The sequence below is a fragment of the Monodelphis domestica genome, chromosome 6 (genome assembly GCF_027887165.1).
Source record: "Monodelphis domestica isolate mMonDom1 chromosome 6, mMonDom1.pri, whole genome shotgun sequence".
NCBI classification, from domain to species: Eukaryota; Metazoa; Chordata; class Mammalia; order Didelphimorphia; family Didelphidae; genus Monodelphis; species Monodelphis domestica.
The window spans coordinates 96,023,748-96,167,926 of NC_077232.1; the positions used below are offsets into that span (position 1 = coordinate 96,023,748).

The 144,179-nt window shown below is 37.5% G+C and overlaps 2 protein-coding genes across 5 annotated transcripts; both read right to left on the reverse strand.

Moving 5' to 3' along the window:
* Positions 1 to 6,199: 6,199 nt before the first annotated feature.
* NKX3-2 (NK3 homeobox 2) lies at positions 6,200 to 10,286 on the reverse strand. The gene is made up of 2 exons (XM_007496719.2): positions 9,518 to 10,286; positions 6,200 to 7,764 (listed from the first exon to the last, which is right to left on the reverse strand). The coding sequence occupies exons 1-2, from the start codon at positions 10,062 to 10,064 to the stop codon at positions 7,274 to 7,276; spliced, it is 1,038 nt and encodes a 345-aa protein (XP_007496781.1). The 5' UTR covers positions 10,065 to 10,286; the 3' UTR covers positions 6,200 to 7,273.
* Positions 10,287 to 21,324: 11,038 nt separating this feature from the next.
* Positions 21,325 to 102,029, reverse strand: BOD1L1 (biorientation of chromosomes in cell division 1 like 1). 4 transcript variants are annotated; one of them, XM_056802433.1, is made up of 27 exons: positions 101,417 to 102,029; positions 93,997 to 94,121; positions 88,930 to 89,120; positions 85,389 to 86,000; positions 84,661 to 84,810; positions 82,684 to 82,850; positions 80,133 to 80,247; positions 78,968 to 79,106; positions 74,717 to 74,786; positions 66,152 to 72,203; positions 62,445 to 62,509; positions 60,462 to 60,546; positions 53,709 to 53,752; positions 52,288 to 52,378; positions 50,818 to 50,891; positions 49,965 to 50,049; positions 46,359 to 46,429; positions 45,286 to 45,367; positions 43,891 to 43,964; positions 42,840 to 42,915; positions 42,702 to 42,730; positions 40,771 to 40,816; positions 37,612 to 37,643; positions 37,435 to 37,519; positions 36,820 to 36,979; positions 30,363 to 30,503; positions 21,325 to 22,732 (listed from the first exon to the last, which is right to left on the reverse strand). In XM_056802433.1, the coding sequence occupies exons 1-27, from the start codon at positions 101,762 to 101,764 to the stop codon at positions 22,609 to 22,611; spliced, it is 9,333 nt and encodes a 3,110-aa protein (XP_056658411.1). In that variant the 5' UTR covers positions 101,765 to 102,029; the 3' UTR covers positions 21,325 to 22,608. The 4 variants fall into 4 exon arrangements, with proteins under 4 accessions (XP_056658411.1, XP_056658410.1, XP_056658412.1 ...); XM_056802432.1 differs by having other exon boundaries at positions 50,818 to 50,894; XM_056802434.1 differs by having other exon boundaries at positions 50,818 to 50,894; positions 101,811 to 102,028.
* Between the last annotated feature and the right edge of the window lie 42,150 nt (positions 102,030 to 144,179).

Sequence of the window (144,179 nt, forward strand, 5' to 3'; positions counted from 1 at the left end):
GAGGGAACGAGATGGACTGGTCTTTAGAGAAATCACAAAATCAACACACCCCATTAAATAATGGCATTTGTGTTTTAAGGGAAAGCACGCAGAGGGTAGAGCGGGCAAGTTGAAATCCTCAGGAAGCCCTTCTAATAATCCGGGCGCTTCTTTTGGAGAGGTAGTGCTTGGTGGTTTTTCTTAATTCTTTTTTTTTTGCGCTGGAGCTGCAATTGGTACTGGAGGCTTGGGAGAACGAAATGAGCCCGGGGGAGCAAAATGCTGCGGGTTACTGCGAATAGCTGCAGCGGTGAGTGCGGCCCGAGTGTCTGGAGGGGCAGGCAATTCACTCAGGGCTTGGAAGCTGGAATTTCACAGGGACGGAAATTCCTCTTTAATGCGTAATGGCACTTGCAGGAACTCGGGGGTCGGAGTTTGGCGCTCGAGGGTCTAAAGTGATCCGAGAGCTGAGTCCAAAAGTTTGGGTGTAGAGAAAAAAAGTGTATATGTGTGTCCATGCGCGCGTTTGTGTGTGTGACACAGAGAGAGAGAGACAGACAGACCCAGACAGAGAGATAGACAGACGGACAGACTGACAGGCGAGCAGACAGAGACCGAGAAAGACAGGTAGATAGACTGACAGACGGAGTGACAGAGACAAAGGCAGAATCAAAGACAGAGGAGAAATACATACAAAGAGAAGGAAGGAAAAAATGAGAAAAAAATTTAAACAGGGAAAGGGAATCAGAAATAGACTGATAATCAAGGGACCTGGGCTAGAGTGGGCTTTGCCACTAATGGCGCTCATGCATTTTTTTTTTTATCAGACCTTTTTTATCAGACAGGTATAAGGAGTTCCTAGGGAGGAAGCTTGTTCTACCCAAATAGGTCAACATCTGGATGGCAATTTATAGTCTAAGAGATTCTCCTGGGGGCACCGAGAGTTTAAGAGACTTGCGAAGGGTCACATAACCCACAAGGGTTAGTAATGGGATTTAAACACAGGTCATCTTGACTCGGAGGTCGGCACTTTATCCACTGCTCAACGAAGCCTCTCCTCCAATAGTTCTTGAGAACATTAAATCAAACAAACGCTACCCTCACAGTAATCCGGAGAAGTATGTCTTGGAAGCTTTGTCTCGATTTTGCAGATGCACGAGATGCGCGTCATAGGTCTAGAGTTGAGAAGGATCGTAGAGGTCGTTTAGTCCAGTCCATAAAGAGTTTGAATGCCTTGCTCTTAGTTGCATAACCTGCTGGTTAGTGTCATAACCAGCAGGGCTAGGACGGAGGAGGAGGAGGTTGTTACTGATCTATGATCACACAGACCTAAGGGGGTGAAAGTCTTGACTCGAAAACAGGTCCGCTGATTACAAGCCAGGTGCGCTTTCTTCCATATCACACATTTACTAATAGTTTCCTCTGTGACCATCGGGAGTCAGTTCCTCTTTCTTGGACTCAGCTGCTTTACCTTTGGTCCAAGAAGATTGCACTAGATAATCATCGAGATCTTTTTCAATTCAAAGCTACTAAGAGTCTACTTGAGACTTCCCTTGGATTTAATGTCTCTCCATTCCCGAAAACGCCAGAGGCAGCTTTCCTGACATTAATCTTTTCCTCACTCTCACACAAAACAAACTTTAGGGGAGGGGGAAGGCATCTCCCCAAGCCTGCCCATTTCTGGTGGCAACGCCTGAAAGAGCATAAGAACTACGACTTAAGACTGCGTATTCAGCTTCGTTTGCAGACTTGTTAAACCCCAAATCGATAAACATTTATTGAGCGGGCTGTGTGCAAGGCCCTTGCATTAGCTGCTGAGGAGCGTTACAAAGATAAATAAGATCTGGCCTCTGCCATCCAGAGGTGACTATTGGAAACAAGACGTCTACTCAGATACACATTACGCCAAAAAGTTGGCTCACACAGTGGCAAAAGTCCAACTCTTCGTTATCCTTTAGAATTCCACCTGTCCTTTTGGAATTGTAGGATGCCCTATTTTTTTTTCAATTACACTTATTACTAAAATTGGCCTCTGTTTTTACCCTCTACCCCGCTTTCGTCGTGGTTGCAGTAGAAAGAACACAGGACAAGGGATCAAAGACCACAGTTCGGATCCGAGCTCCGCCATTTAATAGCTTGGGTCCTTGGATCAGGGACTTAACTTTTGGAGATTCGATGTCCCCGTTTGTAAAATAGGTCAAATAATACTTGTCCTGTCTGCCTCACAGAATTGCCAGGAATCAAGAGTATAGTGAAAGTTGTTTGGTAAGGCTTAAAACTATATAAATGTGACCTATTCTTCTTCCCCTTTCCTTGCTTGTTCGCTTGTTTGCTTACTTGCTTCCTTCTTTGCCTCCTCCCTTTCTACCTTCATGGCGCACACCCATCTCTTTGTCTGCTGCACCTAGGATTGATGTTGCTTCGTGCCTCATCAGTACTACCTTAGGAGTCTGATTATTATTAAGGTTTTCTCCTAAAACTGGTATCTATTTCTAACACTCCAGAGCCCGCGGTTTTCCCAAGGCTATCAAGACAGTTCTCTGAGATGTCACATTTTGTTCCCCATCTCTCATGCATGTCTCTTGTGCTATTGGGTAATTGTACTTTGTTAGTCTTAGAGAAAAACGTTCATCAATGCATCTCCCTTAGTGCTGAGCTGTACTCTGCACCCACGAGCCCTTAATAAATATTGGTTGGTTAAAGGAATAAATAATCAAGGGGAAATGTTCATCCCACAGCCATTTTCACCCCCTCCTACCATCCTTGAAAGTTCAGAGAAAGTAATTTTGTTCTTGAGATAAGCAGGTTTTCAAAGTTCCTTGGGTCTGCTTGATCGTGTTGCACTTTTCATTTTGCTGGTTCTAGAATGAAAATTAACTTTTTTTGAGAAAAATTTTTTTGTGCTTAGTAGATTAATGGAGGCAAGAAGTATAAAAGTCTCTAAACTTTCAGCGACTTGGTTGAAATGTAGGGTACTTTGGGAAGAGAGATGAGTCCATAAGGAAGAACTCTTAAACCTAGTCAAGAGCTTTGGTTGTAGGGGGTCAGTAGACCTGGGTAAAGACATTTCCAATGTGTGTCTGCACAAATCACTTCACCTCTCTGAGCCTCAGTTTTCTCCTCGGTAAAATGGGATTATAATATGTCATTTAATGCCTTCTACCTCTAAGGGTTGTGAGGAAAGAGAGTTATAACTCTTAAAAAGTGGAGTTTATGTGAAGTCTGATGACAGTGAGATGGAAAGGGTCAGTATTCTTTGGTCCTACCCTTTTAAAAATTGCCCATTGTTTTCACCCCTAACCCAGCCCCTGTACTGTGTAAAACCCATCTATAACTCTTGCCTGGCACAAAATAAGAGCATGCTTAATATTTTAAAAAATGAATTGAATTAAACCTGAATTTCAAATTCATAGGATCAAAAGCACAGTTGCCCAGGTCTCTTTAGATGATGCTCTTCAGCTAAAATTGAGTGTTAGTTGGACCTGGAGGTTAAAAGAGATAAGATTAATGGATACCTTTCCTTTCCCCTCTTTCTCTGGTCCAGGCTGGGAGGGGTAGGCTAGTATCCGCTGTGGTCCTTTGGATTCTGCAGTGAAACAAAGCTTCTCCCCACTTCCAGCTCTGCTATGTGTCCTTCTGCCCCATAGCCCCCATCAATCCCTAAGAAAGAGATTGAGAGAATGCAAGAATGGGGTTGAGATGAATCAGACATCAGATCTTAGCTGAGATGCAGCTCTGCTGATCTGTTCATCTAGGTGGGTTTGGGATTCTCTAGATATTTCATGGAGGGGCCACCAAAGAAAGTCTATCCTGTTTGACAGAGTGAGATCAGGCATCCAAAGCCTTAGAGTCCCTTGTCTTAGAGAGAAAAGAGAAAAGAAAAGAAATGAAAGGTGATGGAGGATCCCCAGTACTCCCCTTTAGGCCCAGCCTCAGACTTTCAGGCTCTGGATTTAGAGAGCTCAAGGATCAAGGTGACAACCTGGCTTCTGGCTGATACAGAAGAAAAAGCCCAATTTTAACATAGTGCTTTTGTTCAATCTGTCTCTACTCTGCCAGAAGTTTGAATTGTCAAATGTGCCCTAAGCCAGCCCTTGGAGAAGGAAGAATTCAATGAAAACAAAACAAAACAAAACAAAACAAAACAGTTATCATTTCTTACCAAAGGGCCAAGCATTGGATTAAGTTGTTTCTCCTTTTGTTAATAAAATGTATTTTGTAAAAAAGTTGTACTCACGGAAGGAGCTACAGGCTTTGCCTTGGTCGCCTTTTAAGTAAACCCTATTATTTTTCCGAACTTTATTGGAAAATCGTTATGGTACTGAAGAGGAGTTGGAAGTCTCCATGCGGATAACCTCCAAAGTTCCGAAATAAACCTCCAATCCTTTGCCCAGGACCAACACTTCCTTTTTGTATTTACATAAGCGGGGATCCGATGTGGTTGAAGTGAAATCTCAATAATGCTGATCTTAATTCATCTGAGCAATATTTTCCCTAACAGATCTGTGACAGCCAGTTAGATCAAGTCCAACAAAGAAACCAGAAGACAGAAGCATGAAAGGAAAAAGATGACTTTTTTAGGTCATTATCACATGTCTTGATCAACTTCCTCATCATCACCTGGGAGACATGACCAAAAAAAAAAAAAAGAGTGCCTCCTATTGAGAGTTGGGGAAAAAAGTTTTAAGAGAGCCTTAGGTCCTCTCCTCTCCATCTCTTTTTCCTCAACACTACTGAAATGAGGCTCACTTGAATGACTAAACCCCCCCCCCACAAAAACTGTTTGGGAAATAAGGCAGGACTAAACCCCAGACTGGGCCAGCTGAAGGAGACTGCTGCTGACAATTGCCAAATTTAGCAATTTAAAGCTATCAGTTCCTTTGTCAGTTAAAAAATATTTTAAAAGCAGGAGTTCAAAAAAAGATGCCAGACACTGAGTTTGGAAAGTTTATCACAAGCTTCTAGATTGGTCAAGTTAAAGTCCTATTCCAGGTTGAGGGCAAGGCTTTTGTAATTTACCCAATGCTATGGGAAGATCTCTTTGGAAATCAATGAAAAGAGGCATAGGATCATAGGGTAGCCTTTTGCATTGAGACATTTTGTTGTAGAGTTGGAAAAACATTTAAAAAAGTCAACGCCCTTATTGGAAGGGTCAGGTTATAATCTAAATTCGTTTAAAACTTCTGAAAGTAAAGTTTGATCAGAGATTAAGTCTCAAGGCCCTGGGAAGGATAAGAAATGCAACAGAGGACAGGGAAAATATTGGGGATTGACATAAAATTGCATTTGGGAGTGTGGGGGGTATATAGTGGAATTTAAACAGCTTGTCTGTACCTTGAACAAAATAGACACGATAAATGTTTTGTTGAATTGAACAGAATGCTACTTTGCCCCAGTAGGCCTGAAATCATGCATGATTGTATTTGTGTTTGCTTCCACCTATCTCCGGTAGATCTATATGCCCACAATTGGCTATGAAGCAATTGTATACAGAGCTATCTTTTATGTGGGTACATTTGCAGATAATACAGGTTTCCCCACAGAGGGCAGACACAATTTGGCCATTCAGTCCAAATTAAGACATGCATATTTCCATACCCTGTGCAGGCTTTTCAGGGCTTTGGCTAAATAACACGAGATCACAATTCAAGGAGACATCAAGATGCACACTAGAGAAAACAGAGGCCTCTGGATTGTGGGCTTCTGGAGAGCACTTATTGAATGTTTTCTGAGGCCTAGAGGGGTGGCTCTTTCTCTTTCCACTGAAACAAATTGTCCTCTAAAATGATCCTAAATTGCCTCAAGGCAAGTTTGTGGAATAAGGCAGAACTATCCCCCCAGATTGGGTCAGTTGAAGGAGATCGCTGTTGAAAAATGCCAAACTCAGAAGCTTAAAGATCCTAGTTACCTTGTCAGTTTTAAACTCTTCCTTTTCCCAAGGAAGCAAAACTAAAGATAGTTGGCGTTGCCTCGTAAAAGTAGTGTGGGTGATTGTTATTTCGACTGTGGTAAAAACCGACCCGGAGAGAATCTCTCCTAAGCAGGGCAGCTGGTTTGGGCCAATGGGCAGCCTGGTTGGAATGATGTCCAATTTGGGGGGACCGGAAGTGCTTAAGGAAAAAAAAGGGAGTCCTTGGGCCAACCTAGACTAACTTAGCTTGTTCCTGTCAACAATTGTGCATTTGGCAAAGAAACTCAGAGAAGACAAAACACAGCACAATGTGTTCAACTAAAGTTTATAAATTAAAAAATACAAGCGGATATAGCTTACAAATATTCCCAATTCTTTAAAAAGTAATACTCTGTTTGAGTGCATGGTGCCCTTGAGAAGCAAAGAGAACAGGAAGAGGACCTCAAGAAGCCCGCCAAGACAGCTTGTTTTCCTCAGGATTTTTTTTTTCCTAGGGAGGGGGTAGGAACAAGGAGCGGGCAGGTGAGGGGGTCTAAGGCACTGGACAGTCCGGAGATTCCTATCTGAAGACAAAGGTTTCAAAACACTGACTAGAAATATTCACATTGAATACAAAAATAATGATAACAACAATAATAATTTTAATACAGCTGAAAAGTGCTACGAGTCGTAACTCCCTTTTTAAAAAAGAAAGAAAAGAGTGTCCGTGAAAGTTTCCCTCAAGTTGGATAAACTGCATTAGCCTGGGCCTCACATTAGGCCACTTAGGGTCCTGCGGCGCTAGCCACGGAGAGCGAACTGAGGGGTGTAAAACGAGGCTTACTTACATTCAGCACCGAACAGGGCCAGCTGCGAGGCCACAGGCTTAGGCGCCCGAGAGGGTGGGGGTGGGGGACAGGCGCACAGACACCAAACCCGAACCAAAATAACCGATACAGCACTGATCTTTTTCATTTCATCCTTTAGGCTGCCCTTGGTACGACTCCTGTGGGTTTGGGATCTAATAGAGCCCCTTTCCCCACCTCCATATCAATCCAATTAAAAAAATAGATAGATATGTATATACAAATATCTCGGTAGCATGGATACCATGAACTCGTTCGGCCGAATGGACCAAGCTCTCGGCTTGCTGTGAATGTCTGTGAAGTTAGGTAACTGGGCCCCAACCCTCCCCCACACCCTAATCCCATCCCCTACTCCCAAATTCCCTCCCTGGCCCCATCCTTAATGAAAAGTCACCGCAGACCCAACAATAGCAATAATAACAAAAATAAAGAAATCATAATAAATAGTGTCCTCGATGTCCTTTTCCTCGGATGGCTGGCGGACAGGTCGGTTTTTGTGGAGGCGTCCGGGGACCTGGCTCATCGCTGTCGTCAGTCTTCACTGGGTGCCCGCTGCCGCCGTGCAGGTGGAGAGGGCCCAGCCGGGAAGGCAGTAGTAGGGGTAGTAGTAGGAGGGTTGAAGGGAAAGCAGCGAGGGGGGCCTGAGCACCTCCCCAGGGTGGTACTGTCTCTGATCGTCCCTTACTAGCACTTTGACCGCCACCTTCTTGGCGGCGGGAGCGGAGGCGAGCAGGTCTGCGGCCATTTGGCGGCGCTTGGTCTTGTAGCGGCGGTTCTGGAACCAGATTTTCACCTGAGTCTCGGTGAGTTTCAGAGAGGCCGCCAGGTCCGCCCTCTCGGGCCCCGACAGGTAGCGTTGGTGATTGAAGCGACGCTCCAACTCGAAGACCTGGGCGTGAGAGAAAGCGGCTCGAGAGCGCTTCTTCCGAGGCTTGGGCGCAGATTGCTCCTCTTCTCCCGGGCCCCCGCCACAAAGAAGTTTCTCACACTTGCCTCCTCCTCCGTCTTCCTCTGTCCTCGGGCTGCGATCTGCAGAGGCCAAAGGGAGAACAAAACGAAAAGGAAGGTTAGAGTAGAGACCCCAGGTGCACCCGCTGGAGAAATAGCCGAGTCCCTGCCAGCACCTTGGCATTGACCTAAGCTCTCCCGAGGGAGAAGTTTTAGGGAGAACCTGGGAGACCGTGCCTCCAGCTAGGCCGAGAGGCACCTTAGTCCCTTTAATAATCTATCTCAAACTCGCTGCTGAAATAGTGAAAGAATGAACCACTCCCTCACCGCTTCACCAAAGGCGCGAAGCTGGATTATGGCACAAACGAACACCGTAGCTCAGACACTCTCTGGTGGCTTTTTGTTTATCGTTCTTGGTCTTCTTTCTGTCTCTGACTTTTTCTCTTTCTGTCAGTCCGAATTCCACCACCACCCCTATTCTCTAAATCTAAATCTTCTGTCTCCAGTTTATCTCTGTCATACGCGCGCGGCACACGCACACACAGAGATGCTCAATTCTCTCCCTGTTTCTCATTAGCACTTGGTGGCTTTCTATCACTTCAGTGGCCAGGCAAAGGAGTCGGGTGAGATGGGAGAATGGACTCGGAAGTCTTTAGAGCTCTCAACCCAGCAAGTGAAATGACAAAGAGAATGCTATGAGAAGTCAAAAACCCCTGCTTTTTGCATATGGTTGCTCTCTCCACCTTCTGCTATTCCTGCTCAATTGCTTCTGGTTCTCCGGGTGGAAGTAAGAGACGTGGGACAGGCAGCTAAGGACCCACTCTGTTTTCCTTAGATGCTGTCTTTACTTTTTTTTGGGGGGGGGGTGCTTTGTCCATCTTTACATCACTTCAATTCTCCACCTCCAACTCCCAACCCGTAAGGGACACTGAGGTCACTAAACAGGGCTTTCAGGAGTTTAGGCAGAAACCATTTTGCCTTCTGCTGTACACCAAGGCCTATGGCTGCTGGCTGAGGGAGAATAAACAATCACTTGGGAGCTGGATCTCTCCTATAAACTAGCCATGCAAGGCAAACAACTTTCCTAGATTACTCTCAGTTCTATGTCATCTCTGACCCGGAAGGCATGAAGCTGAAATATTGCATAAAAGGCTTTTAAAATTCCCCTAGGGTACTGCCTTCTTTTTCTATCAGTGCTTTCCCTTCGGCTCCAGGGTTTGCTTTGCTTAGCTCAGATCTTCAGCTTAATTGCTGCCAGGGATCTGAGTCCCCTTCTTCCCAGAACCCCATCGGTCTAGAAAGGTTTCAGCACAGAAGTGTTCTTTACTTTATTCTTTTCCTCTTCCCAAGGCTTCTCATTACCTTAATCTCTCTCCTTAAAGAGAAATTTGGGAGCTTCAAAAACCATATTCCCTTTAACGTCCTGGACTCTCGTGGTAGGAGACCTGGGACCATTAGGATGCTGGGTCACCAAACTCCATCCTGAGTAGGGAGGTGGAGAATTGGGGTCTCACGTGCTTAGAGCTGATGGGAGGGGGCATGAGGCAGGGACAATTCCGAACAGACTCGGTCAATTCTCTCTGGGGATCCCCCTCCACAGGAGGGAAAGTAGGGAGGTGGTCCAGGCTTCTAGGCTACCCAGAAGGAATTTGCTTAATTTCTCTAAATCTTGTCCCAGATAATCTCTGCTGCTAAACTCATGCAAGAAATTTTGTTCCTGGATTTCAACTCGAGAATACAGTTCCCCCCAACCCCCACCCCATTTCCCTCTACCCTGATTGCCCAAGCCCAGCTCTTCTCTCCTCCCCTTCGCCAGCAAGAAACTCAAGCAGACCTGAAACGCTGGCTGACATCTCGCTGTCACTCAGGCCCGGGGGCTCCTCTTCCAGGTCTTTGGCTTGAGTCTCCGGCCCCGGCTGCCCCCTGCAGGGAGTCTCCTGGCCTCGTCCCCCGCCGCTGGCCATCACAGGCAGTCCTACAGTCTCCGCTGGGCATCGCCGCTCCCCTTCGTTCTCCTCGCTCAGAGCCGAGTCAGAGTCCCAGCTCCTCGGGCTTTCCGCTGTATGACCCACAGCCGCCGCCGCCGCTGCCGCCGCCGCTGCTGCTGCTGCTGCAGCTGCCGCGGCTGCCGCCGCCGCCCTAGGCCCGGCAGGGGAGGGTAGGAGCGTCTCCCCAACTCCCCCCACAGTACTCGAGTCCATTTCTCCAAAAAGCCTCCAGCAACAAGCTGGAGCCGCGGCGATCGAGCCTGCAGGGGCCGCGGCTCCCCTAGCCTGGGGCAGGCGCCCTTCCAAGCACGGATGCCCTGCCCTCTCCTCCTTCTTGTTAAGAATCGCCTGGATGGAGAAAGGCGTCAAGGTGTTACCGCTGCGGACCGCCATCTGCCCCCCGAGGGGCAGCGGGCCAGGCCCGGGGTTGGGAGCAGCCCCTGCTCCGGGAAGGTCGGGGATCCAAGACCGAAGAGAGAAAAAGAGCGAGCGAGTCGACGAGAAGAAAATGACTGATTTGAATGGAGGGCCCCGGAGCCCGCTTCTCTGCACGATTCCCTCCCTGACACCTAAACCACCGCCCCACACACCCCTGCTTCCCACTCTCCACCGGCACCCCCCCCCCACCTTCCACCGTCTCAGACCCGACCCACTTTTCTGCCCCCCCACCCCACCCTCAGATCCAGTGCCAGAGGATCTTCTCCACTCAGCTGGATAATCTCATGTCTCCCGAGGCTGCTGTCCCTTCTCCCTTCGTTCTCAGTTCTGGGGTGGACTGCGGAGGGAGGGGTGGCGCGTGGGGGTGGGGGTGGGGAGAGGAGGAGGCCCGACTGATGCAGCTCTAATGTGCCACACTCGGGCAACAGTCCTCTCTGGAGCTCTGCACGGACACTTTTTTTCCCTTCCTCCTTCCTTTCTCTCTCTCTCTTCTAGACTCGCTTTCTGTTGCACTCTCGAGGGTCTCCTTTTCCAGCTATGTCTATTGGAGCTGCGGCGGTGTCGGCAGCTGGATCCAGGCAGCGCAGGACACTTTCCCCGCCCCCCCTCCCGCTTCTATCTGTTTCTTTTCTCTTTCCTTCTCCTTTTTCTCCCAGCACTGGTGTCATTGCTCACCTATGAGTGACAGCTGCGGCCCACGCCTTCCCATTGGGCAGGGCCGGGCTCATGGAGGCAGTTGATTGGCCAGTTCCAGCTGGGCAATGTTGATTTTAACAGACAGAACTGTGCAAGTTGCGGAGAGGAAGACTTAGGTTCGGGGTTAACCCCTTCTCTTCTAAATCTGCTGGTCCCACAGTTTCATTCAGCTACGCCTCCTCTTATAAATGCACTTTATCTTCTATCTCACAAATGAATCATATACTGAAAATATATTTCAATGCACACAAGAGACACAATGAAATCAACTCACCCAAAACCTGTTGATAAGTTAAAGGAAATGTAGATGCACGCAGCGACAACTGTATCTCTTTTCTTAAAGATCGGATAAATGCAACAATTAGAACACGCCTCCTTTTTCCTGCTTCCTGTGACTCAATTCTAGGCTTATTCCACCCCCTCCTTCTTCCAGATGTTTGAAAAGATAGTCAGATTAGCAAAGCGCTAACCAATAAAAATCTATGGATTTTGTAGGAATAAAGGTCAACGTAAAATGCAAAACCATATTCTAGAAAGCTCGCCGAAACGGAAATCTATGATCTCCGTTAATTAATCACAAGGTGATTAATTCTGCATTTCAGTTTGAGTTTTATCCTAAAAGACAACTCTTCCGATTTTTCCTTATACGTAAAATCCTATACAAATTGAATACATTTAGCCTTATATTTTTAGAAAATTAAATGACTGAGAACTAGCATCATAGTTTTCTGTTATTTTGATACACTGAATACACAGAATTTTTAAAGCAGTTTTTAATCCACCAAAGAAATCAAATAAGAAACAAATATTTTGAAATCTATTGCATTGACATATTGCTTGTCAATGTTGCACAATTTTGGTCAAGCAATTGTCTTTCATGAAACAATATTGGACATCTAATGTAACACTTCAATCGCTGAAAGATTATCTATTTAAAAAATGATAATGCCAATTCTTCAAATTGCTAGGATTATTGACATCCGTAAATTTTCAAAAATTGCTACCCAATTTTTAGGATAAGAGGGGAGTTCTCAGGTTCAGTACTTGAGCGATGAGTTGTACCCACGATTCCCATTTTTTCATTATGAAAAAGGATTTTTTTGGCCTCTTTTATACTTCTAACACATTTATGTATAAATAATTGGATAACTGGATTGTTGTTTTTACTACTGCATTTATAAAAACATCATCAATGAAGAAACAAAATAATTTCTTCATGTTTCACGGGAAGTAAACTCTGAGATAATTTTCAGATGCGATTCGTGGTGGCAGAACGGTGCCAGGGATGGAGAAAAGAGCATAATGTAGAGACTAGGGATAATCTACCCTTTACCTCTGAGCATTGGCACTCGAATATATATACCGAACTGCATCGAGGCAGGAGTAGATAATAGATTATAATAGATTTTCTACTCCAGGGGATTTAGGGGAGGAGGATGGGGAAAGACTAAAATTGACAGGTGGCCTTTGTAAATACAGACTCGTAGGTCTGGAGCTGTGTGCATGTACTATACAGGTAGACTGCTTTAAGGGATTAGGATTTGACAAGAATGAAGTATTCCGCGAGTGCTGAAACAGGCATGGAAATCTGGATCCCTGGCAACTATGGGAAAAGATCAGACGTTGTGCAGGGAAGTTGTTCAACTTAAGCGACCTGCAGCCACAGAAAGCCTCTGAATTGGTGAATTCCTCTACCGGAGAACTTTCCCAGCAGAGAAGTATTTTTTCCTCGAGGGTTTAAGCTTTGTATTAGTGTGTATGCCTCTGCTTTTGGCTTTATCTGGGACTGGCAGAACTTCAAGGAACATAAGGGAGATTATCTCGAAGTAGGCGAACCCAGAGCGTGTGGAATAAACGCATCCGGCCCATTCACACGTTTCTAAAGCTGTTCTGAGCCGGTTGTACCGCTATAAAACGTAGTGTTTGTGTGTGATGGTATAATGCCTCCGGGTTTCCCAGTCTTGGGCAACGTCAGTAAAGAAGACTGGGGGAGGGGAGAGTGGTTAGTTACCAAGATGCACGAGAGTGCATGTTGCGGGTTTTCTTGGCGTGTGTAAATAAGGATTTTCAGGAAAGGTTGTGTGGGGGAATGGGGATTATTTGCTGACGTTGGGTGAGCCGAAGACCGGAGGCGTAAGTGCAGAGCACACTCACAGGGACTGGGTTCGACTAGGAGCGAGCCATAGAGAATAAAGACTTTGGGAAATGGGATGAAGAATTGAGGGGGGGGGGTAGTTTTTTAAAAAATCATGCTTCGGAGAAACAGCGTCCACGAATGCCTGCTTTGCAAACTTCTAAGTCCAAATGGCTGAAAATACCGGCGTGTAATTTACAATGGTTGTAATTCTTCTTTCCCGATTTATCAAGGCTGTCCAGTGGCTCTGAGAACAGGCCCCGGCCCTGGTGCGGAGCGGCGCCTGCTTAAGCTATTGGCGAATCCGCATCTCCGAAGTGCTGGGGGCTGGAGGCACCTTTCCCCTCGAAAAGAGCAATCGTTTAGTGCTGGGAATGTCCGTGAACATTGGGAAGAAGCAAGGGAGGTAAGCATCGAGTAGGGGTTGGTGAGAAGACTTGCCGAGTTGTTTGGCTATGGTTAACCCCAAATCTTGAACTTGATTGTCCTCTCGCCCCACGTCCTAGGGATGCTGTTGGGTCCGCTGACGCTGCTCGAGCTATCTCGGCCCCAAGCGGCCTGGGTGGTCTGCTTTGCGCTTTAGACTCCTTTTTGCAGCCCTGCAGTAGGCAGCGTGTCGCCTCATTTCTCTCTTGGTTTTCCTCTCTTCTTCTCCCTCTCTTCTACTCTACTCATTTCCTCTCTTCTTACTTCTTCGCCCACTTTTCTGGTCCCCCCTCTCTCCCCCACTTCCTTCCCTTCCTCTGTCTTGTTTGTATCTCCTCTCCTTTACGCTCGCCTCTCCACTTTTCTTCTCCCTCTCTCCTCATCGTAGTTCTCGTCTCCCACTTCCCGCCTCCCCTCTCTCTCCCTCTCTCTCTCTCTCTCTCAGCTCAGCCACCCCCCGCGGCGGGCAGGGCAGGCGGCGAGGCGCTAGAGGAGCCTCTCCGGTTTGTTTGTCCTGCGATCTAGAGGCTAATTTATTGGCTCCCAGTACAAGTGCCACCAGGGCCGCTCCTTGAAGCGCTGCTTCCGCAAGATTGTTAAGAAATACGCTGAAGGGAGAGGCTAAGAGAGGCAGCAGCTCTCGGGGCCTCTCAGGGAAATTTGCCTCCTGCAGCTACTGGAAACCCACTGGCCCACCTTCACCTCCCTGTTTGCTGCCAGATCTGTTCCCGACGTAGCCTGATTTGTTGACATCCTCCTTCCCCCCATCCCCTCCCTGCGGAGTCTGGTTTGAATTCTGCCATGAATTCCGAAGTGACGCTCCTAGGGCCTTGGGGAAGGATGCCAGGGAGTCGCTGGCTGGCGCAGGAAATCCTGGAGAAAACAAAGATAAAGGAGAAAAAATACTAGGAGTTCAGTTCGCTCTGCCCGGGCTCAATAGGCGCCAGTCTTGCCCGCGGCCCACAGGGCCCACTCTTCATCTTCCTAGTCTCAGTACTCAGCCAGCAGTGCGACCCTGTCGCCTCTGCGCTCTTGGAGATCAGTCCTGTTGTTCTATAAGTCAAAACTTAGGAAAGTCGGAAGCCCGAACTTCGTTCTGGGGCTGCGCTACTCAAGGGCACTCCTAGAGTTGTGAAAGTCAAGATACTGGCGTCCTAAAACACACCGGGAGGGCCAGGAAGAAGAAAGGGAGATGCACACACCGTGGCACCGTCCCAGGCGCACTAGACCCAGAGACCTAGATCGAGACCGAGGGACAAACGCTCGGAGACAGGAAAAAAAAAGAGACAAAGCAGGGACACGGAAACAGCATGAAACCCAGAGATACAAGAACTGAGATAGAGTAGATAGAGTAGGAACTCCGAGAAACGGAGGCAGAGAAACAGATAGATAAACTGAGACAAACACAGAGGCATTCACAGAGATATGGAGAAACAGTTGCAAGGATCGCTTGCCCACCTCTTGCAAAGGCAAAGAAATGCCAAAGGGGAGATTCCTACTGAGAGGTCCCAAATGACGCTGTCAGGAATGACAGTCCCCCAGGCAGTCTACACACAACCTCCCCCACCAGCCCCACCATGTTTGCTCAGAACAGACCCCAAGGCATACACTTTGTGTCCACAGTTTTATAAATTCTCTCCATCACGGTCCTTCCTTCCTTTCTCAACAACCGAAGGTCCTGCGAGCAAAGAACTTGTACATTTCACAAATCTCAGGGCCCCAGGGACGTTTCAGGTAAGAGATTCTGAGACACTTTTGGCCTTCCATTCACTTTCAGGTGGGGTACATGAAGGAGTGTTTATAGCTCAGGTTCGTTAGTTTAAAGCTATTATGAAGCTCAGCTGAAAGCTGGGAGCTGTAGTAGATGACGCGCGCCACCTAGAGAGCGTCCCTTGACATTGCGGGGTCTTTTTTTTTTTCCTCTCCCATATTTGCCTGTTCCTAGAATCCTCCTGGGGGGCAAACCTCTTCCCTTCAGTGGGAGCAGGGATTCTAGTGGGCAACCAGTTGAGACCCTATTTGACAAACGATGAAATGTGAAAAAAAATCGAGAACGGTACGCTGACAATGCACGGCTCAAACAGCTGATTGCTTTGCTTACAGTCTGATTTTTAAAAGTTTTTGTTTTTCCCTATCTTCACTCAGAGTCACTGAATGACTTTGTAGAACTCCGTTGGCAGAATGGGTATAATAGACGAGTTCCCGACTCCGGTCTTTTCCTTATCAAATATGTCCTTCACACTGTGGTGAATTAACTGTCCTAATTTAACACTTAGATTTTGCCACTTTCGCTTAAAAACCTTTTGGGGTTCCCCATGGCTTCCCGAACAAAGTAGAAATGAATGATTCTGGCCTTTAGAGGCTGCCGCAGGCTGTCTCTGAAATGACTTTGCCGCACTAACTCATCCTGCTCCCGTTGGTCCCAACCAAACTGGACTAACTTTGAAATTCCTTTCTTGTCTTGGCCATTCTCGAGTTGGAAACTAAACCTTCTTAAGCCGTCTCTATTTTAGAACCCTTTTCTGCCTTCCATGATTCACTCAAGTGTCTTCTTCATGAAGTCTCTCCAGTCATCCAGGCTGAAAATGGCCTCTCCCTTCTCACATTTCTCATAGCACTCGGTCCAGAGCTCTCCTTTGCACATATCTTGCCCTACTTATAAATGAGTTATTTCAGTACATATCCTTTTACCTTATTTGATTATAAGCTCCATCACCTCTCATCTAGATTATTGAAGTAATTCCCCCCATCAGTTTCCTTATCTCTGGTTTCTATACTTCTAATCCATCTTCAATACTGCTGCCAAACTGATGTTTCCAAATACAGATTTAATCACATTATTTTCCTACTCAAAAAGGTTGTTCCTTGACTGCAAACACAGTACCCATTTTTGCTGTAAGATGTTGCCTTTGGATAAAGATGCTTGGCATTGTTAAATTCTACTAAAAGAAGCATTAGCCCAATTGTGTGAAGAGGCAAGGAACAGCCTTATCTTAACTGTGCTGGGTCCTGTACAGCCAGGGGAGAAAGAACTTAACTTGACATTTAAGCCCTATGCAATCTGGTTCCCATATAATTTTCCAGTTCACTTCATATAAGTATCCTTTATTCATTCTCCATTTTGGTCAAACTGGCCTATTAGCTGTTTCCTCTGAGATATTCCAACTGGCTCTAACTAAGCCTTTGTGGAGGTGGATCTTCATAAGTGTAATGTACTCCCTCCTTACCTTAAGATTAGAAACTCTAGCTTCTTTAAAGAATGGTATGACTTCCAAAAAGATGTCCTGAACCATACTTGAAATTTTCTTTGTGCCTACTTCTTTTTTCTTTCCTTCTTTTTTCCTTTTCCTTTTTTCTTCCTTCCTTCCTTTTCTTTCCTTCATTCCTTCTTTCTTTCATTTTCTTCCCTCTCCCCCAAAGTGGAACAAACTATTTGAGGGCAGAGTTGTTGTTGTTGTTGTTTTTGGTTTGGAAAGGCAGTCATTAAAAAAAAAAGCAATTTTGAGGAATGGGACTTCTGGCAACAGAAGAGAGCTAGCACTGAAAGTAGAAAATCAAACTTGAAGAGGAACAGACCCAGGGAACTTAGCGGAATCATCCAGCCAAGATGCTACACTCAAAAGGAACTGGCAGGAAAACTAAGGGAGAAAGGACTTCTAGGCTCTAAAGTTCTGAAGTTGTGATCTTGCTTGGCATGTGTTTCCCAAACATGTGCCTCACAACTACGGTTTTGTGAGTTTATACCCATTCTTTCTACAGATATACTGTGAATTTGTTAGAGAATGTGACCCAAATAGCTGGGGAAGAGAATGTTTTTTTAATTATTGTCTTTACTGTGACATCTTAGTAAGTCTTTGCTTTTAGCTAATTGTATCTACTGGGTAATTCTTACTGGGAAGTACTGGTGGGTTCTTGCAAACTTGAATGCTATGAGTTCTATCTTAGAATCTAAAATAGCAGCCCTCCTCTGGCAACCCAACCCTTGAGTTCTAGGCATATTGGGGAGCACTGATCACAATGAAGTGTTAATATGTTCCTTTTAATCTGGTTAGATTACAGTATTTATAGGTTAAAAGGCAGTGTGGCATAGCAGAAGATGTCAGGAAGGTATTTTCTTGAAAAACATTTTTTCCCATGGTTATCTGATTCTTCTTGTCTCCTTCCTCCTGGAATTGACAAAACAATTCCACTGGGTTATACATATATTATCATTCGAAACCCATTTTTATATTATTCATTTTTGTAATAGAGTGATCCTTTAAAACCAAAACCCCAAATCATATATCCATATAAACAAGTGATAAATTATATATTTTCTTCTGGATTTCTACTCCCACAATTCTTTCTCCAAATTTGGATAGTGTTCTTTCTCATAAGTCCCTCAGAATTGTCCTAGATAAATGCATTGCTGCTAGTAGAGAAGTCAATGACATTTGATTGTCCCACAATGTTTGTTACTGTGTACCAGGTTCTCCTCATTTCATTCTGTATCAGTTTATATAGATCTTTCCTGTCCTTTTAGAAATCCATTAATACATCATTCCTTATATAGCACAATAGTATTCTATCATCATCATATACCACAATTTGCAGAAAGGCATTTAAAAAAAATCAGATTTGAGATTCACAAAGTGAATAGTGGAAGTCTCTAAAATGTTCCTGGGATATTAGCAATAACTTTAAATGCAAATGGTTATCAATGTCTTATCAGGGTTTTGAGGGCATCTGGCTGCTTTTTCCAATAACTGAGAAAATTTTTATAGTCCAACTCTAATAGGATGCTTGAGTATCTTGCAAGCTCATGATCCATTTAAACTGACATACTGGGACAAAAGACAGATGAAAGTAAAACAGTTGAAGTTCTAATTGGATAAACCAAGAGTGATGCCAGAAAGCAGGTAGGCTAAAGACTGGTGCATTCCTTTACCACTAATGGTTAATTTTAAGGAACATCTGAGGACAGGTTTGATCTCTAGGATTCCCAGATGGCATCGATGCCTGACTCAACACATGAGAATCCACTATGGTAAAATATTCCTTCCTTTGTGCCTTTCGAAACACATTATCATCTCCTCAGTGTTACCTCTGAGCATTAATGAGTTGTTGAAGAATTTTGTTGCATATCTGGTCTTCTGTTTACTGGGCTTCCCTAGCTTCTAAGATGCTTTGTTTTCTCTACATTCTAACAGTGAGATTCTCTTCACAGCATGGACAACTTTAGAGAGCTATAGAATGGGAACAAATTTGTATCTCATGGTTATAAGGGTTTTATGAATTAGATACTTTAGGGATCTAGTCTGAGTATTGCTCTTCACTGGTGCGGATGACAAACTCATCATGTCTTAGTGGTAATCTTCCTGAGTTGGAGTGGTGATGGGCTTGTTACCCAGAAGTGAACTCCTTTGAACCTTTCCATGCTTACTTAGGTTGGTCTTTACTTAGGTTTGGTGAACCACCTCAATTTTTTTCCACTGAAGTACAGAGGTGGGTGAGAAGTGTGATAAGAAATCTGGAAAATATTTGAACAACTGCTGTGGTGAGGTAAGAGGTAAGCAGGGTTGCCTTAGTGTGGTGAGGGATCAAGTGAGATGAATTAGACAAATGTGTAGAGGACCCAATCAGCAGTTTCATGATTTCCTCTAGTTCTGTTCAGTAGCAGGAAGAGGTGTGAAGGGGCCAATTCAAGGATGGGGTTTAGCAAAGTATGCCTGGATATAGGACAAAAGGGCAAGGGATATGAGAGTAGAGGATGGTTAACTGGTTCACCAGAGGTCAAATTAGAGAAGGGATGGAGGTCTTAATGAGAATTCAGAGTAGATAGGCACACCAATAAAAATGACCATTGCAATGTTGAAAAATCTTAATTTATGCTGCTAACAAAGCATACTTTTTTATATTGGTAAACATTTTATTATTGCACTATGGACTTTATTGCTTCATAACTGACCTAACATTTCAAGAAAAGGAGAAATATTGTGTCTTGCTGGTTTTATCACATTATAGCATCATTCAGGCATCTGACAATGTTTTAGAACTTCACTGAGAATGGACTTTATAATAGTATGCATTTCCTATCATGTGGAATAATTGTTTTTTTTAAAAGAAATGAAAATTATTTCTGGATCTCAGAATTAACTCAAATATTATCTTTTTTTCCTGTGGCCTAAAACTTCTGATCTTATACAAGTGTTTCATATTACACCCCCCACCCCTTAGTTTAAAATTGTTAAAATTTTTAAATGTAAAATCTGATGGCAGTAAAAAGAAAAAAAAATTGAACTCTAAAACAAGTTCTAAATGATCTTGTTTTATAGGCAAAATTGATTTTTAATAAGTTGTAACCAGTGAACCAGACTTGTAAAAATATAAAGTGCTTTAAATGGTTGCTTTTGTTTGGAGATTAGACTACGTTATTACCAACTGAGAGGTGCTAAGAAGGGAGATGAAGACTTTCATCTACAATCCAAATTGGTGGGAAAGGGGGAAAGCATCTTATTTGGTAATTACTGAATAATTAAGATTGTTATATCTAGAGTAAGATATTTCATAATACACCCTCATGGGATATGGAAATTGAAATCTTTTCTTAGAAATAGCTAATATTTTTTTCACTGAAATTTCCTAGCTAGTCCTTAAGTCTTAAAAACCCATAAGAACTTTTTTCAATCATATTTGCTGGATCATATGTATCACTCGTAAAGAAATAACATAAATCTATCCTCTTCTTTTGTCTTCTTGGTTTAATTCATTATAATTTTTAGTATCAACAAGTAGTAGACATTTGTAGGTGGGGAAAAAAGTACTTTAAAAACAGGATCGACAAATAGCCAAACAAATTTTACCTTAAAATTCTACAAGTGCTCCTTTGCCTTTTAGGAATCAAGATTGCTGAAAATCTGGATTGGTAGCTGAACTGACTGGCAGATGTAGTCCCTATACCTTTTTTGTGTTTTCTACAAATGGCTTGTGTGTTAGCAGTAAACCGTATCTTTTTATTCTGGCATTATATTAATTTAGGAGCTGATAGCCTGGAAATAATAGTCTTTACTTGTAGAATTGGCCACAACGGCATTTGGAAGATGCTGTCACCCATCCATCACTGGATTTTCCTGGAAAGGCCACTATCTCTTCTAGGCAGATTGAAGATTTTTGCTTCTTTCTTACCTGGGACATTGGAAAGAATATTGGATTTTAAGTCAAGACATCAAGTACTAGTCCTGGCTTGGTAAGTTACCAGGTCCATGACCTTAAGTAAGTCATTGTCCTTCTCTGGGTTTCAGTTGATTCTTATAGGCTCTTTATGGTTCTATAGTAGGAGGAAACAGATTTGTTTGAGAGCTCAGGTTCTCAGAATGTTTTAAATTCTACTCATTTGTCTGTATATATAGGTGACTTATAGTGATACCTATTTAGAAATTTATTTTCAAGGCAAAGCTAGGGTACTTATAGTAAAGTATTTGAGCACCTAGAAAAAATATTTTTATAAAGATAAATTTTTTTCCAGTGGTCTTTATGGAACCCCCCCCCCCAAAGGGTACATATTTTAAAATATTACAATTCAGTGATATGTCCAAACAGGTGAAGAAGTAACCTAAAAGTATTCTTAAAGGCTTATCTTAATTATTGTAGCAAATCACATTTATTGTGGTGTTTTATGAAATACTTGTTATGTATACCTTTTACTCACTTTTCTTTTCAGATGAAGAATTCAAGCAGTTGGATTAAATGATACTGTTTAAGTCCCTTCTAGTGCTACAAATCTTGGGAGTCCCTTCTAATACTATAAATATTGGAATCTATGAAGTTTTGGTCAAATATTTTGTCACAGGGAAAAAAATAATCTTTATTAGCTTATGTTTGTAGGTTAGGGCTGAATTGTCATTGTATGACTTAATAGCTATTCAAAGGGAAAACAGTCTCATAGGGAGTCAACTTCAAAACAGAAAAATATCTTACAACTCAAGGTTTGGGAAACATTTTATAATTTATATATAAAATCTCAGTAAGAAACCATGTAAAATGACAGAAATATCCACCTTACATAAGAGTCAAAAAAAAAAACCCACACAGAATGTAAATTTTAATTATAAAACGTAAGAATATGAACACAACATTGTAAAATAATCTCAGATTACTTGGCAACTTATTACATCATTGCAAGAGACAAATTTGATCTTAAGAAAAGTTTAATCTTATGAAAAACTTAGCTTGGACAGTTTGTTCTTATGGGAGTTAAAACATGTTAAAAAAAGGCTCTGGCCATAAGACCAGGTTTTATTCTGAAATACTTGTGTATAAAACAGAACATAAAATGCCAAAGCTCTATAGATATAGGAAGAAATGTTTTTTCATCTTCAATGGATCTCTCTTCATTGAAAAAGACAAATACTGAAAGAATAAGATACGTTTTGAAATAACACAGAGTAGTTGGTTGAACCTCAAATGGAAAAGTTTCTGACGATGGCATGAGTATTCCTAAACTAGAACTATTTTTACTTCATTTAAGTTGGTAATAAAGTCACATATGTGAATGTAATTTAAAAACAAGTTACAGTTTCTTTAACATAGTCACAATTGTGAACAGAAAAACAACTGAGTCCCTTTCTTTAACTAATCTACTTACTTGAATACATGCGAAATAATTCTTTACCTCCTGCCACACTATATTCAGGTAAGTTCAGGGCAGAGGCCTGAAACAATTCCTACTGATGACTGCATAGCATTTAAAACCTGTTTTTAGTAAAAAAGAAAAGAAAAAAAGGAGAGGGGAGGTGGAGAAACAAAATAAAAATAAACAGATATATAGTAAAGTTTACAGATAAGTCTTCTCTGTAAAATAAATAAAGTGTTCATCATTGCGTAGCATCATACATAGAGTAAAATACAACCTATTTTTACATGTTTATATACTGTACAAAGATTATCAAGAAGCAGCCAGGTGCTTCATGTGTTGGAAGCTTTTGCATTAGCGATGTCTGTCACATTGGGAAATCCCAACTTTGAATGTTAAAATATACAACTACTTTGTTTGAAATTCAGATACAAAGTAAACTTATTTTCTTTTATCTGAAATAAATGTACATATCTCCTAAAAATGAGAGTTTGTAAAGCTGTTCAAAACATAACAAGAGAAAGCTTGCATCTGGTAACATACAGCACATGCGCGCCCCCCTTCCTTCTGAAAAAGTGGATGCCCTGAGAGGTGCCTCTCTTACCACTTTTTCAAACCAGGGGAGAAAATGCTCAGTATGACCGTTTTGCCTTTTTTCCTGGTGCTTCTTCCACTTTCTGCTGACCTCTTGTTCGGACCACTGGTGGGCTGGCCTCTCTCTTGCGTTTGGCAGGAGGGGAGAGCTGCGCCTTTGATCTGCATTAGAGGGGATCAAGGATTTAGAGCTAGAAGGTGTCTTAAATCATCAAGGAGAAAGATATCCTCATTTTAGAGAGGGTAAATGATGCTTAGAAAGGAAAAGTCACTTGCCCAAGATCACTTAAGTAGTTAAAAAGAAAAGAAAATGTAACATAAATATTTGAAACCATGGAAGAATGTATGGAAAATGACTTTTGGGATCTGATATTTGTCAGGGTAGAATATTTGCTAAAGCCTCCCGGCCAGCGGGAAGCCTTATGGTAGGAAAATAGAAAAGGGATAGAAGTTTTGGATCCCTCGAAGAGCGTGAAAGAGCCAACCTTTGAGATGTTAATAATGAGTCAGTAATCAGTTATTATTAATATTTTGGAGCTGCAGCCATGCTCCGATCAATGGACGTCACTGAAAGGCTACATTCCATCCAGAGATCCCAATTTAACACTGCACTGGTCAGAGGATGATATAGTTCAGCTGGGAGAACGAATAGAGACTAATAGAATTAGAGAATGCTAGGTATTAGCATTGGAAAAGAAAGAGAGACACCTGGCCAAAGGCCAGGCCTCAGGTAAAGATAGAGAGGAGAGAGAAAGGTGGAAAGAGTATTGAGCAAACCTGGGAGATCTTCCAAGGAGAGAGGAGCTGGTCAGGGCTTCCCAATTTAATCTCTTTGATATGCAAATGAACTCAATACATATTGATAAGTTACATAATGCCTCAATACATATAGATGAGTTAGTGTATTGCCATTGGATAATTGCAAATTACGACAAGGTGAAGGTGGAGTTTTTTTAACCTCAGGTGAGTGAGACAAAGGGAAGCAAGGTTTCGCCCCTAACTCCAACCATGCTGGGAACAGAGTTCATTGCCATGCACAGAATGGCCATATGCCCATTCACAGTCCTTGTCTCTCCATAATACCTATGGGCTGGACTGCTACATTTGCAAAGTTTTCTAGTCCAGGCTTGTCTCTAATTAATGCTGTGTTACTTAGAATACAAGTCCTCTCTGGGCCTGGGTTATAAAATCAAGGTGTTGGATTCTTTAAGATTTATGGTCCTGACATAAACTCCTTGAGCACAGGGGCCGAATATCATTTTATCTCTCTCCTATCTCCTAGCAGAGTACCTACACAATAAATAAACCTTTATTTAATATTATTTAATCAATTAATTAAGCATTTATCAACATACATAATACCTACTATATACATATTTGTCTCTGCTTGGTACTGGGGATACAAAACAAAAATCAAACAGTTCCTATGTCCATTTGACAAGACATATCCAAATATACACAACATAAATTTAATGTGACATCAGGGGAAAGATACTAACAGGGGGCACAAAAGTCTTGTGTAGGAGGAGGCAGTATTTTAACTGCAGGGCTGAAGCAATAGCCTGATGACTGATATAAGTTTGGTACCATGAATTCTGTACCCTGCTTGAGATGAATGATGCTGAAAAGACTGAGGCTACACATCAAACTTCCTAAGGAAAAGCCAGACTGTCAGAGATAATAAAGAACTAAAAGCCATCACTGATTTTTGCTACAGAGGCTATATGGTGATCATCCTGACCTCTAATCAAAGACAAAAGAGACAAAATCATAATCTCTTTTATTTTGCAATGGTATCAGTAGGAATTCTGCTTCAAATTAAAGAGAAGATTGTCAGAGTAAGGGGGCAACCCAGTGAGAGCTGGACACTGTCAGAGATGATGTGTCTAGCTCCTTGAACAGTTTCCCACAACATCTCTGCCATTTCTTCCCCATCCGCTGCTGCTAAACCCTCTGGACTGGAGACTGTTGAACCCTGTTAATTCTAGCATGCCCTGAATAGTGAGTGCTCCTCATGGCCCATGTCTAGGTTGGCATCAGTCATCTTTTACTCTCAATTCTCGTCTTTTTTCCTATCCACACTGACTAACCCCTTCTAGCTCTGGAACCACAAGAGGCGTATACCAATCTGTTTCTCAATGCTTTCATTTTCCATACTTGTGACTTCCCAAACCAAAATATCCTCTCCCAGGAGACCACTCCCCACTTGTTATCTCTCTCCCTAGATTATAAACTCCCCAAGGGCAGGCTGCTTTGCTTTCATATTTGTAACCTGAGCAAAGAGTAAGTGGTCACTAAGTGTCTTCATTCACTAACATCACTTAAAGATGAATTGACATTAATTGATATACAGGATCACTGAGAGATATGTCTTGGAACTTGGTTACATTTGTGTCATAATATTCACTGACAGTTGAGTGGCTCAGTGGATTGAGAGTCAGGCCCAGAGATAGGAGGTCCTGGGTTCATCTGGCCTCAGACACTTCTTAGCTGTTTGACTCTGGACAAGTCACTTAATCCCCATTGCTTAGTCCTTCCCACTCTTCTGCCTTGGAACCAATACAGAAGGTAAGGACTTTTAATTAATTAACTAAAATATAATAATGTTCACTAAAATGCATGTTCCTAGAGAGAATATGGATGACAGTAGGTGAACTCACTAGATAAATAATAAGTCACTGATTCATTGAGGAACACGGTTATACCTCAGGAGAGACTTAGAAGAAACAAGAGTTATTTTGTCATTAACAAATCTTTATTAATTGCCTGCTATGTGCCAGGCAGCCACCGGGAATACTGTGAAAAAAGAGATTATCCTTATGCATAAGAAGCTCATATTCTGACAAAAAGACAATATGTATAGACATAGGGAGGTGCAAGGAAGGCGCTAGCATCTGAAGTAAACAAGAAAGTCCTCATACAGGTCAAGTCTAGATGGAATTTTGAAGAAAATCAGGAATTGTAAGGCCGAGGTAAAGATGGAGGAGAGTATTCCAGACATGGAGAAAGCTTGTGCAAAGACACAGAAATTGGGGATCAATGAATGAAAAGGCATTTATCAAATGCTTACAACACTAAATTGCATTAAGAAAAGAGGATACAAACACAAAACTGAGACAAATCACTCCCCTCAAGTAGTTATCTCATATTGATGAAACATGGAAAGAAGAAAAATTGATCACTGCCTTTATTTCCTTATGACCATCAAAGGCCACTAATGATCTTTTTTAGGGAAAGCAACAGGCTACTTTCACTTGGGCTATACAAAGGTAGGCCCTAAAAAGAAAACTCAAAAGGGGTGAGGGGAAAGAGAACATCACCAACTTTTCAAAAAAAAAAGGCTATTGTATCCTTTTATTCCACCATTTTAATCATTTCCTGATATAACTCCCTACCCTACTTCCAGTAGAGCCAAGTTTTATAATAAAGAAAAAGTTAAATAAAACATCACAGTGGCATAAAATATTCCACATCTCCCATCTTTGTACCATGCACAGGGAAATATTTTCATCAGTTGTTTGACCTTTGCTCTTAAGACTCCCTTGCTCCTTTCAAGGCTCAGCTCAAGGCCTGTCTCCTCTTGGAAAGCTTTTTTGATCTCAGTTGTTATCTTAATGGTAGAATATAAACTTCTTGAGGAAAATTTTGTCATCTTATCATGGCCTCTATTATATTGCTTTGTACAGATTCTCTTCCTACCTGTCTGATCAATTCCTGCAGTCTCCTTTGGAAGTTCATGTTGACCCCATTAATATGGAAATCAACAACTGTTCCATTCTTGGTCCTTCTTTTCAATCTCTTGTCTACATTTGGGGGGTGGGGGAAAATGAGGGGGATAGGAAGACTTATCTATAGTTTTAATTATTGATGTCCCTTAAAGGTATAAAGTCTTAATCTTTCCCTGGAAACTTAGTCCCTATCTCCTACTGCCTGTAGAATATTTTTAAGTGGATGGTCTTATAGCACCTCAAACTTAGTATGTCCAAAATGAAAATCATTTTCCCCAGGAAACTATTCCACCTTCCAATTTCCCTGCTTTTGGTGATGGTACCACCACGTTCCTAGTTGCCCAGGCCTGAAATGTCAGAATCATCTTTGATTTCCACATCTTCTCTATTCATCCTAGTCAATGAGCTACCATGCCCTGTTGGTCCTACTTACCTAATATATCTCTAAAGTGATAATATTTCCTCCATTCACACTGCCACTAGTTTAGAACTACATCATCTCCTATCTGTCCTGTTGTAATAATCTCATACTTGGTTTCCCAGACTCCAGCCTTTCCTTCTTTTTATTCCATTCTAAATTACCAAGGTCCTAATATAATATCTTCTTCATATGAGCTTCTTACCATGTTATACTTCTGCTGAAGAGCTTTTGGGAATACCTAGAGACTAAAAAGACAAACTCATGAACTTGGGATTTATGGCCCTACATGAACCTGGCTCCACCTGCCTTTACTATATAACTTTGTTATTTGCCTTTATAAAATCTATCTTTCTGATGAAATGTTTCTGATTTTATCTAGGTCTTTCTTGCCTCCATGAATTCCCATAGATTGTTCTTAAGGTCTAAAAAACAAGCCTTTTTCATGTTTGCACAGGGCAGTAAAGAATCAGTTCAAGTATTCTCTCTTCTATAAAATCTTTCCTAATTTTCACAGATGACATACTCTTACCCTGAACCGTTCCTTGATTTTTCCTTGCCTCTGTTACATAAACTTATCTTTACTCATGTTGGATTCTTCTAGTGAACTGGATGCTCCTTGAAGACAGACTGTAACAGCTTTTAATTTCTGTACTCCTCGTAACGATTACAGCCACTTGGACATAATAAGTGCTGAAAAGTAAGTGTGTACTGAAAGAAACTGAAAAATAAGTAGTCTAAAGATACCTTGGCCAGGAGTGAGGAAGAATTGAGTCTTATAGCTAACGTGGTGATCTTAGACAAGTCCCTTTGGCTGTTTGGATCTCTGCTTCCTTATCTGCCAAAAGTTAGGACAGGACTGAGTGAGGTATGATTACCAGAGCTCAAAAAAATTACTTTCTCCCCTGACATGAGTTTAGGTTCTGATTAGGGGAAAAGTTTCATTTAAAATAACCAGCATGTCCATCTGTAGCTGCTGTCTGGTGAACTGTGTGCAGGAAACACAGAACTCAATCAGAAGTGGCATGGGTACAAATCTGGTCAGCAGAAGAAATGTTTTAAAGATGTACTAAAGCATAGCTACAAATAATGACATATTTGTGGCAGACCAGATGCACATACAACCACCAAGAAAGAGGTGGCTTAATTCTAGAAGTCTCATGATTAAACACTTATCCATGTCTCAATAAAAAGATGCCAGAGTCAGTGTTTAGATCGATGTGTATTTTTTTTTTAAATATGGCCCACCGTGGGAATTTGTTCTACTTATTCTGCATATTTATTTTAAATTAAATTTTTTTTTAACAATGGCAATGAAGGTAAAAAAAAAGATTTTTGTTACTTGAAAAAATTAAATTTTAAAAAGAGTTGGGCAAATTTTCTAGCATTAGTGAAAACAATGCCAAGTATGTCAAGGAATCACAGACCAGAGCTAAATATGTCTTACAGGTTCCCTTCTCTAATCTAATATATATCTGTATCTGTATCTATATCTATATCTATCTATATCTATATATAAAATCTTAAAAAACTATCTGGTGCTTAGCCATCCAGACTCCCAACTAAATTCTAGGGATAGAGGACTTAATATTGTAGGACGCATCTCATTCCATTTCTAGAGAACTCTTGTCAATGAATCAACAAGGATCAGATAGCCACTGGGTGCTGGGCCCTGTAGCAGGCAGTGGGTATAAAAAATAGTTCTGCCCTCAAGGAGTTTATTATATATTAGCATATGCACATATTTGCAAATAAATTGCAAGGTATTTTTTTGGGGGTGGGGTGGGGGTGAGAGTGGGGAAGAGATTAACAGCTGGGGGAATCAGGAAAATTTTCATGGTAGAAGATGGCTCCTGAGCTTTGAGGAGGTGGTGGTGAGAGAAAGGGCATTCCAGACCACAGTTAAGGCATAGATGCAGGAGATAAGATAGCAAGGTCAATGGGGATGAGATGAAGATGTAGAAGAAAGCCAGAAAGTGGGGCTGGAGCCAAGCCTTCAATTCACAACAGAGGAGTCTGTGTTTGATCCTTGAGGTGAATTGAGGCAAGGAGAGCAAGTAGAAAGTCACTACAAAATAGGGCAGAGGGGATGAGGCCCTGAACCGAGGTAGTATTTCTATGAAGAGAGAAAAGATGGTGGTAAGATATGGTGGAGGCAGAACTGACAAGATTTAGAATTTGGAGAGTGAAGAATCCAGGAAGACTTCTAGGTTTCAAATCTGTGTGACTAGAGGAATAGTTGTGTCCTCAAAAGAAATAGGGAAGGTCTGGAGAGAAGAGGGATTTTGGGAAAGAGAGTAAATTTGAGGAATGTGTTGAGTTTGAGATGCCTAAAGGTCATCTAATTAGAAATGTCCAACATGCAGCTAATGATATATAGGCCTGAAGCTGAGGGGAAAGCCTAGTGATATATATTATATCTATTCAGGGGCCAGCTGCACAGTGATAAGCCCATAGGAACTCAGGGTAGATATTAGGGATCCACTATCTACTTATGGCTCAGTTGCTCCAGTAATAATTAAATCCATGGGAGCTGCTGAGGTCACTGACTGAGAATGTGTTATCAGTGAGGAGATCTGGGTTCATATCTTGCCACTAACAACACTTATTTACTAGCTGTGCGTCTATGGGAAAGACATTTAACCTGTCTAAGCCGCAAGCGCCAATCTGTATAAGAGGGCTAAGAACAGTGTGTAGTAGCTACCTCCTAGGGCTGTTGTGAGCACCAAGTGAAAGTGTATGACAAGTGCTCAGCCAAACCTCAAAGTGCTCGGTAATCATCCATTACTAATTATTAATACTACTCTTATTAAGCCTCAGTCCCCTCATTGATAAAACATGGACAATAGAATTATGTTTCCTCCTTCACAGAAATGTTTTGAGGAAAGTGATTCATAAACTTTAAAGAGCTCAAGTGTGAGCTACTGTTAACAGTGTGAGCTTGGAAAGAATGAATGCGAGATCAAGAGGGGATAAAGCCTCTGAGGGAAGCCGACCGTGTGCCATGAGAGCACATCCTTTGGTTAGGATGGTTTCTTCTCCTCATTTTGCAAACTTGTAACAGTGCTAAGAATACAAGTGCCACTCGCTGTAGACTGGCTGTGTCCTTCTGTGTTCTACTCTCCCACGGTTCACCAGGCTGCCTGATGTTACTTTATAAAATGAGTATATGTAACCTTCTAAGCTCAACATTTTGTCTTTTTGTGTTTTAGGTTAAGCTTCCTATTTTTTCACTGTTGCTTGTATTAGCATGCTCAGGCTGGACAACCTCTTTTTCCAGAAGTCTCCCTTGCTAACTTGGAATACTGAGTGTGCTCAGATGACAGGAGTATGTAGATGGCAACACCACTTCATTACTGGTAGCTGACTTTCCTGTCTTGTGTCATTTAATCTTGAGAATAAAGCTTTCAGATAACACCAGTGAAACTGCTTGAGGTAATCTGGCGAGCTTTGCTTTGTACAAGGTAGGTAATAAACAGGATCTTTTCTAACCCCTTTCCCTTCTCTACTGAAAATCAGTAATGCCAAAAGGCAGCCGATGAAATATTTGTTAAGGCAGTAACTTATATAAAGGAAACATTACTGTAGGAAAAAAACAATCTTTCTTGGGGACTTTAAAGTGACATAAATGCAAGTAAAGACTTACCTTCCTAATGGGGGAGATTTACTAACTTTTTCCCTGGTAGACAACTTCTCTTTCACTAATTTTTGGCGATTTCTGGGAGAAAATGTTTCTGGGCTGCCAAGTTTGGAAGTGGCACGTGTAGCTGGCTTGGTTGGCTGCTTTCTGAAATAGATTAAAAAAACAAACAAACTGTGCTGTAGATATGAGGGATGAATACAATTTGATATTCTAAGCCACTTGTGATTGCTTTTGAGAAAGAACGTATACTAATGAAGGTGTCAGGACACGAGAATAATAAATTTTAAAAAATTTCTCAAAACTCTAAGGAAATGCAATTTTGGAAACTTTAAATCCCTATTGTGAAATTTTTATTTATAAATATAAATTGTGGGGAAAAAGGCTCTAATACTTTACTAGGCAACAAAACCACACAAAATTTGTAATACTTAAAAAAAATTCACTTGTTAAAAAGTGAATCTAAATAAGGAAATCTGGTGGTTAAAAACCAAGAAATGAAGAAGAAATGTCACTGCTTTCAGGCATAACAAACTCACAATTATAAAATGTTTTCAGGCATGAATACTTCAATGGCTGAGCCTTCATAGAATATGCTTTGTGGGAAAAAAGCAAGTCATTCTCCAATCGATAAATGGGCAAGGGACATGAACAGGCAATTCTCAGCCAAAGAAATCAAAACTATTAATAAGCACATGAAAAAGTGCTCTACATCTCTTATAATCAGAGAGATGCAAATCAAAACAACTCTGAGGTATCATCTCACACCTAGCAGATTGGCTAACATGACAGCTATGCAAAGTAATGAATGCTGGAGGGGATGTGGCAAAGTGGGGACATTAATTCATTGCTGGAGGAGTTGTGAACTGATCCAACCATTCTGGAGGGCAATTTGGAACTATGCCCAAAGGGCGATAAAAGACTGTCTGCCCTTTGATCCAGCCATAGCACTGCTAGGTTTGTACCCCAAAGACATAATAAGGGAAAAGACTTATACAAGAATATTCATAGCTGTGCTCTTTGTGGTGGCCAAAAATTGGAAAATGAGGGGATGCCCATCAATTGGGGAATGGCTGAACAAATTGTTGTTGATGATGGAATTTTGTTGATGTTGGTGATGGAATACTATTGTGCTAAAATGAATAATAAAGTAGAGGAATTCCATGGAGACTGGAACAACCTCCAGGAAGTGATGCAGAGCGAGAGGAGCAGAACCAGGAGAACATTGTACACAGAGACTGATACACTGTGGTACAATCGAATGTAATGGACTTCTCCATTAGTGTCAATGTAATGTCCCTGAACATTCTGTAGGGATCTAGGAGAAAAACACTATCCACAAGCAGAGGACAAACTGTGGGAGTAAAAACACCGAGGAAAGGCAACTGCTTGATTACAGTGATTGAGGGGACATGTCAGAGGAGAGCCTCTAAATGAACACCCTAATGCAAATACTAACAACGTGGAAATGGGTTCGAATCAAGGACACATGTGATACCCAGTGGAATCACGCGTCGGCTATGGGAGAGGCAGGGGGAGGGGGGGAGGGGGAGGAAAAGAAAATGATCATTGTTTCTAATGAATAATGCTTGGAAATGATCAAATAAAATATTGTTAAAAGAATATGCTTTGTAGGGAGAGAATATGGCATGGTGGAAAGTGGACTAGATGATAAGGGGAATTCTAATTTATACTTAAAACACTTGTTTGTTGTGTAACTTTGGATAAACTTGAACTTTTCTGGTCCATAGTTGCCTCTTCTATTAATTGAGGATAAGAAAACATTCAAGTGGTTTGGACTAGATGACTTAAGTAATGCTTCCTTCTAGCAGTTAGAGCAAAGGTTCCCTAATAAAGTAAAGCTAAGCATAAATGACTAGCAATGTGTAAAATCTGGCCAAAGGTAAGTGGGTAGTTTTAAAGCTTTTGGAGAAAAGGTCAAAAACACTTTGTTAATATTATCATTCCACATTTTTGCAACTGGGTCAACTTCTGTAATATTTAAGTAGAATCTATGAGGTGGTGTTTTCATTTTAAGTGTTCCTGAACATCCTCATTAAATCTGGATGATGGGGAGGATGCATGATCCAATCCAAAGTTTGCTAATAGCCTGTGGAATCAAGAAAAAAATTCAAAATACTGTTAAGTCGGGAAGTTGGTTATTACAGATGAAGAAAGTTATACTAATAGAGTAAAAATAGCACAGATACAAAATGAGGAATGATTGAACAAGTAATTGATGGAGGTTGAAATAGCAAAAAAGTTTTCTCTTTTGTTAACCTCACCTCTTCTAAGGGTTCAATTTTAAGTTCTATAAAGCTCAAAGCTATTCTCTTTTTTGAATTCCAGATCTGCATCTTCAATTGTTTACTAGATAATTTCATACTGATGGCCCACTGGTACCTCAAATTCAACACGTACAAACAGAATCTTAAAAAAAAAAAACAAAAAAACCCCCCACCAAAAAACCCTAGTTCTTTATTTCCTATTTTCATATTCCTAGTTACCCATCTGTTATTTTTGACTCCTTATCACCTTCTCTGAACCTTTCAGGCAGAAGTGATTCCCTTCTTTTGGTTTACATAGCACATGTCTTAGGAATATTTATATCCTATTATTGCATTTACATGCCCTTTATACACATCTTATTTTCTTCTCATAGACCATTAGTCTCTGAAAGGCAGGGACCATGTCTTATTTAATTCTATTCTCTTTAGTGCTTGGCACACTAGCTTCAACAAAGAAGGCCCTTAACAAATGCAATTGAACTCAAGTCAGTGTTGCTCAGGTAGAGAAATGAATAAATTCTGTTTTGAGTTTCACAAAATAAACAGGACATAGAAAACTTGGAAAGCAATAACAATTATTTAAGGATGGGAAATAGGAGGTATAAACAACAAAAATTGGAAATGAAAGCACACTACTATCTTCATAGACCTAGAACTGGAAGGGACCCCAGAGACTATCCAGTTTAAATCCCTCCTTTAATAGCTGAAGCCATAGGCCTCAGTTTCCATAACTATAAAATATGAGTTGCATTAATATACTGATGATGAAGCTGTGAATTGGTACAGATATAAAATAAAAAATGAATAATAGTTGTTCTGTATTAAAGAATAAAAAAGTATATAAATTTAAGTTGTAGTATGAGGGATTTAACTTCAACTTAACATTTACTGACTGTTTACTATGGATAACAACCAACACCCTACAATAGATACTAAGGAATCACAAAGCCAAAGAGGAAAAACAACATAGATCTACACTTAAATAAACACATGATGGTAAGATGGATGGTGAACTAATGCAAATTTGAACTTACAATATGACTGACAACTGGAAAATGAGATTCATAATTGATTTGAATATGACTATGAAGGGTATTTAACTTACTGAGAAGGAACAGGAGCTATAAAAAGGGTTGGAGTAGTAGCACAATCTATCAAATACAGAATCTAGTGAAGAAATCAAGGCATAAACAGCTTAACAGGCAGGAGAACATTTGCATGAGGATAATGTCATTAGAGTAAAAAAACAGACCACCTGAAGAAAAAGAGGGAAAGAAATGAGGAGTTTAGGAAATGGATTATAAGTCTGCATTGAGGCATGTATAATAGGAATGGGGAGCAGCTTCGATTCTCTGTACATCTGCTGGAGCCCTCTCTCTGCCACAACTAGAGCAGCTACTATTTTCATGACTTGGTAAAATACTAATTTTATCCTTTAAATGATAGAGGAACCAATGAGGGGAACTTCTATTCTGGACCCGATTTGCATGAACATGAAAGAATTGGATGCTGGAGTGGAAATAACAGTAACTTTGGTGGGTAGTAACCATTCCACTTTGGAATTTGTGGTAGAGAATGCAAGAAAGCCAGGCAAGTCTTATTTCATCTGATTTGGGCAGAGTAGATTTCAAAGCACTCAGAGGGAAATTAAGGATATGATCTTATGGGTTAAATTTTACTAAAAAAGCCAGCCTAAGAGAATAGGAACTCTTGAGAATTAAGTTCTAAAGACATACTCTAAAGAGAAAATAGTTTCAACTAAAGGGAAAAATGGAGTTTTCTTAGGAGACAAACAGGATATAAGAAACTTATCAAGCAATGTAAATAAAAAAACAAAAACAACTATGTTCAGAAGACAGAAGAAATGACACAAAACAGTGGACGAATTAAAAAAAATGGTTTAGTGATTAGTGTCAGAAGGGCTAAAGCTCACAATGATCTGAGAGTGGCAAAGAATCTAAGAAAAACAAAAAATGGTTTTCAAAGTGACACTGGGATAAAAAGGAAAATCAAAGTAAGTTTGAGGGTAGGAACTGTTTTAAATTTTGTCTTTGAATCTCCAGTACCTAACACAGCTTCTGGCTTGTAATCTGCATGTAAATGTTAACAGACTAACTGAAGATGGGAATTTTCCTTGGAATGGATAGGATAAGTGACAAAGAAAATAAAAGCACTCAATTTTAATTTTCTTTCTTGTCTGCTAAGAATGGAAAAAAGAGAAAGAACACAAATAGCTAATAGGCAACTAATACCAATGAAGATAAAATAAGAGAACATCTAGGTTCTCCTGAATTTAAGTCAGCAGTGACTAAAGACATTTTAAAAAATTTTATTTTTTCAAAGCATTTATTTTCTTTCCTTCCTAACCCCACTTCCTGACTGGGTGGGAGGAAAGAAAAGCAAAATCTTTGAAACAAATATATATAATCAAGCAAAACAAACTCCCCCACCAGTCAGTTGTAATTTTTGAGACATAGTCAATGATCTCTGAAATGTCAGAGAATGGGAGAAGTGGCTAGAACTGGAAAAAGGTAGTAAGCATGTCCTTAATTTTCAAGTAGTACTCTTTAAAAACAAACAAACAAAAAAACAAGAAAACCTTTGCTGTGGTCAGGCCACATACAGAATACTGTATTTTGTTCCTGGAGCCACCTTTTAAAGGACATTAGAGAGCATCCAAAAGAAGGTAACTGAGATGGACAAAGGACTTTAGGATTAGAATATCTGAGGAACAGTTGAAGGAACTGGGTATGTGTAATCTGAAGAAAAGACATAGGGTAGGCAAAGTAGGAGTATTTGAAGGGGTATCAAAAGGAAGAGGATTAGAGAACAGAACTAGGAGCAATGGGTTTAAACTGGAAAAAGGAAGATTTAGGCTTGAGATAAGAAAAGTCTTCCTGATAATGAGAGTCATCCAAAAGAGGAATGAGTTGCTTCCGGAGGTGGTAGGTCCCTCCTTACTTAAAGTCTTTGGCAAATCTGTTGTACTGTTCAGATATAGGTCAGACGAGAAAGCCAGTGAGAAGACTTATGATGAGGTTATTTCAATGTCTAGGCAAGTGGCACTGAGGGCCTGTAAGAATGATGGTAACACAAACATCACAGATAAAGTTATAGAAGAAGGGGTTATAGATGTGGCAAGTGGGTGTTTACAAGATGTGACTGACAATTAGAATTTGAACAAGAACTAAGAGATAGGAAAGAAGTAATGCCTAGATAATAAGGAAGAGATGGTATCAAGACAAAAAGGGCGGTCAAGGGTCCATAGTGTCAAATGCCATGCTGAGGTTAAGGATTAGGACAAGGACCAGGAAAAAGGTCAGTGGATTCCATGACAAGGACATTGTTAATCACCCCCTCAGAGTCAGCTAGTTAATAAACACTTATGAGGTGCTTGCTATTGGTGAGGTACTATGCTAAGAGCTAGAGATACAAAGCAAGACAAAAGACAGGCCCTTCCTGTCCCAGAAAATCTCAAAATCTCCTGGGGGAGATAATTATGCCAACAGCTTCCATACTCAAAAGAGAAAACAAGCAGGAGCTATTTTAGTACAGTGGGTAGGCATGAATGGAAGGCTGCAAGGAATTAAAAGATAAGCAGGGAGAGAGGAAGTGGAGGTAGAGGGGATAATTCTTTTTCTAAAAGCATGGTACTGAACAGGAGGGAGGGAAAGGAAGAAAGAGTTGCAACAGGACCTGGGCATGCTTGTAGTTGAGAGGAAGGAGCCAGCAGAGGACGAGAGAATGAAAGTTTGAAAAAACTCTGAAATATATCTGATGGTAAGAAAGGCAAGCATGGACCAAGGTCAATGAGGAGAAGGGGTTCCTTTATGAGGACATGAGGGGAGAAGAGGTGAAGTTGGGGACCCAAAGAGCACAGACAATTGGAATAGCCACTGTAAGGAGAGTGCTGGGCAGCTAATAAAAGGTCAATTTAAAAAGGATATTATTAAGTAATGTGAACCTTAAAAAATTCTTTAAAACATACACACCAAGTATATCTTTAGCCCGAAGTGGGATGGATGAGCTGCCTTGGAAAACAATAGAATCTTTAAGTGAAGACTGGAGGAACACTTTACAGAGGGGATTATGGTTCAGGTAAAGATTAGCTCATCATTCAATCTTTTTCACCTCTGATTCTGTGATTATAACATGCTTTGTAACAGACAATTTACCTCTGAGCTTCTAATCTTGTAGCTGATCTAGTGGTGGCTCTTGAATACTTTTCATCCTCATCCTCTTCCTCTTCTTCCTCCTCCTCAGACTCTTGGTCTTTCTTGTCCTCAATTGCTTCAGACGCCGATTTCTGACGTTTTCTTTCTGGCTCTGATGTTTCTGTTTGGATAGAAATTTCAACTGTTGTACTATACAATTCTGAAAGTCACTATAATCACTAAATTTAGAAGGACAACTCAGAGAAAGGGACTTGGAAGCAAAAGAAGTAGTTTTCCACTTCCTTTTTGTTTTAGAGTTTGCAATTTGCACTTGTTTAACAATCTCTCAAACACATTTGAGATAGTTTACTTCTATAGTTCACAGCCAGAATAGAAAATTCACATGAACTTAGAAAAGCATCTGGTATGTACCAATTCTGACATGGGATTATAGCAATTTGCACTATTTATATAATATTAAGACTAGCTGTGAAGCACTGGATCTTTTCCCTCAAAGAAAAATACAAATAAAAACTGATTTCAAAATGATGAAATAATCTGTATCCAAGAACATCAAAAAGGTAATTTTCAACCAGTTTGTTTTTTTCCCCAGTTCCAATTTTTTTGGAATCATACCAGTTTCTTCTAATACAGCGAAAGTGCGCTTGGGCTTTCTTCCTCTACGGCGTATAACTGCCACTACTTTTTCTTCTCCGTTATCCTAAATGCAATTAAATCATGAGAGAATAAAGTTGAGAAGAAATTCCAATTTTCACTTATGACTTGCACTTCTAAGAGAAAACTGATACTTACATTGGTCAAATTCACTTCTTCATTAGGGTCATCTTTAAGACAAGCAAAGAAATTAGTGTATTAACACTTTATTATTTCAAATTGTTTAGAGGCACTAGGTTCTCTACTCTGTAAAAACCCAGTAAGGTAGTATTAATATAAAAAAATATGTGCACAATCTAGCTTATTTAATAATGGAGATTTGGCTCCTCTTACAAGGGAAATGTTCAATAATGAAAAGACACTATAATAGACATCCCACAAAATAAAAACCATAACCCTGAATCTTTTGTTATCTATCAATTCTCTATGGAGATAAGCTTATATTGATTTGAAGGGGGTGGGGGGAGGTATAACTTTCACTTTATAATTTTCCTTTTATATAGCTTTTGTTTTTAAATTTCAGTGAAAACAATGCTATAAAATATATAACTATAGTTTCCTCAGAATTTATTTTTGTAAAAAAAAAAAAGAGCTAAGTTTTGACAGAAATGACATTTTTTTTTTAAACCCTTACCTTCCGTCTTGGAGTCAGTACTGTGTATTTGCTCCAAGGCAGGAGAGTGGTATGGGCGAGGCAATGGGGGGGTTAAGTGACTTGCCCAGGGTCACACAGCTGGGAAGTATCTGAGGCCAAATTTGAACCTAGGACCTCCCATCTCTAGGCCTGGCTTTCAACCACTGAGCTATCCAGCTGCCTCCTACAATTTTATTATATGTTTTGTTACTGATATTCAGACAACCTATGGTAAAATCATGCGCTTAGAAACATAACTAGCAAAAGTTTAACATAGCTAACCTAAAACACCAATATCACAATAAAGCTCTTTAAAATAAAATTTTCTTTATAAAAATGGTTTATCATTGTATAAAACATGGAATAAATGAAAAGTGTTCTTAATGACGATAGGCTTTGTCTATATAGTCACTCAAAAGAGGAAAGAAATCCTAAAAAACCAACTAATCTCTTCAAAGGATAAAACACTATAAAAAAAATTGCCACATTAGTTTCATGTCTATCCAACCAAATCCCACTTGGTTGTAAACCTAACAAATTAAAAACGCTGATTTTATCTTGATATAGAGTGCCACAAAACTCTAGAATAACTTAATTCTTCATTAAACTGAGTTAATATATTTAATTTAAAAATTTTCTATTAAAATTTTCCATGATTCCATGATTCATGTTTCCTCCCTCCCCTCATCTCTCCCCCCTCCCAGAGCTGACAAACAATTCCACTGGGATACACACACACACAATCATTCAAACCCATTTCCATATTATTAATTTTTGTAAAAGAGTAATCCTTAAATAAGTTAATATATTTGTTTCAAATTAGATGTTCAAGCTTATCTTAGTTTCACAGCTTCCACTTACTCTTGACATCTTTTTTATTTTATTCTCTTACTTGTAAGGCCATATCCATCGGAATTTTAAAAAGTCAGTCATTGGGATGAGTGTATTTCCCATTTGCAGTGTGAAGTTCTATCTAAATTTTTGTCTGTGCCTGTCATTCTCTTATATATCTAGACTAGTGGTGTCCTTCCCAAATAGACATTTCTCTACAATCAATTCAAAAGCTTACTTCCTCTACTCTCCCATCCATATCTAATTGAGAAGAATCTCATTATCTTACCCTCTGGCTTCTACAAAACAAACATTACAAAAATTATAAATAATTATCTGTCATTATTAGCTACAAAGAGAAACTGCAATTACACCTTTTGTTTGTTCTGACCTCTCACATAAATTTTTTCAAAAAAACATTTACTAAGCATCTGCCAGGTGCAATTCACTGTGCTAGGCACTGTGGGAAATAAAGATTCTGAACTTAAAGGAGTCTACGAATCCAGTAGAAGTTAATGTACATAGATAAATATGATGCAGATCAGTCCATGATGCATGTAGAAGGGTATAAAATGTATGATATTAGATGAAGGAAATGATTACTTTCCAGTTAGCTATGGCAAGGTGCATCAAAGGAAAGTTTTATAGAGGAAGGTCACTTGAATTGGGCTTTGAATAAAAGGGAAGATGTCAGCAGGCAGACACAAGAAGAGAGCATCTAAGGCATATGAAAGAGTGTGCACGAAGGTTCAGAATTAGGAAATATGAGATTTGCTCAGGGTACAGTGCACAGTGAACTGGCCAGTTTCTAGGATAGACTCTACAAAAGGGACTAAAGTGAGTAAGACTGTAAAGTTTAAGTTGGAACCAGAAGGCATGTAGCACATTAGAATAAATTTAAAATAAAATCAAACACAACAGAAACTCTGTTTTGTTTCTAATTCTAGGACTTTTTTTGAAGTTGTTTTTATCCCTACATACTAAAACATTATTTTGATGCTTCATGGAAAAGCATCTACATATTTCATGGATAATCTCATGGCAAGTCTGAATAGTAATGTACAAGAGAGATGTGGAAAAGATATTGTCAGAGGGCAGTATGACTGGAAAAGAAGAGTGGAACAGTCATGCTGCAAGAGCTATTTAAGTGGTAGGTGATGCCTATCATATGTGCTTCATTATAATCTATATCACATCAGAAGATACAGAAGACCTATATCATACTGGGTAGAACCTCTCAGGAAAACTCATAAGAGCTGCAAAGTATGAGAGGATAAGTATGGAATGCAGTCAGCACTATTTGAGAGATTAGGGATCCTTCAAAAGAGCTTTCTGACTTTGGGCTAACCAAGCTCAGTTAAATGTAAAATATGTGACAGGTCAACATATTCAACCAATTCATCTGTAAAATGAAAATCTATAAGTAAATTATGAAGAAGAGGCAGTTTGTTAAGTAGAGTAAAAGGATGCTTATCTCAGGGAGGAAAACCACTAGGCCATAATTATATTAAAAGCTCAGATTTATATGACACTTCATGGCTTTCAAAGACCTTCACTCAGAATAACCCTAGGAGCTAGGTAGTATTAGAACCATTTAATAGAGGTTATAGAGGTTTGGTTACTTATCATAGATGTAACTAAGGTAGGTAAGTGGAGTCTTGAATCTAGGTCTTCTGATTCCAAGTGCAGGGGGCTTTTTTATCATATCATGAAACTTGATCATCACTGAATAATGGAATTAAAGGATAAAATCCTGCCCCTTCTTCACCCCACCCCTAAACAACACACAGCTTTCCCATTCATTACAAAGAGGAATACTGAAAGAACCATACCTGTTTGAGCAATCTTCACTTTGTCTCTCAGTGGAGATTGTCGTATCTAAAGAAGGGGGGTAAATTTCTCTAAATTAGCACATTCTAACAAAATCATATTGAGACTAGAAAACTAAAGGTTCAATGACTTTATCATATTCTTAAAGGCTAATTAAGGTTTAGAAGCTTTTATAGTATATTTCACATTGGAAGTATTTACTAAATGTTGAGTGGATGAATTTTTTCTGACTGCTTTTAAAGATAATATTTCTAATTTTTCTAATTGGCCAGATGAATGCAGAGCAGATAGTTATGTCTAGGAAATACAGAACTGCCTGAATTTATGGAAAAATCATGAGGTGATAAAACGTTAAGAGTAAGGAGGCATAAGTTCAACTGCTCTGACTCCTCCTTGACAAGCTGATATGATCAGCACTCATTTGAACCATAGCATGTGCCTGTAAGACTGCAGTGTCACATGAGCAGGAATGGAAGCAAGAATGCCAAGAAATGACAGGTTGGCTCTTGGGACTACTAAATACAATCTAGGAAAAAATACACTGGTTTTTTTTAATTAGACCAATGTAGCAGATTATTTCCTATGAGAGGCAACCCTTACCACATGCTGGGCATTGTTAGGCATTAAGAGACACAGTAGGTTGAGGTAAGAATGGTCTCTGACTTCTAGATGCTTATAGTCTAATAACAGAGGATTCTCAACACAATACAGCAAACACATCTGAATACAAAAATACAAAATAATGTGTGAAGGCTCAGGAGAACAGCATTATTAACAACATGCTAGAGGAAATTGTAACATAGATATTTGTTGAATTGCACTGAATATATAGCTTCCTTTCTAGAAATTTCCAACGTCCAATTCCTAAGTATTACAGAAAATTAATTATCAATTCAATGTTTTAAAAATTATGACAAAGTTTTTGGACATAGATGTTGTTATAAGGAAATCTTTTAGATACTTTAGGATCAAATGAAATAATAGATGCGGATTGCTTCAATGCTGTTATACAAACAGAAAACAGTGTTTATAAACCTTCTTTGATAATACATACCAAACTAGATGCTTACAGTACAATGGAACTTGATGGAGGATGGTGTTAGAGCAAAGTTCACTTGTATGTTAAAATTGTTCATGTAAGAAATCATTAGCTTAAACCTTAACTTTACAAAATATAGTCACATTTTTCTTTTATTCTAGTCATAAAATTAGATGTGAAAGGGAACTTGGAGGTTATCTAGTCAAACCTCCTCATTTTATAGATAAGAAACTTAGTCCCAACGAAGTGAAGTGATTTGGTTATGATCAAATGGCTAGTACATAGAAAAATTGTGAAAAAGCCTAGGTACTTTCAAGCCCAAATTGAGTGTTTATTGTATTACATCATGCTGCCTTTCAAATTTCTGCATAAAGAAAACTTACAAAGGCACAGGCAAGCTGAGACTTTAAGGAATAAATAACAATGCCCTTATTTTAATGTATGAAATAATGAGAACTAAAATTTTATGTGAATTACTATCATCCATTTGTTAGTTCAGAATAGTCAAGAGAATGCCTTTATATTTTTCAGTCATGAGGGTTCACCTGAAATTTTTCCATTTTTAACTGAGGGATACAAGTTTCAATTTAATTTTTTGGTCTAAACTTGTGATTTAATTGATGTAGGGAATATCTAGTAAGGAAACTTCTCCAATAAATGCTGATCAACAACTATTTTACAAATTATACTGGCATGGTTGTATGTGGACACCACAGTCATATCTAGTCAGCCAAGACCAGGGTAGAACTTACTCTATTCACTTTGGCCTGTTATCACAATAACAATGCAAAATATTTGTATTGTGGTAAACTATATGAAGGGAAGAAATATTATGTTAATAACAGTTTATTTTCTGCAAGAGAAAGGTTGGTAAGAGGAAAAACTTATAGTTACCATATCAGTATCTGTTTTGGAGTCGTCTTCTAAAAAAAAGAATTGAAAGCTAATTTAGAAAATCAACTTGAATCATTTCATGTCCAAACTGAAAATATATCAAATAATTTAACTGAATTAAAAAAACTTAGTACTTACTAGTTTTTACTGTTACTTCTATAGGGTATTTACGTGGTCTTCCTCTTTTTCTTTTAACTATAACAGGATGGTCTTCCTAAGGGTGGAATTAAAAAAAAAAGACTATAATAATATTTCCAATCTATAAAGTTTTTTTTTTAAACTGGACAATTAGAATCCATATGTCAATATCTGGGTGAAACATGAAAGCACACTGTATACCTAGGGAAGACTAATCTTTCTAAATACAGTGGGTTCAAATATTCTACTGGTCTCCTTACTTGAACATCTCTTTTGAAACAGTTTTATGTTACGGAATTTTGACCTTATAGAGATAAACAAATTTATCATTACAGATTTTGATGTGATGTGGTGTGGTGTAGATGAAGGATTTATGCAGAGGACCTACTCTATGAAATGGAACCTTATTATACTCTCCCCTCCACACGAAATCAAAGGCACTCTACCTACCAAATGCCCCTTGGTCTCAAAAGTCTATTGATTCAGCAAGGTGTGGTAGTAGTAATAACAATAAATAATAACCTTGAAACCTAACAATAATGATGCAATATATATTTATATGGTGTTTAATTAATAATGTACAAAGAGTTTTAATAGCCACACCACGTGTTCCTTCAAAGAGCTCTGTGAAATAGTTATCCCAGTTTTACAACTAAGGAAAACAGCAGCTCAAAGACAAGTTTCTTGCTCAAGATCATATAGCTTTTAAAGGACCAAAAGTAAGCAAGAAGCCAAGGATTTCAGACTTGCTAGTCCTTTTTCTGTGACTTCATCATGTTGTCTTCTTTTTTTGAGGAAAAACTTGAAGAGAAAGGACATTTTTTGGTGTTTCCTATTTCGTTAAAACTACCTTTTCTGAAGAACCTAGTACCGTCCCTTGCACACAGGGATGGCTCAAGAATAAAGCTACTGTTTGACTAATTACTTTGAGTTCACGGTGTTTGACATTCTTTGAATTTGAACCACAATACTGGAACAGAATTTTTTGTATTTCTATCCTGACATTTTTCCTATTAAAAAAACTTGAATAAAGGTATGAAAGACTACTTGCCTCTGGAGATTTCACATTGTCCTCTTCATTCTCCTCTGCCTTTTCATCATTATGTTCCTTGTTACTACGTTCACCTGTAGAAAAGGCACAGCTCAGAGGAAATACTGCAGTATACATGGCCTGAAGAATCCTATGTAAACCTTAAAATTCCTTAGACTTATAAATGTTGGAAATTTCACCATTGGGAAATTTTATACTTGGAAAATTTCTTACTGATAGTCTATTGGAATGTGAACCCCATTGGCATGGGAGGTTCCTCCTCCTCCTCCCTTCTTAAGATTACTTTAGGACAGAAACCTTTTGCTGAACAATGGAAAGGACTTTGACCTATGCTTAAGCATAGAACAGGAATTTCTTTGAGTCATGATTGATTTTAGAATTGATACAATGGAGATACTTGGAATCAATCTCCACCCTACTCAGTCCTAACAGGATTGAGGAAGGGCTGTAGCAAAGGATCAAAGATTTAATTATTTGAGACTATGACCTTCAACAGATATGTGCAAAGCCAGAGACCTCTGGGCGGTCCTGGGTTAAGCTAGAGCCTCCATTGGCACAGGGAAATTGATGGACAGTGATTGGTAGATGTGAGAACTGAGGGGAGGGAACTTGGATGGTTTCCTTAAAGATAGAGGGGTCTGAAGACTCAGGGGGTGGTTGAGGAGTTTGGCTGAGTGGTTGGAGTGTGCTCTGAGAAGCTTGCTCTGAAGGAAGCTGAAGGTGGGGGCCTCTGAGACTGTTTCTCCATTTTGGTCACGTGAGTAATAGGGACTGATCTCTTTTCTTTGCCCCAGCTATCTAAGGGCTTGGGCCTTTTGGCCCAGCCTAAACAGAGGGGGTATTTAAGCCCTATTCCCTTCTCTCCCCTTTCTCTCTCCTTCTCTCTCTCTCTCTCTAATTCCTTTCTTCCTCCTGTTTGTAATTAAACTCTATAAAGGTTGACTGCTGACTTGAGTTTTCATTTAGGAATTACATAGCTGAATTCCTTGGCGACCTTTTAAAGTGATTTCCTTGTCACACCTATCAATCAGTTCCAGCACTGCTGCCTCCCCATCTTATGGAGAGCTATGCTGGTGGTCAAGATTATAGAAAAACAACCAATTCCAGACTAAACCATGGAAAAAGACAATTTAAATTAGCATGACAATGTTTAATTATCAACAGATGAGGATCCAAATTTGAAACTTGCATTTACCAACTGCAGAGAGTCATATAAAAGCAGTTGAGTGTTTCTTCACTCCTTTTTTAATGAAAAAGATAAGCAACATAACTAAGTGAAGATTTGCATGCTAAGTAACAAACATAACTGAATAAAGATTATAAGTTGCTCATTATTGCCATAATCTCTCAAAATAATTTATGCTAATTACGTGACAAATATCTCATGTTACTTACCCTTTTCTGCCATGGAACTTAAAGTAGTAGTATTTTTAATACTTTCTTGGCATATTTCTTCCGTATGTTCAGAACTTTCTTCCTACTCAGAATGTGAAAAAAAGAGCAAGAGTAGATCACTTCTTTTTCAAATCTGTTTTTCTATTATTCTCCACCCTCTACTCCATTCCTAATATTACACAATAGATACATTCCATAAAATGTTTATCCTACTAATACTGCTTTTCAATAATGGTAATAAATGAACCAGAAATTTATAGAACCCTGACCTTTCTGTAGGTGACTTATTTTTGCCCTAACTTCATGTTTTCAGAGAACCAATTAAGTTTAGGTGGCATGTATATCTGTAAGCCTTTTTGGCCCTTTATTTTTGGAGGCCATTATTAGTAACATTTAAAAATAATTTTTTATGTTTGCCTTTTAATATATGTAAAGCTAGGTTAACACCTTCAAGAGTACAAAAATCACATAAAACCTGAATACTACACTGCTCTGTACAAAAGCATCTAAGCACTTAAAACTCCCCTTTACTTCCACATACTAGGGAATGGAAATTGATTCTAATTAGTCCAATATCAAGAGTTTCCATTCCCTAAACATGTTCTAGGTGAGCAGTGAAAGACATCATCCAATTTTTTTTGAGAAGTCTGAGAATTCTTCATTTCTTTCAATTACTTGAGAGTTTAAATTTATTTTACAGATGGCTTTAAAAAGTGTTATCAGTTAGGAAAATAGACCATTTCAACAATATCCAAATGTCTTATGAACATGACAATAGCATTGAATGTAGACTGTTTTGTCTGATCTAAAATATAGTCAACTCTATTTATCCATGTTAACAGTCTCACTTTCCTAGTTATATTTTCAGCCTCAAATGGAGATTATAAGCTCTATCATCTTCTTTAGAGAGCTACTATAAGAAAGCTCTCTATCAGCTATTATTATTGTTATGTGGAAGTAAAGTGGGTAGAAGAATTAAAAAGAAGCATTATAAAAACTCACAGTGCTATAATCAGGTTACCAAAAACCCCCCCAAAACAAAAAACAAACCCCAGCATATATGGGTAAAATACCTTTATAATCTGTGATTTTGTTTCAGAACACTGACTCTGTATCACTTCTTTGCATGAGCCCAGGTTATTATCTGTAAATCAGTTTAGACATGATCACAGAAGGATAAACTTTAGAAGACCAATTACACGAAAAAATAAAATTATTCCAAGTATAAATAGCATCTGATGTCTTTTTAAAATTGCCATTAGTAGAACTATTTCTAAGCTATGAATCATAAAGAAGTCAAGTGATGAATATAAATATTGACGAAATTAGGATCTGAGAACTGAACATTGGTTTTTGACTTAGCAAAGCAAACTATTCATGATACATGTATAATGGTCACTGAAAGGCGTTTATAAAACCATGATGAATACCTCAGTGATACGTTCTAATAAATGAACGTTAAAATCCAGATTCCAAGAAGCACCAGGGTCTCTCTTGTGACTCTTATTGGTGTTATAATGTATAATAATAGATAAAATGATAAATGTCACCAAAAAAAGAAGTGATTAGATGCATACTTTCTTTTAATGTTAAAATGCTACTAAGAATATTTTGGCCAAGACTTGTGGGGATGGCTTTTACCTAGCTCTGTCTAATCAGTTTGCAATTATACAGAAGAGCTACTAGGGAAAAAAAAATCAACACAACTGTGTGAAGAGCAGTTCATGTAGGTAAAACAATGTTCTTTTGTAAGACAGTGACAGGCCACATGGACAGAGGGGAAGAGCATAACATCAATCTTAATTTTAATAAGGCTCTAATTTTGATCTGCATTCTCACTGGCAAATGAAGAAAATATGATTCAAATGAAAGGATTATACTATTCAAAATGATGATTCTGATTACAGTTTCAATATTAAATGAAAGGTCTAAGATCAGTTTGGGAAACCTCTACCAAAGAATTTAGGACTAAGGATTACTCAATATCTTGTATGATAACTGGAACAAAGAATCAACAGTATGTTTATCATGTGGATTATATACTAAATTAGGTTGTCACTAATTGCTAATGCCCTAGAATGAAAAACAGAATTCAAAATACCTATGTCAATGGCAAAATGTTATTATAAAAATGAGACAAAATTCAATAAGGACAAGTAAGAGGTAGTCCAATTACAGAATAAAACTCCCACAATATAGTAGTATCATGCAGCAGTGGCTCTCAAGGTTTCGTATTCAACAAACCCCTTTCAAAAATAGCAACAAAAAACTAAAACAGTAATGATAAAATGTAGTGAACCCCTCAGGGTAATTTAATATACTACTTACACTGTTTTTCTTAACTCTTTACAGCATAAGGTGCAGTTAAGAGAATTTTTATCTTGAACCCTTAGATAAGCACTGCAAATTCTGGTGTACACCAGGCTAGAAGTCAGGAAACTTTGGTACTGGGGATATGGACATTAGTTATATGACTGGGCAAGTCACTTCTTTGGGCTGGCTCCCTCATCCCAAAAATAATAGGGTCAGATTATGTAATCTTTTGTTTTTTTGCACCTTCATAATTCTATGAATATAAATATGGGATGGGGTGGACAGAAGACAAGACCTTGGTGTCACAGATGACAAAAAAATTAAGAGGCACTAATTGAAAAGCTGCTGACAGGATGGCACAGTGGAAAAAAGATGGGATTTTTATTCCCAATAGAAAAAGCACTTAAACATTTAGTGATTGGTTGAAATTAAATTATTAACTGGTACATATGAATGGTAATATTCTGAGCACTGCATAAATGAATATTAATTCATGCAGATAATCAGCAGGTAAATAGGATGGTCCACAGATTGGGTTTTTATGTCTAAGCTGTTATTATAGATCAGAATTAAAAAGAAAAATTATAGTGGTCGATAATAAAATTTTCTTCCTTTTTTTTACTGACGGAATAATTTTGTATAAGTCAAAGAGTTAGAAGGGACTCAGAAGCTATCTAATTTAAAATAGAATTTCTTCCATAGATAACTTGCCATCTAGCATTTCCTTAAATAATTCTAAACAGAAGAAGCCTATTTTCCTCTCAAAATAGTATTTCCTACCCCCACCCCTCTTCCCACTTTTGGATGGCTTTACTATTGTTTTTCCTAATATTGAAGTTAAATCTGTTACTATGTAACTCCTACCCAATGCTCTTAATTCTTTACTGTGGGGCCAAACAAAAAAGTTTAATGTCTCCTCTACATAACTCTTAAAATACTAGAAGATGTCTGGCTTCTATGTCTTTTTCCTATTGCCAACTCATATTCTTCAGGACAAACCTGCCCATTTCCATTCAAAAGAGCTTAATATAGCATGATCTGGAAGGCTTTTTTTTGGCCATCATGCAAGCCTACTACCTCTGGATGCTCTTTGATCTGCTGATGTCATTCTTTAGAGGTGGGGTCCAGAACTGAACACAATATTCAAGCTACAGTTTGACTTGGGTTGAATGCATTGGGACTATTACCAGCCATGCTTCAGGTAGTGTTAAAGAAGATTAAGATTACATATGACTAGGGAATAGGAAAAGTTAGGAAGCACTTAATTTGGCCAGAGGTCTTCTTTAACTCCAAAGACCTTGTGAGATTGAGACTAATTCAGTTGCATCTTAAGAAATAAAGAGGATTCTGAACTTCCTAGGCCAGTATGGAAAAGGACTAAATCTTTGGTCTGTATGTGGGACAAAGAAATATATTACATTCATAAACATTCTGTTCTATTTATCTACCAATTTTAATGTGGGAAAACATATTTTAAAGTGTTAGATCCTTTAAGCCCAGAAAATGGCAGCAACTGGGGCAATGGTGGAATAGCAAGTATTCTTTCACCTATTCAAAAAGAGCCAGGGAAAGAAGCATGCTGCAGCTACACATACTTGACCACATGACCACAGGAGAGGAAAACATGTGGCTGAGTGGTAGGAGTTCCTGGACAAACATCAAGAATTCCTGGATGGATGATCAACCACGTGACCTCAAAGCTGGATAAGCAGCAAGAGAAGAGCCATGGCATTAAGGATTGAAATGCAAGGGTTCATGTTTATCTTCTGCTAGTACTGAAAATTATTTGGTAAGTATAGATTAATGGGAATGTGGTGGTGGTGGTGGTTACCTTTCTAACAACTTCAAGTTCTAGCCCATAATGCAGAATATAAGGGCAAAGTACTATACAGGTCCCTAGTGAGATTTATTGGAATGTTAAGAGTTTCTTTCTCTGGCAATCTGAAATTTGTTTCACTGCTGAGATAAATCCAAAGATTTAGGGCATTGTCATAAAACTGGAGTTCTATAGAGGTTCTTCTAGTGAATATGGAATTTCCTTCAAAATAAAAGTAGAGTTGTATTGACTACTTGTGGATTACTGTAACTTCCTTGTGGTTGCTTTGTATTTTTAGTATGATGAAACAAGTAGGCTTTCTATACCTGTTTAGCTGCATTTGTGGCTGCTAGGTCTCCTTTTATTCATACCTCTAAAACTCAGACCAGCTGTAGTTTGAGTTTTCCAAAGGAAACTGAATGGGGACAAAATTAGCCAAAGACATGATATAAGTCCCCAAGTCTGAAACTATTCCATGGAGACCCAATTTGGGGTCCTAGTCAATAGGATTATATGAAAATAACAAAATATCTTCATGTATTTCACTTACCTAATTCATCTTCTGAAAAGGAAGAATATTTTTTCCTTTTTCTTCTAGGTATATTATTTTCATCTTCTTGGCAAGGAAATTCTAGCTATAATTAAGAAGGAATATGACAAATGAAACAAGAGAATTTAGAACCAGAGTCATACTACTATATTATTAGCAACATTTTGATTCTAAAATGAATTTACTTAAGCTGAAAAAAAAATCTATAGATTTAGCAAGTTAACTTGAAGATGCCTTCTACATGACATTTTGAAAAATTTTGAGATATTTCTGAAAGTAAAGCCTCCTAAAATCTCTGGATCTCTGTTAGTTCAAAATACCTAACCTATTTATATGCAAATAAACTACCTAGATGTGCAATTTAGGCATAATGATTATTCGCATTTACATAGTACTTTAAGTTTAAAGTGCTCTAACCTCTTGGGGGGGAAAAAAAGCAAATATGATTATATTTTAGAGATGAAAAAGTTGAGGCTACTAAGTGATTAATCATCTTACATATGGTTTCACAAAGTGAGTATTAGAGCTAGGCATGTCAAATAATGGCTAAATTTCTATCATGTTTAAAGAACCATTGTGTTCAGATATAATTTTATAAATATGTCATAATATGTAGGAATGTGCACTAGGACTGTGAGCTAAGAGACTTGGGTTCTAATCTTAACTCTGCTCTTAATGAGTGATGGGACCATTTCTTTAGTGGGTTGGCTTCCTTATCTGTCAAATTAGGAGATTGGAGCAGATGTCTAAATTTTCTTTCAGTCCCCAAATACCATGTTCTTTTAAAATTATGTCAAGAAATTGAGCCTATCACCCATATTTTTTAAAGTTTCCATCTTACAGAACAACCTACCTCTTCTTGAGTTTTCATGTCAGTGGTTTGACTTTTCACAGCTTCATAGATGTCCTTTTCGTTGGCAGATCTATCTACTAACAATTAAATGTAGAAGTTATAAGTCTTTTGCTCTAATGATTAGTATGAGGTTTGGGAGCCTAAATTAACAAGCTCTTCATAACTATAAAGGGAAATAAACTCTCCTTTTATTCAACTCTTAGATTCTCTATGGGAACAGGGCTCATGTCAAGAAGTACTTCAGTAGTCTAGATGAATTTATCATGTAATACTTCATACTGTAACTATTTCTGTTAGTGTCCTAACAATTCTCTTACTAGACTAGAAAAGGTGATTGAAGCATTATCTTCATTTTGTACCTTTCTCTATTAGTATGGTGCTAAACACAAAGCATAACCTTAACTGTTATTATCTGTTGTGAGAATTATTCTGCTAGTTGTTGGTGGCCTCCACAGTATGCATTTAATGAAGTTTTCTATTTGAATTACATTAAAAAATTTTTTCTTGGGGAAAAAAAAAGTAAAACAAGAATTTTCATACAGCAAGAAAAAGGAGACTGTCCATAAATGAAAGCACACATCTCTTATATGTTTACCTTATTTTTCTTCAGAACGAGATTATAAATCCCATCCATAAGTATCCCTGCTCTTCCCTACTCTCCCTGCATCTTAGAAGGTATAGTCTGGGAGGCTGACATGTTCATATAAATTAAGTCTTCCCTGTTTTCATCTTTAAGTTCATTTTCTGGAGGTAACATTCAGTTTATTCTTCCAGAATTAATTCTGTGGCTGTGTATAACATTTTTTGGTTCTACTCATTGTGCTAGTCATTATTCAGGTAATTCTTTCCAAGTTTTAGAAAAATTAGCCTACTTTTCTATTTGGGTTCAAGAGTTGCATAGGAAACTGATGTACAGAAGGAAAAGCTGTGATAATATCAAAGAGAACTGACTGGCCCCATGTCTACCCCTAGTTAGGATGTACCTGTATAGAGGATCAGGTTCAAATCACAATTTATTAAAAATTAACTCAAAAAAGATTAACAGCACGCAGATCAATCTTTCAACCTCATGGAATCTTGCTGTAAAGACAATTCATCTTTCCTCTTGGTAGAATGGGAAGCACCAGTGTTGCTCTTCTTCCTATTTCCTTTTTATCTCAGTAGTCTGTTTGTCCTAAGCTCTCAGAGATAGGACTCTCTTTAGCTTGGCCCATGATAGGTTTCTGAATTCTGAGTGGTGTCACTGTACTAAAGGAAGTGATATCCTTGTATGTCTCATCCTGTGCCTAAAGCATGGTGCTCTGCATATGACAGTTTTTTGCTAAAGTGTTTGATGAATATAACTCTGGTTACATGAAAAAGTTCTATTTAAGGAAAAGCATGAACCTCAAGGCAGTTAATAAATAAAAAAGTAACTAACTTAAGAGTTTTAGTTAAGTGCAAGTCATTATTATTCTGCAATTTATTTACCTTTTGTTTCATTAGTGCTTTCTGAAAGCTTTGTTTTCCTTTCCTTGCAACTGTGAGCGTCTTCATTTATTTCCAATTCTGACTTTTTTACCTAAAATGAAAATTATAAAGCCATTTAATACACATCATTCTAAGAGGATAAAACTGAAAATAATTTCCTATAACTTATCTATTGAGCAATTATATATGGCAGGGAATGTAGTGCACATTTTGTATAGAACCTTGAGTTCTCTGAGCACACGTTACCTTCCTTTTAAGAGGTTCATGTAGGATAGTCTTTGGCCCAATGAATTCCCTTACCTGATTCTTTTTTTTTTTTAAACCCTTACCTTCTGTCTTGGAGTCAATACTGTATATTGGCTCCAAGGCAGAAGAGTGGAAAGGGTTAGGCAATGGGGGTCAAGTGACTTGCCCAGGGTCACACAGCTGGGAAGTGTCTGAGGCCAGATTTGAACCTAGGACCTCCCATCTCTAGGCCTGGCTCTCAATCCACTGAGCTACCCAGCTGCCCCCTCCCTTACCTGATTCTTAAAGAGTTAAGGGAAAACATGGAAATCCTATTTAAAGTGGAAGAGGGAAAAAAAATGACTTTTTAAAACCCTCCTTTCTCCAATTATTATTCATTCACTTTCCCCTTTATCTTTAAAACCCATAAGTGTAGAAGGTCCATGGGTGAAATCTTTCATTTTTGAAGCACTGAGGCTGAATTAGATGACTAGCTTTAAGATACTATAATTTAGCAACTAGCTGCAAATAGAGTTTAATCTTCAAATTTCTGTATGCTCTTCAAAAGATTGGTTTTCTGATTTTAAAATTGTGCCTTCAGCTTGTTTCGCATACACACAATACACATATAAAAGAGATCTTACTCCCCCCACCACCCTGCTTATTTTATTCCAGTGACAAATTTACACATAAGTTTTCCATGGTAACATGACTCGTGTTCTTTCCCTCACCTTTCCCCTCCTGGAGTTGATAAGCAATTCCATTGGGTTATACATGTATTATCACGCAAAACCTGTTTCTATATTATTCATTTTTGTTTCATATATTTTAAAGAATATCAAGGAAGGTTATAATTAGTCTATTTAAGTGTCTCTTATTTTCTCACTTTAATATCTTTTAAAAACATCAGTCTGAAAAAAACCTTACAATTCTTATAATGTAATTACTTTTTAATAATTCAGAATCATGAGTTTAACAGATACCTAAGCCAACTAGGCTTCACTATAGTGAGATAAAACTAATTCTCGGTTTGGCTAAGTATGTATATATTTTTAATAATATGACACTTAGAAACCAATAAGCAATATTTAATGTTAGTTGAATGTCTACTTTTATTCTAAAGAGACTCAAACTCCTAGGGTATCCCTACCAATGACATATAGTGTAAAATAAGATATAATAATTAATAAACTTACATTTGTTGAATCATTCTCCAACACTGTAATTTTCTGTGGTTCAACTGTTCAAAAACAGAATTAAAACATTTTAAGGAAATTCAATACTGTAGAACAAGTTGTAAAGTCTCCTGTCCTTCAATCAATCAATCAATTAGTATTTACTCTGTGCCAGACACTGTGGATAAAAAAGGAAAAATCAAACAGCCCGTGCTCTCAAGGAGCTTTTATATTCAACAGGGGGAACAACATTTACACATAAGCATATATAAAGTATAAACAAAGTAAATACAAGGTAATGGGAAGGAGAGGCACTGACAGCTGAGGGGGAATCAGGAAAGGACTTTTATAACATAAACAACATGTCACTGACTACATTTTCAGTATAATGAAAATGGTTTGTTATACTGGAGGAATTTAAACTAAAGTTGTTGATGAACAGAAGCATTAGGGGAAAAAAGTCAAAATAAAGTATCTCAAACAAGTAAACAACTTAATAGAGTAAAAAAATTAAGGCGCAATCTCAAGAATTATTTTAGTACAATCCATCTATCAACAAAAGATTTTCTAGAGGAAGAGGCTGAGTCCAGTACATTTTATACCCTTAATTTACAGCGTGCCCTTCTTTTTCATCTTTGTAACCTCAGCACCTAGCACAAGATGAAAAGAGGGATAGGACCGATGATTTCACTGGAACTTGCAGTGAGAATAAACTCCTACCTATGTAGTTGGCCCATTCTCTGAAACATAATAGTCTCAGTTGCCTAGAGCAGTGGTCAAACTCAAATAGAAATGGGGCCACTAAACCTTACATAAGGATTCTTGCAGTTGCACAGATTTAGAAAACCATATAGTGACATAATTTGTGTTCTATTAATTGGGTTCTAGTGGCGCTCTATGGGGATGGACACCCTAGCCTAGACCACAGAGAGGTTAAATTATTTGCTAAGGGTATTGCATAGCCGTATGTATCAGATGTGGGATTTGAACCCAAGTCTTCCTGGCTTCAAGGCTAGCTTTTTATCTTCTCTGCCAGAAATAAACACTTGTCATCTATCTTAAAAAAAAGAGAATTTAGACCCTATATACTAAAAAAGTTTACACTCTTTAGAATCTTGGATTACTAGACTTGCTGTTCAGGCTCAACAATGACAGAAAATAAATTTTTCCCTTCAACAATTTCCTATTATGTAAGCAAGCCTTTTTATTATATTTTAACACAGTTTAAGTGCCTTGAACTATATTCTGAATCTGAATGAAACATCTAAGAAATCTTGAAATCTATCACTGACACTTATCAAATGGATTATTAAGTATTATATATCCTATATCCTTAAGTTTTGAACCAATGTAGCCTCAACATTCTGAAAATCTATAATATTTCTGAATGACGAACCTCAAGGATTTTTGAAGATGCTAGTATTAGAAAAAATTGAATCTCATAGCTGTCCCACAGATGGGGTTCAAGAAAAGCACTGATGCTTCTTTTAAGACCATTACATCTAAAATGATTTTCTATGTAAACCCAAATGAAATTATTTGTTATTTATAAGAAACAAAGAGAAAAAGTTGTATATCTCTGCTGTGTACACTTTATTACCACCTACACCCTTATGTCTGGCTTAATTTTCTGAAAGCAGCTGTCTCCAAGATCACCAAGGAACTCTAAATTACCAAATATAATAACTGTTTTGGAGTCTTCATCTTTCTTTGCAGGATCTAACACTTTTGAACTCTTTTAGGATATCGTTTCCTCCCTTGTCTTTTGAATGATTCATTCTCCTAGTACTCATCCTGACACCACCATTTACCCAATATTAAAAATGTTGGAGTTATCTTGGATTCTTTTCTTTCATTCTTGTTTACATCAGTTATAAAGTCTTGTGTTTTTTATTTCCTTGATATTCTCATTCTCAACATCCTAATCTATAGGTCCCCCTCCTCATCTGCCCAATGTATTGTAAGAGACTCCTAATATACCTTTCTCCTTTCTTTTTTATTCCAATTCTTTAGATCACTATTCTTTCTTATGCTTAAATCTGAGATATTATTTTTAAAATAAAGTTTAACCAACTGTGCCTGACATTCAGGGGCTTCTATAATCTAGCAGAGCCTTAACTCCTCTTTGTTGTGATTAAACTTTGTGTTAAATCCACATATCCTTGCCTCTGGCTTATGGCATTCCCTCCTCCTTCCCTTTCTTTTCTCCTCTGTTTAATTTCTATTGATCCATTAAAACTCAACTCAAATGAAACTCTTTCCAGGTGAACTAGATATCTGATGGCAGTGTGTGCTGGTAAACACTGGCCACTCCTACTCTGATACTCTATGCACTATTATAGTGAGGGGAGAGCTTTACTTTCTGATCTAAAGAAAAACGTTAATATTGATAAATATCCAGGATCTCTGAGAAAATATGTATTAAGACTTTCAATTGATGTTAACCAAACATTTAATAGGACAGGAATAGAGATCAGTCCTAAGATTTCACTAGTGCAGGTGCTTTGCTAGGCAGCTGAGGACCAATAGAGTACAGACCTGGAGTTATGAAATCTAGCCTGACACATGCTAGATTTGTGTCACTTAACTTCTGGTTGCCTGTTTCCATAACTTTAAAAAATACTAATAGGGCTTAAATTTCAGGGGTGTTTTGAGGATCAAATGTGGTACATTAGCATAGGGCCTGGAATACAGCAGTCACTACTATATAATGCTAGCTATTAACATTATAATTAACTTCTCTGAACTTAGGGTCTTAGCAAGGTCCACAGAGTACTGAATGGCAAAGTTAACTCCCAGGGTGCCATGGTTATATTTAAGAATTAGGGCTAGAACCCAAGCCTTTCTGTCTCTGTCATATCATGTTGCTTCTCAAATAGCTAATGCTTGTTTAGGACATGAGTCAGAAATATCAAAAGAGTTAACTATTGAAAGAGGTATATCAATCAGAAGAACAATGTAGTGTTCTCTTTTTACAATTTCCATTTCTCTAATGGGGGAATCATAGCTTTTACTATGGTTCTTTCCCTAGAAAACAAAACTAGAAAACACACACAGACACACACACAGGAGTTCAAAGAGCCAACAAGGAATTTACCAAGAATAGTAAATGCTATAAAATCATAAATTTCTCCAAAACAACACTTTAGAGCTCTGATATTGGAGATTTTTTTTTTTAAAAACCCTTACCTTCCATCTGGGAATATTGTGTATTGGCTCCAAGGCAGAAGAATGGTAAGGGCTAGGCAATGGGGGTTAAGTGACTTGCTCAGGGTCACACAGCTAGGAAGTGTCTGTGGCCAGATTTGAACCTAGGACCTCCTGTCTCTAGGCCTGACTCTCAATCCACTGATCCACCTAGCTGCCCCCAGTTATTGTTTTTTTTTTTTTTAAGGAGCAAGCACAAAGGATTCCATTTAGTCTTTTAATGCTAAAAACAATTTAAATATTCGAAATGTGACTAATTCCATCCTGAAAAATTAGCAGTATTTCACAGTGAGGAGTTTGAATTATTTAAAGGACAGAAGCTTGATTTAAATTTATCAACCATGCCAACAGTAGAACCAGAAATAGAACCAGAACTCTTATTCTGCTTGTTCAATTAATTTACTTGTAGTCAAAATATATCTGATTTTAATGTTCTAAAACAAACCCTAGTAGAAATTATTATGCCAACTTTAAAATACAAACAACCTGAAGATTACTTCCCTCTAGTAAAAAAAAAATCTTTTCTTTACTATAGCTAACTGATAACTTAAAATTATTACTAACTTGGTTATTTATGGGACAAGTAATTTATTGATAAAATATCTTTGGTTTCATTGCTAAATTTAAAAAATTGTTCCATTTGCATTTTTATAATGAATCTATTAAAAATTCTAAAATTGTCTTGTCATTTGCAATTGGCAGAAGTCCTTTCAATTTTCATAATTATAAACATATTGATATTAATGTGAGGTTTCTTTTTTTAAGTAAATAACTATTTCTAAAATGATTCCAGTAATACATATTAATAATAATACTTGTACTTTTTGCCCTAACACAATAATATAAATTAATATAATAATAATTACTAAGGAGTATATGATAAACTCCTTAAAGGGACTGTGACTTAGTTCTCTTATATTCCCTATGACTATTAGTACAATGTCAGGCCCAGAGTATGGGCACCCAAAAAGTTCCTGTTATTAATCTCCATTTTCTAGAGGATCATCTACTGAATCATCTCATGTATGTGAGATTTGGAAATGCGGTCCTTGGTCTATCATTTAATATAGACTTTCAGCACATCGTTTTTTTCCTAAGCTTCAGTTTTTTAATCTGTAAAATCAGAAAAAATAACTATATTGAATATATACTTTAAAAAATAAAAATTTTAAAATAGTAACACCTGTTCTATCTAGTTCAATGGTAATAGTTCAATGAGATACTGGATATATGAAATTATTATGCCAACTTTAAAATGCAAACAACCTGAAGATTACTTCCCTCTTTTTTTTTTTTTATCGAGTTCAGATAGAAATTGTCCTGGGACAAATTACTATCCTATTATTTTATCCTTAGTGTCCTGCAAACTATTATACAAGTAGGTAAAATGAATGCATTGTTATTGTTGCTGTTACACTTTAGATATCTAATCTAAAACTGTGCTTTTGCATGGATGTGAGCATCCCTCCCATACTTGCAGATTGCTTTCTTCTCTAGTGGATAATATTTTAATAGCATTTCTACTTCTAGAAGTGTCTGAAAAGAATGATGTTATAACCTGCTGTCCTTTCCACACTAATAATCTTTTAAAGCTGTAAATCGGGGGCAGCTGGGTAGCTCAGTGGATTGAGAGCCAGGCCTAGAGATGGGAGGTCCTAGGTTCAAATCTGGCCTCAGCCACTTCCTAGCTGTGTGACCCTGGGCAAGTCACTTGACACCCATTGCCTAGCCCTTACCACTCTTCTGCCTTGGAGCCAATACACAGTATTGACTCCAAGACGGAAGGTAAGGGTTAAAAAAAAAAAGCTGTAAATCTCTGTACTTAAGTGTAATGAAATGAGGATAAAATGACCAGAGACCTTATTGATATATCAGTAACAATTCTATTAATGTAATAGACTTTTAATCAAATCTTAAATTAGTGATAGATTTAATACAGAAAATTTTCTTTAGTCAAGTATTAGAGAACCCTTCTCTATGCTAACTGGCAGTTTAAAAAGGATTTAAAACATAATTATAGTAGGCTGAAGTTATCATTTCTTCAATTTCTTACTAAAATAATTTTACCAAGATTAATCAGTATTACAGGAAATCAATATGAAAAGGAAAAAAAAGGCTAAAGAATTAGATCTAGAGACAGTGAACTATATTTCATATTGCTCTTTGTATATATTATTCTAGAAAGATTTCTTAGGATGTGTGGTGTTGAAATATCTTTCCAATGCCAAGATTCTATGATTCTAAAGTGAAGAGCTGGCTGAGTAAAAGAATATTCAAAGTAATTAATCTCATACAGAAAAATTATAAGCATTTCATAAGTATGGAGTTTGAACTACTAAAACCTGATTTAAGTTCACAAACCATGTCAATGGTAGAACTAGAACTCAACTTAAATTTGGTATAATGAATAACTTTAACTTGGTACAATTAACATTTCTTTATGAAACAATGAAAGAACAGAATAAACTAAATTAGACTTGTCATTTTCTCACCTTACTTCACATATCCCTTTGTAATCTGACTTGAGATTTTAGCAGTCAGGAAGTTCTGGTTTAAGTCCTCCCTTTAATGCATATTGGTGTGATGACTATTATACAAGGGATGTACCCCACCCACCCCTATGCTCATTTGCCTCTGCTAACTTTAATTTGCAGAATAGTTGCCCATTTGCATTGGTAAAGGAAATCTCCTCACTGCAATTTCTCAACAATGATGAAATCACTGGATATTTACCAGCTATTACCATTAAAAGACTATTAAAAGATGGCTAATTTTTATCTCTTTGTTAAATCCTACAGTTTTCTCAATTTGGAAAATAACTTCTAAAATACTAAAACTTTTGACCTAAGCAGTTTTTGATGACTATTTACTTCTGTCATTTGCAGTACCCTTCCCATCTCACCCCCAGATTACTAACTGTAAGCACGGCAATATTAATAGCAATCAATATATTAAGCAATCAATAATTAAGTCTTTTCCATAGAGCGAACATATTCAGGGTGCCACATCCCTAATTCCCATGACGTGGTCCTTCACCAAGGGATGCCCATAGAATGTTCTCGGAGTTTTGGTTTCAGATACTACTTGCATAATCTGTCCTATTTCCTTTTAGACCAGGAGATTGGTAAATATAAAATGCGGTAAGAATGAGCTTTACATTTTTAAAGTTTTTTATTATAAGGTGTAATAAAAAACATTTTTAGGTCACCTCCCCTCAAAACAGTCAAGTGGATCAGACTTGGCCTTAAGGTGTAGAATGCTGACCCCTGTTTTTAGACCTTTGACTAAGGTTTTGTGAAAGAAAAATAAATACTCCTTTTAGTCATGATATCAAGATATCAAATTCAAATAGTAAATTTACCCAAGACCTTTTTTTAAAGAACACAAGGTTTTGAAGGCAAATTATTTAGTAATTCGTCTTGAAATAATTTCAAAAGTTGAGGATAGAAGAAATAATTTAGCATACATACTTTTTGGCTCTTTAAGTCTCATCTGCCATGAGTAAGTCTGTATGAAAAGGGGCAAAATAACATAAAACAAAACAATAATTATCACAATGAGATTTACCTATTTCATTTCCTCTTTCTCCATCAAAGCCTTCTGGTCCTTTTGAAATAGACTGATTTTTCTCCTCTTCTGAAGGCACAGCAGTCTAGGGGTCCAAATTAAATAAAAAGCAAAATAATGCCCAAACAGAAGTTCAGCTTAACTGCAGTAAACAATGAAGTATCAGAAAATGATTTATAACGAATGTTTTGTCCATTATTTTAACATACACGGATTTTTTTTTAAAAAAAAGGTAATATTGATTTGAAAACCAGGAGAGATTTTTAGGTTTAGTTCTGAAAGAAACTGCTCACCTTGTTTTCCCATGCTTCATCCAAAAAAGAACATAGGATTTCTGCTTAAGCCTTAGAGTAGTAACTCCCTAACAAGTGTAGGATGGCCTTGTGCAGAAATGAAAACAAATTTAAAAATTAACTAAGTGCCCATCATTGGCATGGTACTCTAACTAGGTTTGAGGAATTGTCATTTTTGAGAAAGCTGAATTATTAGGCTGCATTTTATTATCTGAAAGGGAGCTTAGCTTCCTGATACAGGTAACTTCAATAGAAGAGAGGATGATTTCTACTTAAAAAAAAATATTAAGTACAACAAAGATAAATGTTATGTACTATTTAAACATAAGCATATACCCACCCTATCGGTCCAAATAAAGACTATACTTTCCCCTAAAAATATGACTTATATAAAACTCCTACAATATAGTTTAGAGTGAGGCCTATAATCATATTCTAACTTGCTTTTGTCTGTCTTGCTCTTAGCCTTCTGTTACATGGTGTGAGGCAGGGGCTGATTGTCATATATACAGAGCTCTTTAATCTATATCACACTATCTTTTATGTAAGAGATATTATTAATCGCACTTGCCAACGGGGGCAGATCCAGGAGTAGCTTAAAAAACTAAAACCAAAACTAAACATTATTTAGTACTGAGTGTTTTTTTATCATCTAGATTTCCCCTCCTAACCTTTATCCTTGCCCAAAAGCCACCTATAAAGAATTCTTTTTAAAAAAGAGAAAAATTTAAAAATCAGCAAAAGTGAAAATACTTCATATAATATGCAGTGATTCCCTACTTCCTTTTTTAAAAATAGCCCTCACCTTCTGTCTTAGAACCAGTACAGTGTATTGGTTCTAAGGCAGAAGAGTGGTAAGGGCTAGGCAATGGGGGTTAAGTGACTTGCCCAGGGCCACACAGTTAGGAAGTGTCTGAGGCCATATCTGAACCTAGGACTTCCAATCTATAGGCTTCGTTTTTACTCCACTGCCTCCAATTCCCTATTCCTACAAAAATTTTTGTAGGATTGAGGCATCTTCTCTTATGTCTTTTGAGGTATCATCCTTGTTTGTAATTTTGCAAAATTCATTTCCAAATGTTTTATGGTGTCTATTCTTTTAATTTATATTGCTGAAGTCCACACACAGATTTTTATGGTTGTACATTTAGCAGATATTATTTTCCTGTCTCTGAGAGCATCAATACATATAAGCCTATCCTTCTTCCTCAAGATTCATTATATACATACATGTATTTAAAACAATAGTACAGTAGTATTTCATTACATTCACATACCACAATTTGTTTGGCCATTCCCCAATCAATAGGCATCTATTTTGTTTTCAGTTTCTTTGCTACCATAAAAAATGCTGGTATAATTACTTTGGCATATAGGAAGTCTTCCTCTTTATTAGTTATCCCCTTGGGCTTTATGCCTATTAGAGAAATCTGAGCCAATGGTAAGGTCATTCTAGCCCTCCAAAGGTGGCTTCTAAGCCTATGCAAAGCTCCTATGTCTCTCAATTATTCAATTTTACAACATGAATTTTGTTACTATGGTAACTTGTTATCTTCAATATATACAATTTTTCCCTTTCAAATATATTTTATTTTAAGGGGAATAATCTATATTTGGACCAATTTGGTATATGGTGAAATAATGTTTACACTATTATTATTATTCAGAATAATAGAATCCCCAGCCATACCTCAGTTTCCAAGTTAGTTTTCTGTTCTAATCCTTCCAAAACATTTGGTAGAGTCTCTCTACTGCCTAATGAAATAGAAAATATTAAACCAATTTAAGAATTTAATTTTGAAATATTTTGTGAAGAAAATAAAAGCAGAGAAGTTATGTCAGAAGGCAAATACAAATTTGCTTAGTTATCTTTTGTTTTGATACAAAGAATTTAAAAAGAAAAACTTAGGGTGAAAATACTAATCATATTTATGTAATACTTTACAAAATGCTTTCTTCACCACATCTTTGTGAAGTTGGTGGTACTAGGTAAATATAACTTTTACAGATGAAGACTAAAACTTAGGGACTTAACTTGTACAAGGTCACATACTTATTCATAGGGAAGGATGGTATTTTGAACTTAGGTTTCTAGACGTCAACTTCACTGTTCTTTTCACTATATAATGCTGCATCTATAAATATATTTTAAGCTAACATGCTCTGAATCTCTTTTCCAAATCATACTTGACATAAGGGTGACATTATTAAATATATTAGGTCACAGAAAATGGGAGCTAACCATAGCCAATTTCAGGGCTGTGTCTGCTGGCCTCAATTTCCTTATCTGTAAAATGGCAGATTTATTCTACAGAATCTAAAAGGTCCCTTCCAAACCTAAAATTTGACTATACTTTTTTATGTCCAGAGAAATACTAATAGGAGTTATGCAAGGGGAGATAATTTCTAAAGGTCAGAAATTCCCAGATAGTCTTTGTGAAGATGGAGCTACAATTAACTTAGCATTTTTTCTCTCACTTTCTTATGAACAATTATGAAAATAGAAATTTTTTTTCACTCATTAACTTACCATCAAGCCCATTTTTTTCTGAAAATGCAGGATGATTAAAAGGAACCAATTAAATTATTTTTACATAAATGTAGGATTTTTTCACTAATATCCTACTAATTAAGATAAAGATTAGGATTAGGTATACTACTAAATTATTATTATTTTTTAAAAAAATTCTTACCATTTGTCTTAGAACTGATACTAATGATTAGTTCCAAGGCAAAAGAATTGTGAGGGCGTAGACAATTAGGCTTAAATGGCTTGTCCAGGGACACACGTCTAGGAAGTGTTTGAAGCCATATTTGAAGCCAGGACCTCTCATCTCCAGGCCTACTGTGCTACCTACCTGCCCCAATACCTCTGAATTATGTACAGTAGGGATTCCCTAAGAAGGCAAAAGGGCAAAGTGGCAGTTAAAGGTATTTTGAAGAAAACGGCTTCTAGCACTTCAGAGGTACTTATTTATTGTGCTAACTACAAATCATCCATAGCCATTCATTAAAGGAAGTTGCCTAAGAAATTCTAATGTGCAACAGTATTACTTTATAGGAATTGTAATTCATAAAGCTATATTTCTTTAAAAAAATCTATAATTCAGAATATATTTGCTTTCAATGGTACAAATTATTGAGGTTTTAATTTACACCTTATAGCATGGAGTGATTTTGTAATTATTTGTAAGCCAACAGCATTCATTGTGACATAAAGAAAATTAACCAAACATGTGCCAGATAGTATGCTAGGTAAAGGGGAAACAAATAACAAAAATGAGACAGCCCCTGTGTATCTTATAATCTAATTTTGAAAGACAAAACATATTCACAGATGAATAAACTCCAGCTACATACAAAAATACAGAAATAGCAACATGGCAGGAGGGAGAACCAGCAACTAGAGGAATCATGAACAGACTCTTGAAGGAGGTGGCACTTGAATTGAGCCTTGAAGGATGCCAAGTTTAAGTTCTAAGAGTTGTAGATTAGGAAAGAACATTTCAGGCTGGGCAGACAGCCTGTGCAAAGGTATAATAAATAGCTAGTTATATAGCACTTTGTAAGGTTTACAAAACACTTTACTAATACATCTCCTCAAAAGAAACCTGGGAGGTAAGTATCCTCATTTTACAGATGAGAAGCTGAGGTAAAGAGGTCAAATGACTTGCCCAGGATCACATAGTGTCTGAATCTAGATTTGAACTCAAGTCTTCCCAGGTCTAAGTCCAGTGTTTTATTCATTGCATCATCTGGTTGGAGATGGGAGAGAAACTGTCATGGAAGTCAATTGACCAGAATGAATGAACAAAGTAGGCTAGAAACGAACTGTGAAGTGCTTTAAAAACTGAACAGGAGTTTGCATTTTGTCCTCTTAGCTGAGGATCTCATCTCTTACTTTACTAAGAAAATTGAGTCTCTACTTCTGTTCATCTTAAAATTTCCCATCCAACTAGTCTTCAGGTTCCCTTGATGTGATTTCTTCTAGTCTCTTTCAGCAGTTTCATCAATCATCTCCTTTCTCTAATCTTCAACCTCTCTATTGGCTCCTTCCCTGCTGTCTTTAAAAAAAAAATGAAAAATGCTCTATACCTCTGAACCTAGCTTCCAATATCAATCAGTTAAAATGGCACCTTCCAAAATTACCAACTACCATATCTGATGATGGTCTTTTCTTAGTCCAAAAGCTAAAAAATTTTATTTATCTTTTGTTATGTCTACACCAGACATTTCTATATACAGAACATAAAAAAGTTTTATGAGAAATGCTTGTTTTAAAAAGAAGGCATGGTAAATTCCTTGTTAATTTCAAAACTGTCATGTTTGTCTATGCTTCCTCCTGCACCATCTTTGAATTGTTTCAATGGCCTTCTTTTTAAAAGTATCACTAGTGCTACGTGCATCCTGTCCCACCTCCCAGCAAGTAGAGATCTTTGATTTTTATAAAGTGCTTTTAATAGCCAGATCTAATCATCATAAGCATAAGGTAGGAAGAGTCAGAGCTTTTTTATAGAGTGACTAAGGATTTGCCCAAGGTCACATAGCAATTAGAAACTTGAACTAGGTGTTTTAGATCCCAAGTACAGTGCTCTGAACCACAATTGCCACTGAGAAATAGGATTGCTATCATAAATTTTAGGTCCACTTTTATCACAAGCCTCTAACAAGAGTACTGAAAGAGATAGGAGAATTTTGATATTGGAAACTCTTATATAGATTGACATCCAATACTGATGGAACAGAACTATTCTATTATATACTGAAAACTAGGTATATAATAAATTGACACTCCTAACTCTGTAATGTTTTCAGAATGCATACGATATCTAATATGCCCCTCACAACAATTCTGTGAAGATATTATCTCAAGTTTAGAAATGAAGAAACTAATTCTCAGTGAAGTGACTAACCCAGCGTAACCCAATTAGTACACAGAATCATAGAATGTTAAACATCGCAAAGGGCCTTAAAGGTCTTTTAGTTTACACCCATCTTTTTATATAAGAAGAAATAATTTACTTAAATTTACAGTCTATTAGTGGAAAATCAGACAATGTCATCTTAAATCTGTGTTGTTCTGATGATTTAAAATGGCCTTCTGCCTTTTGTTTGATATGTTTTATAAAGCACTATCTACCTTAGCTAAATGATCATAAAAATTGTAGCAAATTTCTTCTCTATACTAAACCGTAGTTGGCATACTGGATGAAGTGCTGGATTTAAGAGCCAGTGAGACCTGGATTTGAATTCTGTTTAATACTTTTGAACTGTGTGACCCTGGATGAGTCATTTAACCACCATTTACTAAAACAACTAGTTAGGTCTCACTAATTAACAGTTGGAATATAGTAGTAACATCAAAATCGTTCCTATATTCTAAAAATACATTCTTACCTGCATCATGTGCATCTTCTACAGAAGAAATGTTAATTCCAAAGTTTTCTTCCACCTTAATTGAGTTCTTTATGACATCATGGTCACTATTTTTTTCTACTATAGCTTCAAAAATTAGTTCAGCATTTTGATTAGTATTTATAGTTATGTTGTTTTCCCATTCAGGGGCTAAAGGAGGAACTTGTTCACCACAAGAAGGAATTCTGGCTTTAGAAATAATAATTTCTGACACTAGGTCACTAATACACTCAGGGTTTTCAGTTTTCAAGTAGTCACTGTGCTTTACTTTCTCAGAAGAAATATCAGAAAGCTCTGCTTTTATTTCTTTGGCATCTGGCACATCCTCAGCATTGTCAGTACTAATGTCTATTGCTGCAGAAGAGCAAATACTGACTACGGAGTCTTTAGCCATATCTTCAGACATTTTTTTGTGTTTGCTCTGATTCATCAGTGAGTCCTCACCTGTTTCTGTAACAAAGGTTGAGGTATTTCTCACTGAGTTGCTTGTGGAAGCACCATTTTCAATATCTCTATCTTCCTCATGAATACTTTTATCTTCTATATTTACAGTGCTAGGAGAACTATCATTTTTTTCTTCAAGTGCAAGTTCATTATTTGAGGAACCCCCAAATTCTTCTATGGAGTTTATGAATATCACTGGACTAGTCTCTTTTTCTTTTATATTTGGCTTAGGACTTTGAGGGTCATCATTTTCAGCAACTATGCTTGGCATTGGGACCTCATATTCTCTTACTTTTTCAGGTGATGCTACCAAAGAGTTTTCATTTTCTTCAACACCTATTACAGTGGGTTGAGTCATTTCCTGTTTGTCTAGGCTTGTCACAACCACTATATATTCTTCAGTTGTGCTGGTAGAAATGATGGCTGCATCATTTATTTCTTCAGTTATTGTGGTAAGAAGTCTATTTTCATTCTGTAGGACTGAGCTGGTCATGACTACCTCACATTCTTCAGTCGTGCTTGTGGAGATGATGGAAGTATCATTCATTTCTTCTACTGTGCTGGCAGGGGGATGATCTTCGTTTTCTGGGACAGCACTGGACACTGGTCCCTCACAATCTTCCCCTGAGCTGGTAGAGATTAGAGCACTCCCATCTTTTTCTTCTATTATTGTGGCAGCATGTTCATTTTCCCTTTCAATGACTTCACTAGAAACCGGACCCTCACATTCTTCTGTTATACTTGTAGAAATTAGGGCACATTCATCTTTTTCATCTTTGCTAGTAGAGGCAAGCTGCCTTTCAAGTTCTGTGGTTGCACTGGACATAGGTGCTTCATAATCTTGAGCAGCTATAAAGATGATGTTTTCATTTCTTTCTTCAGTTGTGGCAACGGGATGCTGAACCTCATAATTTTCAACAGCTGCACTGGACATTGGTACATCAAACTCTTCCATGATGCTTGTGGAAATCATAGCACACTCATCCTTTTCTGCTTTTCCAACAGCAGGAAGATGACTCTGATCTTCTATGACTGCACTGGGCATTGGTGCTTCAAATTCTTCAAGCTCTAAAGCAACCCCATCATTCTCTTTGATTCTTACAGTACTACAATGGCCTTCATTACCTTCTGCAACAGTACTTAGTAAAGGTATGCAATATTCATCTGAAGTGCTGGTAGAAATCATTAAACCTTTACTTTTGCTTTCATCATCAACAAAAATACTCTGGTTTTTGTTATCCTCACTGTCCACAGTAGATAGAAGATCATCATCTTTTTCACTTGTTAGAAGAATATGTTCAATTTCATATTCTGGGACTGCTTCAGATACTAGAATCTCATCACTTTCTACTATGCCAGTAGAAATTGTGGCATCTTCATCTTTTTCTTCACTAGTTAGCTGACTCTCATCATTATTTATAGCTGCGCTGGTCATGGGACCGTCACATTCTTCTGTATCCATAGGAATTAGTGCCATGTCAGGCTCTTCTGAAACTGCACTGGTCACACTGCTTTCAACAATCTCCTTTGCACCAAAGTAGATCATTCCATGTTTCATTTCTTTCTCTGCACTAGTCATACTGTCAATACCATTTTCATTTGTATTTATGACAGCTGTGCCTGCCTCAGCTTCAACATGCTCAACAGCAGTACAGAGCATCAAGTTTTCATTGTCTTCAGCACTCAGACAAGTAAATGCACTTTCACCCTCTTCCTCTATTCCTGTGCAATTTAAATTGTTCCCAATTTCATTTCCTCTCCCTGTACTAGTAACAACACCCTCATCCTCATCCTCATCTTCTTTTGCACCTGTGCTGGTCACAACGTCCTCATCATCACAAGGACCAACAGCAATTAATGTGATATTTGTGACTTCTTTGGCCACTGTACTATCCATTGTACTCTCTCCATTTTCCTCTGATTCAGAGCTTATTGGAAAGCCTTCACTACTATCTTCAGATCCTGTACAACTTGCTGCCCCTTCTCCTTCTTCTTCTGTTATTCCTGTGCTGGTGACTGCACTTTCACCTTCTGGACCATCATTTACAGAATCTTCACCTTCTTGGTTGGCACTTACACCAGTGGTGGCATCATTATTTACCACTGTTACACCAGCACCAGTAACCAGGCTCTCTTCCTGTGCCTCTGTATCAGTCACTGAACAAATAATAAAGTTATCACTTCTTCCTTCCACTCCTGTACAAGTTACAGTACCCTCAGTTTCTTTTTGGGGACCTGTTCTGGTCATACTTCTCTGGAAATCATCTACATCTTCACTACTTAAAGAACCTTCTGTTACTTCTGTGCCTGCACTTGTTACTGCTCCATCACTTTCTATCTCACTTATACAAGTCACAGTACCCTCAACTACTCCTGAGTTTCTGCTTGAGGAACCATTACATTTTTCATCAGAGCCTGCACTTGTAACAGCATCATCTTTTTCTTCTGTTTCAGCACTATTTACATTAGTCTCCATTTTTACTGTATGAGTTCCATCAGAGTCTTTATCTCTTTCTTCTGCATCAGTGCATTCTCCACTTTCTCCTTCCTTGGTACTAGTGAGTAAGGTTTCACTTTCAGCAAGTCCTTCACTGACACCACCACCTTCTTCAGCTGCTGCAACAACAGTACATTCATTTGCTTCTGCTCCAATAGGAACATGATGGTTTGCAGTGCATATTCCTGTTACAAAGCCTTCATCTGCCTCAATGCTTGTACAAAATACAGTGGCTTCACTTTCTTCTCTACCTGTGGAAGTTGCTGTGGTGTCACCTGCCTTTACAGAGTCTATGGTAATTGTTTCACCTTTCTCTTCAGTACTGGTGGCAATAGCAATTTTTTCCACTTTGCTAATGCCTACTGTAGTGATGTTAGAGGTTTCTTTTCTCTGGTGTAGAGAAGTGAATCCATTACTTCCTGCACTTGTACCCACTTCACTATTTTCATTCCTTCCTTCAACATCAGTTATTACATTTTCAGCTTCTTCTAGATTTCTCATAATTATAGTGTTTACATTTTCTGTAGCTTCAACATGTATAGTATCTTTTTCTATACTAGGCTCTATTACAAAACCTGCATCACATTCTTCTTCCTTGCCAGCATCTTCAACAGCATTCATATCCTGTTCTAAACTAGTGTCCAGAAATATGCCATCATTCTTCTTATCAGTTACTTGTGTCAAAACAAATTCTGTTGTGTTAACATCCTCATTTAAAAAAATGTCAGTTTTATAATTATCCTGAGATACTGTGCATTTTTCTTTTTCTTGTTCATTGTCTAATGTAGCTGCTGGATCACTTTCTTTAATGTTTTCATTGGAAGCACTGTTTTCTCTTGTTGGTTGGCTTGTGAAAGAACTGGCACCATGTTCTATGTTGCTGCTACTCAACTCTGTGGTTTCAGGTTCCTTCACATTCAAACTTGTCCCTAACACAGTACAGTGACCTGTGTATGAAGTGTTGGCAATTTCATATTCCAAAACAGTTCTTTCCTCAGCTAAAGAACTTCTACCTAAACGAGAATCTTTTCCAGATACATCAGCTGTAGAAACTAAGCACTGTGAAGAATCTGTGTTTATGGAATGTTGAAGAGTTGGTTCTTCTTCAGTAGAACTGAGTAATGGAGTAACACTTTCCTCAGTGGGTTTGGAAATGGCTGTTAAATTCTTTAGTGTATCAGTATTTTCTGACTGGACATTCTCCAGAATTCCACAACTGATTTCAGGGTCTAAACTCTCTTGATGAGTATCTTGCTGAATGGATTCTCTCTCTTCAGAATTTTGCTTAGGTATAAGATCTAGGACATTAATTTTCTTAGCAAGGGTGTTTTCATGTTCAATATTCATTTCAGAATTACTGCCAGCAGTTGACTGATATTCAGATTTAAAGGCTGAATCTACTGATTTCAGATCACTTGCAATAGTTCTTAATTCATCACTTGGAACTGGGAATGAAGTTTCAAGTTTTATGTTTTCAGATCCAATTTCTTGCTCTGAAGTAATACTGTTTTTGTCTTGGGTTTTAGAGACTTCAAGAACACAAGTTTGCTCTGGATCGACTTCCATTGGTTCTTGCCCAAGAATTAGTAAGTTATCACTACTCTTTCTCAGTTTCTGAAGAGAGGCAACATTGTCTGTTGATAATTTTTCCTCTCCTTTGGTTGATTCTTGTGATGATAAACTTCCTCTTCGATTTTCACATAGCCTTCTACTTAACTTCTTTTCCAAGACTAAACTATTGCCTTTAGCCTTTTCATGATTATTTTCAATTTCTTTACCCTCCTTTTCTTCTTTGTTTTCTTCCTTCCTTTTAATTTCCTTACTAGCATGTTTTGAGCTCCTACTCTTGTGTCCTTCTGATAATTTCCTCTCAAGCCTAGAACTCAAATCTTTATCACTTTTATGTTTTTCTTTTGTCAACACTTTTTCTCCTAATGGCAATTTAATTCTGTGACTAGAATCTTTCAGTGAGCCATGTGTAGAGGAGGAGGTACTTTCAAGTTCGGATTCAATACCGGTTTCCTCTAAAACTTTATCATCGCTTTTGGGTTTTCGTTGTTTATCACTGTCACCTTCTTCTAAGATTTTTTCTTTGTCAGGCTTTTGAATAGCTTGTTTAGTGACACTTTCCTGCAATTCTGTTTCATTTGCTTTTGACAGCTTATGACTTTTTGATTTAGATTTTAATAAAAATTTATCTTCAACTAAACTCTTTGTTCTTTTTCGTTCCTTGTGAACAATGTCCTCTGTTTTAAAATTATTATCTGAATTAGTTGATTCCATATCACACTTATCTTCTGAATAATTTTCATTTTTTTTCTGAGTTGTATAACTGTGTTGTTTGGAATTTTGGGAGTCTCTCTGAACTTTTGAATCACTTGACCTTCTTGATTTGTGTTCTGATTTAGTTTTTTCTGCTGAAATATGCCTATCTTTTTTGCTGTTTTCTTTACGTACAGTTTCATCAGTTTTTATAGTATATTCAGAAACTGTTTTTCCATCTTTGCTAAACACTGATATTTTCCGTTCATTCTTATGTTTACTTTTTTTGTCAGATTTATCATCAGAAGAAATCTTTGGTTGTTGATTTTGCTTTTGAAAGTTCTCATCTCCTTTCAAGACTTTCTCAGAAGCATGGAGTTCAATCTCATCACTTGTTTTATGTACAATGTCTCCTTTATATTTATGTTTTGCAGGCAATTTATCTTCTGACAGAGTTTTCTCCTTTTCAGTCTTTTCTCTGTTTGATTTCACTTCTTTCTTGGGTAAATTTTTTAAATGCTGTGTTTCGGAATCATCTTTCTTAAGATGCTTTTCAATTTTAAGTGTACTTTTTTGCTTCTGAATTTCTTCAACATTCATCTCTGATTTTTCCAAATGTCTTTTAGGATCTTTTGTATCTGTGTCTTGCTGGGCTCCTTCCACTGAAAAAGAGGTAGAAGTCCTTCTTTTCTGTTCCTTTTCCATTTTAGATTCACTTTTGTTTTCATCAGCTGAATGTAATGACTCAGAAAGTCTCCGAGCAGGTTTACTTGGGTCACTTTTTGTATGAATGTGCTTCAATTCCTTTGAAGAGGATACCTTTTCACAATGCTATAGAAGAAAAAAAATATTACATGAGATACTTTTTTAAAAATGCCTTTTCTTTTTCAGGTAACATACCATTTCATTTAGGGAACTGATATTTAAGATTTTAGGTCATTAAAATAATGTAATAATTAGAGCAATTAACACATTTATATCAACTTGAAGACTATATAGGCTTTAATTCTGAATTCCCAAATTAAAGAAACATCTTTGTGCATTGGATATCTTTAAAAATGGGATAATACTAGTAGTTCCTACTTTGAAGTATTGTTTAAAAGCTCAATTGAGATCTTATATGCACACACACACACACATATATACACACAAATCAATACATATGGCAAACAAACTTAAAAGTGCAAAACAAATGTCAGTTATGATTAAGAACCCATTATCTCATTTAATACTCAGAACAACTCTGGGAGGGAAGTACTATTATTATTTCCATTTTATAGATGAGGAAACTGAGGTAAACAGAAATTAAATTAATTTCCCAGGCCATGTAGCTACATTAAAATATCTGAATCTGGATTTGAACTCAGGTCTCTTTAACTCCAGGCTCAGAACTCTTATCTCTGGTGCTACCTAGCTTATTAATTTCTGAAAGTAACTTGTCCTTGCCCTCAGTTGTTAGTTCTCTTCCCACAACTAAATCAATCTCTCTCCCTCTTTCATTTACTTACCTAGGCATATACTATTTACTACCTGTGTGATCTTGGAAAAGTAATTTAATTTTTCTTTGGATCAACTTCCTTATTTGTAAAATGAGTGGTTAAATTAAGTGGTTTCTGAGACCCCTTCTGCTCTAGACCAGATCATCCTGTATTATCTCCCCACCCATAAGCTTCTTCAAAAGGATGTAAGCTTGAGGAAAAGGGACTGTTGTTTTTGTTTCCCTAGCTCTAGCATACTATCACATCTATAGTAACTATTTAATGAATTCTTATTGAATTCAAGGAGATAAGTGAAAAGGCTCAATTAAAATTCATTTCAATGTAATGTCAGTATAGATTAAAAACTCAAACTAATTCCTTATTTAAATACCAGAAATCTGGGAGCAATTTGGTTACACAACTCCTTCTTAGCCAAGTTTTGGGACAAAACAATGTGGGGTGGGGAGTGGTGAGGGTTCACAAGCTTATTGGGCAGTGCCTTTTATGTGTGTATGTAGGAATGCATGTATGTAAACCCTTACCTTGTCTTTTTTTTTTTAAACCCTTACCTTCTGTCTAGAAGTCAATACTGTGTATTGGCTCCAAGGCAGAAGAGTGGTAAGGGCTAGGCAATGGGGGTTAAGTGACTTGTCCAGGGTCACACAGCTGGGAAGTGTCTGAGGCCAGATTTTAACCTAGGACCTCCTGTCTCTAAATCCACTGAGCTACCCAGCTGCACCCCCCACCCCCTTACCTTCTGTCTTAAGACTCAATCTTGTGTATTGGTTCTAAGGTAGAAGAGCAATTAAGCACTAGGCAATGGGGGTTAAGTGACTTGCTCAGGGTCACACAGCTAAGAAGTGTCTGAGGTAAAATTTGAGCTGAAGTAAAATTTGTCTCTAGGAATGGCTCTCAATTCACTGAGCAACCCAATTTCCCCCTCAGTGTCTATTCTTAAAATAAATTATATTACCAAAAAAATCCTGTCCTCTTACAATTTTTTTTTTACATAATTTTCATTTGTTTTAAAAACAAAACAAAGCAAAAAAAAAAACAAAACAAAACCTTACCTTCCGTCTTGGGAGTCAATACTGTATATTGGCTCCAAGGCAGAAGAGTGGTAAGGGCTAGGCAATGGGGGTTAAGTGACTTTTCTAGGGTCACACAGCTAGGAAGTATCTGAGGCCATATATGAACCTAGGATCTGCCATCTCTAGGCCTTACTCTAAATCCACTGAGCCACTTAGCTGTCCCTTCATTTGCTTTTTTACAAGCAGTATTGGCATTGTTGACTCATTTCTCTAAAGGTAGAACAAAGGTAAATTTTTGTCTTATTCATTATCAAAATTTTGAAATTAATTTGTTAATCTCACTGAGTAAGTTTTTATTATGCAATTTCTAGTCAAAATATTACTTTCTCTAAAGAATGTAGAATTGATTTTAACAAAATAATATGACAAACAAACAACATAGAATTAAATATCCCAAAAAGAGCAAGGATGCTACAGTGATCTTAATACGAAGAATTATATTTCAATTTACAGGTCAGGAGTTAAAATTTTGATTTATTGCATTCAAGAAAGAAGAGCAATTGCTAAAATTCTTTTCCTTTTGGATGTGTTTAGAAGATACTTTAGTTACATTATAATTTTAAGTATATACTAAAAAAATCAGGAAACAGCAGAAGTAAACTAAGTTTGAAGTAAAAAAACCTAAACATCATGAATATACATAAAGTGGTTTCCTGAGGAAAAAGGCTAATATAAACACATTTTAACATAAAAAGTACCACACTAGTTTCTTTTTCCAAAAGTTGTTTTTAAAAAACAGGGTATTAAAAAGAAGCTTTAAAGGGTTATGACATACCTCATTTGTTCTTGTGGCTTCTTTGGTATCTTCTTCGGAACTTTTCTTTTTAGAACTATCATCAGCATGCCTAAGTGTTAAAATAATGAAGTGAAATGATAAATATTAATGTAGTTTCAAATTGATTTATGGATAAGAATTTCTCAGAATTATTGCAACGAAAAAACTATGATTTAAAAAAATTATTGCTAGCTTGGTTATACCTAAAATAGTGCCTCTGCTTTTGAAGTACTGCTATGAAGGCAAGCATCATGACAAAGCTAAAAAACTTGAAGGACAGAAAAACAACTTCAAGTTTTAGTTCATACTTTAGGCACATCATTTAACTTCTCTAAGATTTTATTTTCTTATCTATATATGGTGACAAATTATGCCTGTCCTAGCTATATCTCAATGAGTTGTTTAAAAAAATAAAATTAAACCAGCCCAATTCTAGCATGGGTGAGGTTAGAAAGCTGAAGTTAAACATACTAGATCAGGAATCAGTATAGGAAAGGGTCTCAGAAGCAGTAAGTCTAACTCACATCTGAACAAGAATCTTCTTTACACCACCATTATTAGCAAGTAGTCATTATGCCTTTTCTGAAGATTTCTTTTGAGGAAGATTTCTTCTATCATATCATACAGAAGTCCATTCTAATTTTGTATTGCTCTAACTTTGGGGAAGATTTTCTTTATACTAAGCTTCAATTTGTCTCTGCAACTTCTACCCATTGTTATAATTTAAAATTCTGCCATCTGAAGCTAAACAGAAGCACTGAATTTGTCTTCTACATGATAGTCCTTTAAATATCTGAATGGCATGCCTAGATGACAGTTTTGTCATCCGTACCAAATACTTAAATCTTTTAACTATGTTCATACAGTCTCATCTCAATGATTTTCATAATCCTGGCTGTACTCCTTTGGATGCTCCTCATCTTAAACAATGTTCTTGAGTGCATGCCCTTTGATCCAGCAATACCAATACTAGGTTTGTACCCAGAGATAAAAAAAGTTTATACAAAAATATTTGTAGCTGTATTCTTTGTAGTGGCAAAAAATTGAAAAATAAGGGGATGTCCCTTGATTGGGGAATGGCTGAACAAATTGTGGTATATGATGGTGACAGAATCCTATTATGCTATAGTGAATGATGAACTGCTTGATTTCTATATGACATGGAAAGACCTCCATGAGTTGATATGAAGTGAAATAAGCAGAACCAGGGGAAGAACATTGTACACAGTAACTGAAACATTATAGGATGATTAAATGTAATATACTTTGTTCTAATAGCAATGCAATGATCCAGGACAATCCTGAGGGACTTATGGGAAAGAATACTTTACACATTGAGAGAAAGAACTGTGGGAGTAGAAACATAGGAAAAAAATATGATTTATCACTTGTTTATATGGGTATAGGATTTGGAGTTTGGGCTGTAAAAGATTATTCTATTATAAAAATGAAAAATATGGCAATAGATCTTGGTGATAATAAATACATAAGCCAGTGGAATTGTTTGTCAGTTCTGGGAGTAGGGAGGGAAAAAACATGAATCATGTAACCACGGAAAAATACCTAAAAATAAATAATTAAACAAACAATGTACTTTGGAACACCTGACAACAGAACACAGAATTTCACAAATATCCTGACCAGACAGAGCAGGACTATCAGCTCTTTAGTCCTGGACACTATGCTGTCTTTCTTGATTCTGTCCATAGTAACATTAAAGTTTTGGTCCTTTATTCCAGACCACCTCACTGACATGCACTTGGAGACTAAGTTTATATATTATTTTCAGACAATCTGACACTGAGCTATGCCTATTCCAACTTATGCTTGTGAAAACTTTTTTTTTTAAATCCATTTATAAGACACCATATTAAATCTCTCCTTGTTAGATACAACTCTAAGTTGTGGTCGGCACTGTTTTTCAACAAATAGCTATTTTCAGCTTTATGGCATCCAAAATAGTATGCATTAATAAGCATGCTATGTTTTTGTTGAAACAATTAAGAAAAATATTGAAAAGCAAAGAATCAAGGAGATACCTGAGGAATTCTACTATAGACTTAAAAATTGTTAAGAAGCAAATAATGACTATTCTTTGGCTATAGCTATTCAGTCAATTCCAAATAAATGCAATTTAAGCAATCTATATTTCTCCGTGTCCATGAGAATTTCATTAGAGACTTTTAAGTGCCCTGAAAAATTTAGAGAAATTATATCTATAACATTCCTTCATCTATGGGTCTAATAATCTTGACTAAAAGAAAATGAAATGAGTTTGAACTGTTCTTGTTAACTCTTTGAGATTACAAGTTTCCTTTCCTATATGACTTACTAAGCATTTCTTCAATACGTTCTAGACTTTTGTCTGGGATTTAAGTCAAACTCACTGGCAAAAATACTTCCTTTCCTTTTTTGAGGATCAGGGCACTTGCCCTCCCCTCCTCCAGTCCCACAGCATATTTATTCATCATGATTTTTCAAAGATTACTAACATTTTCCTTCCATGTCCACTTCAGGACATGGGAGCAAGTACTCTCTTACTATCTCCCTCATTCAAATAAAAAATGGACCAGTCATTTTAACCTGATTGTTCCCTCAAATAATGTAAACTGTAAACCATCAATGCCTGTCCATCCTATGTGACACTTCTTCATGTCCTATAAATTCACCGATGGGTGAATGCACTAGCTGTGGGTCTTCCATTTTCTTCCTATTTATTGTAATCACTTTTGTTCTATACTTTTTATTCCAAACATTATTCTCCTTGGCAGAAAAAAAGTAAATTAAAAGTTATAACCATGTATAGCGTAGGTACTGGCTTTTTGAATACGTTCTATATTCTTTCCATTATTTATTTCTTATGTCTCATGGATGAACATCATCACTCATATTCTTTTCCTATCATGTACTATTTAACCCAAATAGCATCCTTACACTTCTGAGCCTCTATTAATAGGTTAAAAAAAAACAAACAACCAAACCCATTAGCAGTTCTTATAATTTCTCCTCAGCCTCATGGTAAGCATTAGCACTTTTGCAATGACCTTTATAGGGTCATTATATGCATTCATATTCATTTATCTTCCATATTTGTCTTAAAAAAAAAAAAAAGAATATCTCCATTAGGTTGGTTGATGAAGTCACTAGACCACATTGGCCTAGTTAAACAATGCCACTGTGCCTCTTTCCTTACTATCATCTTGGGACCTTTCCATCCTTACTGATTTAAATAACAACATCAACTTGGCAAGTCTTATTTTTAAGTATATTATTTTTAGCCAAATTGCATTTTTATTTTTGTCTGTTAAAAAGGTCATTATCATTTATTTTGGATAATTTTTCTGGCAATAAAATACCACAAAGATCAACATAGTTCTTCAAACAGAATAGCTCAAGAACTTACTATACATTTCTGTATTTTTACTTTGTCTCTAGAATAGGCTATTGTATTAATTACTCAAAAAAGCTAAATTATTTATTTTTAAATAAATCTTTTAAGTGTTAGACTTCCTAATTAAGTGAAGAACAGTAATTAATAAGGACAGAGATTAACTTGATCAGCAAAATATATCAAATAACTAAGTCTAATTCCAAATAAAGCTATTTCCTTACCATTGTTCTAGTTGGGATAAAATGGATATTGTTAACAATGATCAAGAAGTATTATTAAAAGAGAATTGGATTCTTTTTTATTGATTTAAAAACAAAAAAGGGAATACAAGAGTAAAAAGATAAGATTTATGAAAGAAGATTGCAGATTTAACAGGAATACTGAAGAACTTGAAGTGATATGATCTAGGATTAATTCTGGCCCTATAATTAGCCTTATTTATGACTTTTAGCAACTGTTTCTTACAAGATTTTATATATACTGCTTTACAAATGCAATCTGGAGGTATAACTGATACTACTGAAATCTGAGGCCCTTTATCTATAGAAGCATAAATTTAATCTATTATTATCAATAACCATGTATAATGTAGGTGCTGGCTTTTTGAAATAACTATTTTATTGAATAACTAAAAGTAGCCTAGATACTGACAGAATTTGGATCCTATTAGAAGGTAAATATGATACTATAAAGGCAAAACTTTGATGTTCTTTATAAATTTCACTAGCAGAATGCATATGAAAGGGAATCATATTAGTCTATCTTCAAAGGAACATGCTAGAGGATGAAAAGGTATCACAGGAACATATGATAGTTATGAAGCAAAAATTAGTATATTTTACATTAAAAAAAAAATGTACCTTGTATCTTTTTTTCGTTTTTTACTTAGAGCTACTTTTTTTTCTAAAACTTTTCGTTCTTTAAGCACTTCTTTAATTCTGGTAGTTTTCGATTCCAGATTTTTTCCAGATGACTCATCCACTTCCACACTACTTTTGCCTAGGATAAATCAACATAAACTTTAGAAAACAGTTTTTAAAAAGTCAAATATTCCATCAAGGCTGTCTAATAATTTTAGAATTAATAAGGGTTAACAGCAATATCATCATGGTATCTTAAAGAGATGAATAGTCACAGAAGTCATTTAGTAGAGACTGCTATAAAGATCTCAGGCTATATTATAGTTTAGACAACCCAAAACTTTTTGAAGATTTTAATCAATCTTTTACCAGTTTGTCACATTGTTTAAAGCTAAATATTTTAATATTTACAATTTTACAGTCTAACTCAATAAAATTAGACCAAAAAGACAAATAACAGGCACACAGCTAACAGCAATTTTTTGTTTATTTAATAAAATGTTTCTGATTTTCTAAAGTCACATTTCAGCTGCCTATGAGCAAAACTTGATATAGTGAATACTGAGTATCTAGCTTCACTGTATATTCACTGAGTTCTTTTGTAATTATTTTTTAGTATGTTAACTGTAGTACAATAATTTTATAGGATGTTTAAGAAGTACCACTTGAATGAGTTGCCATGGCTAAAGAATCTATCACTTAGTGGCCAATCTGTTGGTGATGAGGAACTTTACACTTAACTGGTTCTTGGACAATGGAAAGAAGTCTGTTGCTAGTCTTATATTTGAAGTCCTTCTAGCCTTAGTAGAAATTTTCATATACTATGTTTGAATTAACATAGCCTTTAAAAACTCCAAGTCATCTCCATACCATTGTAATTCAAAGGATTAGCTTTTTAAAAAGTAGTATGTTTTTATTTTTTATTATTTTTTTATAGATAATTATAGAGACATATATATACACATACCCAACATATACATATATAGATATGATTATTACACACTCATTAGCTCCCACAATAATCAATTTCATTGCTTCATTATAGCTATAATTTGAAAACTAAAAACCAAAGAATTTCTTTCTTTTTCCTTCTATAATTTCTTTACACTACTACTACTACTCTTTTAAGGAAAAAAAAAATCTTTAAAATGAACATCTTTAGTACCTTGACTCTTGGTTTTTGATGATTTTGTTTTTTCTGCAGCTTTCTGCTTACGCTTTTCTTCAAGTCTCTCCCTGTTAACCTGTCTCCTTAAAAGTCTTTCTTCTTTCTCTCTGGCCTAAAATGCAAAGTAGAATGTAGTATTCATAGTCATTCTGCTTACTAATTAAGCAAACCCCACAAACATAGATTAAAAACTATTAAGGGCAGAATTTGATAAGAAATTTGCAGTGGAAAAAAATTATCTTAAGAATATTTTAGTCAATATATAATATCTGTAAAAGTATGCATGTGTCTAAGCATATACTTCAGTGATCTATGGTTTGGGTGTGGATGTTCCCAATTACCAAAGCAGATTGTAATCCTTCCATAGCTTAGCAGATATTATTCAAGAGTTGCTGAGCCTGAAAAAAATTCATTACCCTTGATAAAATAAGGTGATGTGTTTCTCTGTTTTTATACAGGTTAGTTATCAAATGACAAACATATAGTCAGCCTGTCTTTACCTGAAGCCATCCCATCTTGGTAGGGCCTGCCTTTGATAGTACAGCCATTGCCATACTAATGAAATACTACAACAGAGGGTTCTTAACCTGGTGTCTGTAAAGTTGTTTTAAAAATATTTTGATAATTATTTCAATATAATTGATTTTCTTTGTAGTCCTATGTATTTTATGCATTTGAAAACATTATTCTGAGAAGGGGTCTATGAAGGTTTACCAGACTGACAATATTGTCCATGAGATAAAAAAGGTTAAGAATCATTGCATGAAAGGATAAGTGTGTATATGTATATTTGTGTCTATATCTATCATGAGGCCTGCAGCTAATAAGAAATGTAGATCTAGAGGTTTTAAATAATCCTTTAAAGGTATGATTTAATTCAAGAGTAGCAATTTAATAAAACTATTTTATTAAGTATTAAATTAAGAAAAAAAACTAACTTAGCACAATCCCTATGGGAAGTGAGCATATCATAAAATCTATTGTTTAAATAAAGTCACGTACAAAAGTCACTTTTCATAATTGTCACAAAACCATTTTGTCATGGTGATTCTTAAAATAAATATTATGCACAACTAAAGATCTCCAAGAAAACAGAACTAAAAAAATAAGCCACAGGCCATCCTACAGTCTGAGACTTTTAGGATGTTCTGGGACTCCAAAATTTCCGGGGATGCTTTGTTTTGGAAGGTAAGTACTAAGCAAAATAGATAAATTTAATGCTTTGTGAACCTTAGAGGACCTTCCAGAGGGAGGCTCCTTGGTATATGGGTAATTCTGGCTAAACAATTTTACCAAGAGACTATTGAGGAAGGCATAGTAAGTAGCCTCTGTTAGCATGATGGCATACTACAAAAGGGTCTGTTAATTTGGTGAAGGGTTAATGCAAAATATTATGAGAGATATTCAGGCTTTACCAAATTCACTTTACATTGACTCAACTGAATTCGAACATGTAATTCCCTATCATCTCTTTTTCCCTCAGGAGATGCAGATGGTACTAAAAATTTGCAAAGAAAAACAGCTCTGAAAGCTTAAAGCAATGTTGCTAAACACAGAATCAAAAATCTATATTAAAAAAAAAAACACAGGATATGGATTAAAATAGAAATCATTTTATATAACATAAATGACAATAATGTCATAATATTTTGCTACAGTGCTTTTTGCTTTCCAAAACGTTTTCATGTTGTTTTATGTTGTTTGGGTCTCATAATCCAGTGAAGCAGGACAGATATCAACAAACATGAAACCATATGTGTAGGATATTCTGCTAAGTTGTTGGGCATCACTATCTTTATTCTACAGATGAGGAATCTGAATCTCAGAAGTGACTTGTTGTTTTTCTTTTTAGTGTCTCAAAAATCTTACACAGTGCCTTGAACAAATAATGGGAAATTATCAAGATATGGTACAAATCCAGCCTCTCCCATAAAGCTTTTCCTTATCATTAGAGCCTGAAGTGATTTCTCCAACTTTGGGACTCCTCTATCAACTCTTATTCATACATTCATTTGGAAAATAATCCTGTTCTGCCTTATGCAATCTCATTTATGGTCCTGAAATATTTTTCAAATCTGGTGTCACTGAACTTTTCATATATTTGTTTCATTTCCATCTTACTAGATCTTAAACAGTTTTGAGGACAATGGCTACCTCATATTCTTTCTGAATATCTATATACCACTTGGTAGTTCATACAATTCTTTTTAAAAAAACCCTTACCTTCTGTCTTAGAACCAATACTGTCTGATCTCCTGTCTCTAGTCCTGGCTCCCAATCCATTGAACCACCCAGCTCCCTGCCATAAAATATTTTCATCCCAAACTTACTGATTAGATGGTAAATTTATAAACTCCAGAGAAAGGAGATTCAGACACAGAGTAAAATTTAATGTCTCTCTCATGGTTTCCTGCTTATTAGTAAGTACCACAGCTTGGGCTCTCATTCAGGTCCTTTCTCTTTACTCTTCTTCCCACACTTTGTTCCCATTTTCCGATTTTAGTTACTAGAGTCAGTCTATGAAGATGAATGATGATTGGAGACTTACCACAGACTGCCGACGCTGTTCAACAGTCAGTTCATCGTCTGAATCACTGTAATATTTGGAGTACAGATAAGGTCTGTGCACATAAGTATGCCGGGCAGTTTTTGCTTTTCCTTCCCCAGATTCACTAACTTGAGGCTTTGCTTTATTTTTAATCTCTCTTTCTTCATCTAGAACAAAGTGAATAAAAAGAGGAAAGCATTTGTAAGTTAACAGAAAAATCAATAGAGTAGTGACTAATGGTCACAATTGAATTCTAGATGATCCAAGTGCTTTTTAGATATCCCTCAATAGCAAAAACAGCATGCAGAATTTCACAGATTACTTCCTTTACTACAAGACATGACTTGTTAATCTCTTGACAATCAATAATTCACATGTGGTGGTAAATTGCCTCTTCCCTCCACCTCCTTAAGTTCTACTTTGTGCTATAGTGATCTGTGAACATATCTGACCCCTCACCCCCAATTTGGCTATAATTTTCTTGAAAACAGCTGGGAAATGTCTTCCTCATCTCCATGCTTCCTAGGGTGCTAGAGCAGTACCTCTACTAGAGAAGGCATTAAAAAAAGTTTGTCAAATGAAGGAATGGCTTCACATGAGCAAAACATTTGTGACAATCTAATCCTTTCCATGTTGGTCTAAAACCAAAGTATAACATGAAATTTAACTAATGATAAAAAAGTTACACTATATATATATATGGAGAAGACTAATGTTCTTCTACATGGTATGGTTAAGAGTGAGGAAAGAGACCATTTTTGTAAATAAGTTATTTATTCCCTACTGCTTGGTAATCAAAAAAGCCTTTATTTCCAATTGAGACCAGGTTCCAATGACCAGAGGCCATTTTGAAAAACAAACAAACAAACAAAAAAACCCTGAAATTGCATATAAAGAATGTATCATATAATAGAATATTATTGTATATAAGGAATGACAAATCTAAAAATAAAATCCAGAGAAACACAGCAACTCTTTTATGAAGTGATAAAAGTATGGTCAAAAAAACCCTATGCAAAATGTAAAAATAAACTGAAAACTCATGAAACTCTAGACAAATATAATGGTAAATTCAAGTACAATACTATCAAATGTTAAGATATTTCCTTCTTGTTTAACAATTGATTAATTTGGGAAGATAACGTGTCCTAAAGAAGCTTGTTTGTGGGTTTATTAAGAAGTATCTGTTATGTCAAAAGATATTTAAATTAAAAACATTTAAAAAATCATTAGCTAAACACCTATTAACAGACTATAAATGTACTTTTACAGGATGACCAGCTTTCTTTTCATTCAGTCCTTCAAAGGACCCACATAGGAGAGAAGTTATATACGCCTGATATATTTTTGTGTATGTGAATGATTTTTAAAAACTCTTATCTTCCATCTTAGAATTAATGTATTGGTTCCAAGGCAGAAGAGCAGTAAGAGTTAGGCAATGGGGGTTAAGTGATTTGCCCAGTCATACATCTAGGAAATATCTGAGGTCACATTTGAATCCAGAGCCTTTCATCTCCAGGCTTGGTGGTTTATCCATTGAGCCACCTATCTGCCTCATGGATGACTTCTTAATAGTCAGAAAATGCAAAGGTTTAGAAGAATGAAAGGGGACTTTGTGAAGGTCTACATAAACAAACTTTCAGCATAAACATTTTCCTTTTTTCCTATTTCCCTGTTCACTCTTCTTTACCTACATTGACTCCCATTTTATTTCAACTCTCACTTTCTTATCTGTCTTTTTAACTATTTCCCTTGAATTACTTTTTTCCCCTAGGTCTCATACAAAGCAGAGGACATTATAAAAAGGTGATACCAACTTATGAATAGCATTTAAGATTCAGAAGCATGTTCTATAAAAATCATAACTAGAATTCAATTTTATGAACATGGAAACACTAAAATTAAGTCTGTAAATTACCAAAAATAATATGTATAAAATACATAAAAATACACATATTGTATGTGGCAAAGGCTTACCATCAGATGTAATCTCTCCTTCTTCAGTGCTGTCAGAAACTATAGCATCTTCTTCACTTTCTTCTTCAAAGGATGAAAGATCACTGGTATGGACAGAGCTAACTGTAATATCTGTAAGTCCATCCATATCTGAATCTATCAAAGAACAATCTTTAAAAGCAGACAAAAATAAACACAGGAAATTTTGGCATTAGGACATTCTCAAAAACCATTTGTACATAAAAAAATTTTTAATCCACATACTTTGAAACTATAATCACAGAAATTTGGCTTTTTAAGTTAAAAATGTTCCTATCATTGAAAAGGAAAGTAAAATCAATATAGCCGTTTGCTCCAAAATTTAAATGACATATAGATCAACTTACAAAAGACAATAAAATTTTAACTGAAAATGTAACTAAAAAATGGAATTAAATATGTAATAGCGTGAGAATATGTTCTATTACATATTACATAGCTATATATAGGGAGTTGCTTTGAATTAATGAATGCATTTGAATAAACAGATACTGGCTTACCTTACTAATTGTAAATATGCACATTAGTACATAAAAGAAAGCTAAAAATTTATACTGTATTATATAAAAGAAAACTAAAAATTTATACTGTATTAGTTGGAGAGAAAAGGGACTAGTTTTTTTGTGCTTATATATCTCAGTGTCTTCCACAAATCTGAATTAATTGAAAAGCAAAGCAATTACTACATACTTTGGACAGAATTTTTATACCTTCTTTTGTTCCATCAAATACTTTAAGTTTATTACTGTTCCTTTCTAAGGGTGGCTGCTTTACACATTCTACTTCTTTTACTTGCTTTTCATCCTTTATTTTTTGTATATCTTCATTCCTCTTAGAATGGTCATATTTCTTATCAGGCTTTTCTTTCTTTTCTTTCTTTCTTTCACTCTTTTCATTGCCATCTGGTTTCTTTTCCCCTTTCTCTATTAGCTTAGTTTTTTGGTCACTGCTTTCCTGTAGGACATCTTTGTTTGGTAGAATCAAACTATTATTGTCCTTCATGGGATTTTTTATTTCTTCAATTGGACTAGGGAGATCATTTACATCTTCCAATTTTGAGACTGTTTCAAGTCCTTCAATGAATGGGTCAGGTAGGCATTTGTCTTTATCTACTATGTCTTCTATATTTCTCTCTCGCTCGGGGCCAGCATCCATACTTGGCTGAGATGGGAGTCTTTTTGATGTTCTTTCACTGCCCTTGGAATTTATGGTTTCTGTTGATGCTCTGGCAGCATTTGCTTCTTGATTAAGAGAACTTATAGTTTCCAAAATGGACAAAGCATCATTAGCTACATTAGCACTGGATCCAGCAACAGGGGCACCTTAAAGAAAAGGAAAAGTGTAATAAAGAATTTAAATGTAGAAAATACCAGTTCTACTTAGTTTTGTGAATTGTAGAATGATTTATAAATGGCAGCTATCACTATCTACAAAACAGTATTATCTATAACTTGGCACATGCCAGACTCGTAAACTGAATTTTGACTGTGGTATCTAGAGTTCTTTAGAGGAAAGGTTCCTTCTAATTCAAATTGATATGGCCTCAGAAGTCTTAAACTCATCTACTGGCCTAGAAACTGGCTCTCATGATGACAGTTAACATAAACAAATTTATTTTTGCTACTCCTGGGTCCTTACTGCCCAACACAGTGATAAACAGATAAGTCAATTATCCCAGGACCAGAAGACACAAGGATCACTCACTCCTTTCCAAAGAATTAGAACAGATAAGCTTATAACAGAGGAATAAAAGGTCTAGTCAGCGATAAAAGGTTCGGTGAACAAATAGATTTGGGGTTTGGCTTTCTTAGAAGTTCAGTTTCATTAAAAAGGCTTTTATAGCCAGGCCTAGAGATGGGTTCAAATCTGACCTCAGACACTTCCCAGCTGTGTGACCCTGGGCAAGTCACTTAACCCCCACTTGCCTAGCCCTTACCACTCTTCTGCCTTAGAACCAATACACAGTATTAATTCCAAGATGTATCAACCCATCCAAGAGTAGCTAATTAAAAAGAGAATCAGTAAGACTCTGGGGGCTCTTGATTTTATAAGCAGCTTTGCTGAGTGATAACTATAGGAAGAGGCCTATTTATGAAGTCATTTAGACACATCTTCTGTACTGACATTGCATTTCAAGAGCTCGGGGTTGTAGATAGCTCATTGTAATCTGAAAAGCAAGACAAGAAGCACAGAGGACCATTATTGAAAGACTCCCTAATTTACAGTATTGTTAAACAAGCTTAGAAATTTGGATAATAATGAAAATAAATACAACTTAATACAAGTGTCTAAATATAAATTTCTGTTGAACACTTTGCTCATAAACAACACTTTTCATCATTTGGTACTTAGAGAAACCTGGCTTTCTCATGAAGACAATTGATCTCTTGCCACCCTATATAGTGTTGTCTCCTGTTTACACTTGGCCACAGGGGTCAGGAATTAATATATTTCTTGCTACTTAAAGCCTCTTTCTGCCTGCTCTCTGACATCATAACTTGGCAACTCTTCCTATTTTGAAGTTCACTCAGAAGCTATATCACCCTGTCCAAATTGTCTTTCATGTATAGAATGCTTCACCACCATACCTCTTGGCTTCTTTTAAAACCCAGAAAAAAAATTCTACCTTCAACAGGAAGCCTTTTGTGATCCTTCTTAAATTCTATTACCTTCCCCCCATTGATTATCTATCCTGTATATAGCTTGTTTGTATTTCGTTTTTGCCATAACACCTATTTTTCTTTTTTTTTAAACCCATGCCTTCTATTCTAGAATGGATATTAAGTATTAGTACCAAGGCAGAAGAATGGTAAGGGTTAGGCAATTGGGGTTGTGACTTGCCCAGGGTCACATAGCTAGGAAGTATCTCAATCCAGATTTGAACCCAGGACCTCCTGTTTCTTTATCCAATGAGCTAGTTAGATGCCCCTGGGGAAACTGTCTTTTGCCTTTCCTTATATCTCTAGACCAAAGAATACTGTACATGGTAAGTTTTTAATAAATGTTTATTGATCAGCTACCTCTTATTCACGAATATCCCTTTCTTCCTCAATGAGAATGGCATTTGGCTCAGCTCGTTTTCTCAGCAAATTCCTAGCAAAGGCTGTTTACTTATAGTTGCTTCTACTTTCTTTTCTTCCATTCATTCCAAAGTTACCAAAGATCCTTAATTGTGAAGTATGAGTCTTTTTTTAGTGTCTATCTTTACTGACCTCTCTCTAGCAATCTTATCATCAACCATCCTCTTCTTGGATACTCTTTCCTCTCTATCTTAAATGACAGGGCTTGCTCTCATTTCTCCCCCTCTTCTCCTTTTCAGTCTCCTTTACTGGCTTACTAACCATATCATAGCTCTCACTTTGGGGTATACTTCGGGTATACTTCAAGCTCTGTCCTCTCCTTTACACTGTGTCTTGGTGACCTCATCAGCTCCTATTAGTAAATTACCATCTCTCTAAAGATAACTGAAACTGGCATATGCAGTCCTAGTCTTTGAGCTCCATTCTTCTATCATCAATTTTTTATTCCAAACTGAAGTTCCCAGAGACATCCCAGACTCAGCATGTCTAAAAGAAGGTCTTCCCCTGCCAAGGTTTCCATGCTTCAGAACTTTCCTATTTCTAGTGAAGATTCTGTTACCATTTCAGTTTCTCAGGTTTGCCCCCAGCCCCGGGGATTATCCTCACTCTCTTTTACCCCACATATCCAAGTCATTGTCCTATCCGTGCGTGTGCCTGTTCTCACTACCTCTTTTATAACTATACTGGGTCACCTCCTTGGTCTGAAGGGTCACATCACCTATCACTTCAGACTACTACAAAAGCTTCCTATTTGGTCTCCATGTCTTAAATCTCCCCACTCCAGTTCAATTTCTAAATGACTGCTAAAGTGATTCTCCTTAAATCTAGGGGATCACATCCTTCCCTACTCTATAAAATGACAATGGCCTCTAGAATCTCTCTCTTCCCTGGTTTGGCTTTTTAAAAACCTTCACAGTCTGGTCCCAAGGTACTTTTCCAGTCCCTTTACACACCATTTCACCTTGCACTTTCATCAAACTGGCGTTTCTGCTGTCCTCACACAAGACAATATTCCATTTCCTTTCACAGTGACTCTGCATGGGCCATACGTATCCCGTCTGGCATGCATTATTTTTTCATTAGCTTTGTACAAACTTTATTGTCTTAAAAACATACTTCAAGCACCACATTCTAACAAAAAACTTCCTGATAACCCCAACAAAAATAATACCTTGCATTATGATGGAAGAATCTGGTTTTTCTTCATCTAGAGTTGTGCTGGCACTTATTTCTTCTTTATGATTTAATGTGGCCAAAAATTCATGAACAGCTTTTTCCACCTGAGGTCTGAATGTATGGTTGATTTTTGGATCTACAACCTGAGAAATAATTCGGTCAATACCAGACTCCAACATTCCTGACCTGAAAACAGGAAAATTGAAACAAGAGTTAAAAAAAATCTACTTTTAAGTGACCACATTCTTTATGTATGTTCTTTCAAACTTCAACCTATCCTGTGGGGTAAGGAAGGAGCAAAGACGATGATAGCTAGGTGGTACAGTGGACAGAGTGCTAGGCCTGGAGTCAGGAAGACTCATCTTCCTGAGTTCAAATCCAATCTCAAGATACTTTACAAGCTGTAACCCTGGGCAAGTCACTTAACCTTGCTTGCCTCAGTTTCCTCATCTGTAAAATGAGCTGGAGAAGAAACTGGCAAATTAGTTCAACATCTTTGCCAAGAAAACCCCAAATTGGGTGGGTCAGACATGACTGAAAACAAATGAACAACAAAATGGTAATAAAAAGAGCTTAAATTACATATCATTTCCATTTCCCTTTGTACTCCCTTGCCTCCTAAAATACCATGCACCTATTTACACTCTTTCTTGATCATGTTATTTTTCTCCTCAGTCAAAGAAGGATTTTGGGGGGTTTATATGGAAAACTATAGATGTTTCATGATATTTACCAATGACCCTCAGGACAACAAATTGGACAGTCCCATGAATGACTTAAATCAAACTGCTTACTGTCTCTGGAGGGGGGATAGGAGAGAGAGAATTTGGATTTCAAAATTTTAGACAAATGTTAAAAATGATTTTTATATGTAACTTGGAAAAATAAAATATTTAAAGATTAAAAAGTACCAAATTATGCATCTTTCCCATTACCTAAAGATCTAAACATTATTTTTGGGATAAAAACAAAGTATCTGAAGCAAAAATTTTATATTGGTCTTTGAAAGGTGAAGTGAATAATGAATGGCTCTAGGGTCGAAGATCCACTAACCCAATATAGCTGCTCCTTGGAAAACTACTTGCCCTAGCCAGTGACCAAGGATAGCATAACAGTCAATGGTCACTAAAAATCAGTACTGAGTTTAAAATAGCTTGATAATTACTTATCACTTGCACAAAAATATAAGGAGTACTTGCAAGTGTTATAATCTCCAAGGAAACTGATTAACCCATATAAAAAATTTCTAGTTCAATAAAACAAGATGTTTGATAAAAGGCAAAGAAAACTTAAAAGATTTCTGGTTTTCTGATTATTTTTCTCTTTAAAATTAGACAGTTTATATTTTTACTTTTTAAAGAGAAAGCTACTAGATATATTTAAAACAAAGGTATTTTATGAAAAATGACATGATAAGAGTAGCAACAAAATGTTTTTCTCCACAAACCTGGGGTAGTTTTCCACAATATCAGTGGAGGAAGACTCCACAGATGATGTCCATGGAGAGAACATGTTTAGGCAAGACACATGAAAAAGGAACAACCTGCCTCTAATGCTATAGGTCTGCAGGGCAGCAAGATGTAAGAGATTAAAAAAAACAACTAAAAAGTAGAAAACTAGCTCTCATGGATATTTTGAGTACAGTTTTGTTTGGAGTCAGGCGATGAACTAGATGATTGTTTGAAACACCTTCCAGCCCCGTGATTCTACGATTATAGTTATGTGGGCCACAGAGGGGAAAAAAAAAAAGAACTAACATACCACAAAGTAGGTTATATGCTTCTTACTTTTTAGAGGGACTAAAATAAAGATGCAAATTCTGCAAATGTAAGATCTGTGTTAAAAACACTGAAATGAAAGACTGCATGTCAAAAAGTAATAAATGCAACCTAAAAACAATTCAAAGTTCTCCAATTCAAGGTATAATATATATACTCTAAAAGATTGGAAAAGTTCATCCCTTCCTTTGCTATATTTCTTTATTCCCTTCTTTCTATTTCCAAGGGGGAAAAAAATCTTATATCTTTTTTATTCTCTCAGATTTTATTTTTAAACTAACAATAAGTGAAGGACAAAAGTCCTAATGGACTCTTGGTGGTAGGGCATGAGTTTTACTCCAAGATCTTGAATGAGTAGTCCAGACTCCATAAAAGAAATCCACAAACAGGCTTTGAAACGTTGGAAGTTCAGAAATTGCTATAATCTGGTGATGGCCACTCTGATCCTACAAAGCTATTTCTAAGGCTGAATTAATTCTTCTCAGTAAAGATCCTACTCCCATTATTCAGAAGCACTCAGCATCTTTAGACTATGTCATAATTGAATGTATATGCAGAAAGAAGTATTTTTTCTGAGTAGGTTCCTGAGTTATAAACAACCTAATATTTCTTGATGACAAATCATTTAAAATTTTTGTTTATGTTGATTTCCTAAACAACTTCTCTTGAAAACCCCTAAATTATACCTGGATAATGAGATTTTGTAACAAATTAGTCCATATTTTCCTAGCAGCATTAAGTACTTTCCCTACAACTATCTCTGGGAGATAGTACAAATATCTGTAATTGACAGGAAAATTAATACTGAGAAGGGCAAAGTGACTTGGCCATGGAAAAAGGTAAACTTTAATGGAATCTAGGGTTAGGGTTACTTTCTTGACAACAATATACCTTATTAATACTGATTTCCTTCTTGGTTTTCACTTCCCAATAGGTTTCTACTCCCTCCCCCCCAATAGAATCCTTTTCTTGTTGAGGGGAAAAAAAAAGGGCAAAATGAACCAATAAATATATCTGAAAAATATATGTCTAAATTGACACTTACAGTCTACTATTTCTCTGCAGAGGCAGAAGATAATATTTACTGACAGACTTCTAGACTAAAGAATGGTCACTGCAAAGAATTTTTGTATTTTTGAATGTAAATTTGTTTAAAAATTTTAAACTACTGAGTTCACGGTGTAAATTGTTCTTCACTCTGCATCATTTATACAAACTTTCCTAAATTTAGGGATTTTTTTTGTATTGGTAACTTTTATAGTGCAGAAATATATTATATTCATATCACAATATAGTCAGCTATTTCCCATATGATGGGCACCCACAAATATAACAAAAAGTACTGCTATACTTTTGTAAATATAGGATCTTTAGCTTTCTAAATAAATCAAAGAACCATAAATAACTATAAAAAGTTACACTCCCCAGACACCAATACTCAGGTCACCTAAAATAGTTGTTTATCCACTAATAACTGTAGGTAGTTATTAGGTTATTTCTTTAGGGATGAAGGTTTTATAATGTTCCTAAGTAGCCTACTCCAAATGTCTAACTACTCTTATAGTCAATTAAGTATTTAATAACCAGAAATTCTCATCAATTTAAATTCATACTCTTGTTTGGTCCTAAATGGAAGATAATCACTTTTATAATCATTATTTACTTAGCAGTTATTAAACCATGCCACTGTCTTTTCTTCAAAATAAAACAAAAATACTCCTTGAACATTAAGTTCAAAGGTTCAAGTATATACCTCATCAGAATAATTTTGGGGGGATGGTTTCTGGAAACTATTTTAGTTTTTTCAAAATCCTTTTGAAATGCTAATGAGGTCAAAGCTTTTGTGACTTTTCACCTGAGTCCACTTAAGTGAGATGCATTTTGGGTCTGTGATCAATATACCAAGATATAGTACTAGCTCTACCAAGAAAGGTCATAAATTTGCTTTAAGTTAGTAGATAATTCTTTAAATTCCAAAGCTCAGAGATATTATGGCAGCTAGTAAGTATTAGAAATGGGACTTCTAATACTTCTTTACTATGCTCTGCTGTCTCTTAACATGTCTGCCTAGTAAAATGATATGTACTATCAGTCCCATTAGGCAATTTTCCTTAATTACTTTTGAGGAATGTCCTTTATAAAAGGGTTGGGAAATGTTTTCTGCGACAAAATAAAATGTAATCAATACATCTGTTCTTAAATAAAATGCATTAGAATATCTTCCAAGATTTTCCTTCTCCTCCTCTTCTGGTGGTCAGAAGTCAGAATGAATAACAATAAAAAAAAAAACTTAAGGCTTCCTTTCAATCTTAAATGGTCATGAGCTTAATATCATGCACATACTTTTTTCTTATTGTTGTATGAGGTAAAAATAGAATTAAAAAATGATTTGCTAACAGTTTTAGAATGAGGCCTGTGATAATACAAATCTCAGAATAAGAATATAACTTCTGTCAAGATAAGACTCTTATCACAATATTTGCCTTCTTTCTCTCAAGTTCACCTTCAAAGGGCAAATGACTAACTGGAACTTTCTAATATATTCTTCTATGTCAAATTTTGAATAAGCCATTTGTCTAGTTCTCATTTTTGTTCCCACAATGCTATAGTTCGTATATGCAAGCTTGTTGAGTAGGAATTCTCATTTTTCAATCGTTTCCCTGGTATTTAGCAATTCCTCACATGTGGTGGTGGTTATTATAGTGCATTTATCTTTGACTCTATGTGAACTCATGGACCTATGGAGTTTTCTTGGCAAAAATACTAGTCCTCTGCCATTTCTTTTTCCAGGGTGTCCCAATTTTATAGTAGACACTTAATAAAATTATTTAATTTTAAAAAATAATTTAATGAACTAAATTACATTAAATTAAAAGGTTGTGAACTCCTTGAAAGCAGGAACCAATTGTCCTTTAATTTTATCTGTATTCCTAGTGCTTGGCACAGTTCCTGGTACATAGTAGATTCTTAATAACTAATTGACTGATTTGCTGAAATACTAGTTTCCCCCATTAATACTAATCTCCTTTTGTAGTTATGCCAGTGGGGTCTACAGAAAAAAGTAGACCATTACACTTTAGGGAAAGAATGCTGAAAGTGAATATAGAACACTGCTAAAATTATGCTGTCATATGACATTAGCTTATAGAACTTGACAAAATGCTAACATCATTTGGTAAACAAACTTTTCTGAGTAGTGTAATTTAACTATGTTAAATAAAAGTAGGTTGTGACATTTTAAAATCGGCATATGAACTATTTTTTAAAACAATTCTGCCACTTACTTGAGAACTTGCTGTCTAATATTGTTTCTTAACTGGTTCTTATTGAGGTGGGGACTCCATGTATGAGTTGCTAAGTGATTTGAAACAAAGTTGTCCACACGTTGTCTCAGATTCTGATAGGCAGGCTAGAAAATCATAAATAGTACATAGTATTAAAACTGATGTTATCAGGAATTCAAACATCTTTAATAGAAAATAATTCTTAAGACTATATTACGAATATCAAGAACATTTCCAGAATTCTACAGAACAATTCGTTTATTTAGCAATTTATTGAACACTTATAATGTGGAAAACACTGTGAGGGATAAAAAATGAGCAAGGAATGGCTCCTATCATTAGGAAGCTTACAATATAGTTGGGGAAATAAGACATATATACTGGGGGCATTATAGTACTGGGGGTAGCATGCTACACATATCAAAGATACATACAAACTCCTATGGGAATTCTGAGAATGGAGACCTCATGTCTGACCGGGGGCTTGAGGACAGGAAGGATTTCATGGAAGAAAAAGTATTTAGATTGCGTCTTAAAGGATGGGTAAAAATGAAAAAAGGTGGGCATTGAAAGGGAATATTCCAGGCAAAGAGAAAAGCATAAGCAAAGCATCAGAGGGAAGAATAGGGTATATTTAAGGATATGAATAACTCAGACAAGAATGATGGAAGGTATGTTAAGATCAGATTGGGGGGGGGGGCTTAGAGTATCATATTAAAGGGTATGAATTTTATTCTACCCTCAATCCCCTCTAATTCTAAAGGTCACTTTTCTTTTCCAGTCTTTTTTTTTTTAAACTGCAAAGTCAAGAAAGAAGTAGTCCTGCAGATTTTTAAGCAGGGGAATGACAAGATCATAGCTTTATTTTAAGACAACTAATCTAACCTGGCTGTAGTGTGAAGGATGAACTGGATGTGATAAAATAGTAGTTCTTAAAGAGTGTTCCAATGTGCCAAGCAAGTTTTGCCAACTACTGTAGTGAGTTATATGGAACTTAAAATTGCATGCACAAGGAAAAGTATTCTAAGAATTGTAAGTAATTTACAGTTGCAATCAATCACATGTATGAATTTCTTATAATATACCAGTTTTCCTCAGGGCAAAGAATAATACTGTGCCTAGAGAAAAAAAAATTTGAGAGAAAAAAAGGAGACCCACCAAAAGTTGGGGAAATCAGTTAGAAGGCTATTAACAGTTCAGACAAGAGGCAGGGAATGCCCAAAATAGATTGGCATTAGGAATGATAAAAGAGAAAAGAGAAATGTGAGTGATATGAAAGAAATAGGGTCATGTGTATGTGCAGGGAAGAGGGAAGGCAATCAAAGATATCTCAGAGCTTTGGAGCATAAGGTAACTTGGGAGAACAATGGGGTCATAAGCAGAATTAAGGAAGAGGATGGGAAGCTGGTTTGAAGGAAATGATAAAGTTGATTTTTGACATGTTCTGTTCTCAGAGACATGAAGAAATTCAGATTGAAATACCCAACAGTAGTTTGATATAAAAATCTGCTTAATTTGAGGCACTTATTTTCCCAACTTCGTGCTACTGGGCTAATAATCATTCAACCTGACTAATTAATGAACTTTTAAAATTAATTTCATTGAAATTACATTTTAGTTAGTTCTCAGATACGATGTGTTTTTTATATCTATTTAACATTTAGCACGAGTAAGATTTTTATTCCTATATAATTCCCTTTCATTCCCCCAATTTATTGCTCTTTTTTGCAGAGGTAACATGGAGAAGTAAATAGAAGGCCCAGTTTCAGAGTCAAGTCTTCCCTTCAACATATACTAGCTAGTGACCAGAGTCAAGTCCCTGAAATGTGGCTGCTAACAGACAACTCCCTAATTCTTTAAGTTCAAAATAAACTGTCAATTTGCATCAGTGAATAGTTTCTGCACAAGAAATACCCATAAAATCACGGGTCAAAATCTTTTTTTACCAACCCCCCTCCCAAGAAACGATTGCTTCTGATATTTAAATTAATGAGATACTTCTCCAATCCTTCCCAATAATTCTAAGTCATTTATTCCCTTTTAATAATATTTTCAGTTGACAATATTTTTTATTTCTTCCATATTGTACTATTTTGCAACACTAATTCACTCAATTAAAAATGCTTGACTTCAATTTCTAAATGCGAGTTTCAATCATGCCTTCTTACACTTAAATTTAAACTTGGGAGAAAATTTTAAATTATTCTTTCTCCCTTTGGCCTAAAGCAACATTTCCTTAGTTCAATTCTGAACTGACATGTCACCTTACTTTTAATGGAAAACCTGCCTCACTGTCCCACCTGCTGTCCAAATGAAAAGAATTCATTCAGTGATAAAATTTGTTTTTAAATAAGTTTATTCTTTATTTTTAACTATTATTTGTTTTAAATCCTAAGGTATTGATGGCAATTACATTTTAATATTTCTATTTATCCTTGACAGCTCTGTCTAATCTGCCAAATCTAGACAATAATTACAGGGAGCAGGGACCCGATTTAATCATTAAATGTGTCAAAAAGCTTATTCTACTTCACCATACAGAAATACCATTCAACATCATTACTTGGTCACTGAGTTGTTTCAGTGCAAAATAATGGAGTGGGTTGATTTCTTTTACTAATTAGTGTCAATCTCCACAAGTTGAAACATTAGATCTATTCAAGCAATATGGGTTTTGTAAAGTGTGTATCTCTATAGAACACAGGGCAATTCCTAATCAGTAGGATCTTCCATACAAAGAGATGGGTTGATTTCAAAGGATGTTTAGGGGAGTCAGTTTATCTAAGGCAAGTGAAGGGAGGAAGAGAAAGCTGAATTAATCTGAGAAAGTGAGAATGTCTCCCTAAGCAAGTAAAAATTACCACAGCCACAAATTAGTGTTCTTAAGAGAATCTTCAGACTTCTAAAACAGTTAACAGATTATTGCAGTCTTAATCTGCATCTGTCCACCTAGCAACTTAATCTTCCTGCTAGTCTTAGAACAATTCTCTGCCCACAAATACTTATAAAATAATAATAAATACTTGACAAGTATTTATCAAATGCTTACTTTGTGATTAAAAAAAACACAACAAAATGTACTAGGCATTATAAAGACAAAAAGGAACACAGTCCCTACTTTCTAGAAGCTTACATTCTAGTGTGGGTTACTAAACAGACCTATGTAAACATACATAACAGCTATAAAATAATTTTGAGGGAGAGGCAAAATTTGGGGATGGTTCAGCAAGAAGGCTTCATGTGGAATGTAATTAGCTGAGCTTTGATGAAAACACAAGTTTCTAAGAGGTGAGGAGGGAACTGCATTGAAGATATGAGGGGAAGCCTATACAAAAAGCACTGAAACAGGAAATGAAGCACCCTGTGTTAAGCAAGAAGGCCAGTCTGAATGGACCATAGAGTGCATAAACAGGAATAATTAAATAAAATGAAGCTTCTGTTACTGATGTTGGATTGAATGTGATAGCTTTTAGTTATAAGCAACTCTCCTGTGGTTTTGCTCACTAAAGATTATGAACATGTTCATATAATGAAATTTTAGGAATGTAAAATCTCTTGAAAAGGAATAAGGGATCTTTTTCCTATTGAGGGGCACTGACCCACAGGAAAGAAAAAAAGCTATCCAAAGCCATGTGAAAAATAAAACTTATTTAAATATATTTTCCCCAAGGGCCTTCTACTAAGTGGTTAAAAATAATTGGATTTGTATATTTAGTAAAACAGATAAAATATTAAATAAATATGGTAAATATCTTAAAATATACTTCAATTCCATTATAGCAAGTTAAGAAAAAGAACAGGGAGGAAAGGAACCAGTGAAGAGGAATGGACAAAAATAGGTGGGATAAAGAAAAAAATAAGACATCTATAGAAAGATCCAGAAGTAAAGACATATATACAAAATGTATAGACATATATATATATAAAAATAAAAGAGGAGGCAGCTGAGTATCTCAGTGGTTGAGAGCCAGGCTTAGGGATGGGAGGTCCTGGGTTCAAATTTAGCCCCAGACACTTTCTGGCTGTGTGATCTTGGGCAAGTCACTTAACCCCCATTGCCTAGCCCTTCTTCTGCCTTGGAACCAATATTGGTTCAAAAGCAGAAGGTAGGGGTATAAAAAAAAAAGAGAGAGAATCAAAGGAAGAGAATTTTAACAGGTCCTGCAAAATAGTTGATAGGAAGATCTTCTCTTAAGAAATTGTCAAAGAAGACCCATTAGGGCTCCTTCAACTTCAAAATTCTATTAAAATTTTGTTATGAAGTTATTCATTTAGGATACAGGCTTCAAAATTATTACCATTGCCTGAAATTTTAATCAGCTTATTAAATCATGCTTATCGTTCAATTTTTTTAAATTCAAAAATTTGGTTTCTCCACTTTGAACAGGATCGCCATGACATGGCAAGAGGGAACAAAGAAAAGAGAGAAATTATTCAGGTGCTACCCTTGAAAATGACTAAAAGTTAATTTTTCAAGTTAAGATAGAGGCACTATGCTAAGCCTGGGGATACAATGAAAGGCAAAAGGAACTCACAAGCTAAGGAGGAAGACAACATAAAAGCAAAACAAATAAGTTATGCGCACAAGTTATATGGAAATAATAGCACAAGGAAGGCCTTAAAGGGGGATCAAGAAAAGATTTACACAAAATATGATTTAAGCCAGAACCTTAAAGAAGCCAGGAGATTGAGATGAGGGAGAGAGAGAATTCTAAATATGAGGTATAGTCAGGGAAAAATGTAGAGCATGAAGATGGGACATCTGGTTTGAGGAAAGCAAGGAGACCAATATTACTGAAAAAATGTACAATACAAGAAAGGGCTTAAACTATAAGAAGATTGGAAAGGTAGGAAGAGGCCACATTATGATAGGTTTTAGAAATCAAACAGGATTTTATATTTGATCATCTAGGTGATGGGGAGCTAAAGGAAGTGGGGAAATTGGGGGGGGGGATACTGGTGGTAAAATCTCATGGTCAGACTTGAACTTTGACAACTAAGTAGAGGATGGATAGGAGTGAAGAAAGACAAGGCAGGGAAACCAATGGAAAAGGCCACTGTGATAAACAGGTGTGAGGTGATAAGAGGTTGTACCAGGATGGCAGCAGTATCAGAGAAGGTGATGAACATTAGATGTTTCAAGGATTTCTTTTTTTGATATGGACCTGTGATTTCATTAATGTGTGATATAGAGAATGATGATTTGGAAATTCACTCTTCAAACGGGGATCAACAAGTGATTTTCCTAAGAGTCACATCATCGATATGTGTCCAAGTTAGGACTTAAATCCAGGTCTTCCTGACTGAAAGATTTGGTACTCTATCCACACCACCAGGCTGCCTCTTATTTTATTAAACAACAACAACAACAAAATCCCTTACCTTCCATCTTGGAATCAATACTGTGTATTGGTTCCAAGGCAGAAAAGCAATAAGTACTAGACAATGGGGGTTAAGTGACTTGCCCAAGGTCACACAGTTGGGAAGTGGCTGAGGGCATATTTGAACCCAGGACCTTCAGTCTCTGAGTCTGCCTCTCAATCCATTGAGCCACCTAGCTGCTCCCTGCCTCTTATATTTTAGATGAGCGTTAGAACAGTTTTAATATGTTCTACTTTTAATACACAGAATAATTTACCAACAATAGAGGACACATTATCTTGATTCTTATGGAGGAAAGTCTTCCTTAGCTTTTTAATTGGAGTTTGCTCAGGTTTGGACTTGCAGAGCTGGGAAATCAGCCCAATTACCCTGAGAAATAGGTAATAAGAGATTCATTGTAACTATCTGAGCTCTGAAAAAAAATTGTTTAGAAAAACAACAACAAAACTCAAGATGCCTCCAGAACAATCTCCTCCAGAACAATCTCATTCCAAAGGGTACAATAAAAAACCCAAATCCAACACCCACACATAATATTTAAAAAGAGCATTAATTAGGGACAGTTAGGAGGCTCTGTGAAATTGAGTTAAACGTAGAGATGAGAGGTCTTGGGTCCAAATTTGGCCTCAGAAACTTCCTACCATTCTTCTGCCCTGGAACTAATAGACAGTATTGATTGTGAGACTGAAGGTAAGGGGTTTTGTTGTTGTTTTTAAATATTAATTGGGGCATCTAGGTTGCTCAGTGGATAGAGGGATTGGAGACAGGAAGTTCTGGGTTCAAATTAGGCTTCAGATATTCCCTATCTGTAGGACCCTGAGCAAATCACTCATCCCCAACTGCCTAGCCCTTATCATAAGCTCTACCTTAGAACTGAAAAAAAGAGTAATAAAAATAAAATTTAAACAGTAATAAAAGTTAAAAAAAATAAAAGGAAATAAAATACTATTTGTAAAAATGTTTCCCACTTGTATACCAAAACATCCAATACTCCCAAACAGGGGTCCTTAACCTTTTTTGGTCATGGATACCTCTGGTCATCTGCTGAAGCTCATAGACTCCTTCCCAGAATGTTTTTAAAAGCATAAAATAAATATCTAGAATTACAAGAAAACCAATCATATTGAAATACAATTACCAAAAGATTAAAAATTAATTAATTAACTTCAAATTAAGATTCTCTGCTCTAGAAAGTGAAAAGAACCAGGAATTAGGAAGTCTAGGGCTTAGATTCAGCAATGTAAATGTCACACATTGTCTATATAATATTGGGAAAAGCACTTTTTTTAGCCATTAGCAAAATAAATAAATAAGCTGGTTGGGTAAGAGTTTAGATGGAGTATAACTTATTTTCTATTTAAAAGGATAATTTCTAGAAAAGGATGCATAGATTAACCAGAATTTAAATGGGTCGATGACACAAAAAATGTTGAGAACCTCTGGAGATGGTCTTTAAGGTTCTTATAAAAGTTTAAATATCCTTCCTTGCACCTAAAGCCCAGCTTCTTTTTCAAGCACCCAACATTAGGACCTCTCTCCCTATCTGTTACATCTCTTCGCTTGGAACCAATGTCACCCCTCAAATCTATGAACCTTTTATTCTCTTCAACTAATTATAGAGCCTTAAGAGTTTAAAAAAAAATTCTGGTGATTAAACCGAGGAAAAGAGATGCAAATAGTCTGAAACAGAACTTGAACCACAACTCCAGGCTCCAAATAATAGTTAAGATTCACAGAGCACTTCAAGGTTTAGAAAGCGTTTCACACAGACGAGTTCATGTAATTCCCGTTATAGCATGCATTCAATACCTTCGCCCCAAATTCCATTTGATCCCTGAAGCCATCTCTCATTCGAACCTTGGCTTCGCTTCTCCCCTCCATATCCCGAACATATAGCCCAACTACATCCTTCCCCGACGGCGACCTCAATTGCCTTCGAGACAGCCGAGGCCCTGCGTCCATTCCGTGCCTAGATACCCAGGCCCCTAGCTGGCCCCTCCCCACTCCCTCCAGCCCAGGCGCCCCCCGAGGCCCGCACCTTGGTGTCCACGTCGGCCAGGCAGTCCCTGCGAAACTGGTCGAAGAGCCCCTGACTCTTGAGGTGATTGACAATCATGGCTACGAGCTGAGGGTCTCCCGCGCCGCCGCCACCGCCGCCGCCGCCACTGCCACCGCCTCCGCCTCCGCCTCCTCCTCCACTGGCGGCTTTTCCGCTGCTGCCGCCGCCACCGCCGCTACCGCCGGCTCCAACTCCACTCCCGCTTCCCGGGCCCGGGCCATTCCCAGCTGCGGTCCCAGCCCCCGGTCCGGGCGGCGGCGGCGGCTGGGGCTGAGGCAGAGGAGGCGGCGGCGCCGGCGGCTGCTGGGGCTGCGAGTTACTGGCCATGGCGACGGGGGCCGGGCTCCCCCCCTCACCTCACCCCTCACCTCACCTCACTCCCAGCCCGGCTCGGCTCGGCCCGGCAAGGGACGTCGAGCCAGAGGAGAGTCGGCGAGGAAGCCGACGGGCAAGGCCAGCACAGGGGTCCCTTTGGAGAAGCTCCTGTTGCTGTTGCCGCCGCCGCCACTGCCGCCGCCGCCGCTTAACCCCGGCCACCAACGGGATGTTGTTACTAAACCAGCGGCCCCAGCACGACCCCGGAAATGAAAGAGAACGCCGGGAAAGCTGAGGGGGTGGTGCAAGCGACGGTGGCCAGGAAGGCACAGTCTCCCGAGTTTCGCCCCGCGTAGGTGTGGCTAGGCAGCCCCCAGAGGGGCGGGGCCGGGACTGGGGCCACCTAAGAGCTGCTGCTCTGTGTCAACTACGTTTGAGTAGCGAATGATCGTGGTCTCCGGCAGCTTTGGAAGACGCGGGCAGTACCCCAACCTACCCTTCCTTCTTAACTTCTCTGTTTTTGTGTGCTGGGCATAAAGTTAGGGACGGGACACACGAAGACAAAAGCGTGACTATACCTTCTTGCCCTCAAGAAGCTGACATTTCCCGTGGTGGGGGGTGGGGAGAAGAGGTGCCGGGAATTTGGGACCCAAGTTCTTTTCGAGGGAAATCGAGGAGCAAGAGAGCCCCGAGAACGTATGCTCCAGGCTTCCAGGAGGCGCCTAATAAATGCTTCTCTACCTGAAGAAGCGGGTGGTCAGGGCAGGCTTCCGTGGGGAGGGATCACCGAGCTGAGTCCTGAAGGAAGAGAAGGATTCTGGGACTCCGGGCCCAAGAACCCCATTGTGTCGAGGCGGAGGCGCAGGCTGGGAGGGGCCTTTTCAGCCCTTTTGGCGGGAACTGAAGGGGAGTAGAATTCAATAAACTTAGAAAGCTGCGTGTGTCTAGGGGATGTCCGAGGGAGGAAGAAACCAAATTCTCCACAGGTCAGGCGGGGTTTCTAGCCTAAAGGCGATGCGATGCTTTGGTCCTTGTATTGTTCTGGAGGCTGCAGAGAACTGAATTAGGAGACCAACCCGGTAGTGGGGCCCGGGTGGAATGAAGCCAGAGCTAGCGCAGAGAGAATAATAGTGCAAACTTTTACCCTTACAACTGGTCTGAGAGATAGGTACAATTATGATCCCCAATTTTACAAATGAGGAAACGAAGGCAGACAAGTCTAAATAATAACATTTGCATAAAGTTTACTATCTGCCAGGCTCTTTACGATTATTATTTTATTTGATCTTTACAGCGACTTTGGGAGGTAAGTGCTGTTATGACCCCCATTTTACAAATGGGAAAACTGAGGCATACAGATTAAGAAGTGATAACATTTATATAGTGCTTGCTGCAATTATTATTTCATTTGATTCTCAAAACTCTGGGAGAGGTGCTAGTGCTATCCCCATTTTACAGATGGGCAAACAGGTTAAGTGATTTGTCTAGTTAATTAATATCTGAGATAGAATTTGAACTCTCTTCTTAACTTCTGGGGCACTGAACCACCTAGCAAAAGGCATAGCAACTGACTGCATGCAAGAGGAGTGGGAGAGGAAAAAAAGAGAGGGAAAGAGTGTTAAAGATGACTCCAAAAGTTAGGGACCTGGCTAGGAGAATGGGGGTGCTCATAAATTCGATAACTAGTTTTGTCCTTTGGGTTTTTTGAGTTTTGTCATGACCAATATAGTTTGTTTCATTATGTGCTTCACAATTTATTGAATCTTACTATATTTTAGAGATGAACTTTGTCCCAATAAAATAGACCTCCCTAAAACAAAACTTAAAATGATTTCATCAAAATAACAGATATAGAATTACATTTTAAGTGGTTTAAAAATAAAATTAGATGTGGCAAAAGTATTCTTCCAACTTCTTGCATACTTTTAAAAAAATTATGAACTAAAAACTATCAACAAACTTCTATCTAGAAAGAGCTAAAAAAGTATTAAATATGAAACGGAACCATATATAACTTTAAAAAGTCTATATCAAGCAATTGGATAGTACCTATATTGGTAAGGACTCAGTTCCTTTTTGAACCTCATTCTATTCTCTGTTCACATTTTTGCATTTTCTATGAGTGCTCTAAAAAAAAAGTCACTATACTCTTGCCCACCATAAAAGCCTTCCTGGAATTGGTTCTGTCATTAGAATGAAAGGAATGATTCTTCTATTCTTTTTTGTTTGTTTGTTTGGTCATTTCCAAACATTATTCATTGGAAACAAAGATCATTTTCTTTCTTCCCTCCCCCCTCCCCCCACCTCTCCCACAGCCGACTGCAATTCCACTGGGTATCACATGTGTTCTTGATTCAAACCCATTTCCATGTTGTTGGTATTTGCATTAGAGTGTTCATTTAGAGTCTCTCCTCAGTCATATCCCCTCAACCCCTGTAGTCAAACAGTTGCTTTTCATCGGTATTTTTACTCCCACGGTTTATCTTCTGCTTGTGGATAGTGTTTTTTAGATCCCTGCAGATTGTTCAGGGACACTGCATTGCCACTAATGGAGAAGTCCATTACCTTCGATTGTACCACAATGTATCAGTCTCTGTGTACAGTATTTTCCTGGTTCTGCTCCTTTCACTCTGCATCACTTCCTGGAGGTTGTTCCAGTCTCCATGGAATTCCTCCAGTTCATTATTCCTTTGAGCACAATAGTATTCCATCACCAACATATACCACAATTTGTTCAGCCATTCCCCAATTGAAGGGCATCCCCTCGTTTTCCAGTTTTTGGCCACCACAAAGAGCGCAGCTATGAATATTCTTGTACAAGTCTTTTTCCTTATTATCTCTTTGGGGTACAAGCCCAGTAGTGCTATGGCTGGATCAAAGGGCAGACAGTCTTTTATTGCCCTTTGGGCATAGTTCCAAATTGCCCTCCAGAATGGTTGATTCTTCTATTCTTTGTTCTTGTATGTAGCATAATACCTGGCACATATTAGGGGTTTAATATCAATGAAAAATTATTTATTAAGAACCTGTTAATGTACTAAGCAGTCTGTTAGATATTGGGGATCCAAGAATTTACATTCTAATTTGTGAGGTAACAAGAATATAAATATACATAACACAAATATGAAGTTAATAAATACAAATATATGTAAAGTGTATAGATGGATATCAGTTAAATACAAACTCAGTTTGGTAGGGAGGAGGAGAAGGAAGAGGATGGAGGAGAACAGAAAAAGCTCAATGCAGGAGATGGTGCTTCAGTTACCTTTTAAAGGAAGAGGGAGGCATTGTTAAGGAGAAAATGCATTTTAAGTGTGAAGGGACAGCTGATCCAAAGGCACAGATGGGAGATAGTGCTGGATATGGGGAGGAGAAAGAAAGTCAGTTTTTCTGTTTTGTGGAGTATGGGAAAGAAAGTAATATTCAATAATTCTGTAAAGATAGGATGGGGTCAGGTAGTGTAGAGCTTTAAAATCGAAACAGGCATTTATATTTTAAAAGGAAGCTACTGGAGTTGGTTTAGAGGAGTGCAGAAGATGCTCATCCAGGGTTTGAGATCCAGCTTCTGCTGGGGGAACTTTGCAGATTGGTGAATCAATGCAGGCTCACCTTCCTGAGCACTGGGGCTGGGAACCTCTGGGGCAGCCTTTGTAAACTTTTAAGTTTTTCTCTTCATTTTCTCTAAGGGCTTCCCTCCCTCAGATCTTCATTTTTTCTTCCTCCTTGGTGGGTCATTGAGGCAACTGGGCTTCAATTTTAGATCTCTAAGGTGCAAGGGACAAAGCCAGTTCATTTGGCTTCTTGGATTTCTTTAAGGTATATCATGTTATATTTTTTTAATGAAAGATTTAAAAAAATCTTTTGAAGATAGAGGACTTTTCCAAGGAAGGATAATGAATTGAGTATATTAATCATTTTATTGAAAATCTTCAATATCTTTTAGGGACCTCTAAAAGTGGAATCCTTGAAGTATAAAAGTGTTACTTTTCTCTCTTATGTTCAGCATTTCTTATTTCTCCATTTGAATATGAATTTTCTTTAAAATGATCCTCAGATTTTCTGCTTTCTTATTGTATAATTTACTTTGCTTTTCAGAATAGTGTCATAATGTTATGCTACTTTCAGCAGTAGCATGACATATTGGAAAGAACATTTGACTTTGAGTCAAGAGACCAGGGTCCAATCTCGGCTCTGCTATTGTTAGTGTGACGAAAGACTCCTGAGACCTGGTCTCAAGTCCCATTCCTCAGAGGACATGCTTAGCCCAGTACATGGTGCAGTAGATAGAGCTGATTCTGGAGTCCAGGAGACTAAATTCAACTTTGTACTTAGTAGTTGTGTGACTCTGAGCATGGCACTTTAACTGCTATGTGCCTCAGTTTCCTCATCTGCAAAATGGGTATAACATTAGCACTGACTTCTGAGGCTTCTTGTGAGGATCAAATATAATTATAAAGCACTTGGAACATAGTAAGGGATATATAAATGTTTGCTGTTATTACTGTTTTTATTGGAAAATGTGGAAAACTCAGTTTCTGCTTCCTTAACTGTAAAATAGATATAATAATAATCATTGCACCACCTCACAGAGTTAGAGGGGAAATGGTTTGCATGTGTTGATGTATTAGCTAAATGACAGTTTTATTATCTTTATACCTTGGTAGCATTGCTTTCTCCATATTGATTTGCTTTTAAGGTTGACTTGACCCCTAGCAGCTCTCCTAGATCATTGGATACATTTGTTCTAGGAAATTAAACAGCACTGTACCTTTTGAGTAAGCATGTTTATCTATGTGGCATGGGGGTGAGGAATAATAGGGACCTTGACATGAAACATACTTTAGAAAAATGTTAAAAATCAGGAAGGTTTAGGTTTAGAAAAACATTTTTTTACCTGAGTAGTATCAAACAGAAATGGATTCCTAGGGGCAACATATTGACTTAGAAAACCACAAATTAACATTATGTTGTATTTTTCTTCATTTTGTTAAACATCATTAAGTACCAGGCCTAGAATTAGGGAGACTTGAATTAAAACCAATACTCATTTACTAGCAGTGTGTTTCTGGCCAGGTCACTTGGCCTCTGTTTGCTTCAGTTTCCTCATTTAAAATGAAGATAATAATAGCACCTATCTCCCAATGTTATTGTGAGGATCAAATAAGATAATAATTTGAAAGAACTGAGCAGAGTGCTTGAAACATGATAAATGCTATATAAATGTTAGCTGTTATTTTATTATTTTCTTTACATTTTAATCTGATTCAGGTAGGAGTTTTGCTGGTTCTTGCAGACATAGGCCCCTCAGTATATCAGTATATATTCTTGCTTTAAACTACTTTCTTTAAAAAAAACAAGAACTTGGGGGCAGCTGGGGGAAGCTCAGTTCAAATTTGACCTCAGACACATCCCAGCTGTGTGACCCTGGGCAAGTCACTTAACTCCCAGTGCCTAGCCCTTACCATTCTTCTGCCTCAGAGCCAATACACAGTATTGATTCCAAGACAGAAGGTAAGGGTTTTAAAAAAAAAAACAAAAAACCAAGAACTTTCATGTGAGTGTGAATTCATGCTAGGATTTCATCCAAAGAAATGAAATGTTCCTGAAAGTGGTATCATTACTGGTAGAAGCAAAGGGATACATTTACATATAAGCTTAAAGAAAATTATAGAGTGAATCAATCATAGGAAAGCAATTACTTTAGGCTCCATGATACATTTCTAGATTATATTTCAATCTGAAACTGTCAATACTATCTTTATGAGTTTAAGTATAGTTTTTCTGAGTATATACATTTTTACATATGCGTATCAGCAATTTCTGACAGGAATAAAGGGCAGTGATTAGAAAGGAAAGGTAAATAAATTAGCCAATGGAAGCATTAAACTCTGGCTTAGTTGAGTGGGAATTTGAATTTCTAATTCGATAATTTCTTGGAAGAATGTACTTTGACAGCATAAATAAATATATGGCTCTGTGGAACCCAAACAGTGTTTTTTTTTTTAATAGCAAGATGTTGATATCACTGGCGTGAAATGAACTTGTATAATTGTTAATATAAGCATCTGTTGAATGCTTACTTGACAGACAAGCTCTTTGAGGGCAGGAATCATGGCATTTAAAAATTTCATTTCTCTAAGCACTCATCACAGGGCACTGAACACTTTTGTTGTTCAGTTGTTTCACTCATGCTTGACTCTTTGTGACTTGACTTGGGGTTTTCTTGGCAAAGATACTGGAGTAGTTTGCCATTTTGTTCTCCAGCTCTGTTTACATTTGAAGGAACTGAGACAAACAGTGACTTGCCAGGGGTCACACCAATAAAGGTTTTCCAGCCACACTTGAACTCAGGTCTTTTTGACACCAGACTGATCTCTATCCACTATACTGTCTAGCTGTATATATTAAGTACTTGATAAGTGGTTATTGAAGAAAGGAAAGAAAGGATGAAAAAAAAAGGAATATAAGCAAGTAGATTGGTCAGTGGCCAAAGTGAAGTATATTCCACAAAAATCCTCACTGACCCCTAAAGCTCCAATTCTGCTCCTTCCATCCAAAACAGCACTGTGTTAACTCCTCCCATTCATGGCATTTTTCTTTCATCAAATGGAAAGACTTTAAATTATGTAACTGCTTGCAATAGGTATATCTATAGGAGGAAATATAGTTTAAAAATACATATGTATTCATGTTTTCTGCCTTCAAGGGACTTATAGTCTAATGATGGGCTGTACCTTTAAACACGAAATGATGATAGTGTGTGACCTCATAATAAATGTTTACAAGTGCTTCCTTAATAGAATTCATTTGAATGGGAATGATTATAATTCATTATTTCAATAATGCCAAAATGACAATTTAGCCTGGGTACTTAAGTGTTTAAGGGACATAGAGAAAATGAATGAATGTTGAGGTTGTAGTTAATCAGAAAAGGATTCCAGAGATTGAGAGTTTAGCTCCTAGACTCAAAAGAGATGATTGATGTGAATAATGCTAGTCTCTTCTTTCTTTTCCTTTTTTTAAAACCCTTTTTGTTTTAGTAACAACTCTAAGACAAAAGTGCAAGGGCTAGGCAAATGTACTTAAGTGACTTGCCCAGGGACACACAGATAGGAAGTGCCTGAGGTCAAATTCAAACCTAGGTCCTTTTGTCTCTAGACAGCTCTATCTACTCTGCTACCTCACTACCCCAGTCTCTTTCTCCAAGGAGCCTTCTGCAATGGGAAAGCTTGTTTTATGAGGCCTAGAGCATTAGAATTTGGGGTTATTCATGAGGCAAGGACTGTGCCTCCCAGGAAATCTCCCATTCCTGGCCAGAAGCCTAGATTCAGGGGTCTCATGGCTTAGAGAATTCAAATCTACAAGAGATATTCTCTCTTGACCTGGGTGCCAGCACTTCTTCCATTTCCATGGGCTTTTGTTATAAGTTGTTACTACTATTCATGGAAGATTTGGGAGAAAAAAATATCATTCCCTGTACAACATCTTGGAAGAAGGTGCAAAGGAAAAGGTAAAGAGATAGTCCTTGTGAGTGAAGACAACATGCAGCTTGCTTTTTATATATGATGGAACAGGAGCCAACCTTGGGCTTTCCATTTGTCATCTGTAAACCTTAAAATTTCTTAGACTTATAAATGTTGGAAATTTCACCATTGGGAAATTTCATACTTGAAAAATTTCCTATTGAGAGTGGGAACTCTATTGGAATGTGAACCCCATTGGCATGGGAGGTTCCTCCTCCTCCCTTCTTAAGATTACTTTAGGACAGAAACCTTTTGCTGAACAATGGAAAGGGCTTTGACCTATGTATGCTTAAGCATAGAACAGGAATTTCTTTGAGTCATGATTGATTTTAGAATTGATACAATGGAGATACTTGGAATGACAGAACCAGGTCTTGGAAATTGCAATCTCCACCCTACTCAGTCCTAACAGGATTTAGGAAGGGCTGCAGCATAGATCAAAATTTAATTATTCCAATCTCTACCCTACTCAGGGTAACAGGATTTAGGAAGGGCTGTAGCAAAAGATCAAGATTTAATTATTTGAGAATATGACCTTCAACAGACATGTGCAAAGCCACAGACCTCTGGGCGGTCCTGGGTTAAGCTAGAGCCACCATTGGCACAGGGAAAATGATGGACAGTGATTGGTAGATGTGAGAACTGAGGGGAGGGAACTTGGATGGTTTCCTTAAAGATAGAGGGGTCTGAGGACTGAGGGGTTGGTTGGAGAGTTTTGGCTCTGAGTGGTTGGAGAGGTGCTCTGAGAAGCTTGCTCTGAAGGAAGCTGGAGGTGGGGGCCCTGAGACTGTTTCTCCATTTTGGTCACGTGAGTAATAGGGAATGATCTCCTTTCTTTGCCCCAGCTATCTAAGGGCTTGGGCCTTTTGGCCCAGCCTAAACAGAAGGTGTATTTAAGCCCTATTCCCTTCTCTCCCCTTTCTCTCTCTCTCTCTCTCTCTCTCTCTCTCTCTCTCTCTCTAATTCCTTTCTTCCTTCTGTTTGTAATTAAACTCTATAAAAGGTTGACGGCTGACTTGAGTTTTCATTTAGGAATTACATAGCTGAATTCCTTGGCGACCTTAAATTAATATATATCAGTCTTTTAAAGTGATTTCCTTGTCACACATCTCAGCAAGAGGGCAATGACATGTCTGTTTTGATGAGAAGTACCCTTCAAACAAAGACCTATATCACATAATTGCCTCATATTAAGAAGGGCCTCTTCTTCATGCCTCCCCCAGTGAGCTTAATTGATAGAACCTTGCTTTTACTTGTCAAAAACAGTTTGGCTTATTTCAATTCTAGGATGTCACTTTTTAAGATCTTTAGTCTATGAAGTTGAAAGCACTTATTCATTAACAAGTGCGACTGGTACCCAAATTATATCGGTCCATTTTGCTAGAATAACTTTTTAAAATTAATTTTAGTACTGAAGATCAAAATTATCTGGTACTGGCTAAAAAATAGAATGGTAGATCAGTGGAGTAGATTAGATATACAATATTCAGAAGTCAATGACCTTAGCAACTTAGTGTTTAATAAACCCAAAGACCCCAGCTTTTGGAATAAGAACTCACTATTTAACAAAAACTGCTGGGAAAATTGGAAAACAGTATGGCAGAAATTTGGTATAGACCAGTGATGGTGAACCTTTTAGAGATGTAGTACCATAGCCTGTCCCCCACCAGAGACTGAGTGCTGTTCCCCCCTCACCTCACCCTTATCCCAAGTAGAGGAGAAGAAAGTGCTCCCATTGACTTCTGGGCAGAGGGGTGGAGGGGAGGAAGGAAGTGCATGGAGAGGGGGAGGGGAATAGCTCTGCCCCAGTCCCTTTGTCTTTCTAGTAATGACCTCTGGAGGATGATTGTAGGTGTACCCATGGAGAGGACAATGTGTGCCCTTTTTGGTCCTCATTCCATAGGTTTGCCATCATGGGTATAGACCAATATCTCAAATCCTAGACCAAAATATGGTCAAAATGTATATATGATTAAGACATAAAGAGTGATACTATAACTAAATTAGAAGAACACAATAGGTTACCTGGTGGGTCTTTGGAGGAGGGAAAAAATTATGACCAAGCAAGAGCTAGAGAACATTACAAGATAAAAAATGAATAATTATGATAATGTTAAATTAAAGCTTTTATAAGATTTTATATAACCCAGGTTAGAAGGAAAACAACAAACTGGGGAAATTTTTTTTATAATGAATTTCTCTAAGAAAGATCTAATTTCTCAAATTTATAGAGAACTAAGTCAAATTTATAAGAATTCAAGCCATTGGGCCATCAATAACCATATGAAAAAAAATATTTTAAATCACTCACTTAGAGAAATACAAATTAAAACAACACTGAGGTACCATCTCATCCCTATCAGATTGGCCAATATGACAGTAAAGGAAAGTGATTAATGTTGGAGGAGATGTGGCAAAATTGGAACACTAATGCATTGTTGGTGGAGTTGTGAACTGATTCAACCATTGTCAGGCAATTTGGAGTTATGCCCAAAGGGTTTTAAAAGAGTGCATGCCCTTTGATCCAGCAATACCACTACTAGGTCTGTATCCCAAAGAGATAAAAAAAATGGGTATGGACCTTGCCAGGTTTTTCTGAAATCATCTTGTTAATCATTTCTTATAACACAATAGTATTATTTTACCAACATGTACTACAGTTTGTTCAGCCATTCCCTAACTGATGGACATCCTCTCAATTTCCAATTCTTTCCCACCACAAAGAGAGCTGCTATGACTGACTTGGATTAATTGGCTTTATTTACCCAGAATTGTCATTGTACATACCCAGATTGTGCATGGTCAGATTCTTTCCTCCTTTCCTTCTGGACCTTCACTGCAGGTGAAGAAAGTAAAAAAGAAAAAGAAGAGCAAGTAACCAGCTAGGGACAGCTGTCATTCTATTTCCTGTCTGTATTTTTTTCTGTCATAAGTCTGACCATATTTATGATGGTCAATTATATTAATTAAATAGTCATCCATTGTTGAGCTTAGAAGTAGACAGTTCCAGCCCTCAAAGCATTAGCCTTACTAATGTTTCAGGTTATCCATTTTGTATACTTATTATATTCCCGAGAATCTGAAATTTCTATTTTTCTCCCAATCTCTCCCACTCCTTAGTCAGAATTTCAAGTTGGCCTTGCTTGCTCTACTTGTTCCCCCAGATGATGTTCTGCCTTTGTATTTGAAATAGAATACATGACCCTAGGGGTGTATGGGGTGCTCAGGGAGGGGTAGTATCTCTGGTATGGAGGGCTTGTCGTGCCCTCCTAGGGCAGCTCTCCATCCTCTGACCCTCACCTGATACCCAGCTCTCACTTATGGCTCCCAGTAGCTGCTAGCATGCAGCAGCGGCCACACCCTGGGCAACGGCTTGGACAGGCCGGCTAAACCTTGTGAGGGTAGCCAGCGGGTCATCGACCCCTGGTGAACCAGGGCTTTGCTCACCCATCATGTGAAGACTGCTTCAGCGGAACAGGCGGAAGAAACCAATAAGAAGGTTCAGTGGCTGAGATGGCAATGCAGCAAAGCACTGTGGAGTGCTTAGGGCGTGTTGGAGCACAAAAAACAACACGGCCATCCAATGCAGCTGAGGAAGTCTCCAGGCATAACAATTTTTCATGCCACTGGACCCAGGCTTCCAACACCGAGAGAGTGGGACTGTCTCTGTGCATCGGCTTTTCCACTTAAATCTCCTTCACGCACAAGTGTCTTTGTGCACACTCATCTATCCTAACCCTGTCCACCCTCTTCAAGACCTGTGGCAACAGGATCCCAACCGAGGTGTACAAGGCCTTAAATGGAAAGGCGCTCCAGACATTCCACATAGTGCTGACCAGCATATGGGAAGAAGAAGAAATGCCCCCAGAACTCAGAGATGCCTCCATCATAGCCCTATACAAGAACAAAGGCTCACGAGCAGCCTGTGGCAACTACAAAGGCATCTAACTACTCTCCACTGCTGGAAAGATCCTCGCCTGTGTTATACTCAACAGACTCCTGTCATCTGTTTCAGAGCAGAACCTGCCTGAATCACAATGTGGCTTCCGACCAGATCGCAGCACCATCGACATGGTCTTCATGGTGAGGCAAATGCAGGAAAAATGCCTTGAGCAGAACCTGAGTCTCTACATTGTCTACATAGACCTGACAAAGGCGTTTGACACAGTGAACAGGGATGCATTGTGGGTGATCCTCAGCAAGCTCGGTTGCCCAACAAAATTCATCAAACTGATCCAGCTCTTTCATGTCGACATGACAGGGGAAGTCCTATCTGGTGGAGAGACTTCCAATCGCTTCAACATCTCCAATGGTGTGAAACAAGGCTGTGTCCTTGCTCCGGTACTATTCAACCTATTTTTCACCCAAGTATTAAGACATGATGTGATGGATCTAGACCTGGGCGTCTACATCAAATACCGACTGGATGGTTCAGTATTCGACCTTCGCCGCCTGACTGCAAAAACAAAGACAACAGAGAGACTCATCCTGGAAGCTCTCTTTGCAGATGACTGTGCTCTCATGGCCCACCAAGAAAATTATCTCCAAACCATTGTGGACAGGTTCTCCACTGCAACAAAACTGTTTGGCCTGACTATCAGCCTCAGAAAAACAGAGGTGCTGTTCCAACCTGCACCAGGGAGGCCAACGAACCAGTTGTACATTACAATTGATGGCATGCAGCTTTCTAACGTCAACACTTTCAAGTACCTGGGCAGCACCATCGCCAACGACGGGTCCCTAGACCACAAGACTAATGCCAGGATCCAAAAGGCCAGCCAGGCACTTGGGCGGCTGTGCTGCAAAGTCCTCCAACACAGAGGTGTAAGCACTGCGACGAAGCTCAAAGTGTATAACGCAGTGGTCCTCAGCTCTCTCCTGTATGGTTGCGAGACATGGACACTGTACCAGAAGCACATGAAACAGCTGGAGCAATTCTACCAACGCTCCCTCCGGTCAATCATGAGGATCCGATGGCAGGACCGAATCACCAACCAGGAAGTCCTCGACAGAGCCAACTCTACCAGCATCGAAGTCATGGTCCTCAAAACCCAGCTACGATGGTCTGGACACGTCATCTGCATGGACCCACAGCGAATACCAAGACAGCCATTCTACGGTGAACTGTCAGCTGGACTCAGGAAACAAGGCCGACCAAAGAAAAGATTCAAGGATCAGCTAAAGTCCAACTTGAAGTGGGCTGGCATGACACCAAAGCAACTAGAACTCGCTGCCTCTGACAGAAGCAGCTGGCGAACCCACATTAACCATGCGGCCGCCACCTTTGAAGATGAGCGACGTCGACGTCTCGCCGCTGCGCGTGAACGCCGACACCAGGCCACAACTGCATCTCCCGTAACAACTGGCGTCCCAGGCCCCATGTGCCACAAACTGTGCACCTCAGCCTTTGGACTCCAAAGCCACATGAGGGTACACCGTAGATGAAACTGCACAAAGACAATAGTCATTCTCGGTCACCGAGAGACTACCACTACATGACCCTATCAAGGTAATGAACATTTATCCATTAAGAACTATTGTTATCTACCTTCTAGCTAATCTTCTTGGTTTTCCAGTGCACAGTATTTCAAATTCTAGACCTTTGCAATTAAAAAAATATGGAAAAACCTCTTGTTCAAAATGAGTTGAATTGGTATAGTTAAATGTAACCTACAATTGAGCTGTGTGTCTCTGTCCTATTTATCACAGAGCTACAGCTATAAGAATAGTTCCCATCAGCTGGTACTTCATTCTTCCTGCATACTGAACACATGCAGTAACTCACATCATATATTTATCACTTTTTTTATTAGAGGTTTGTCTCCGGCACATACATTCCTAACCCAACCCCACCAGGTTTCCCTTCTGTTCTATCACTACCTTTAGTTCTCCTTTCCTCCTTCCAAGTTGTCTAATGCCTTCCTGCTGTTCTGATTTTTTTTAAGGCTCATTATTGCATTGTCTTTTGTAACAGATCTGCTCTTTATGGGCCAACCTATCTTCTTAATTCCAATGACATTTCAGCTAGCTATTTCAGAGAACAATTCAATTCATTTCAACAAATACTATTGCATCCCCAGGATGTTCAAGTTAATGTTCTAGACAATGGGGTCTAAACATTTAAAAAATGGCATAGTCCTATTCTTCAAGGAGCTTTAATTCTCTTATACAGATAAATATACAAAAGGAAGTGGGACAGTTCTAAAAATCTTCACACTAGAGCATTAATGAAAATAGTTATTGGAAATAGTGATATAATCTAAAATAATTAATATTTTAATGGTATAAGTCTGAGCACCAGGCTAGTGAGGTTGGCATTTCTTTTAAAAGGAAACCCTCAGATTGTATCATTTGAATAATGGCTTTTTTTTACTTACAAGTAAAATGACTTTACTTTTTTCTTAGAATTGATCTTAGGGGGGCAGCTGGGTAGCTCAGTGGATTGAGAGCCAGGCCTAGAGATGGGAGGTACTAGGTTCAAATCTGGCCTCAGACACTTCCCAGCTGTGTGACCCTGGGCAAGTCACTTCACCCCCATTGCCTAGCCCTTACCACCCTTCTGCCAAGATGGAAGGTAAGGATTTAAAAAAAAGAGAGAGAAAGAGAGAGAGAGAAGAGACTATGGGGGCAGCTGGGTAGCTCAGTGGATTGAGAGTCAGGACTTGAGATGGGAGGTCCTAGGTTAGAATCTGACCTCAGCCACTTCCTAGCTGTGTGACCCTGGGCAAGTCACTTGACTCCCATTGCCTAGCCCTTACCACTCTTCTGCGTTGGAGCCAATACACAGTATTGACTCCAAGACGGAAGGTAAGGGTTTAAAAAAAGAATTGTTCTTAGGTTTATTATTACTATACGTATTATTATTTGTCATCATATTTAAACAAGAAGTAAAATACATAATTTATTTCAGAGTTGAAAAGAATGTTAGATCAAAGGTCTCATTTCTCAAATTTGTAAGGAGCTAAGTCATTTATACAAAAAAAAACAAGCCATTCCCCACTTGACAAATAGTCAAGGGACATGAATAGGCAGTTTTCAGATAATGGAATCAAAACTATCAATAAGCACATGAAAAATTGTTCTAAATCCCTCATAATTAGAGAAGTACAAATAAAAACAACTTTTATGTAATATGAATTTGCCTGCAAGTCGGGAAGGGAGGGAGAGGAAGATAGGAAGGGGCGGACATATTGTTGGATTTAAGGACCCACTGGAGTCCAGGATAGAGAAGTGAGATCAGGAGGAGGAACAGGCTGGGGAAGGGTCCGGACAAACCGAGAGGAAGAAGGGGTGAGGAGCAGACATGTTCACAGTCAGGACAAGATGGGTGACACAGAGGCCTACAGACCCTGGAGGCCAACAGGTGGACATCTGGGGTGGGGCAGAGTTGCCCTAGATCTCAAGCCAAACTCAAGTCAAGCCCAAGATCTATATGGTGGTGGCAATGTTGGTGGCAGAGGTGTCTTTACATCTGTAATCCTGCTTTTAGTGAGAGGAGTTCATTCATTCACTCTATCTATCTATCTATCTATCTATCTATCTATTTATCTATCAATCTATCAATCAATCTATCTATCTATCTATCTATCTCTATCCATCTATCCATCTATCAATCAATCAATCTATCTATCTATCAATCTATCTATCTATCAATCTATCTATCTATCTATCTATCTATCTATCTATCAATCTATCTATCTATCTATCTATCTATCTATCTATCTATCTATCTATCTATCTATCTATCTATCTATTGGACTGAATGGAAGGCTTAGAACACTTTGAAGAAAGATAGGAGTAGAAAGGAAAAAAATACATTAATGTAGAGTAAAGTTAACCAGTCTTTTTGGGTATAGATTTTTTTTCAAAATTCTTTACATAAAGTTGAATTTGGTAAAGCACGAACTGTTTGTGGGTGTCCAATCCTAGTTTCTCCTTCGTGTTTCAATCCCACATCACCAAATTGTTATAAGGCATCTAAAATGGGATGTTTTGGAGACATTTTAAATCAAAAATGTCTAAAACAGAACTCATTATCGTTTCTCTTAAACCTTATCCTCTTCCAGACTTCTCTATTTCTGTCAAAGCATCAACATTCTTCTAGTCTCCCAGGACTGTAGTCATAGCATTATTATCCCGATTCCTCATTTCCCTTACTCCACAGATTCAATCAGTTGCCAAACCTTTCTGTTTCTTTCAAAACATTTTTAACATCTGACTCACATAGCTATTATCTTAGTTCAAGCCCTTATCACCACTTGCCTTGATTATTGCAAATCTTCTAATTAGTTTCCTTGACTCAAAATTCCCACTATGACAGACTGTAAAGTGTGATATAGCCAAATTGGCTACTTTTATGGTCCTCCCAGAAAGTATGCCATTTTACTTCTGTGGGCCTGTGTACAGGCCACCTGATGACTGGAATACTTAGATTTCTTAACTTTAAAATGCAATTTCAGCACCGTCTTTTGCATGAATCCTTTCATAATCTCTCTAACTCCCCACTCTCTCAGACCAACGTATATAGGCATACTTCATTTTATTGTACTTAGCAGATATTTTGTGTGTGTGTGTGTGTGTGTGTGTGTGTTTAAAAGCTGAAGCAACCCTGGGATAGATGCCATTTTTCTAAGAGCATGTGCTCATGTCGTATCTCTGAATCACATTTTGATAATTCAATATCTCAAACTTTTCCCATGATGATTATATCTTTTATGGTGATTTCTGTTGAGGCGATCTTTGATGTTACTATTGTAATTGTTTTGTGGTGCCATGAACCATGCCCACAGAAGACCATAAACTTAATCCATAGATGTGTGTGTTCTGGATACTCCATTTATTGTCTCTGTCTCCTGGGCCTCCCTATTCCCTGAGACACAGGAATATTAAAATCAGGCCAATAAATAACTCTATATTGACCTCTAGGTGTTCAAGTGGAAGAAAAGCCAATTGATGAGTCAAATTTTGATCTTATTTTAAGAAATTGCCACAAGCACACCATCCTTCAGTAACCATCACCCTAATCACTCATTAGCCACCAACATTAAGGCAAGATCCTCCACTAGCAAAAAAATTATGACATTTTTATCAATATTTTTAAATTAAGGCATATACTTTTTTTAGATATTATGCCATTACATACTTAATAGACTATAATATAGTATAAAAATTTTATATGCAATGGGAATCCAAAAAAATCTTGTGACTTGCTTTATTTCAGTATTTGCTTTATTGCAGTGATCTAGAATCAAACTTACAATATTTACAAACTATACCTGTATTTAACTGTTTTCTCTGTGTTTATTTGTCTTTATTAACTTTATAGTTATGGTCATATATTTTTGTATATACTTATTGTCTCCTCCATGAGAATATAAGCTTTTTCCATGTAAGGGTTGTATCCTTCTTTGTACTTGTGTCCTGAACAGCTACCTCAATGCCTGGCACATATTAGAGGCTTTATAAATACTTTTTGATTGATTGTTAGATCCAAGGTCTACTGACTCTTAATCCAAGACTCTTTCTGCTATACCAAAAGTTGTAAGTATGAATTAAAATTGCTTTCTTGATATTATTAATGCATCCACTTACTTTTAAGAGGATTTTTTAGAGGTCATTTTAATTTTTTTACCTTTATTTTCTGATGACCTATAATCAATCAGTTGGAAAACATTTACTAAGTACCTGCTATGTTCTGGGTGTTGTGCTAAGTTACAAAAATTTTGTAAAAAATCAAATAAAAAGGAAAATAAGAGAATTAAATATCTATCAAGTTGTAATATTTAGTCTCCAAATGGGTTTTAATAAATCACTTTCTATTCTATTATCAGAATTCCTAATGCACTAATGTTTGAATGAGTAGGTTTGCAAAATTACCTATTTATGAGGCAGCTAGGTGGCATAGTGGAGAGACTTTTGGATCTGGAGTTAGGAAGACCACCAAGTTCAAATCTGACCTCTGCTTTGTAATAACTTTGTAACTCTGGATAAATCGCTTAACTGTTGTCTTCTTCAATTTCCTCACCTATAAAATGGGATTAATAATAATACTTGCCTCCCAGGGTCGTGAAGATAAAACAAGATAGAATATTTAAATGCTTTGCAAAACTTAGAGTGCTAGATAAAAACTAGCTATCATTATCGTCATCATCATGATAGAATGGTCAATGAATCAAACGAAAAGAATCTCATATATGCCTATAATGTTCTGGATGCTGGGAATAGAAATACAAATAATGAAGCAATCCTTGCATTCAAGAAGCTTACATTCTAATATGGGAGACCAGTACATATATAATTATATGAATAATGAATACTAAGAAATACAAAGAAATTAACTATATCGTGGCAGGTGGGGAGAAAGGGTGAGATCAGGAAAGGTTTTATGGTGGAGGTGCAATTGGAGAAAGAAAGTGGGGGATCTTTCTATGAAGCAGAGGTGAGGAGGGTGTGCATTCTGGGTTTGTGGGATGAGCAGCACAAAGGCATAGGGAAAGGAGATACTCTATCAAATGGCTTGCTTACAGAGTATGGGAAGGGGTATGGATGAGGCTTGAAAGATAGGTTTGGTATTTGTTAAAATGCCCAATAGGATTTTGTATTTTATGCTAGAGACAATAGGGAGCTGCTGGTATTTACTGAGTAGGGAAGATTTACATTTTAAGGAAAGCCACTTTGGCATCATTATATAGGATGGATTGAATTGGAGAGAGTCTTGAGGTGAGGAGACTAGTCAACTGTTACAATAATCTAGGTAAGAGATGATTTGAGGTTGAACTAAAGTAGTGAATGAAGAGAATGGATCAGATAGATGCAAGAGATGTGAAAATAGAAATGGCATGATTTGGCAACTGACTGTAGATGATAAGTTAGCAAAATAGACTGAGAAGGAGGAGTTAAACAGTGTGAGGATTAAATTTAACCCTCCCCTGATTATAACAATGAAATTAATTAACTCTATCCTGATTGTGAAGATTAAATTGTAACCCCTGTCTATTTTTAGATTTTAATAATCAAAAGTGTAAACACTCTACTTATAATAGTGGGGAGATCTGCCCATTTTTAAGATTTAATTACCAAAGGTGTAAACACTTCATTTCACACATTAAGTGGGAGGTCTGTGACCCATGTGTGAAATAGTGGGTGACGAATCAAAATCAACTGACTGCCCCTGGGCCGTCCTAAAAGCAAAAGCGTCAACTGTGATTGGTAGACAAAAATTAGGGGAAGTGATGCAAAAGAAAGTGCTTTTAAAAGGGAGTAACAACTGCCTGAGTGCAGTTAGACTTGGAACTTTCACTTGGAGTGGAACCTCTTGTGAGAGACAGTTCTATTGGAAGCTCTACTGGGAGTTTGACTTGGAGTGGAGGCTGATAATCTGCTGACTGCACTGACACATGGTAAGTGAAAAGCTGACTCTTAACTGCTGTTTTTTAGTCTGAGGAGATTGGCCTCAGGAAAGAACTATCCTCTTGAGAGACTCCCCTTGGTCCTTGGCTTTTGCCAAGGTTGGCTGAAACTAACTCTCCCTGCCCAGTGGGGCTGAGAGTAAGTTACGTAGTGCTTAGGCTAGATATCTTACCTTACTCTCTGGTTTCCTTCTTCATTCTTCTCTATATTTTGTAAATAAATTGTAAAATAAATCTCTTTGGAATTAATTAAATTCCTGGCGACCACTCTTAAATAATCAAGTCCAACCCTTTAAAAAATAACCCCCTTTTCACCCTCACACCAGGTAGGAGGAGAACCAAGAAACAACATTATCAAGAAAACCCCAAGAGACAAGAGTATCATGTAGAAGAATGGTTAGCAGTGTCAAATGGAGTAAGAAGACTAAGACCATCATATTTGGCAACTTAGATTTTTATTAATTATTAAAAGAGTAGATTCTGTTGATGTGATGAGTGATGAGGTCAAACCAGACTTTGAAATGTGTAAACCTTAAAATTTCTTAGACTTATAAATGTTGGAAATTTCACCATTGGGAAATTTCATACTTGAAAAATTTCCTACTGATAGTCTATTGGAATGTGAACCCCCCTTGGCATGGGAGGGTCCTTCTCCTCCCTACTTAAGATTTCTTTAGGACAGAAACCTTTTGCTGAACAATGGAAAGGGCTTTGACTTATACTTAAGCATAGAACAGGAAGTTCTTTGAGTCATGATTGATTTTAGAATTGATACAATAGAGATACTTGGAATGACAGAACCAGGTCTTGGAACTTACAATCTCTACCCTACTCAGTCCTAACAGGATTTAGGAAGGGCTGCAGCATAGATCAAAATTTAATTATTTGAGAATATGACCTTCAACAGATATGTGCAAAGGGGCAGACCTCTGGATGGTCCTGGGTTAAGCTAGAGCCACCATTGGCACAGGGAAGACATGGACAGTGATTGGTAGATGTGAGAACTGAGGGGAGGGAACTGAGATGGTTTCCTTAAAGATAGCGGGGTCTGAGGACTGAGGGGTGGGTCGAGAGGTTTTGCTCTGAGAGGTTGTGCTCTGAGAAGGCTTGCTCTGAAGGAGGCTGGAGGTGGATGCCCCTGAGACTGTTTCTCCATTTTGGTCACGTTAGTGACAGGGACTGATCTCTTTTCTTTGCCTCAGCTATCTAAGGGCTTGGCAAGCCTTTTGGCCCAGCCTAAACAAAGGGGGTATTTAAGCCCTATTCCCTTCTCTCCCCTTTCTCTCTCTCTCTCTCTCTCTCTCTCTCTCTCTCTCTCTCTCTCTCTCTCTCTCTCTCTCTCTCTCTCTCTTTCTAATACCTTTCTTCCTCCTGTTTGTAATTAAAAACTCCATAAAAGGTTGACTGCTGACTTGAGTTTTCATTTAGGAATTACATAGCTGAATTCCTTGGTGACCTTAAAATTAATATATATCAGTCTTTTAAAGTGATTTCCTTGTCACAAATGTTGAGTAGAGAGAAAAGAGGAAGTGGAGGCAATGTGTATAGATATCTTCTTTCTGGAAATTTCTATGAGTTTAATGGAGCTAAGGAGAAGAGATATGGGACAGTAGATTGAGGCAGGGATATTAGGTCTAATGAAATTGCTTTTAAGGATGGGAGTTGGGTTTGGTTGAAGGAAATTGAGAGAGAACCAAACTGATAGGGACGGTTTGAAGACTAGAGAAAAGAGGAAAGCATAAAGAGGAACCAAATGATAAAAGTAATGCTTGGGTAGAGGAATGTCAATTTCCTATTTTGTATTTAAAATTTTTTTTAGGAATGTCAGTTTTTGATGAAGACAATAGAATGCTTATGAGTAATGATCAAAGTAAAGATCAAAGGTCTGACCATTCCTCTGTGTAGTTGTAGAGTAGTGAGCAAATAAAAAAGATATAAGGAGATTGAAGGATTGGAGATTAGGAGTTTAAGGGAGTACCAATATAGATGTTTTAGTCCTCTTGGAGGAGATGAAGATGGTGAACCAAGAGCTGGACTCCTTGAGAAGGGAGAAAGCATAATCTTGGGGCAGGTACTCAACAGCCAAGATGATCAGATTGGGAAAAAAAGTAATCAAATGAACTTCAAAGAAGGACATTATTCATTGATAGTAGTGGAGAGGATCTGGAAGTGGTAAATGGGGAGCAAGATGGAATTTTCCATTTCCCCCTCTAGAACAAGAGTGTCCTGGATGTCGATGCAGTCTATCTTTCTAATTGTCAGACATCACTTCTTTGTTATTTACTCAGTATGAAAACATTGGAAGCACAACTGGCAGTTTGTTAAAATGAAGCTAATTTTATATGCTTACTTCTTAACTTTGATTTAATGCTATGATGCATATCTATTTTTCCTCATTTTGGATTTTCTATTATTAGTCTTTAGGACACCAGGCTTTCAGTGTTTATCCTCTCTTATTTAATTGTTTTTGGAAGTCCAAAGTTTACTTAGAATACCTTTTTTATAAAACCCTCAAATAATTTCTACATTGCTTTCTTCTTTCTCCTCCATTGAGGATTTATATTCTCTTAAGGGGAAAAGACTAAGTCTATGTCTCTAATTCTCTCTCATTCCCTTGTATTTAGGTCTTCAGTTTCCTCATTTGTAAAATGCCAAATGTTGGAGTAGATGATTTTTTTTCCTTTTCTTCTTCTTTTGAGTAGATAATCTCTATGGGTTAGCTTTGAGTTCAGAATCCTTGGATCCTTCCCTCTCCAGCGTTTCATGATGTAACAGTTCTGTTGACCATTTCTACTGAATTTATCATCATCTCACTCTGTGTAGGTGCCAGTGTAGAGACTATCTCTTTGGGTTTCTTTGAATAATGCTACTGTGTAGATATCAATCATTAAGCAACTGGGCCTGGGCCCAAGGGGCTAGGGCACTGAACTCACTTCATATTCTTCTAAGGGTTCTTTCTGCCCTGGTTCGAAGCATGCCATCTATATTAGTCCTGGGGAAACTGGCTTTTAATGAGAAAGTTTGGGTTCCTTTATCTCACACTTTTTGATTTTCTATTTTATCACATGGATCCCCAAGGCAAAACTCTAGCTTATGTTGTAGCTCATATCTAGAATCTCCCTTAGATTTAAAGTTATCTACTGTATAATATGAATCAGGTATGGAACAGATATTTATGTCTTACATACAGAAGAAATAATTTTTAAAATTTAAAGATACTTTATTTTCCCAAATACAATGCAATAACAATTTAAAATGTTTTCTAAATTATAATTTTGTCTTCTTCCCATCCTTCCCTCTCCTTTTTGAAGATGGTAAGCAATTTGATCTGGTTTATACATGTGTTATCATGCAAAATATACTTTTATATTGGTCATTGATGTTAGAGAATACTCATATAACACCAAAACCCCCAAATAAAACCAGAAATAAATTAATGTGGAAGATAGTATGCTTTGATCTGCATCTAATTCCAACAGTTCTTTCTCTGGAGGTGGGTAGCATTCTTTGTCATAAGTCCTTCAAAATTATCCCAGATCATTATATTGTTGAGTAGCAAAGTTTTCACAGTTGATCAGTATACCATATTGCTATTATTGTGTACAAGGTTCTCTTGGTTCTGCTTATTTTGTTTTGAATCAGTTCACTCAGATCTTTCCAGATTTTTCTAAAATCATCTTGCATATCATTTCTTACAGCACAATAGTATCCCATTACCAACATGTACCACAATTTATTGATCCATTCTCCAATTGATGGACATCCCATCAATTTTCAAATCTTGGTCACTATAACAAGAGCTGCATTTATAGTTTTTGTACAAATAGGTCCTGTTCTCCCCCACCCTCATACACACTTAAAAAAAATCTTTTTGGGATATAGACCCAGTAGTGATATTACTGGAACAAAGGGTATGCACAGTTTAATAGCCTTTGGGCATAGTTCCAAATTTCCCTCCAGTATGGTTGGATTAGTCCACAGCTCCACCAACAATACATTAATGTTCCAATTTTGCCACATCCCCTTTAACATTTATCACTTTCCTTTACTGCCATATTGGTCAATCTGATAGATGTGAGGTAGTGCCTCAGAGTGTTTTAATTTGCAAGAAATGTTAAAGGAAATAAAAGATAACACACATTGACAAAAATAAATTCAAATAAGTAGCAGTACCACTCTTATTCTCTGCTCAGAGGTTAATGCTTATATAAGTACAGTAATACTTCAGTTTTCATTGACATTGGTTATCACTGATTTTTTTCTGTAAAAAATTTGTCTCCGTTTTGTTTTCATTGGTTGCCTTGTATTTAGTTAGCATGCCCACTTGACCTTGATGTTAATTTTGCAAAAACAAAGGGAGACTGAATCTAGCCCACCTCCTTCCGTTCCTCAGTATCCTCTCTCAAAGGAGGTAATAGAGGGCATTAGCCCGGTAATAAACTCATTAATCAGTCAGGGCACCATAATTCCCCATAAATCTGACTACAATACACCCATCCTGCCTATTAAAAAACAAAAATTGGGGCCTGATGGAAGCACCTCTATAGATTTGTACAGCATTTGAGAGCCGTGAACAATCATGTTATCAAGAAAAACTCTGTAATTTCCAACATAAATACTTTTATTTCTTCTATTCCTAGTACAGCTACATATTTTACAGTAGTGGACTTGTGCTCAGCCTTCTTTTCCATACCCATACATGAGGATTCCTGGCATATTTTTGCTTTCACCTGGAAGGGCTCTCAGTATACGTGGGTCCATCTGCCCCCCAAGGTTTTGTGGAAAGCCCGAGTTTATTCACACAAATTTTGAGCCAAGAAACAGAGAATATAAAATTTAAAAACAGCAAATTAATCAAATACGTAGATGATCTGCTCTTGGCTTCATTAGATGAAGAGGCATGTCAGGAAGATAGTAAACATCTTCTTTTGGAACAGCACAAAAGAGGACATAAGATCTTGAAGGATAAGGTTCAGTGGTGTCTCTCCAAAGTAGAAGATTTGTGGTTCATTCTGACTGCTGGTGCCTGCTCTATTTCTCCCAAGGGAATTGAAAATATTCAAAAATCGAGTGCTTTTACCACTAAGAAACAGTTAAGAGTCATTCTAGGAGCAACAGGGTTTTGTGGATAATGGATCCCTTGCTATGGGGAAATTACTAAGCCCCTTATAGCACTAATAAGGGATTCAGTCCCTGAACCACTTAAATTAGAGCCAGAATACCTGTCAGCTCTGTCAGATATAAAACAGGCTATCCTGTTTGCCCCTGCTCTAGGCATCCCAGATTACAGCAAGCCATTTACTTTGTATGTACATGACTGGAGAGGGGCAGTTTCAGGTGTTTTAACTCAAACTTTGGGACCTTCTCAGCACCCAATTGCTTATTATTCAGCCCAACTGGACCCAGTAACTTCAGGAGCACCACCATGTCTTAGAGGCGTAGCTGCCACAGCTTTACTAGTGACAAAAACAGTTGATCTAGTATTGGGATGCCCATTGACAATTATGTTCCCACATGAAGTAGAAGCATTGTTGCTAAGGCATAGAACAGAGGAATTTTCTGATCAGTGAATTACAAGGTATGAAATAAGCCTGTTAAACAATAAAAATATTACTTTAAAACGCTGTACAACTCTAAACTCTGCCACCTTGTTTCCAGATTTACCAATTTCAGGAGAACCATTACACAGTTGTGAAACACTAATGTCCATGGCCGAAAAGCCTTGAGATAATCTCTTAGACACTCCCTTAGACAACCCAGATCTAGTGTTATTTATGGATGGTTCTTCTTTTATGAGGGATGGCATGTGCTATACTGGGGCTGCTGTAGTCACAGAATTTGCCACTGAATGGTCAGCTTCACTGTTCTCAAATGTTAGTGCTCAAGGTGCAGAACTCATAGCCCTGAAACATGCCTGTATAATTGCCAAGGATAAAAAGGCAACAATTTATACAAATTCTAGATATGCTTTTGGGATTTGTCACTCAGTTGGCATGCTATGGCTCCAGAGAGGATTTTTAACCTCCAGTGGAAAATCTATAGCTAATGCAGAAATTATTAATGAATTTCATTCTGCTCTCCAGCTGCCTGAAGCCTTGGTGTGGTTCATTGCTCTGCCCCTACAGGTGCAATGACCCTATCTCTAGAGGAAATGACTGGGCAGATACTGCTGCAAAGCTAGCAGCCATAGTAGGACCTGAATTAATTTTAACATTAACAACCACTGATGACTTAGATTTATCACTTTCTTATAATGAAAAGGAAGTGGAAAATGGAAACAAAAATTTAAAGCAAAACAGATTAATGGAGTACAGGTGTCATCTGAAGAAAACCCCATATTCCCTAGAAATTTCTATCATCAAATTTGCCAATCTATTCATAAAAATGGTTACTTTGGCACCCAGGACATCATGGACACTGTTAAAAGAGTATGGATAGCCCTTGGTATAACTACTCTAGCCTCTAAAGTGTGTACAGCCTGCTCTATCTGCCAAGCATATAACCAACACATCTTTCATGGCAAAGCTTTTGTTGGGCATCATCTGGCTTACACACCTTTTGAGCACCTGCAGATAGATTTCATAACAATGCCAAAGGCTGAACATTATAAATTTTGTCTAGTTATAGTAGATCAACTGACCAGATGGCAGGAAGCATTACCTACTGCCTGAGCCATAGCGGCTTTTGTTGCTAAGGTGCTTTTAAAAGAGATTATTTCTCGCTTTGGCCTACCAGCACATATTGATTCCAATAGGGGAAATCCTTTTACTGATTCTGTTCTAAATCAGATATATTCTTGCTTGAGGATAACCCCCAAATTCCATGTACCATATCATCCCCAGAGCTCAGGCCAAGTTGAAAGAATGTACAGAGAACTTAAAACTATTGGAAAATTATGCACTGAGACACATTTTAAATGGCCTGAAATTCTCACTCTGGCTCTATTTTATTTTAGAAGCAGGCCCAAGGGAGACCTACACATCTCACCATTTTAGGTGCTTTTTGGACATCCTCCTAATACAGGCTAAGCCTTTCTCCCCTGCATATACATCACTATTAGGGAGAGATACTTCTTTTTCTTCCTATATACAGGAATTACAGCACAAACTACATGAACTCCATGAATCCAGAGCTGCAGTACAAGCAGGACCACTAGATTTTTCTATTTCATGACCTGAACCCAGGAGATAAGGTGTATATAAAAAGCTTCCAGTGCACTGGAGCAACTCAGCCATTGGACCATTCCAAATATTGCTTACTACTCCAACATCTATAAAAATTGGAGAGAAGGACTCTTGGATTCATTGCTCACATGTAAAGAGAGCATCTTCTATTGAAACTGATTGACTGTATCCTATCATGTGCATTGGAGATAATAATCCATAAATAAGTGGATAATGTTTTTGGGAATACATTGAATTCTTGAATTTTATTTTATTATTGCTTTTCTTTTATTAGAATATTTGATTTTTTTCCCTTTTCTCATTTCTTGTAGTTAAGGTACATGCAATAATATTATTTTTGATTCTGCAGTAATAGAACTTAAAATATATATTCTTGCTATAGTATTAATGCATACCCCAAAACTTTAGACTATGGAAACCTGCCATTTATTGATAAATGTTATGGGACTGTGACTAATGTTTGTGTCTGAGTCTAGGAAATGGGATCAAAAAAGGAGCTCAGACTTCATCTATACAGTATCATAGAGGCACAGACTTAACCTGAATAGTGCTAAAAAGAGCACACAGGTCAAAAAGAAGAAACCAATCTGAGTAGGATTGATGAACTTCTAAGCCAATACAAAAGGACTTGAACCTAGTGTGAGTGCGAGGTTGCGACACTTGACATATGTTAAGAAGTTTCACACTCTTTGTCAAATACTCACAGACAAGTACCGAAGTTTGGCTATCATCTTGCCTCCCTCTATCCCTGAGAATGACAAAAAATCAGACCAGGGAATGACACTTCCCTATCACACACACACACACAAATCTATTCCTTTTTCTCTCTTATAGTATGGCAACTTCCTGTAGTCTTGGTTGCAAATAAGTAAGTGAAACATTACTGCATTTTGTCCTATGGACTTGTGGAATAGAAATTACTTTAACTGGACCCTAATACAAGGGCCTATTATGAATTTATTCTTGTTTACTCAAAATTTTATATACATAGATTTTGATATTTTGATTCTGATTTTTAAGTTTTTTTTCTTTCTCACAAAAATTTAACTTTCTTCCATTTTTTTTCTTTATGTTTTTGGGTTTTTTTCCTCTTCTTTTGATAATTGACTCATACACCCCCATAACTCAACCATGCATTCTGAGCTGAACTAGGTGTTTCTCAACACTCACTTGGTGGGGGGGGGTGTATTTTCACAAAAATCCAAGATTTAAATTTTTGTTTGAGAAAGATCTTCAAGGAAAGAAGCTTGTTCACTCCTAAAATCCAGAGAATGAAGTGTTTGCAGAAAAATGCCTGAAAAACCTACACTACATCAGGAAGATCCAGAATGAACTTTGGGTGTGGTTGATTGAACATTTATTTTGAATTTACACTCTTATGCCAAAAAGGGACTGCTCCCTAATTGGTTTTTGTCAACGTGCCCAGCAAAACATTGGTTTTGCTTTCTCTCTCTTCTATTCCTCTCTTATCTCTAACTATTGTAGGTTCCTCTTAGAAGATGAAATTTTGTATGCACTTGTAGTTAGATGATTTAGAGGTACAAGATGAATATGTTAAGTGATCAATTGGGGAGACTAGTCTTCCAATCGTCATCAGGGGTGATTATGAATTTTAAATTTACTCCACCCTGCTTAGTCTTTAGAATTTTAGCAACTAGGAATGTATATACCCCCACTTAAGGATTGAGTGTGGGGGAAGAAGGTCTATGACCTGCGTGTGCTAGCAAGTGACAAATTAGAAACAACTGATGACCCCCTGGGCTGTCCAAAGCCAAATTTAAGCCACCATTGGTACATGAAAGATACAGGAAGTGACGTAAAGAACTGCCTTTATATTTTGCATCACTTCCTGTGAGAGGAACCTTGGAGGTGGAACTTGACTTGGAGGAGCTTGAGCGTGAGACCTGAGACTGCTTCCCTGAGACAATCACGTGATGAGTGTTAAGGCTGACTCCCCTTTCCTTTGCTTTCTGGAGGCACCAGCCTATGAGAAGACCCCCTCATCTTGGAGGAGGCCTTGTGGCTGGAAGCTGAGCTAGGTTTAATCATCTGGGAAGGCCCCTTGGCTGAAGTCTCTGAACTCCCGCTGGGTTCAGACCAGGCTGGGGCAACTATCCTCCCCTTATTCCCCCCCCCCCATCCTTAATTTCTTCCTTCTATTATAAATAAACCACCATAAAATTCCATTCTGAATTGAATATTTCATTGGGATTTAGAATTTAAATTGCTGGCAACCAACTAAAAAAATATATTCAGTCTCAACCCTGAATTTTACCATTAACACTACCCGTTCTCTTGCTCAGTTCACACTGAACACTCAGTTCAATACATGTATTGAAAAACAAATACATCCATTTATCCATACAGATAGCAAAAAACATAGGGAGGAGGATATATACTTTGCTTTACAAATGAATGAACTCCCTAATTGAGAGTAGTGAGATATCTCATCTCAGTCAAATAGAAATTCCCCCATAATATCTCAGCTGAGAAGAGGGACATGATCAAGGTAACAACTCCTCTATGTGTCAGCTTCTATCTGAAGTCTTTCCAGATAATGCCTTGGTACCTAAGGTCCTTATGGAGATGATTCCCCTTCCAAACTATAACCTTTCTCTCTCCCCTCCTTGCTGTCTTCCATACACCAAGAGGAGTCTTCAGAAAGGTAAAATGCCATGTTAAATGTTCATTTATTTTTTACATTAGTCTTTTATACTCATTTTATATTAATTTCTTATTGTTTTTAGTATTAAACACTATATTTATTCTCTATGAAATGTGTTTTTGGTATGTATTTTGGAGTGTCTAGAGTGAACTAATTGAATTTACATTGATTCATATGGAAATAATTGCCTTGGTTTTCCTTGGTTTCAGATTTTGCCGATTGTTTTCAGATGGATTATAGATGAAAACTGAGATATCACTGTGCTTGAATAAGGTGTTTTATCAACTTGGAATGGTTGTGGTTATTTAGTCTTTTTTCAGTTGTATCCAAATCTTTGTGACCCCATTTGGGGATTTTCTTGGCAAAAAGACTAGAGTGATTTACCATTTCTTTCTCCAACTCCTTTTATAGGTTGTTAAGTATATTTTGGAAACAGTATCTTTTTAGTCTCTGTTGTTGTTTGTTAGTAAGGGCCAGCTGGCTGCTGGTTGAAGTATGCTCAGTGTATCTTCTTTTGGCCTACACAGTGTAAACCTTAAAATTTCTTAGACTTATAAATGTTGGAAATTTCACCATTGGGAAATTTCATACTTGAAAAATTTCCTATTGAGAGTGGGAACTCTATTGGAATGTGAACCCCATTGGCATGGGAGGTTCCTCCTCCTCCCTTCTTAAGATTACTTTAGGACAAAAACCTTTTGCTGAACAATTGAAAGGGCTTTGACCTATGCTTAAGCATAGAACAGGAATTTCTTTGAGTCATGATTGATTTTAGAATTGATACAATAGAGATACTTGGAATGACAGAACCAGGTCTTGGAAAATACAATTTCCACCCCTCTCAGTCCTAACAGGATTTAGGAAGGGCTGCAGCAAAGGATCAAGATTTAATTATTTGAGAATATGACCTTCAACAGACATGTGCAAAGCCACAGACCTCTGGGCGGTCCTGGGTTAAGCTAGAGCCACCATTGGCACAGGGAAGACATGGACAGTGATTGGTAGATGTGAGAACTGAGGGGAGGGAACTTGGATGGTTTCCTTAAAGATAGAGGGGTCTGAGGACTGGGGGGGGGTTGGTTGGAGAGGTTTTGGCTCTGAGAGGTGGTGCTTTGAGGGTTGGCTCTGAAGGAAGCTGGAGGTGGAGGCCCCTGAGACTGTTTCTCCATTTTGGTCACGTGAGTGATAGGGACTGATCTCTTTTCTTTGCCCCAGCTATCTAAGGCCTTGGGCCTTTTGGCCCAGCCTAAACAGACGGGGTATTTAAGCCCTATTCCCTTCTCTCCCCTTTCTCTCTCCCTCTCTCTCTCTATCTCTAATTCCTTTCTTCCTCCTGTTTGTAATTAAACTCTAAAAAAGGTTGACTGCTGACTTGAGTTTTCATTTAGGAATTACATAGCTGAATTCCTTGGCGACCTTAAATTAATATATATCAGTCTTTAAAAGTGATTTCCTTGTCACATTGTTGGAAATTTCACCATTGGGAAATTTCCAACATTTATAAGTCTAAGAAATTTTAAGGTTTACAACAGAGTGAACTACTCAGAGACAGGTTTAGGAAACAAAACCTTCTATTTAATAGATTTTAAAAGGTTTAAATGAAAGGTAAAAAATTTAGCAGGAAAGATCCCTAGTACTAATGGGGTGCTAACTCAAACCACACCCAACTCAAGGCTCCTTATGGAGACCACTTCCATCTGGGAAAACCCAGACCTGCTCCCTCTCTTTATCACTACCTCAACCCAATTTCCAAGTATCTAAACCTATTTCTAATATCCTTATAACAATATATAAAATTCTTAAAATACTGTCTCCAGATTTCTTTATAGTTCACCACTCCAATGTAAGAAGCATAATCAAGTTTGGGCCTAGTCAGCCAGAAATGGCTTCCTAGCCTAGATAGGCCCAAAAGCCTGGCCTTTACTCTGCAGGCACATAGAGTTAAAAGAAAAAGATCTTTTTTTTCTTCTTTTTGTTAGTCGTCTCCTGTAGTTACTGCCAAACTCACTTTCTCTCTTCCAAACTGTCAGTCTGGTATCCCCAGAGTTTCAGAGGAAAATCCCAGAGAACCAGAAAATCACCAGCCTCCAGAGCCCGGATCAGCTCACCCAGAGACTCTGACAGTTGGAAACTCCAACCTTTTTAGTACCTCAGAATTCTAGCAGGAACTCTGGCTCCAAATTCCAAAAAAGGCCTCAGACCTGCGACAGTATTCCTTAGGCACTAATCTCCTTTAATTAACCCCCAATCTTATAATATTCCCAATAACTTGAGGAAACTGAGGCAAACCAGGATAAGTGATTTGCCCAGGGTCACAAAGCTAGTAAGTGTACTAAGTATCTGAGATCACATTTGAACTTGGGTCCTGCTGACCATAGGCCCAGCACTCTATCCACTGTGCCTCCTCGCTGTCATAGGATACAACAACAAAAAAGATAGCTCACATTCGTATACTTCTAAATTTAGGATAATGTCTTTCCCACATTTGTACTCTACACAGCTGCCAAAGCTATAATCCTAATATAATTTTTTATTGATGCCTTTTTTCTTCATTTTCATTTTAAAATATCCTTCCCACTTCTTCCACCCAGTTAGTTATCTTTTGTAAGAAAGAATAAAAGGAAAAATTAGTTCTAAAGTAACCCAAACATCAACTAAATTCGACAGCATATTTAGTGCTCCAAACTCATTGTCTTTGATCTCTGTGAAGAAGGGAAGGAAGGTATATTTTTTTTCAACTCTTTTGTCGGTCCAACATTAGTCATTTATCTCTTGTTCTGTTTCATCTTTTTGGTCTCTGCATTAATATTGTGTAGTCATTGTGTATTAATGTTTTACTGGTTCTATTTACTTCATCTGTGCTTCTCTGAATTTTGTATATTTGTTATTCTTTATAGTGCAATCATAAGGTTATACTATTTGTTTAGCCATTCTCCAGACATTGGAATTTTCTTTGTTAAAACCTTTTTGCTGTCACACAAAGTTTTATGAATATTTTTATTTTTATGGGACTTTTCTGTCTTTGACATTCTTGGACTAAGTAAAGAATATGGACACTTTAGTCACTTAAAAAAAAAACCAAAACAAACAACTTAACATAATTCTAAAAAAGTTACTGTTCCTAAGAAAAAAGTTGGGACCACTTCACTCCTTGTTCATTGAGCTCCATTAGCTCCCCATTGCCTCTAAAGATCAAATTTGAACTCTGTTTTATATTTAAAGTCCTTAATGGCCTGCCTCCAACACGCCAATTCAGGGTTATTGCACATTCATACATTCTTCATTCTAGCTAAATTGACCTTCAGCCCCTCAGCTCAGCACCCCCAGGGATTTTGTCTCTTTTATACCTCTTCTTTACTCCAAGCATTTTCTACTCTGCTACTGAATGTATTATTATTAATTATCCCCGAGGACACACAACATTTTTTTGACCCCTCTCCCAACTCTATTCTGGCCCATCCTATTTTGACCCTTCCCTTTACTTGCCAGGAAAAGTGTATGGTTCAGAATTCCTCTCTTTCTGCCTCTCCTTCCCCTTCTTTAGCTTTAGAAGTGGCACCCTTTCTCAAAAAGATATTTTTAAATTAATTTTTATTTTCTTCTCATTCTTATTCTCCTAATCTCTTCTGAATTCTTCCCCCCCCCCCCCCCATTTATGGGTGCTATTCTTACATATTCCTTTTTTATTTCATCTGTGACCTTTATAAGAGGCATGGCTTCTGAAATACCAAACTTGAATTCCTTCTTTTATCCTATTTCTATTTTAGAACTTTGTAAATGTTGAATCTTCTATTTCACTTGTGGTTTAGTTTAATTTAAATTTTCTTTTGTTTTGTTTTTGGTGGCGCCTTCTGCTGTTGTTTACTTCTAGAAAAATCAGTTCATAAAGAAAACAGTTATGTATTCTGGGAGTCAAAGAGTCTAGTCATCCCATCCCCTGCTTTTACCATAAGCACTTACTAATCCTAAATCTGGGAATATCCTTTCTCTTGATCTACGTTTGTTCTCACCTCACCTTTGTTTTGGTCATACATCCCTTCCTATACCCAGGAACATAAATTTTTCCTCTCTTGGGGTATGATGTAGAACTGGAAAGCAAAACCTTTGTTCAGAATGTTACAATTCCCTCAAGAGGAATCATTTTAAGACCCTCTTTATTTCCTCTTGTAAGGCAAGATGCATTTTCTACTAACTCTATCTGGGTCCCTCTCTTCTCTTGTTCTTACCAGTCTTTATTGCCTCTTGTCTCACCCTCTTATTTATTGAGACAGAAGAAATCACTGTTTTGTCTGCTTACCTCCAGGATGAGTAGAGAGAGATACTTTCCACATCCCCCTTTTTTACCTGTCCTCTCCTGATTCCCAGATATTCCTGTAGATGAAACATACAAGCTACTACCTCTTGCACAGCTTGAACTAAATTTCTCATAAGCATTTTAAACTGAACATGTCTAAAACAAGCTCATTATTTTCTCCTTCTGAACTTCCCTGTTATAATTGGCACCATTATCCTGTAGATATCTAGACTCACAGCTTCAGTGTTATTCTTTTTGTTTTTTGTTTGTTTTTTTTAAACTCTTACCTTCCATCTTGGAATCAATACTGTGTATTGGTTCCAAGGCAGAAGACTGGTAAGAGTTAGGCAATGGGGTTTAAGTGACTTACCCAGCTGGGAAGTATCTGAGGTCATATTTGAACCCAGGACCTCCCGTTTCTAGGCCTGGCTCTCAATCCACTGAGCTACCCAGCTGCCCGTTCAGTGTTATTTTTGACCCTTCATTCCCATCCACTCCACACATCGAAACCTTTGCCAAATCTTGTTATTTCTGCCAATCTTTTGCCATATGGCACTTTCTTCCTACTTAGATAGCTACATCCCTATCTGGTTCTTCATCATCCCTTGCTTGGGTGACAACAATAGCCTTTTAACTGCTCTATCTGTTTCTGTACTACATCCTCTACCAAAAAGAAGAAAAAGAAAATTAAAATAAATCAAGTGAAATAGAAGATGGATCAACACTTACAAAGTTCTAAAATAGAAATGGGTTAAAAGAAGGAATTCATATTTGGTAATCAAGAAACTATGCCTTTTATAAAGGACATAGAGGAAAAAAAAGAATATATAAAAGTAAAACCAATAAATGAGAAGATGCAATGGTGACTTTTCTAATGCATAGGACTGACATACATCCCTGCTCAATGAACTCCAATGGCTCCCTGTTATCTCTGGGATTAAATATATGCAACTATATTTTCAGGCTTTACACCCTTCACTCTACTCTATAATTCAACTATATTCACTGCCATTCTTTGAGCAAAATATTCTTTCTCCTTTCTGTGTGGGTTTGGACCGGCCATCTCCCACATGTAGAATCCTTACTTCTCTTTCAGTTTCCATGACTTTCTTTACCAACTTCTACAAGAGACTTTCCAATAGTCTCCTCAGCTATGAATGCCTCCTCTTCCACTTACCATTTTGTATGTGCCCAGTGATTTCCACGTTGTCTTTCCTCTTTTAAAATGTGAGCTTCTTAAGATCCAAGAATATTTTTGGTCTTTCTTTGTATCCCTGGGCTCAGTACAATGTCTGGTATGTATTAAGTGCTTAATAAATGCCTGTTGACTGACAGATTATTCCTGAAGTTCCCCGCTACTTGAAGGGGAGCATAGGATTTGCTCTATGGAATATTAATTTAATTCCCCTTCCTTTCCTTCTCCTGACAGATCCCCTTAAAACTCCAGCCCTTTATAGTCTTTTTGCCACTATTCTTCTCCCCACACTCCATTTTATTTTTTAAAAACATTGGTCTAAGAGAAGCCAGGTGGCTCAGAGAATAGAGCACCAAGCATGGAGTTGGGAGGAGTTGGGCTCAAATATGGCCTCAGACACTTCTATCTGTCTGACCCTGGGCAAGTCACTTATACTTATTCACCTAATCCTTGCCCTTTTGTCTTTTAGTTGATACTAAGACAGAAGATAAGGGTTTAAAAAGAAATAAAAACAATAGACTAAAAACTAATTTATTTTATTTTTTAATCCTGTGTAAATAATTGTTTTTGCCTTTTATTTTTTCTTGTTTAGAATTTTTGCATGTCAAATATTTCTTTTTTTGGCAACAATGTCTCTTTTGTTGAAATTCTATCTTTTAATTGACTATTAAATTCAGCTTTGAGATATTTGTTCTTTAAAATTGTGCTTTGAGCTCCTTTGCTTTTTGAAATAACTTGTTAAGCTCTTTCCTCTTGTAACACACGGCTATATAATTATATATGGTTCAACTGGAGTTCCCCTCTCAGTTAAAGATCTTTCTCTTGGATATTTGAAAAATGTTGCTGTATGACACTGAAATTCAAGAATTTAGCTACCTCAAATTTCAAGTGAGAGATTTTTTCAATGGTAGTAATCTTTCAGTTTAGTTATAAGTATTTTGTTACCCACAGTCAGAAGTTCTGGAAAGTTTTCTTGTATTATTTAATATAGTACTTTATTTAGATTTTAACATTTTCATGTTCTTTTCTGCAAGACATATAAACTTCAAGTTATCTCTGTGTATTCTGTTCTAATGATTAATGACTTTGACATATTTAGAATTCATGTGATTGTTCAAAGTCAATTTTTTCTTCTCTTCTGATAAATTATCTTACACTTGTATATTTTATAGTTCTAAATCTGCCATTCTTTTTTCAGAACTTCTATTATTTTGGAGAGATTCTCCATCAAAAATTCAAAGGAATCTCTTCTGTTACTTATATTAATTAATTCTTTTTTTGAGAACTAAGATTTCTGACTTAAATTCATTCTTAATATTTTTTAAAAAGATGATTAATCTCTTTTTTGGGTAACATTTTGGAATTTATTGCTACTATTTCCTGATCCTTAGGGATCTGCATATCCCCAATGGATCCTGCAGAATATCTTCTTCATAGAGGGGTTTGAGGCTCATATTCCTTAAAATGTAATGCTTGTTAAATGTGTTAAGACTTTTGGTTAAATTTTTAATAATTTCTTTTCTTATCTCTGCGACTTTCATTTTTATTTTATCTACTGAGAAGTGAGGCTTATTCCTGCATTATCTCTCTTGGCCTTTTTTACTTTCAACATTTTTTCTTGTATTTTCAGTAGTTTAACTCTGGTTTTCATTTTCTATCTTTGGTTCCTCCTACTTTCTTTATTATGGTACATCCTTTTTTTCCTGTGTAGGAGACTGCATCATCAGAATCTTCAACTGCTCTGGAGCACAGTGGGATGAGTCCAGGTGATCCCCTGCCCAGAGTAAGTTCTGAGGGGAGAATGATTCAGTCTAGGTTTTTAGACCTTTTTTTACTTGGGTGTATAACCACCTTTCCTTTTCTTCAGTTATGCCCCCTTTCCTTTAATAGGCCAAGTAGGATCAATGCCATTCGCCTCTTGTAGGATGTGGAGAGAAGTACCACCATAGGAGAAATAGGTGGGATCAAGTTGGCTTGGTAACAAAAGCCTGTGTACCCTTTGTGTGGGATAGTTTGGGGAGCTCCAAGTGATTCTGTTTTCCAGCATTATTTCATGACAGCCTCACATTCTTCACTGTTTATATATTCTTATCTTCTTGATTTTTTTTTGTTTGTTTTTTACTTTGGATTTGATTAAACTTTCCTTCTTTTGATGCATTTAGGTTGGGGAGTTATTCAGAAAACTTTAACTTTGTCATTTTGCCACTGTGATGATTATTTTTTCTTGCATATCACAACTGTGAGCCTCTAAATATGGATGAGACCTTAGAAGTTAATTAGTGCAACTTAGGCAACTGGTGACATTTAATGTAAGAAGAGGAAGAGTGTCTCTTCTGCCTCCCTTTTTGCATGCTCCATACCTTTTTCTGGATCCCATTAATACAAAATCCTTGCACATAGTCCTTGAAAATTCATATTTAGATAACTATGTGAGAACCGACTGAAATATATCTCAATTGGCTTGGGATTCATGACCTCAATTAGCTTAGCTTCGTCCTTTTAATAGATGATTTCCCTATATTCTCCCTATGTCAGATACTTCATTAAAATGCAAAATGTAGAAAGTCTTCAGAACAATTTCTGGGAAATTTGACTATTTAGATTTATCAATCTGGAAAACAATCACCCTTTGTTTCTGTTCCTTAATTCCTTTCCCAGTATCATGATGGTTCTGCCTAAATAAACTCACAACCAGAGACTTCTCTGCTGAGCAGCTCATTTTTACTAACAACAGGAACCTTTAAAGTGTTTTTCTCATTCTACCATTGTGGTAGGCACTGCAATATTTTGAAGCCTATTTTAACAGATGAGGAAATTGAGACCGAGAAATGAAATTGCCTAACCATAGCCACAAAGCTAGGAAATGTCGAAAAGGAGATTTTAACCCAGATTTCCTGATTCTAAGACTAGTACGCTTCTTCTTGTACCATGATGCCTTCCTAAATGGGCCAATTTCTCCACTAAATGTAGACAACTTATTTTTAGACATTTAAGGAATAACAGGGACAGGAAATGACAGACCAAAAAGGTGTGGTGTAATAGTGATCAGCGTCAGAATCCTAGAAACTCAGTTTTAGGAAGTGGCTTCAGAGGCCATCTAATTCAACCCATATCTGAATAGAATCTTTTTTCCCTGGTGGGGGAGTGGCCATCGAACTTGCTTGAAGACCCAGAGAAAGAGAGGGAGCCCAAGAGGCAGTCTATTATGCTTTGGGAAGACTCTAATTATTAGAAATATTTCCTCACTTCAAACCTAAATTTCCCCATTTGTAACTCTCCCTAGTTTTTACCTTCTGGAGCTAAGCACAATAAATCTATTTCCTTATCTTCGATTGTACCGGAAGACAGATATCCTATGTCTCCAATGAGTTCTTTTCTCTAGGTTAAAAATCACAGTGGGAAGAGTATTCATTTTATAAAGTCCCAGATTCTTTGAAGTAAAGAATTACAATTACATTAACCAAGAAATTTGAATCAATAGGCACCTACAATATGTCAGACACCTAGGAAACAAATATAAAAGTGAGGTATCCCCTGCTTTCAAGAAGCTTACATTCTATTGTATTCATAAGCCTCTGAGGGGCCAGAAATTTTTTTTACAAAACATGGAAAGAAAGAAATTTTACAGCTTGGTGCAAATGAATACTGTGGTTTCAATTGAGTAATGATTTTCTGAGAAATTGGCTACATAAACTAGGTACCCGGATCATATAATTTAATTTAATAATCTGTATTTACTGTGGATAATTGGGTCTCTCTTCGGCCTTGACAATATTATTGGGTTCTTGCTTTCAAATGAAGGAATTTTCCCATCCATCTTCTTTGCATTAAACATAAATCTGCTTTTGAGAAACAGTTGGCAAGCCTGCCATTAGGAAAAAAAAAACTGTCGGTACTTATAATACCTAACACATCTCCCTCCCCTTGTACTTCTTGTTGGTATATGGATGCTTTCTCCTGCTTTTTTTCTAGAATATTAAGACTGAAACAGTAGGTTCTTTTTTATATTTCCAAATTTATAACAGTTTCTCTATGACATTACCAGCCCTTTTAATATTCACGTAGTCCTCTGAAGTTCAGTAATAATAAAGGTCTATTCTGTCATCCAATAGTAGTAGATATAAAGGCGATAGATTTCTGTTCTTGGGAACAACAGCAGGAGGATGAATAAATACACAGTGGTGAGACAATTTTATTATAGTAGGCCATGAATTCAATCTGTTCAGGGCCCCTCTGCGCCAAAGAAAGTTATTTCTATATTAGATTTTTAACAGTTTACATTTTGAGATAATTTAGACATTTAATATGTCCCTGAACTAGCCATTATGCTCTTTCCATGTTGAAAATACCCAATAAAGGATACAATCTTTGGCTAGCAACCTTCAAAGCACCTATATGTTCTACAGAATCCTTTTCTGCTATTCTGCAGGGAGAACTATAGAACAAACCCTGGCACCTCCATACATAGAGGTATGCCTCCTGTTAGATAGATTTGGAAATATATCTCATTAATTTCAAATATTTGCAAATAGAGCTCTTTGTAAACAAGTTAATAGCAAGGGTATTTTTGATGGACATTTTTCTAACTTCCATCGTTATTTTCCATTTGGTCAGCAGATGGCAATATTTTCCTTTTTTCCTACTTCCCTTCCTACCTGACCCCTCCTCCCACTAGCAAAGTTTATATACAGAAAATACTAGGTATCCTTCTGTTCAAATCTCTTTACACACTATGCAGTACATTTTCCAACATCATACTAGTTATTTTCTCATCTCAAATTTCTTTTGTGGCATTGAGTGTTCGGAAGGTTATGAGATTCGAAAATGGATTTGTTCAGTTTGCTGGCATAAAACCAATCCATCATTTTAGCCATCTTTGCCCATCCCGGAGCCTAGTCCAATCCTTCTATTAAGTCACTCAAAACTATAATTATGAAAAATTATTGTTAATTCTTTTCTCTTTGAAATTTAGATTTCAGGACTCTGAGCTCTCTTTTGCCACTGCATTTGTATTTCTGTAAGTTTGTGCTTGCAAAACAAAGAATGGTCTCTGAAATAGAAGGTGACCCAGTCTTGTGACTTTGGTGCATTTCTATTTCTGTTATTTGTTTACATGAGAGTAAGAGGTCTAAAAGGGAAACCCAATCCCTCGCATTCCTAGGGTTAAACAGAAGTTTCTTTTTCACTGAATACAGTGATTCTTTTCGGAAGAACAAAATTGCTCAATAATATTATCAAGGTCAGAAGCACCTTGAGCTGTGTGCTGGGGGAAGTGCCTGTTGAACAGGGAACAAGAGATCCTTTGCCAGTTCCTTTTGTTAAGCATAATGTGTTTCTGATTTTTGCTCATGTTCTCATCCCAGCCTCCTTGCCCTGTGCAGGGCTAACAGTGAGGACACATTAATTCTGAATTTTGGAGGGCATACAATAAAGTAGACTAATTGAATTCTATCATTTGGGTTTCCAATCATGGGAAATTAGAATCACAAAATGTTCTGGCTGGAAGGGGCCTTTGAGATCATCCAGTCTAACCTTTTTGTTCTATAAATGAAGGTGGAAAAATACCTGGATTTGGAGTCACAGGACTCATGTTCAAATCCAAATTTTTGCTTATTCCTTGTTCGATGTTGAGGCATGGAGTATATCCCTTGACCTTTTTGGGCCTGACAGTTTTCTCTATCATAAAATGAGGGGGTTGTACTAAATTATCTCTAAGGTTCCTTCCCGTTCTATATCCTAAGACTGTGAAAAATGCCACCCTGGGTAGCAAGAGACTGGCATAGCTAGTAATTCTGCCTCAGATTTCTTTGCTCTTAATGCAGTTTTCCACCAAATCAGGTTCTGTAAAACAGAGAGGTAACCCTAATCCTTTGTCACAATTCTTTCTGTAATCACAGTTTGAAAGGCACAAATTAGCACATAGAGAGAGGCTAGAACTAGATAAAAATGCCTAAATGTAAGAAAACATCATGAAAAGCCAAGTCCTCCCTTTTTGCTGCAGTGGCAGAGACTAGGCAGCGGAAGCTTTGTTGCTGACTTCACAAATAAAAATGAGGCAGTCACTTTGGATGCTGTGGAATGTGGCTATCATTTCAATAGGTCAGCAGCAAGCTTGAGGACTTTTGATGAGTCTGATTAGTAACTGAACCAATAAGTTCCGCGTGATGACAATCAGTTCACTCAAACCAGCAAAGTCAGAATATCACTAGAGCTGCAGGGTGAAACCTAGGAATGCCATTTTTGTGTTGCAAATTTAATTCTTAAAATTTAGTTCTTTAGTGTCAAGAGGCTGAAGGGAGCTCACATTGCAGCCAGGAAACCCAAGTTTGGATTTCTGGTGGATACTAAACAATTATACTACTTTAGGACAATCATTTCATCACTGGGACCTCATTTTCTTTATTTGCAAAACAGGAACAGTGACACATTATTTCTCTATGGTATGTAAGACAAAGACCCCTGTCCCATCCCTTCTAGGATTGCCAAAATGAATCCTGAGGTGATTGCATGGCCAGTGCTGGCTGTCGTGGGCATGATGGGAGCTGAAAGGCATTTTCTTATCCCAATTTAAAGCACAAGCAGGCCTTGGGAAGAGCTCACTAAGGCAGAAACAGAGAAATTCAAAAGACACATTTGATAAAAGGACCAGGTGCAGTGGTAGATCTGATGGACAAAGGAGCTAAAATATCTAGTTCACACTCTTAGGGATCATTTTCTTGGGGTAACACATAAGCCAACTGTAATTAGGAAACAAAAAACTCAATGGAAAAAGCAGCTCCAGGCCCAGTAGAGACATCCCCAGACTGGGAGGAACTGCTCTGTGGGAAGGACCGGGGCAGTTTCTGAGGCAGAGATTTCCCAGGTGAGGGATGACTAGAAGCATAATATCCAGCTTACACTTGTGTCTTCATTCACATATTTTTTTCTTTCTTGGAATTATTTCCTATGGTTTGGTCTAGTAAAAGAGAAGTATCAGTGGGGGGGGGGGGTTGCAAAGTGTGATTTTTGAAATTTGTTGATCCAAAGATGTTTTGAACCTGGGATATAGAGGTCCTCATTTGAAAAGGGCTCTACAGTAAGACAGAAAAAACCCCCAACACAACAACAACAACAACAAAAACCCCAAAGGCACGAGAGAGAAAACAAAAAAACTATTGGATCAACCAAAGCTCAGCGTATCACTCTGAAAGTCATGCTTAAAAAACAATTCCCTGCATCATTGATTTTTATATAACAACTCCTTGCTTTCTTTTCATACTCTCTGGGTCATTTAATTCCATCCCTCGCCTCATGGCCATCTTGGAGAGATTGAGTTGGCAGAATGCATTTGGCCCAGTCAATACTCCAATGAATTTTCTTGGGTGGAAGTTGGCCTCAAGGTTGCAACCTAGCAACTCTGTTCTCCTTATTGTTATGGATAAAGGTTTTGAGGCCTTGAAGAAGTTGCTGAGCTCTGGAATATTTCACTTGGGGGGTAATTTAGGGCTAAAAAACATGGAGAACCTTAACCTGCTGACCACTTTTCCCCCCAAGAAAAGAGAGAAGAATTGGATAATGTAAGCCTTCACTTTTCCAGGTTGGGGGCATGAACATTGTGTGTTGTGTTATACTTATTTAGAATCACAGATCTGAAAATGTGCTAGAAATAATTTAATATCGTTTTGAGTCATTTTTCAATCATGCCCAAGTCTTTGTGACTCCATTTGGGATCTTCTCTATATCCTAACACTTCTGATGTTTTGGAATCCTGGATCTGGAGAGAACTTGTGAGATAATTTGGTCCAGTTCCTTGGCTTAAGCAAGGAAATGCTTCATCTACCCAGTTCCTGTAGTTGTCTATTCTCTTCTTGAGAATCTCCAAGGATAGAGATTCCACAGTCTCCCTCAATAGCTCTTCCACAATGTTTTATTATTCCAAAGGTCAAGAAATTATGTTCAATATATGAACCAAATTTCTTCTACTTTAATTTAAACATGCTTCCTTTCACAAGAGGCCATGAACTAAGGGAACAAATCAACTGAAGTACCTTGTTCATGAAGTTATAATAACAATAGCCAGCTTTTATATACCATGTTAAAGTTTGCAAAGCTCTTTTCACAGTTTATCTCATTTGTTTCTCAACCCTATGAAGAAGATGCTGTTATTTCCAATTTACAG

Excerpts from the sequence above, each read along its gene's own strand:
- NKX3-2 (XM_007496719.2), bottom strand. The coding sequence starts at position 10,064 with ATGGCGGTCCGCAGCGGTAACACCTTGACGCCTTTCTCCATCCAGGCG. Across the intron at positions 7,765-9,517 it reads GATGTCAGCCAGCGTTTCAG|ATCGCAGCCCGAGGACAGAG; the intron begins GTCTGCTTGAGT and ends TGGCCTCTGCAG.
- BOD1L1 (XM_056802432.1), bottom strand. The coding sequence starts at position 101,764 with ATGGCCAGTAACTCGCAGCCCCAGCAGCCGCCGGCGCCGCCGCCTCCT. Across the intron at positions 80,248-82,683 it reads AACAGCGTCGGCAGTCTGTG|GCCAGAGAGAAAGAAGAAAG; the intron begins GTAAGTCTCCAA and ends TTTGCATTTTAG. Across the intron at positions 30,504-36,819 it reads ACAAGATTAGAAGCTCAGAG|AAAGCAGCCAACCAAGCCAG; the intron begins GTAAATTGTCTG and ends AATCTATTTCAG.